Genomic DNA, 144,179 nt, shown 5'->3' on the forward strand with positions numbered 1-144,179 from the left:
ATGGGAGGTGCAGGCAGAATGTGAATAATAGGCAAGAGAAAGCAGCCACCAATAGCAGAGCACTGCAGAGAGCTCACCCTGGAAAAACTGCAGAGCTCCAGAAATTAGGTTCTAGGAACCCTTCTCTAGCAGAGCAGGGGAGAGAAGCTAAGTGAGCTGCTGTCTCAGTGTGACCACTGGGAATTGGGGTGAGGGAAACCAAGGACAGAATTCATTCAGGACAGGAAAAAAGATAACCACTGAAACTTTCTCAGAGTTGATCTGGTGATTAAACAGGTGTCATTTATGACCTATAGCTGTGTCCTGCAGGGGCCAGGATTGTAACTTCATGAGAGCCATACAAACCATAGCTAAGGTGTTAGGATTTCAGATAGAGAAAAGTAGATAAGTCAGTTTGATGGCAATTAAGTTCTTACTTTTTTTTAACTTTTGATGAAAATCCTTAGCACCTTTGACCTGAAACCGTCTCTTGAGATATTAGCCATTCAGTCAAGCTCATCAGCTCCCTGCATACTGAATGTTCTGTGCTTTTCAGGTTTGTTTTTTTTTTTTTTTTTTTTGAGAGAGAATTTTGATATTTATTTATTTTTTCTTAATTCTCGGCGGACACAACATCTTTGTTGGTATGTGGTGCTGAGGATCGAACCTGGGCCGCACGCACACTAGACGAGCGCGCTACCGCTTGAGCCACATCCCCAGCCCCCTTTTCAGGTTTTTTTTAACGGCACAGGAAAAAAGCAATTACCTTTGCAGAACCTGATTGAGTATTTTTAGGTTGAAATGACTTTAATGGGTTCCCTGTAATCAAAACTGATTTCTAAAGAGAGATTCATATTTCTGACTCTATTTTTATTCTAAAAAGAGAGAACTGATCATATTATGTTGCAGTATTTACTTGCTTCTCTTTAAGCTCTATCCAGGAGTAACAGCTACCATACTAAAATTAAGAGCCAGGGCTGGACTTATATGCTAGCTCAGGGTAGAGCATTACCTAGCATCCTCAACACCACCAAAAAATATATATTCAAAACCAGCCTAATGCAGAGTGCTTCACAAGAGAACAGGTGACCTGCCCTCTTGCCTTTGTGCCTGAAAATGAATGCTCTCAGACGCAATAGCTGCTCAACCAGTACTTGGTTCACGTTTTAGACCACACTGTTCCACACAGTGGCACATGTGTGGGTTTTCAAAAGTTCTGAGAAGCATCATTGTTTCAGTGTGTCACCAATGGGTTCTGCATTGATGATTCTCTTGCTACATTTTGGGTCTCGCATGGCCTGGGAGGTAGAAAACAGCTCATCCCAGAACATTTCTAAGAAGTTGCTATAGAGTGATTTGCATAGAATTTCACCTTAGTGGTGTAAACCTCATAGCCTGTGCTATTAGGAACTAATTCAAACCAGATGAAATCCAGTGATGACCTGGCCCCTGGTGTGTGCATAATATATATTCTGTATTAACGGTTCCCACTGACAGCCTGGAATTTGCATGATGTTGGCCTTCAGAAACCTGTAACTTCTCACTGCTGGGATTTGCATGTTAAGAATGGTTTTCTTGCCTAGTGCACACCTGTAATCCCAGCAGCTTGGAGGGCTGAGGCAGAAAGAGCACAAGTTCAAGTTCAGCATGGGCAACTTAGCAAGACTATATCAAAATTAAATTAATATAATGGTGATGTAGCTTAGTGGTAGAGCACTCCTAGGTTTAATCCCCAGTACCGCAGGAGGGGTGGGGTGGTCCTTGGCTCTCTGTCCCTCCCTGTTGAGTAGACAACAGCATCTTCTCATGCAGTGTCAGCCATGTCCTCAAAGACACAGGTGAAGGTTGGAGTGAATGGACTTAACCCTATTGGGCACTTGGTCACCAGGGCTGCTTTCAACTTTGGCAGAATGGATATTTTTGACCTCAATGACCCCTTCATTCACCTCAGCTGTATGGTCTACTTGTTCCATCATTGACCTACAGCAAGTTAATTGGCACATACTAAGAATGAGAAGTTTGTCATCGATATAAAGTCCATCTTCATCTCCCAGGAGTGAGATCCTACTAACATCAAATGGGGTGATGCTGGTGCTGGATATGTTATGGAGTCCATTGGTGTCTTCACTACCATGGAGAAGTCCAAGGCTTATTTGAAAGGTGGCACCAAAAAGGATCATCTCTACCTCATCTGCAGATGCCTCCATCTGTCATGAATGTGAACTATGGGAAGTACAACTCCCTCAAAATGTCAGCAATGCCTCCTCTACCACCATTACAACTTTGGCATTTGGGATGGCCCTTCTGGAAACTGGCATGATGACTGTGGGGCTGCTCAGAACATCCTTGCATCCACTGGTACTGCCAACACTGTGGCAAGGTCAGCACTGAGTTAAAGGGAAGCTCACTGGCATGGCCTTCTCTGTGCCATCCCCAAGGTGTGAGTCATAGGTCTGACCTGCCATCAAGAAAAAGCTGTCAAATATGATGAAATCAATGTGGTGAAGCAGACATCAGAGTGCCTCTGAAGGGCATCCTGAGCTACACTGAGGACCAAGTTGTCTCCTGCACTTCTCATTCCACTGTCAATGCTGGGGCTGGCATACTTGTTTTCTGGTATGACAGTGAATTTGGCTACAGCAACAGAGTGGTAGGCCTTATGGTCCATACGGCCTCCAAGGAGTAGGAGTCCCTGGACCATCCACCCCAGCAAGAACAGGAAAGAGCGAGTCATCAGCTGCTCTCAAGTCTTCCAACACAGAATCTCCTCTCTTTCCAGTTTCCACGCCAGACCCCGTGAGGAAGAGAGTCCTATTGTCACCATCAATAAAGTCCACTTCATCCATACTACTCTACTAAATAAAAAGAATGGTTTTCTTGGGCTGGGCATGTGACTCAGCAGTAGAAGACTTGCCCAGCGTGTGTGAGGCTCTGAGTTCCATCCCCAGCATGCCAAAAAAGAAAATATGGTTTTATGATGCTCTTAAAGTGTACCTGAGTGCTTTAGGGCTTTGCATTTTCCTAAATGGTGTTGTTTCCTTTCTCTTAAGTTGTGCATCTCAAAAATTCAGAATCACATTTTTGAGGTATGTTTTTCACCAATCAAGGCCTTTTATGCTGAGTCTCACTTGGAGCTACTGGGTTTTAATGAGGTCCAGTCTCATAAGCAGCTGTATCATTCCATCTCCACATGGAAGGTGAGAGCAGCTTCTCTTGACATTCATTAAATATGCCCATTTGTGTGGCTTATGACCACTGACCGTTTTCTCAGGTATTCTGGGTTATAAGGTACATTTCTGGGAGACTTAGGGAAGGCAAAGAAAATATAAAATGTCAACATTTTATTCTTTGGTGAATAAAATGTTAGTGAAAACGCAGCCTGCCACTGGTCCAGTGGAGACCAGGTGTTTGTCCTGTGCACATTGCCAGTGGACTTGGCATGCTCATCCACTGCCACGGCCTTCTACAGAGCTTTTCTTCTGGTTGATAAATTGATTTCACAGAGCAAATGCAGTTGTGGGCTCAGGCCTATGAATTCACCATTTTTACCATATATTCCTTTACCCAGATGGAATCAATTGAAAGGTGGAATGGCTTATAATGATGCCAGTTGTAGGACAACACCTTGAAAGGATGGGGTTTGGGGTCTTCTAGGACAGAGTAGATGCTTTAGATCAGAGGCCAATATGTGCTGCAGTCCCCCACAGCCACAATGCATAGGTCTGAGAGCCAAGGGCTAGTGGGAGTAGCTGCTCACTATTACTATGTCTCATACATTCCCCACCCAAAGATTTTTTTTACAAGGCCTTATAATCCAATAGGCTACCCAATAATGGTTCCACTGAATTGGAACCTGAAGCTGCCACCTGGATGTTAGGGGCTCCTTAAACTACTGAGCCATCATGCAGAGAGCCAGTTCCTCTACTGATCGGCAGGACTGATCTTAGTAACTAGAGGGAGACTGGGATCCTACACCCTGGAGGCCCAGAGGACTAAATCAGGAATCCAGGGGATTCTAGTATTCCCATGTCCCGTGGTAAAGGCCAGTGGGAATATGGCAACCAAAACACCACAACCCAAAAGAGGATAGGACTATTGAGGACTTGCCCTTCAGGAATACCAGAAGTATATATTTTAAAAAAAAGTATATACTAGAAATATATACTAAAAAAGTATATATAGAAAGGATAGTATAAGTTATACACACAGCCATGGCTTTGTGACCAACTGTGAAAGCAAAGACAAGCAACCAGACAAGCAATGGACCTGGGGACCATTGACAGTGGTAAGTTGTTTGGTTTGATTTTTTTTTTTAAAGAGAGAGAGAGAGAGAGAATTTTTAATATTTATTTTTTAGTTCTCAGCAGACACAACATCTTTGTTTGTATGTGGTGCTGAGGATCGAACCCGGGCCGCACGCATGCCAGGCGAGCGCACTACCGCTTGAGCCACATCCCCAGCCCCAAGTTGTTTGGTTTGAGTTGACTGTTTTTTCCCATCTGGGGGGTCCATCCCAGGGCTTTGTGCACTGTACCACTGAGCTACAACCCCAGTGCAACCATGTGATTTTTAAGCCAGAGAACAACTCTGACCTGAGTCTAGGATTTCTGATGATGGTTTATATTAACTATAAGTACATAATTAATGGGATTCTTGGTTATGAACTATAAATGCCTATCTGGGTTACATTTATACCCCCAAATTCTTTATCCCTTAGTTAATGCTGTGGGTTTTTTTTTTTTCCCCCTGATACTGGGGATTGAACCCAGGAGCAGTCAACCACTAAGCCACATCCCCAGCCCTTTTTTTTTTTTTTAACATTTTTTTAGTTGTAGATGAACACACAGTATCTTTTTTCTTTTTTATGTGGTGCTGAGGATCGAACCCAGTGCCTCACACATTCGAGGCAAGCACTTTACCACTGAGCTACAGCCCCAGCCCTTTTCTGTATTTTACTTAGAGACAGCCTAAATTGCTGAGTTTGCCTTTGTACTCATCAATCCTCCAGCCTCAGGCTTCCAAACCACTGGGATTATAGGCCACCACGCCCGGCTCATTGCATTCTTATTTTTTTTAATCTCAAAAAGTTGTTTAATTTATTATTTCACAGAAACACTATGTAAGTCAAAGAGAAAAAACAAGTTGTTTCAGAGACTGGAAGGTGACTTATTAAATTCCTTTAATTTCCAAACTCATTAAGTGTCCCTACATTTATAAGGTAAGTCAGCCAAATGCTTGAAATCTAGATGAATTTTAAGATCTTCAATCTGTCCTGATGAATGTTTGCAATATTGACATAAATCCCTATGGATAAATGTGAATTTAAATGCTTGCAATATTCTAGCATTCTTGAAAAGCCTGAGGCGTGCTTTCCCTTTCTAGAGATGGGGAACTTAGGGATCAGTGTCCACAGAAGAGAACCCTTGTATTCGTCTGGGTGTCTGAGCTACTGCTCTTATCTGTCTGGCACTTTCAACTAGGCCTCTTTGTCATTGACTCTACACAAAGGAGACATTTTTTTTTTTTAAAGAGAGAGAGAGAGAATTTTTTAATCTTTATTTTTTAGTTTTCAGCGGGCACAACATCTTTGTTTGTATGTGGTGCTGAGGATCGAACCCGGGCCGCATGCATGCCAGGCGAGCGCGCTACCACTTGAGCCACATCCCCAGCCCACAAAGGAGACATTTAAGGTGTCCTAAATCCCTGGAATCTGGAACCCTAGCAGAGTGGTCTTGAGAATGTGTATGCTTATCCCTGTTAAGTATTTATCATGGTTCCTGACCTCAGTAAATCATTATTGCTGGGATCCCAGGGCGTGATCCTGCTGGAGTCTGAATAGAGTAAGCAGGAAGCTCTGGGTAAGAAAGGAGAAACGAAAGAACAGGACCCAGGAACAGTCCTTTTCAGTTTCCTGTGAAATGTCACCATGATACTGGCCTTCCCTCAGTGTGGCTTCATTCTCCACAGCCCTCCTTGTCACCTCCTTGACCATAAAGTGGCCAGCCTCTCTGACACTGTTATCCCTAGGTCCAGCCCCACTTCCAGGCAGGCTTGCTGGGGCTCAGAATAGCCCAGTTGCTGTCTCAGCAGATGGCCAGGCTAATTTTAACTACGTGGTACTCACCCAGGGACCAGGCTGGGCTTTTTAGATTTGAATAAGCGAGTGCACAACTTTGGGTTACAGCCAATAACAAAGTATTGAGTTGTGATCTGTGTGTCTGCCTAGCACTTTTAGAGGAATCCCAGAAATATAATTTTAAAGGATTGTGTTTTTCTGAGGCAACAAGAGCCCAAGCTATGGCATCAGCAGGTGGTCAAGCTAGGGGAGTGCTGTTGGAAGATGGCAAGTAGCAGACGGTATAAGGTGATTCCAGCACTGCCTTCTTCCCCTGGTGCTAAGCATGGCAGCTCCTTAGATCCTGGGCACACTTAACTGCTCATTGCTCTTGAACCCAGGGGCACTTTACCACTGAGCCACACACCTCCCCCCAGCCCTTTTTTTTTTTTTTTTTTTTTTTTAGACAGGGTCTCACCGAGCTGTTTAGGGTCTCAGTTGGCCAGCTTGGCCTCAAACTTGAAATCCTCCTGCCTCAGCCTCCGGAGTCACTGGGATGACAGGCATGCAACACTGCACCTGGTGATGTGAACAGGAAGAAACTAACCAAATGCCAACAAGAGCCTGCTTTGGCACTTTCATAGGTGGTCCCTCATGACAGCTGAATAGCAAGCTGGTGAATGTGGAAACTGAGGCTCAGGAAGAGATCCTAACACTGATTGGAATTGAGAAGTCAGGTTGAGAAGCTGAATTTTGCAGTGTGATGTTACTTACTCATCACCCCTCCTCCATATATGAAGACTGCCTTTCATACCAATTACCTCAGAAAAGTGAGAGCCTAATGTGGCTTGGAAACCTGTATCCCATCTGCCTTTACCTTTCTCAAGAATGATGATTAGTTACTGAAGGAAGCCAAGGACCAGAGAAGACATCACTCGAATGAGGAAACTAGAGTAGTCCCACTTTCATTTTTTTTTTAATTTTTTAGTTTTAGGCGAACACAATATCTTTATATTGTTTCTATGTGGTGCTGAGAATCGAACCCAGTGCCTCACGCATGCTAGGCGAGCGTGCTACCACTTGAGCCACATCCCCAGCCCCTTTTTTTTTAATATATTTTTTAAAGTAGTCAGATACAGTACCTTTATTTTATTTATTTGTTTTTATGTGGTGCTGAGGATCGAACCCAGTGCCTCACACGTGCTAGACGAGCACTGTACCCCTGAGCCACAGCCAGCCCAGATTAGTCCCACTTTCTAAACAGGAACCAAGAACTTTTGGAAAATGCTTGGACCGTCTTCAGAAAACCCACTTGTGTCAACTGAGCTGTTTTCAGCTACCAGAAGAGGAAAGTCAAGCCAACAACTGCTTAAACAATACACACATAACCATCTCCCTGTTAAGAAATGGACAGTTATAGAACTGGTTAATTCTGCTTCCGTGTTTCTCTTGCTTTTCCCATCATGGCTGCAAGATGGCAAGTGGACTCCTAAGCAGTAATATCCAAAGGCGCCCTCATCCTTTTCTTTTGCCAGAGACAAAACCCATTCTCCTTTGCTCCCAATAGACCTCTCTTATAATCTCATTGGCCAGAGTTGGGACGCACACCTGCCCCAGCTGCAAGGAACTAGACAGGGAGTATCTGGCATTTTCAGCCAGTTTAGGGGGAGTTGGGCTGTTTGCCAGGAATGAAGAATGACAGCTGAGTATGCTCCACACCCTGGAAAATATGTGACAGAAGCTGAGGCACGTGCACCCTTCTGGGCAGTGGATCCATAGAGCCCATCAGATTCTTAGTGTCCATGACCTCAAGTACTTTAGAACCACAGCTGCAGAACATCACTAAGTTTCTTTCAGCTGCTCTAACGTTCTGTGACTTTGTGAAGAAAGATGTAAACCAGTACAGAAATAGAAACAGTTGCCCAGAATAGTTTAAATGGCAGTACTTAGTGCTAATCTCATGGGCTCAGTCAGGCTTTAGTGACACTGCAGAGGTCATTGTAAGGCGGCCCTAGAACAATCAAGCTCTCCTCTTCCTCCTTCACTTTTCTTTTTTGCTGTGAATTCCAGTGTCCTTGCCCAGAGGATGGCCCTGCCCTGTTTGGGGTCAGAGTCCTTCACCTGAACAGTTACTGAATTCCTGTTGTACTTGTAGTGATTTCACTGCTGCTTAGTGTAGATAATCAGTGTCCAGTGATCTATGATCTGAGAGGATTTTCCACAGCAGGCATAGCAACTCCCTAAAGACAAGAGCCCCATGAGCTGCAGCTCTGAGCCCTGGCATTAAACCAGAGTCTGGCCTCCTCGGGCATCTTCTGCATTATTCCCAGTGCAGGGACCATCTCAGGTAGGCCCTGGCTTGTAAAAACGCTGAGGAAATACACATAATACTCCTGCCAAATGAACGGACACTTGATAAAGGATGTCTTCCTCTACATTGTTTTGAAAATGCACAACTTATGATCAAAACCATTTATTTTTCTCGCGGTGGCCCTTGAAAATAGTTGAGAAAACCTTTTCTCCTGTGACTGGAAGAAAATTCTGTAGGACCTGTGACACTTCCCTTCTTAGTTCCCCATGGTGACTCTAAGATTCAAACAGTTTCAACTCACATTGGAAATGTTCAGACCTAGATAGCAATTAAATCTCTGAACTTGATTTATCATTAATATTTCTCCCTCCCTGGGCTGGACGCCTGTGGTGGAAAAGGACCAAAGTTGCCGTGTTCTCTTTTCCTCAGCCTCTCTTCACAACTATATTAGTTAATTTCCTGTCACCATGACAAATATTCAAGGCAATTAATTTAGAAAAGTTAAGTTTGGGCTCTGGAGGTTCCAGTTCGAGATCAAGTGACCCCATGGCTTTGGGCTTCTGGTAGGGGCAGTTATGGTGGGAGTACATGGCAGAGCCAACAATTCCCCTCTGGAGCCAGAAAGCGAATAATAGACGGCTGAAAGCAGAAGATACCAAGTCCCACAATCCCCTTTGATCCCCTTTGATACAGGCCCCCAGTGATCTAAAACCTCCTACTAGCCCTACCTCTTAAAGTTTCCCCTATTGCCCAACAGTCCCATTCTGGGGACCAAGTCTTTAACACATGGGCCTTTGCAAAGGGGACATTATATCCATATTCAAACCACTGCACCATCCTACTTTCTAGCTGGTTTCAGAGGAGGTGAAGGAGACAGGTGTTAAAGATAGGAAAGGACTTCTCTGTACGGGCACCTGATAAAGTGAGTCTTGCAGGCACATGACACTGGCTCTTTCTTGGGGTGCTTTTATTGGCTTTTCAGGGCATTCCCGCTGGGCTCCTAAGATGGAGATTCTCATACCTGGCAGGTGCCTATCTACTCTGGTTGTTGTCCATGCAGTTCTTAGTAATCAGGCATTCACCTGCTATTGGCTGCCCACTAGACAGCACTCAAGAGGACCTCGTGTTGCTCTCACCTGGTCTACAAGAGTGGTATGGTTTGGATAAATGTGTCCCAAAGGCCTGTGTGCTACAGGTTTGGTCACCAAACCTTTAAGAGATGGGCCCTAATTGAGGGAAGTTAGATCAATGGGGACAAGCTCTGGAAGGTGATACTGGGATCCCAGCCCCTTCCTACCTCTCACTCCTTGCTTCTCAGTCACCATAAGATGAGAAATTTCCTCTGCCACATCCTCCTGCCATGATGTACTGCCACACCACAGGCCTAAAAGCAAGGGGGCCAAGTAACCATGGACTGAAACCATGAGCCAAAATAAACCTTTCTTTCTTAAGTTGTTTATCTCAGGTATTTTGGTACAGTGAAGGAAAGCTGATTAACACATTTTTGGGGCCTGATCATCTCTAGGAGCTTAGCCAACTCTGACACAGCAATGCTTTCCAATCTCCCTGCAAGGCAGTTACTCCTGAGTTTCCCAGATGAGAGGCTCCCCCTGGTCCACCATACCCCATGCTGAGGGGTTACAGATCAACTCTCCAAGGAGAGGAAGAGGCTGAACCAAGTTGGTTCAGCTTTTCTCTGATAACCTTGCAAAATGCTCCTTCCCCTCCACTCTGACTCCTTTTTACATTCCTCACTTGGCTGAAGGCTTCAATAATCATGGAACTCTTTGCAGACTGCTTCCTTTACACAACTATTTTTGTTTTGTTTGGGTTTTTGCAATGCTGGGGATTTTCATATTTTTCCACAATAAGCCTATATAAACAGGTTTAAAAAAATCCTCTTAATGTGATTGGGAGGTCTGTTTTCCTACCACTTTCTCACTGTCCCTGTTCTATACTGCAAATAGACACTGCCCTTGGGTCCCCTAAGTCTCTTCTCAGTTTACCCCTTGTTAAGCCCTAGAGGCCTTCAACCAAGGGCCAAAGACAAGAAACAGGGCACCTGTGGGTGGCTTTCTGCTGGTGCCTCCTCTCCAGAGGTGGCATCTTTAGGCTCTTTGGGCTTCTTTGCACAGGACAGGCAGGGGTTGGGTTGGCTAGCCAGGGCCAGTGCTGGGCCTCTCCAGAAAACTCCTGGCCTTTTCCCCAGAACTTACTCCTGCAAGCCTGCTGCTGGCCTTGGTTTCTAAGGACACTTCCTCCCACCCCCACCCCCCAGGCCTCATCTCTGCAGAGTATAATTACCACTGGCGAGAGACAAAGGGCACTCATTTTTCTGCCTGAATCATTTCCACAGTACTGACTGCCATTTCTGACGGGGAAGTTGGGTTTTATAAAGGCAAAATCTACTCCGAGGTGGGGAATGGGTGAGCCCCCACAGCTGATTAAAGAGAAGTGGGAGGATAGCTCTATATCAGGGATCCCTGCTAGAAGAACTCTGTGAAGTTCTGGAACCTCGTGTCCATATTTGCTCTGATTTTCAACAGCTGCCTGCTCCCTGCAATGATGAACAGGAAAACTCCTGAGTTGAAAAAAGATCTGTTTGTTTGCCTTTCCCGCAGCAGCAAGAAATAGAAAAGCAGGGGACTCAGAGCCCCATTCCTTAGCCCTTGAGAAACAGTATGAGTGGAGGCTGGGCTCAGGGACTCCCACAGGGCAGAGAAGGACCTGGGCCTGAGCAGAGGCAAGCCCAGAACAGAGTTCCCAGGACAACCCCACTGACGTTGCATTAAAATCCTACATTCTAACTGAACTCCACTTAGATCATTTAAAACCTAGGACCTCCCCCTTTCGATGCTGTGAGTGCAGTTTGTCTGCCTGGCCCTTCTGTCCCCTGTCCCTGTTTTCCCCCTTGGATGATACATGGCACTCACATTTCCAGAGCAGTGGGGGTGGGGAGTCACAGAGGCTTAATGTGCAGTGTGTGAGGGATCCTTAGGGGGTATCTGCTTTCCAAGGAGTGTGCTAACTATTCATTCTCCTGGGTGCCTGTGGCCACACTCACAGTCCTCCTTCATCCTGAATCTAGGAAGGGAGATCCATTGACTGACAGATACCATTAGGCCAGCATTGCTCAATAAAACTTGGACCCCTAAGGAAAACAGAAGTGACTAAGCCTGACTGTTCCCTTCACAGCCCCTGAATGTTCCAAAGGTGATCAAAGGGTGGCAAGTAGTAAATTGGCAGCATTTCCAGGCCATGAGAAACACCTGGATGCTGTCTCTAAAAGTCCTTTGCTACTTTGGTATTTCACCCCAAGGGGCATTTCAAGGTAAGGTAACCAAATAGAGTCATTGTTCTACTCCTTTGATCCATTAAATTACTGGATGATAAACAATTCCTTCTCTCTGTTGACAATAAAATCCTTTCCCAGAAATGATTTTGTAGAAAATCATGAAAAATAACTAAGTTTAAGAAGAAAAAAAAAAAGATGTATTCTGTGGTTACTTATTTCAAGGAACCCTCATATGACCGAGACCCTGGGGGAAATTGCTCATGTTTAATGGAAAGCAAATACATTAATGGAGTGAAATTAAAACAACTGGGATCAGCCAATGACCGATCTGAAGCTGTGCACGATGTTTACCCTAGCTTGCTTCCTTGTCCCTGACTAGACGACAATGAGAGCTAACTATATTTGCAAGATTATTAACAGCCCTATCTATTACGTCCAAAGGTGAGGCAGGTCTTGAAACCTCAGCCCGTCCTTCTCTTGAAATAACTTCTCAGCTGTGCCGTATGTTGGTTGTCAGTGGCTCAGTACCTTGGTTCTGTTTTGGAATGAAATACAGTGACACGGTAAGGTACAAGGACCTTGGATGGGAAATCCAAAAGGAGGACTGGAAGGTATAATGAGAAAGCAGGGGATGGAAGTGTAATCCTGAGATTTTTTTTTACTATTTTGTTCTGTTCTGCCAGTTTTTAATATGTCCCTGAAGATTTCTTGATCTGAAGTTGTTACTAGATTGTATCTATAGAACTGAGAAAATATTTCATTTAGGGATTCCATGGATGAGCTGTGAAATCTGGGACATCTCAAATTTGGTGTTGCATATGGAGTTGGTGATTTTAAAATATGTCTACAAATTCTTTTTTTTTTAAATATTTTATTTTTATGTAGTGCTGAGGATCAAACCCTGTGCCTCACACGTGCTAGGCGAGCACTCTACCTCTGAGCTACAACCCCAGCCCCTGTCTACAGATTCTTTAATAATTTTCTCCTCAAGAGTGGAAGCTAATTTCTCCTACCCTTCAGTGCAGGCTGAATTCAACAACTTGCTTCTAGAAGACATATCATAGAAATCTTCCTCCTTGCCCTCTTTCTTGAAAGGTTACTCTGGGTGACACCACCTACTCTGACCTCAGTGTGAGTGAGCCATCTTGGAATTGGCCTCCAGTCCCAGTGCTACAGTCTAAATATGCCCCCAAGAACCACATGTTGAAGGCTTTGTTGTTAGTTTGTTGCACAATTGGGAGGTGGTGAAACTTTTAGGGGGTGAAGCCTAGTGGGAGGAAGTTAGGTCATTGGGGTATGCCCTTGAAGGGGATTATGGGACCCTGGCCCCTTTCTCTCTCCCTTCTCTGCCTTCTGCCTGTCTCTCTGTCTTTCTCTCTCTCTCTGTTTCTTGGTCTCCATGAAGTGAACAGACCTCCACCACACACTTCTACCATGATGTACTCTGCCACCACCGACCCCAAGCAATAGGGCTAAGCTACTGTGGACTGAAACCTCTGAAACTATGATTCCAAATAAACTCTTTCTCCTTTTAAATTGATATTTTCTTAGGTATTTTATCACAGAAATGGAAAGCTGGCTAACACACCCACTCTGGGGATAGATAATTTTTTTTGGGGGGGTGTACCACAGATTGAACTCAGGGGCACTCAACTACTGAGCCACATCCCAAGCCCTATTTTGTATTTTATTTAGAGACAGGGTCTCACTGAATTGCTTAGTGCCTTGATGTTGCTGAGGCTGGCTTTGAACTTGTGATCCTCCTGTCAACATCGGAGTTGCTGGGATTACAGGCATGTGCCACCACGCTGAGCCAATGGATAACTTTTTGCTGTGAGGAGTTGTCCTGTTCGTCAGGAGGTTGAACACCCTGATCTCTGCTCATTGGATGTCAATAATATACCCCTCTACTTTGTGATAATCAAATCTGTCTCTGGATACAGCTGAACATCTCCTGAAGGAGCAAAATCACCCCCATCTGAGGGCCACTGCATTAGTTGTCTACAGCTGTGGGCAACATCTTAACTTCAACCTTGTGAGCCAGAATCATCCACCTAAATGGTTTTGGAAATCCTGACTCACAGGAAATATAAGATAATAAGCCACTAAATTGTCAGGGTGATTTATTATGCAGCAATAAATTACCAATTCAATGAGTGTGTGAATTTTTAAGAGGAAGAATCCTACTACCTTCCTCCAGATTTTCAGGGGCATCTGGTCCTAAAAAGTTTAAGAATCTCAGATCTAGGGATTCCAGCTAAGCTAAAAAATCTTTTGCACAGCATCTTTGAGTGTTGGTAAAACCAACACTGTTGGAATATTTCCAGTAATCCTACTTCATGTGGTCGCTCAATTTGTTGTGAAATAGAAAAATTTGATTTGTACTGAGCCAAAATCTGCTACTTAAACACCTATCTGTGTGGCAAATAACCTGGTAATTGTACAAATTCCCTACCCAGCTCCCCAATCCCTATCAAAACCTAGCTTTTTACAGGCTGGAGATGTAACTTATAGGTACAGGTAGATTGCTTGCCTGGCATGCATGAAACCCTGCACTGTAAGAAAAAAAAAAAAAAAAAGTCTAGCTTTTCTTTGCCCTGCTTTTTTATTTTAAACAGCCCTGTTAATTCCCTGTTAATTGAGTGAAATAATTCTCGCCACTCTGAAAGTATCAGCTAGCAAAATGTAGTTCATGTTCTGCCCAGCACTTCTGGAATTAGAAGCATTAAATAAATCTGTTCTATGAGTGGTCTTCCCAGCACTTTTGGAACTAGGAGCATTAAACAAATATGGTCTATGAGTGGTCCTGGTTATGTTCAAGGCTTTAGTCACAAGCAGTGCTTTGGTCATTGGGGGAACGTCCTCAGAAGAGATTGTGGAATGTGGTTTGAGCTTTAATAGTGTGCTCTGAGGTAAGTTCCTGCCATGATGTACCACCTCACCAGAGGTCCAAAGTAATGGTGCTGCCCAATCTTGGACTCACACCTCCAGAAATGTGAGCCAGATAATCTTCATTTTACTTCATAAATGTCTTGTGTCATATATTTTGCTATAGTGACAGAAAGCTGACTAATCACGTGGGCTGAAGAAATATTTAGGATTTCCTTTAATTTATTTAGAACTCCCACCAATTGTTACTCACCTGGACTTTTTCCCTAGAGGCACTTTCCATCTCTGTTAACATCCAGAATATTTTTCCTTTGCTTCTTTGAAACAGATTCTTCCCTATTCCTTCTAAAGATAGCTACTGATGGTCAGTACTACTTTACAGAAACAAAATACACACACAAAAAAAAAACACAAGATCATAAAGATATGGAGTTCACCTTTGCAAAATTCAACCAAGGAGGGTACATAGGATACTGTCTGACTGAGAGCTTATGCAGTAGGAAGAGCTTATGTATGTTCTCTGGTTCAGGGTTATCAGCACAACCTGCTCTCATTAGCTAACCATACTCTCAGAACAGGGGAAGGAAAGTCATTGAAGTACTGTGAAAGGCTGGGGATGTAGTTCAGTGGGAGAGCACTCCCTAGCATGCACAGGCCCTGGGTTCCATCCCCCACAAAACAGATAAAGTACTGCAAATAACTGTATTTTTTTTTCAAGAAAAACATTTTGAGACAACCTCATATATTACTGCAATTCAGGTTGCCGTTATATAAGGGTATGCATTCATTCATTCATTCTTCTTATTAGATAACAGAATAACAAAAGTATTTATTTCCTGAAAAACCATAAAAAGTAATATAATGATAAAATTTTGAGATGATTTCTACTGTCTGTGATTATCCACAGGATGGATCTTTATATATATATGCATATATATGTCTAATTAGTTATACATGACAGTAGAATGTATTTTGACACATCATACATAAATGGAATATAACTTCTCTTTCTTCTGATTGCAGGATGGGTCTTAAACTAACAAAAGCAGTTGGTATGTTTATCTCTGTGTCCCTCTTTAAGACTGAGGTCCTAATAGTCAGGGCCTATGTCTTTGTAGTCTTCCATCCTCTGTGTACAGTTTGTATACTACACAAGGATGCTAGTCACAGGGGTAAATATGGGCTGAAGTCTAGTCTGCTCTCTCTCACCAAGGCTTAGCCCTTGGGGTTGTGCCTGCCCTGAGGAGATATACTTTATCTATGTTATCTGATCTATAACTTTTCCTCTTTCCTTAACAGCAATAGTGCCCTTTGCTTTCTCATCTTAGCATTGTGGGACCCCCCACCCCAAATGCTTCTATCAAAAGAGAAATGAAAAAAAAAATGAATGGACACATTGTGTGTTTGTTTTTTTTGGTTGTTTTTTTTTTTTTGGGGGGGGGTACTGGGCACTTGACCACTGAGCCACATCCCCAGCCCTATTTTGTATTTTATTTAGAAACAGAGTCTCACTGAGTTGCTTAGCATCTCACTTTGGTAATGCTGGCTTTGAACTCATGATCCTCCTGCCTCAGCCTCCCGAGCCGCTGGGATTATAGTGTGCACCACTGCGCCTGGCCAATGCAGTGCTTTTGATGAAGCTGAATAGGAAAGGCAGATTCTACTGTTTTCCAGGCCAACAATCATTCCTCTCCTTCTTGGTCCTCCCCATCTTTTTTTTTTCTTCCTGATTTCTATTCCCACCCATCACAACTTAAAATCCTAAGGAGTTTAAGCTAATGGTTCTCAATCTTGGTTATACATTAGAATCACCTGGGGAGATTTTTTAAATTCCTTTGCATAATGTGTTGGTCAGTTTTCTGTTACTGTGGCAAAATGCCTGAGATAGTTTACTTATAAAAAGGAAAGGTTTACTTTGGCTCATGGTTTCAGAGGTTTTAGTCCATTATTTCTTGACATTTTTGCTTACGGGCAAGGCAGAACATTATGGCAGGAATGCATGGTGAAATGGAGCTGCCTACCTTGTGGCAGCAGAGAAGTGAAGAGAGAGAGAGAGAAGGAGCCAGGGTCCCAGTATCCCCTTCAAGGGCATCCCCCAAATGACCTTACTTCCTCCTATGGGCCCCACCTCTTCAAGCTTCCACCACCTCCCAATAGCACCACAGGCTGGTGACCAATCCTTCAACACATGAACCCTTGGGAAACACTTATCCAAACCTTAGCACCCAGGGCACCCAGAGCACCATGCACCCAATTAAAGTGGAGGGTGAGGGGTAAACATTCAGGCATCAATGGTTTTCAGTGATTCCTCATACACCTGGCATCTGGTTGATAACCTGACATCACTATCAGGTTAGTCATGGTGGCCCCATTCCCCTTGCTAGTGCTTCCTGAGGACGAGGAAAGCACACAGCCCAGTGAAACCTGAGCAGAAGATTGCTGAAGGCTTTTGGAAAAGAGGTCCTCACTGATGGTCAGATAAGGGCATTCTGATGTTTGGATACCTAGACATACTGTAACCATCAGTCCGTGTGAGAGGTATTCTCCAAGGACAAGATGATGTGTGGGAAGGCAGGGTGAAAAGAGAGAAGGGGTTGACGATAACCTCCCCAAACTGCACATCACCAGCCTAAAGCTGTCCTGCCTGGGATTATCATCACCTGATACAATATCATTCTTTATTGTTTCAAGTCATTCAACTGAGGGTTCTGTTATTTACAACAAAAGAAAGATACAACCGAGCCAGATTCAGTGGTGCACACCTGTAATCCCAGCAACTCAGGAGGCTGAGGAAGGAGGATTACAAGTTTGAGGTCAGCCTCAGTGACTTAAAGAAGCCCTAAGCAAGTTAGCAAGACCCTGTCTCAAAATAAAAAATTAAAAGGGCTGGGTATGGGCTGGGTTGGTGGCTCAGTGGCAGAGCGCTTGCCTAGCATGTCTAAGACACTGGGTTTGATTTTCAGCACCGCATATCAATAAATAAAATAAAGGTCCATTGACAACTAAAAAAATATTTTTAAAAAAGGGGTTGGGGATGTGATTCAGTGGTTAAGTGCCCCTCAATTCAATCCCCAGTACTAAAAACAAAACAAAACAAAAAATCCCAAAATATAACTGATAAGTAAGTGAGTGTATTGGGAGAGGGAAGAGACAGAGAGAGAGATGGAGAGGTAGATCCCCCCCCCACAAAGAACAGCAACACGTAAGGAGCAAATGAAACAGACCATGAAGGGAAGAAAGGAGAAGAATAAAAAGCTGAGCACTAAACACAGAGAAAATTCCATATACACAGTTTGAGTGAAAATTATGCTTTCGAAGAGGAATTAGAATGATACAGAAAGAAATTAGCCAAGTAACTTTGAGAACTTAAACATATTGACAATCAATAGTGATGTATTATGGTTTGCTTGCTCAACACAGAGGTCTAGGGGAAGGATTAAAATAAAGAACCAAGGCTGGGCATGGTGGCACATGCCTGTAATCCCAGCAGCTAGGGAGGCTGAGACAGGAGGATAGTGAGTTCAAAGCCATCCTCAGCAAAAGCAAGGTGCTAAGCAACTCAGTGAGACCCTGTCTCTAAATAAAATACAAAATAGGGCTGGTGATGTGGCTTAGTGGTTGAGTGCCCCTGGGTTCAATTTGTGGTACCCCCTACCCAAAATTAAAGAACCATGTACCAGGAGAAATGAATTCTAGGACCAAGGGTGGGAGTCAATGAATGCACTAGTAGTTATTAAGTCCCTACTCTGTGTTTGCTCATTCAGGTGACACAATAAATCCAAGAATACTTAGAGCCAAAGTATAAGACTTGCTTTCCAAAGGAAAAATAAGTAAATAAACAACTGGAGAGTGCTTTATGCTGCATGTAAGATGCATATCTTACATGGGCACAGTCATGCACACCTGTGATCCCAGCGGCTCCAGAGGCTGAGGCAGGAGGATCACAATTTCAAAGCCAGCTTCAGCAATGTAGGGAAGCCCTAAGCAACTTAGCGAGACCCTGTCTCAAAATAAAAAATAAAAAGGGCTGGGGATGTGACTCAGTGGTTAAGTGTCCCTGGGCTCAATTCTTGGTTTAAAAAAATGCATACAACAAGTGTTTGTTTGAATCAACTAGGGACAGAGGATTTATTTGCACATAGAAGGTATAGATTTAATGACATTATCATAGGTAAATTCTCAAATGTTGTTCCCTGGAAGTTGCTACAGGTCAAATAATTCTTATTGTTGTGATTAAAAGGCAAGTCCAGGGCTGGGGTTGTGGCTCAGCAGTAGAGCGCTCACCTAGCATGTGCAAGGCCCTGGGTTCAATCCTCAGCACCACATAAAAATAAATAAATAAAATAAATATATTGTGTCCAACTAAAAAATAAATATTAAAAAAGGCAAGTCTATTATGGATGCAGTTAGAATTTGACATGTGACTAATTGTTTTTAATGTTGAAAAATGCAAAGTGTTTCATTCAAACAGAAAAATATATGGAAATCTTGAGAGTGACTAATAGAATCCTTGTGTGACTCATTTCAACATCAGTAATTTTTACATTTTTCAATTAATACATGGCATCACACAGAAGCTTAATGGAAAGAAAGACTTTGTAAAAACGTGGTGCCTGTGGTGTAGAGAATTTGGAGTTCTCAAAATTCCTCTGAGCATAGGAGTATACACTGCCATTGCTGCTCACCAGTTGTGTGACTCCAGAAAGTTCCTTAAACTGTTGGTATATTAGTAAGATAGGAATAATAACAGAACTTGTTTCAAAAGTTGTGAGGATTGATGGAGAAAAGTGCAAGTAAAGTGTTAACTACTGACTAATACTAGTTTTAGGAATCTATAAATGTTAACTACTATTATTATCTTAGTGACTAGCTATAAAAAAATACCATAGGTTGGGTGGCTTACAATGGGCATTTATTTCTCCCACTTTTGAAAGCTGGGAAGCCCAAGATCAAGCCTCCAGCAGATTCAGGATCTAGTGAAGGCCCATTTCCTGGTTCATAGATGGTACCTTCTCACCATTTTCACATGGTAGAAGGGGCAAAGCAGCTTTCTGGGGCCTCTTCTATAAGCGCACTAACTTCTCTCAAGAGAGCTCTATCCCCACGACTTAATCACCTCCCTAAATACCATCATATTAGGGCTTTTGATTTTAACATATGCATTTTGAGGAGATGTAAACATTTAGACCATAGCTATTATTATTATTATTGTTGTTGTTGTTGTTGTTGTTGTTATTATAAAAATGCAAAATAGCAATTACCACAGGAATGCAAAATCATCTAAGGCATAAATCAAGTAGACTAGGAAGAAGGGGAAAATATAACTACCAATTGCCAATAAATAACAACCAAATAACCAAAGATAACTACAATTAATATTTATGTATATTTCTTTTCAGTCTTCTTTCTATATCAGATGTTTTGGCTATAAATTGACAGTGTACACATTTTTGCATTCCACTTTTCTGGAAGCAATTTCTTAAAATCTGCCAGTTTCAAACCAATCTACAGTTTGAGCTCTATGTACAGTCTTCTTAGCTTTCTTTTTTCCAACACTTTTACTTTTGCAGAAATGCTCATGTTGTTTGTGACTCTGAAGTATTGGTCTGCTGCAGACATCCACACACTCTCTCCCCTGATCCAATTCTAGAGGAAAACAGAGACTAACCTGATTTTGCACTCACAGCTCCAAGCAGGTGCTTAGCTTTGTTCTGAATTAGATAATTTCTCAGTCACTATATATCTGTGTCTGTATGTTCCTGTGTAAAATACTCAAGATAAACAACTTACAAGAGGAAGGGTTTATTTCAACTCATAGTTTCAGAGGTTTGCTTTAGGCTTGGGGCAACAGTAGTACATCATGGTGGGAGTACATATGGGGGAAATGTCACCTCATGGCAGCCAGGAAGCAAAGAAGAAGAGAATGAGACCAGCATCCTAATATCCCTTCCAGGGACCTGACTTCCTCCTACTAGGCTCCACCTCTTAAAGGTTCTATCACCTCCCAGCAATGCTAAGTAGGGGACCAAACCTTTAACATATGGCCTTTGGGTGACATTTCCAAACCATAGCACTCTCTCCCCATTGTTGCTTATGCATACATGGCAAAGCAATCATGCTTAGATTAAGACACTGACTTTCTGGGCTGGGGATGTGGCTCAAGCGGTAGCGCGCTCGCCTGGCATGCATATGGCCCTGGTTCGATCCTCAACACCACATACAAACAAAGACGTTGTGTAAATAAATATTTAAAAAATTCTCTCTCTCTCTTAAAAAAAAAAAAAGACACTGACTTTAATACAATGTTGGCTCTTTTCCCCAAAGTTGGATGCTAAAAGGATATCCACTAGGAAGTACAAAGTTTGATTCAGCATCATAGGCCAGCGCTTACCAGTGATGTCATTTCATACCTCTTCCTGCCTCCTGCATGGACTCAATAAATCTTCATTCCCTCTGGAATAATTTCTTGGCTCCAGATACATTCCCACTCTACCCTGTACCCTTTGTATCTTGTGTTTATCATATTCACTTATTTGTCTCTTTCACTAGATGGAAAACTTCTAGTAGAAAAGGACTTTTGTATTCTCAGTGCTTTGTACACAGGAGATGCTTAATAAATGTTCCTTGAATGAAAGTGGAGGTAGTCTTGGGAAAATTATTCAACTTAAAGGAGACCCTCATCATTATACAAAATACATGTATGAAGATGTGAATTTCATGACAACATACCTTATATAGGATCAGAGATATGATAAATTATGGTATTAAGAATTGTAATGCAAGGGCTGGGGATGTGGCTCAAGCGGTAGTGCGCTCGCCTGGCATGCGTGCGGCCCGGGTTCGATCCTCAGCACCACATACAAACAAAGATGTTGTGTCTGCTGAAAACTAAAAAATAAATATTAAAAAAAAATTCTCTCTCTCTCTCTCTCTCTCTTTAAAAAAAAGAATTGTAATGCAAAAATAAATACATAAATAAATTTTAAAAAATTATTAAACTTTTCTGAGTTTCAGTTCCTTCATCTATAAAATGCTGAAAATACTGAGATAACAGATGTGAGTGAACTTAACATAAAATACACATTAACTTGTGAAATATAAGAACTTCTGTTATAGAATACCAGCATCACCTAAATTTAAAATTGCTATATTTTCCTTAGTCATATTTATTGATGGAGCAAAAGTATCAGGCAGTTATCTGAAAAACCTGAGGCCATAAGAGGGGATGTATACACTGAATTGCATTTATAGTAGGTGTAAGTTAGACACTGTGTGAGATGCCTTAAATGTTTTACTTTTCTATTTTTGTTACAATTTAATAAAGTGGATTGAATTATAACTATCATTGAGCAAGTGGAAGCTAGGACATAGAGGTAAAGTGACTAGTCCACAGTAACTGTGGTAATCTGTTATGTTGATGGCTCCAATTTCCAGGACAGAGACTTAAGAGGTCTGGTAATTTCTGCTTTTGCATTTTTGGAAGTCTGATCCACCACCTAAGAATCTGACTATCTTGTTGGAAAGGCTGAGGAGAAAAGGTTCTCAGCCTGACAAGAAGGCATATTCAGCTGTTGTTGGATGAAATATTCTATAGATATCTATTAAGTTCATTTGATTAATAACATTTTTTAGGTCCCAAGAGTCTCTACTGAGTTTATTCTGGATGATCTATCTATTGGTGAAAGAATTGTCTTGAAATTACCCAGGATTGTTGCAGTGGAGTGTGTCTGAGGCTTTTATGTAATTAGGTGCTCCAGAGTATAGGACATAAATATTTACTATAGTTATATATTTTTGTTGAATTTTCTTTTTTTTTAAAGAGAGAGTGAGAGAGGAGAGAGAGAATCTTTAATATTTATTTTTTAGTTCTCGGCGGACACAACATCTTTGTTGGTATGTGGTGCTGAGGATCGAACCCGGGCCGCACGCATGCGAGGCGAGCGCGCTACCGCTTGAGCCACATCCCCAGCCCCTGAATTTTCCATTTACCCATATGAAAGGATCTTCTTTGTCTCTTCTGATAATTTTGGCTTGAATTCTGCTTTGTTGGGTATGAGAGTAGCTCTTTCTTCTTGTTTGGGGGCTCCATAAGCATAGTACATAAATTTTCATACTTTCATTTTTAGCCTATGGCTGTCTTTGCCTAATAGGCAAAAATCTCTTGCAAAGAGCATATAGTTGGGTCTTGTTTTTTAATCCATTCTGCCAGCCTATGTCTTTTATGTGAGGAGTTGAGTTCATTTATATTCAATGTTATCATAGAGACATGTTTATTAATTCCTACCATTTTGATTTATTTCTAATGTTTAATTTGGTCCTGTTTCTAATTTATTTAGCTACTTTTCAAATGATAATTGTTCATTTGTGAGCTCTAGGGTTTTTTATTTTTTCTGTGGGAAGTATTTCTTTGAGTAAGTTCTGTAGAGTTGGTTTAGTAGTCTGATTATCTTTGAAGACTTTAATTTCTTATTTAATTTTGAAGGATAGCTTTGCTGGATAAAGCAATCTTGGTTGAGTTTCTTTCAGGACTTGGAACACATAATTCCAAGCCTACCTGGTTGTAGAGTTTGTGCTTAGAAATTAGAAATGATTTGATTATCTCTAAGTGTGACCTGACATTTTTCTCTTGAGGCTTTTAAAATTCTATCCTTATTCTGTATGTTAGGTATTTTAATTATGATGTGTTGTGAAGAGGTTCTTTTTTGATCTTGTCTATTTGGTGTTCTGAATGGGTCCTGTATTTGGATGTCCATCTCATTCTCAAAGTTTGGAGATTTTCTGTTATTATTTTTCTGAAGAGGTTATCTGTGCTATTAGCCTGCATCTCAGAACCCTCTTCAATTCCAGTGAGTCTTAAATTTGGTCTCTTACTGTTGTTCCAGAGTTCTTGTATATTCTGGTAATAGTTACTTATTTTCTTTTCTTTAATATTGTCTTAATTTTCAAGGCTGGCCACTTTTTCTTCCAGCTCTGAGATTTTATCTTCAGCATGGTCTACTTTATTACGGAGACTCTCAACTGAACATTTTATTTGATGTATTGTGTCTTTAATTTCCAAATTTCTGTTTGGTTCTTTTTCAATATCTCTATCTCTTTATTTAAATACTTATTCATCTCTTGTACTGACTTCATTAATTCATTCAGTTGTTCTTCTGTGTTCTTTTGGAATTCATTGATCATTTTCACAGCCAAACTTTAAAATTCCTTGTCTTTTTTTTTTTTTTTTTTTTTTTGGTACTAGGGATTGAAGTCAGAGGCACTTGGCCACTGAGCCACATCCCCAGGCCTATTTTGTATTTTATTTAGATACAGAGTCTCACTGAGTTGTTTAGCACCTCACTTTTGCTGAGGCTGGCATTTGAACTCACGATCCTCTTATCTCAGCCTCCAGAGCCACTGGGATTACAGGCATGTGCCACCATGCCCTGCTAAAATTCCTTATATTATATTTCATCCACTTCAGGATCTTTGGGGTCAGTTGCTGATGAATTATGGACTTTAGGAGGCATTGTTTTACTTTGTGTTTTTTTTTTTTTTTAACATTTCTTGTATTTGTGTGTTGGGTTTTATGGTTTTTTTCTTCCACTCTTATGTGTGGGCCTTTTTAAGGTACAGTGTTCTCTTGCCAAAATGTCCTAGAGTTATCTAGATTGATACACCCTCCTAGGAGTGGTATTCACGGGCTTTGTGTTAAGTCTCTCTGTTTTTACTGTAGGAGTTCACTTCTGTGAGTGGGATTTGAGGATCCACCCCTCGCCACTCCTACTTGGGGCCTGGTCACTAGTTTGGGTTTTTGTTTCTTTCATTCTTTGTATTAAAGCATAGCTGATGTTTGAATGTTGTTTGTATGTGGAGCAAGATGTACTGTCTTTTGATTAAGTTTAGTTCAGCAGCAGAATCTATACCCTGTGAATTTGTAGTGTCCCAGTAGGTTCTCAGCACCTCATAGAAAATGAAGAAACAAACAATAGCAACAACTCGTGCAAACAATATACAGCATTAAAATAAATACCTGGTGCCCACTATGTTCTACAACACCAATTACCATAAAATAGGAATGTGAGGTCAGAAACTGTCAACAGCAAAAACAACAAATAATCATGAACTAGATCTGGCATTAAAGCAAACAGCTTTAATTCAACTGTGTCATCCACAGCAGTAATAATTGAAACATGAATGGTGGTGGCAGGAATTATATAAACTAAATTGTTCTAAAATATGGTTAAAATATAGTTCATTAAGAGAAAAGAATATATGAGAGGAAGGTAATGAGAGTTTAGAATGTTCAGAATGTGAACAGAGAATGAAAAAGAGATGTAGCAAGTGATGGTTATAAAGAAGGAGGAGGTTGGGTTGGAGCTGTAGCTCAGTGGTAGAGGACTTGCCTGGCACGTGGGAGGTGCTGGGTTCAATCCTCAGGGCCATATAAAAATAAATAAGTAAAATAAAGATATTGTGTCCATCTACAACTAAAAATATTTTTTTAAAAATCAGGCTGGGGTTATGGCTTAGCAGTAGAGCACTTGCCTAGCATGTGTGAGGCCCTGAGTTTGATTCCTCAGCACCACATAAAAATAGATAAATAAAATAAAGGTATTGTGTCCAACTGTAACTAAAAAATAAAATATTTTTTAAAAAAAGGAGGAGGAGGGAAAAAATAGGAAAAACTAAGAGAGAAAGAGAACAACAGAATTTGGTTGTTAGCAGGAGAAGAAAGAGAAATAGACAAACAAAACAAAAAAATAAACCCAAAACCTTAACCCTCCAAAGACAAGGCAAGAAAAAATAACTATGTTTAAAAATGCTAAAAATGAGGAAAAAATAACAAGTATGTATATGTCTATATATCCACAAACCAATCAGCACAGTAGGAACATTAAAGAGAGAGAGAGGGCTGGGGTTGTGGCTCAGAGGTAGAGCACTCACCTAGCATGTGCAAGGCCCTGGGTTCGATCCTCAGCACCACATAAAAACAAATAAAATAAAGATATTGTGTCCAACTACAAAAAAAAAAATGGGGGGGGGGAGAAATTCTTAGTGAATGACAGAAGAACTCTCTCCACTAAAGTGGTCAAAACAGTTGACAAGAATGAAGTCACTGGGGCTGGGGTTGTGGCTCAGTGGCAGAGTGCTTGCCTCACACATGTGAGGCATTGGGTTTGATCCTCAGCACCACATAAAAATAAATAAACAAAATAAAGATATTGTGTCCATCTGTAACTAAAAATTATTTTTAAAAAAATGAAGTCGGGCTGGGGATGTGGCTCAAGCGGTAGTGCACTTGCCTGGCATGGGCATGGCCAGGGTTGGATCCTCAGCACCACATACAAACAAAGATGTTGTGTCCGCCATAAACTAAAAAAAAAATTAAAAAAAAAAAATGAAGTCACTGCCTATGCCCAGGTATCCTTCTTTCCATTTTTTCTTGGGCTATGGTCGGAGATGGAGGGAGAGAGAATATGTGTGCAAGGGCTAGGGATTGTTAACCCCTTCCTCCTTTTGTGTTGCTCACTGAGCTGCCAGTTGAAATGAAACTGGCTGAAGTAGTTCTCAGCTTCCCTTCTCACCAATAAGATAGAATGGGAAGTACTGTTCATTGGAGTTTTGTTTGCATAGACCCAATTAATGCAACCCAGAGTAGGTTTGCTGCAGAGTCCTCTGAGGGAAGTAGATCTAATCAGGCCTTAAGGGCTTTGTTGGATCGTATCAACACTGGAGAGATTAGATCAACATACCTTTAGAGCCCTGCAGTTGCCTTCCTCTTCCGGTAGTCTGGATTTCAAGAGCCTCCCAAAAATTCTACTCAAGAGGCAGGGGAGCCAATGCCACAGTCTTGGCTGGGCACAGAATCACAAGCCACCACACACCTTGTAGATTCAAACAGCAATTCTTTATTCCCGAACTCACACCGGCCTCTACACACGTTCTTGGGAAATCCAAGTTCTGGGCCCAAATTCACGTCCCAAATACTTTTCAATTCCACGAGAACTCCACGGGAACTCAAGGATCGGGCGTGCCTGAGGCAGCAGGATACACCCTATTCCCCCCCCCCCCCAGGGTACACCTTAAAACTGGAACTTCCCTAAACCCAAGGACGGGATACTCCCTAAAACCTGATCAGCTCTAAACCCGGATCCGCCCTGGTCCTTGAGCAAGGTCACCTTACTAAAGCATACATGCAATGTCACAGCGAATGTCCTCTGAGCAACATGGGGTACGCTGGCAAGGAAATTTTGATGCGTCATTCCTACTTGGCAATGGCCCTCAGCAAGCCAACCCTTCACACACTATTCTACCACAAACACAGCCTTCCCAGGATTAGTCCCTGAGTGTATTCATACCCTCCTCTTCAGATTTCTGACCCTCTTCATCCGGTCATATGAGCTGTGTCACTCAAAGGGGAAGCAAGTTGCACTCCCCTTTGTTTTTCTGACTTGAATCACCTTGGGTATAATCTTCTTTATACCTGTTTCACTCATATTCTGCAAGGCACACCCAAAGCCACATGTTAGGTGCTTTCCAGAGCAATGTGGTGACTTTTACAATGATCCCATTGGCTTCTGAAGCAGCAAGCTACAGTGTGGTCTTCTCAAGATGGCTCCTGCCTCAGCTCTCTACTTTCCAGCTGAGAAATACAGAGTACTTCTCAAAAGTCAGTTCACTGTGCATCCTCTGGATTAGCTAAATTCAGGCTGTATATCTGATTTACAGGTTGTTTCATACTGAATATGTCCACTGTGTTTCTCTCTCTCTGTTAATCCTTCCTCTCTGTGGTGAACCAGCACTGCTACTATTAACATTGGAGTGTGCAGTTGGGATCCAGGTCCTTGGTGTCCCAAACAAAGAACTGAGCAAGACACACAGACATAACAGCCAAAGTATAGACTTTATTTAAGGGGAAGGTAAAAGTTGTACTCTGTAAGATATAGCAGAGTGGGTGAGAGAGAAGTTCAAGGTCCTAGGTTCAAGGTCCTAATGTCTGGAAATTCTTTTCTTATATGCTGAGCCATTAGGTATTCTCTTTCTATATGGACCTGGTTGGAGATCTTATCTCATTTACTCCCATTGGTTACTTTATGATACCTGATTAGAATACTGTCCAATTTTTGTCCATTGATTACTTTAGAATACCTAATTAGAATACTGTCCACATTACCCCCTTGATTATTTTAGAATACCACACCTGTGCCAGGAGTTGTCATGGGTGATAAGTCCTCAGTGATGGGAGTTGTCATGGTAATGGGACTTATGATAAACAGGAACATAATGACTTGTCTTCCTGTCTTGTCCAATAGCATTTTTCTTGTCCCCTGCCTCCACCGTCTTGACATCCCTGAATACTGCCAATGCCACAACTGATTTGTCTCCCAATGTACTCTTTCTTATTCTTTGTTCAATGTACCTGAATTTCTGAGTCTCCAAGACACTCTAACTGTCCAATTTTTAATTTTAGTGAACTCTCTCACTCAACTCATTAAAAGGCAGTACTCTTGCTGCTTGAATCCTGAGCCACGGAGCAACTGGAAATGCAGCCTTCTTCTAATCCACCATCTTGAATCCCCCTCTCTTCATATTCTTGTTTACTTTGCTATGATGAAGCCTTATAACTTGATGCCATCCCTTGATTAATTCTTGGTCTTATTTCCTGAACTTTAGGAGTCCTATTGAAGAAATCCTTGCTTTTGAAGTGCTGACCCTATGTTTTCTATTAGGAGTTGCAAAGTCTCTTGTCTAAATCCTAGGTCTTTTATCTATTTCTTTCTTTCTTTTTTCTTTCTTTTTCTTTTTTTGGGGTACTGGGGATTGAACTCAGGGGCACTGAGCCACATCCCCATCCCTATTTTGTATTTTACTTAGAGACATGGTCTCACTGAGTTGCTTAGCATCTCACTTTTACTGAGGCTGGCTTTGAACTCAGATCCTCTGCCTTAGCCTCCTGAGCCACTGGGATTATAGGCATGTGCCGAGCTTCTTTGATCTACTTCGAGTTGACTTTTATGCAGGGTAGGGAGAGGAACCTAGTTTCATTCTTCTACAAATGGATAACCAGTTTTCCCAGCACCCTTTGTTAAAAAGGCTCTTTTCTCTGATGTATGTTTTTTGGCACCTTTGTCAGAACCTGAATCTATAGCATTTAAGCTTGTGCCCCTTTCCTGTACTAAACACTCTCTAGCAGGAATTTTGTTGGTTTGTACTGTGTCTAGTTAAGCTAGAACTTCATTCCCTAGAATTCCTTTCCCTTATATGGGAAATATTTGTCCACAGAGAAATTTGAATGAAATATGGAAGGTGAGAGGGAAAACGAATAGCTATTAGGTTCAAATGAACACTAAAGGGTGCCAGGAACCCCTGAAGTTCACTCTCTCTGTCACCCATGTACTGGCTCATATCCCTGGTGCAAGAGAGCCAATGGAGCATCAGCTCCCCGGCTCCTACCAAATCCCTTTCCTAGGTCTGACTCTCTCTCTCTCTCTCTCTCTCTCTCTCTCTCTGGTACCTGGAATTGAACTCAGTGGTACTCAACCACTGAGCCACATCCCAAGCCCTATTTTGTATTTTACTTAGAAACAGGGTCTCACTGAGTTGCTTAGAGTCTGGCCATTGCTGAGGCTGGCTTTGAACTCACAATCCTCCTGTCTCAGCCTCTCAAACTGCTGGGATTACAGGCCTATACCACCAAGCCCAGCCTTCCTTGTTCTCTTAATCCTAGGCCAGGAACAAACTCCATGACAAAGGAGCTTTCTCTGCAGGTCAGAATTGAGTCTGAAGGCACTGTGAGACAGACTGACATTGCAATTTGTCCAGACTCTACTCCACTCCACTTCTATCTCTTCTCATTTGCCAGCCATGCTGACCTTCATCAACTTCAGGCTCACTGCTGGACCCAGAGGTAGCCAATTTATGTAGACTCCTTCACCAGTTCCCCAATCACATTTTAATCCTAATAAAAAGCCTTATTCCACATCATCCATGGTTCTTCTCTAGTTAAACTCTGACTGATACATAATTATAATCGCACGGAATATATGTGCCTATTGCCAGGTGCTGTGGCACATGCCAGTAATCCAAGACAGGAGGCCAGCCCTAGCAATTTAATGAAACCCAGTCTCAAAATAAAATTTAAAAAAGTTTGGGGTTATAGCCCGTGGCAGAGTACCCCTGGGCTCAATCCCCTGTACAGGAAAAAAAAATTATGTGCCTGTGGCAATGCTAACAATGTATGCAGCTAAAAAATTTTAAAAATGCTAATTCTCTTATGTATTTGTGTATGTAATAAGGTAGTTTTTTTTTTGTTTTATAGCAATGTTTTTATTTTAACAATGACAAGTTGAAAAGTGTTTATCATTTGATGATCAAATGTATTGTAACGTAATTTTACTTATTTTTACTAGAAACATTGCCTAAAAGCCTCAGCTTCAAATGACAAAGGGACTCAGGTGGAAGATCATCATTGTTGCTAGATTGATGAACTGAGTGTTGACTGCTTACTTGCTAATTTGAAATGCAGGTGTGTCTACCTTTGGTACAATGAAAAAGTGTTTATTCATTGATGAATATAATCATCCAAAAGCAAATAGAAAAATATGGCAAATTTGGGGTAAGATAATCCCCCAAAATAAAATAATGTTTACTTGAAATGTCTTTTTTTTTAACCTACTCACTAATCAAGTGTTTTGTTGTTTTTTGTTTTTTTTTTCCAATATAAGTACTAAAGAGCCAAAGGAAGGAAGACCAACATCAATGGGGCATGTTAGTAGATGAAATGTTTAAAATTTAATTGTTAACTTCTGTTTCCAGCGATGACAGAATAATTAGTATCATACATGCTCTCCTGCTGTTAGAAAACAGGACAAAACATATGAAACAATTTTAATTGACATTGTACAACAAGCAATACAACAAGACTGTGATCCTTGAGAAGAGAAAGAAATGAAGTGAGCCCAAGAATCATCTAGGTTTTCTGCCTAGAGAAACTTCCTAGTCTGCTCTAATGCAAGAGAGAATACATGCAGATTATGGTGGTTTCTCTAAGTTAAAGGACAAAGATTGGTTTAAGGAGGCTAAGGTAACTTTAATTTTCTTTCTTTCTTTCTTTCTTTTTTCTTTCTTTTTTTTTTTTTTTTTTTTTTTTTGTACCAGGGATTGAACCAAGGGGTGCCTTACCCCTGAGCTACATACCCAGTCCTTTTCATTTTTTTTTTTTAATTTTGAGACAAGATCCCACTAAATTGCAGGCAGTCTTGATAAATTGCTGAGGCTGGCTTTGAACTTGCAATCCTCCTGCCTGAGCCTCCCAAGTTACTGGGATTACAGGCATGCACCACGGGGCCCAGCCAGGTGATTAGAATTTGTAAAACAGAGTAACAGAGAGAAAGGAGCCCAGAGAAATAAGCCAAGAAAGAAAGATTCAAGGTCCTCTTGAGTCTTGTACTATAGAAATTAACTGTGTATATATAAAACATGAAACTCTACAAAGCCAGACTATAATATAACCAGGTAGTCAAGTTTTGAACAATGCCCAGAGCCCACACAGTGTTGGAAGATGTTTGAGTTCTAAATAATCCTCAGGTTCAGTAGAGATCCCATGAAGTCCACATCTGCAACCTCGGAAGGAATAGAGCTAAAATATCCCTAGAACAGTGGTTCTCAGCCAGGGATAATTTTAATCCCCAGGGAATACTTCACAATGTCCGGAGACACTTTTTATTAGCACAGCTGGGAAGGGACTACTGATATCCAAAAGGTAGAGGCCAGAGGTGTTGCTAACCATCCTATAATGCACAGACAGCATGTGCTTGGTCTGACTGTCCAACTCAACCACAGGCCCTTCTGCTGTAGCTGGAACAGGACAAAACGGCTGTAGTTCAACAATGCTTTGGAAAAGCTATCAACAATTTCAATGAGCAACTGGTTATATTTCTGGCAGCAATGTGTATTCATATTAATAAAAATGAAAATAAAATTGGACTTAGGCCCCAAATGATAATAAAATTGGAACTGAATGAAAACATTGAGAAAGGGCTTTGAATCAAACCTAAAGTATTACTTTATTGAAAACAAAAAATAAGCTATTGGGCTAGGATTGTAGCTAGCATGTGTGAGGCACTGGGTTTGATCCTCAGTTCTACATAAAAATAAATAAATAAAATACAGGTTTTTGTCCATCTACAGCTAAAAATATTTTTAATAAGCTATTATTTATAGCAGACAGCATACATTAAAATTATCTTCAGTTTGCTTACCAGTATTTGTTGTAGTTATCCACTAGGTCATCCAGGGGAACTTGAAGAAAATGACTCAACTGGAGTAAGAAGACAACAAAGAGGAATTTAAAAGTTGATTTAGGAATTCCCATGTGTTATAAAGGCTTGGCCACCAGCCTGTGGCACCATTTAAAGGTGGTGGAACCTTTAGGATTGGGGTCAAATATGAGGAAGTTAGGTCACAGGGGATATGCCTTAAAAGAAATATTGAAATACTAGTCTTTTCCTTTTTCCCTTTTTGCCCCTTTACCACCATAAGGTGAACCATTTTCTCTGTCACATGTTCCCACCATGATGTACTGTGCTGCCATAGACCCAAAAGCTTCAGGGTCAAGCCATCATAGACTGAAACCATGAGCCAAAAGAAACCTGTTCTCTTTATAAGTTCTTTATCTCAAGTATTTATCACAGCAGTGGAAACACTGAATAGTACATCATGAAATAGGGTCCCATAGAACACATCAACTGTTTAACATGAATTCATTACCATTCTCAATCTTGTAGTGACTCTTCATGGTATTTTGGGTGAACATGAAATTGATTATACTTGGTTTGTGAGGAAGAATATAATTTTATTTTATTTTTAATATTTATTTTTTAGTTCTCGGCGGACACAACATCTTTGTTGGTATGTGGTGCTGAGGATCGAACCCGGGCCGCACGCATGCCAGGCGAGCGCGCTACCGCTTGAGCCACATCCCCAGCCCCAAGAATATAATTTTAGATTCAGATCCCAGTGAGATGAAGAGCTGCTAGGAGCCACAAGCAAATATATGATGTATGGCACCTTTGGTTGTAAAGTGACGTCAGCTAGCCACTGAGATATGATTATGTTAAGATTTACATTCATATGGAAATTGGACTCCTGCTGTTCACCTTGGCCTGCTACCGGACTCATGTTACGGGACTCATGGAGAGTTCCCATTGGTTGGGGAAGGATAGTAGGAGGGAATTCCGGGGGAGGTCCGGGGGACCCCCGGTTCCGGGGAACGCGCAGTTCCGGCAGACGCCTGCATGGGAGGACCGGGTTTGGCTTGCCGGTGTGGCGCCTACGGAGTATTGGCGGCTTTTTCAAAATAAAGTTTTGTTCCTGCTTGAGTGGCTCGTGATTCTGTGCCCAGCCAAGACTGCGGCAAAGAGCTATTGTTGTTAAGTGTTATAACAATAAAGGAAGAACTAGAAGAACCTCTGAGAGTTGTTTGTACAGATTGTACAGACATTTTCTGTCTTTTTCTATTGCTGGGGATTGAACCCAGGGTCTCACATATGCTAGGCAAGCACTCTACCACTGAGCTATATCTACAGTGTTACTCTTCTTTTTAGATGATGGAATAACTTATTTGGATGAGTTTGTTAAACATGAGAAAATATTTAGTATGTGCAAGTGTGACTGAATGATTTTTATAAGTGCTGAAAATTTTTCTTGTTATGGTTTAGATATGAAGTGTCCCCCAAAACTCATGTGTGAAACAATACAAGAATGTTCAGAGGGAAATGATTCAATTATGAGAGTTGTATGGATCAAGCGGGTGGTAAATGAAGTAGAGAGGGTGTGGCTGGAGGAGCTAGCCCACTGGGGCATGCTTTTGGGGTTTATATTTTGTCCCTGGTAAGTGGAGCTCTCTCTCCTTCCTGTTGCTATGTTCTGAGCTATTTTCCTCCACCACAATGTTCTACCTCACCTTGGACCCAGAGTTATGGAGTCAACCAACCATGGACTCACCCTTTGAAACCATGAGCCAAAAATAAACTTTTCCTCCTCTAAATTGTTCTTATCAGTTCTTTTGGTCACAATGTCAAAAAGCTAACTAAAATGTGTCTGTAATAAACAGAATGATTTTTTAAAAAATCAAATCCCAGACTAGATATACTTTAGATCTAGGATTTGATTTTTTAAAAATTTGATATCTTCTGAAAGATTCAGGACTTTCATTTAACCTTTAACCTTTCCTACTATAGTAGCTCCTACCCCATGGACCACACGTGAGAGGTTATTCCAGGAAATGACCACCAGGTACATCCACAGACCCAGCAGATCTACTATAAGCTTGACTTTGGTAAGGACTCCATTTATTATCTTCTACTGTAAAGGGGATTTATGATGTCTTCTGGTCTGTAACTCTCAGTGTCAACTTAGACCTTGTGTTTTCATCAGCTTTTTCACTGCTGTGACTAAAAGAACCTGACCAGAACAATTGCAGAGGAGGAAAAGTTTATTTGAGGTCTCAGAGTTTCAGAGGTCTTAGTCCATAGAAGGCTGGTTCCATTCCTCAGGGCTGGAGGTGAAGCAAAACATCAAGGCAGAAGAGTATGGTAGAGGGAAGTGGCTCACATGATGATTATGAAGTAGAGAGAGAGGTGTCCACTTGCCAAATACAAATATATACCTCAAAAGCATACCCCCAATGAACCTCTTCCTCTAGCCACACCCCACCTGCCTCCAGTTAATCCCATCACAGAGTAATTCCCTGATTAGATTAAGGTTATAACCCAATCATTTTTCCTCCAAACCTTGTATTCTCTCACATGTGAGCTTTTGGGGGACACTACTCAAACCATAACACTTTGCATTCAATAATTCTTGAAATATCTGGGTTTGTCACTTTCCTCATAAGTGCCTTTGGGGATTGACTAGGAATCATTATAATTATCATTTGTTGCAGTGTTAGAGTCCTTCTTCCTAGTCTGGCTATCTCTTTATTTATTTTTTTTTTTAAAGAGAGAGTGAAAGAGGGAGAGAGAGATTTTTTTTTTTAAAGAGAGAGTGAGAGAGGAGAGAGAGAGAGAGAGACTTTTTAATATTTATTTTTTTTTTAGTTCTCGGCGGACACAACATCTTTGTTTGTATGTGGTGCTGAGGATCGAACCCGGGCCGCACGCATGCCAGACGAGCGTGCTACCGCCTGAGCCACATTCCCAGCCCCGAGAGAATTTTTTTTTTAATATTTATTTTTAGTTATCAGCCGACACAACATCTTTGTTTGTTTGTGGTGCTGAGGATCGAACCCAGGCCGCACACATGCCAGGCGAGCGCGCTACCGCTTGAGCCACATCCCCAGCCCCCTGGCTATCTCTTTAATCAATGGGTTCCAGATCTGAAAGTTGGCATAGGTCTTGGAATTAAGCAAGGGATCATGACTTTTTTCTGGGGGATTGTCCTCAATCTCCCACTCCTCTAATCTTGCCTTCTTTTGATTATAGAAAAACAACAGACTTATTAGCTGCTTCTATATCTTGCCTCTAGAGATACCATGTTCTAGTAACCATTTCCATTTCCACATGTCCCACAGGTCAATTTCCATTGGCTATCCCTCAATCTTGTTGACTTCTATGGTAAAGACATAGCATACCCTCTACCTTCTCTTGTTGAGCATTGTCATCTTGCCTCTATTATATTCATCAGGGCACCTATCACACTTAGTGAGTCCAGCCTGTGACTGCCTCTCCTACCATCACCCTTGATCTGCAGAAAAGAGTCATCACTGAATTTCCCCTTAATGCTGCTATTCTTTTCACCAGCACAGGCCTGCTGGCTTTATGTCTTCTGGGCCTCCTCAAGAAACACACTCTTGAAGGGGAATCCTATTGTTTGTCAGAGAGCAGATTCTGCAGTTCTTCCAACACAGAGGAAAGATTAGCTCTTAACAGGAAGGGTTAAACACTTCTTTCACTTCTGAGTCTGCAGAGCCAAATCTTTGAGATCTCTCCACAGATGCTTCCTTCTCACGGGTCAGGATCCTATATCTTCTCCACCAGGATTCTGACATTAGCATAGGAAACCTACCTTGACTGCTTATTTAAATGTCTTTAGAGCTCAATGACAATAAGTATTAAGTCCTAAGTTTGCTCCTAAGCTGTGTCCACACTTCGTGGAAGCACTACCAGTCTGCTTTTAAACTACCAAAGAGGCCATAGGCTCTCTGCTTAGTGTTTAGGTTGTTAATTCCTTTTTCCATTATTTCTATACAAGACATTAGTACAACTTATAATAACCAGCCAACTCCACTGTCCTTTTAAGTAGTTCCTTTTCTGTCTTGAATGCCTGAATCATCTCACCAGCAAAGATCTTCCTCTCCCCTAGAATTTTTCCCAGAACACCACCGTGACATCTTCAGCCACCTCATGGTAAGTATCCTCCAGGTCCCATATTTCACTGGGGATGGGATACACCTTGCCAGCCAGGTAAGGAGTTTTCAGTCCCAAATTATCTACTTTTCCAGACCACTCCTAATACCATGTGTTCCAGATCAGGTTCTTTGAGATGCAGGTACTAGGACAGAATCAAGTGTACAAAATATCTATTGATTTTGGGAAACAATTTTGAAGAATAAAGAATGGAGAGAGCATGAGTATGTGGGCAGGGGTGGGGAGGAGTCTCAAATCAGAATGTTGGTCTGCAACCAGCAAGAGGAGAGAGAGAGGAAGGGAAGAAAGGACCATTGGCTGGGAGGAGCTTCAGACTACAGTGCAGCTCTGAGGAAATCCTGGCTAGGCTGATAGAAGGCTGTGTTAATTACACTTGAGTTACCTTCTGTGTTTACTTGCTGAAAGGACTTGTGACAGTTTTTACTCACAGACCAAGATTTTACCCACAAAGGATACAATATGGTAGTAGCAGATACAATGAAGAGGCTGGAGATTTCAGACACAGGCTTTTTTGGGCTCCCACTGCTAGGTCTTACAGGATGTGCTGTATTTCCACATCTTGACTCATCATGGGCATTCATACCAGGACTCCAGAGCTGACCATGGTTGAAGCTCTCAGAGTGAGTTGGTTATATAGACATCTTTCAACTCCATGACCAGCTTTAGTCATGGAAATTCTTTAAGTTTCAACAAAGAAACAACTTCTAAATGGTGCCGAAAGGATGCTACATGCAGCCTCTCAAACAATGCACAGACCAATATAGAATATAATTTGACATATTCCATTGTGGTTAGCCAAGGTTCACCATCATGCTCCAGGCAGCTCTGTGGATAAGCATGTAGCCAGTTCAGATCATGCCGTGCAGGAGCTCAGAGCAAAGACCCTAGTTGGGTGAAAATGGCCTGGCTCCAGCAGCAATGCCAGGCTCAGTTATTGGCTAGGAGCAGCCTGAGAGAGCATGTCATTAGTGTGAATGCTGTGGTAGATCTTGGTGGGCAGCAGTTAAAGGCTGTCAGTTAACAGCACCCCTCACAGCTTGTTTTAATCAGTTTTTTTTTTGTTTGTTTGTTTGTTTGTTTTTTGCCACTGCAACTTAAAGACCCGACCAGAACAACTGTAGAGGAGGAAAGTTTATTTGAGGGCTCATGGTTTCAGAGGTCTTAGTCCGTAGAAGGCTGACTTCATTCCTCAGGCTTGAGGTAAGGCAGAACACAATGGCAGGAGAGTATGGTGGAGGGAAGCAGCTCACATCATGATCAGAAAGCAGAGAGAGAGAGGGAGATTCACTCTCCACCCCCATAGCTACACCCCCCCATTAACCACTTCCTCCAGCCATACCCCACCTGCCTCTATTTACCACTCAGTTAACCCCCCATCAGGGGGTTAATCCACTAATTAGGTTGAGACTCTCACAACCCAATCATTTCTCCTCTGAACCTTCCTGCATTGTCTCACACGTGAGCTTTTGAGAGACACCTCATATCTAAACCTTAACACAGCTGGAGATAGGAGTGATGTACCTCCATGGCTACCAAAACCCACTTTACAACCAGGTTTTCAAAGTCCCCCCCCCCACCTCTGTGTGTTCCCTGTTTCTCTCTATAGTCTTACTGTAACAGGGAATTAGAGGCTGCTTTTGCTAAAAGCCCTGATGTTCTCTTGGGCCTACAGATGCCCCATGGGTATTAAAACAGGATAAAAATTTAAAACAGGATAAAAATCTTAGCATCTCTGCCTTCATTTTTATCTGTCTTCTTTCTTACTTTAAACTTTGGGTCAGATTCCTACTCATCTCTGCATGTAATCATATTAATCACTTGAGGAGTGTAATGCAAGGTTTGTTAGCCTTAAATATACCCAACCCATCTCTTCCCTCTTCAAAACCAAGGACACTGAAATGAGTAACTAAGATATTTTCAGGACTTGCAGAGAGTGACATTCATCTACCAGTTTTAACAACATCCTATTCCAGACCCCCTGGAGCAGCAACTAGAAGTCTTTAGTCATTGCCCTAAACCTGTAGTCACCTTGAATTCCAGAAACAGAGTGGTGCAGACAGATCACTGTTAGATTGTGTCACTGTGATCAAAGAACAACTTAAAGGTGGGTAAATTTATTTGGGGCTCACGGTTTCAGAGATCTTAGTCTGACTGAGACCATTGCTAACTCCGTAGTTCTGGGCCCAGGGTGAGGCAGTACATCATGGAGAAAAAGCTAGTGGAGGGAAGCTGCTTAGTTCATGGCAACAAGGAAGTGGGGGAGGGAAGGAGCCAGAGGGAAGATGCATCCCCCAGTGACCTATCTCCTCTAACCATACCCCACCTGCCCTACAGTTACTATCCAGTCAGTTCATTCAATCTAGGATGGACTAATTAGGTCTAGCTCTCACGATCCAATCATTTCACCTCTGAATATTCCTGCAGAAACACAGGAGTTTGGGGGAGACACCTCACATGAAAACCATAACAATCACCACATCATGAGATCATGCCCCTAAGCAGGAACAATTGTCCCATGACAGGAACTGAGGCTTGCCTCCCTAAGCAAGACTATTTCATGGGAACCAAATTGTCCCCTACTGTGATAAAGACTTCTCTGAAGCCCCACCTGGCAGAACCAGAACAGACACAAAGATCAATCAGACCAGGGAGGCTCATTGGCACACACCTGTAATCCCAGTGGCTCAGGAGGCTGAGGCAGAAGGATCATGACTTCAAAGACAGCCTGAGCAACTTAGCGAGGCCCTAAACAACTCAGCAAGACCCCATCTCTAAATAAAATATTAAAAAGGTGAGGATGTGGCTCAGTGATTTGGCACCTCTGGGTTCAATTCCTGGTACTCATCTCCCCACCCCCAATCAATCAGACCACAGTTTGACCAAGATTACTTAATTATGCATATCTTTAGCTCTCTGCCCCTATTCATTCTCTATGTAAACTTGAAGTGCATATTAGTGCCCTGAAGACAGGGTCAAGATGCTTGATTTCACCTCATCTTCCCAGTATGTCTGTAACAATTCTTGTTCCTTTCTTGCTTTTTCCCCTTTACTTTTTCCATTTGGTTTTTGGGTGAGTGGCTGGACCTGATTTGTTAGGACCCTCTGGCCTAGGACTCTGGTAACATTACCTCTTGCCATACTTCATCTTAAATACCAAATTCCTGGAATAAAAACTATGCCTTTGTGCATGCCTCTCTGCCATTAATATTTCTTCTTCCATTTCCTCTCCCTAACTTCAACTTATCCCCCAATTTATTTAAGAAATTCTGGACAGTGATTGAGAGTGTTTGTGTGTGGTGAGTATCTCTCTCTACTTTCCTTCCCATAGAATAATCTCTCATAACTTAAAAAAAAAACAGTTTTTTTAACACAATGCCTTTATTTTTATGTGGTGCTGCGGATTGAACCCGGGTCCCGCCCATGCTCAGGGCGCGCTCTACCGCTGAGCCACAATCCCAGCCCTTTCTTATAACTTTTTATAGTTTGTTACAAAAGATATCTGGCAAAAGAGGTTACTGCTATTCCTTCAAGGAAGTGTTGTTCTTCCTCATCCTGGCTTCATTATGCAAATTGGAAACAAAGAGACTTCCATAAATAACCTGGGATATACCAGTAAATTTTGCCAAGAACAATGTCTTTAGAAGCAGTATCTTGGAAAAGAGCTAACAATATTTAGTCCCTTCTGGGTATAACTTAGGAAAGCAGGACATAAGATAGAGTGGTAGAGGGCTAGTGTTTATGTGCTGGGATGTGAGCCAAGTATTTTACATAAGTGATCTCATTTAATTCTCACTATAGCCCTAAGAGACAGGTTTAATAATCCCCTCCTCCACTTTAACCAAATGGTCCATTCACCTGGAACTCAGGAGATACAGGTATTTTGATGACCCTCCTAGGACTCATTCTAAAAAAGCAGGATCTGTTAGGAATTCAGTTTGTATCTTCCTGTAGCCACTTGGGTCCAACAGGAAAAGCAGTTTCTCTTTCTAGCATATTTGCAGACTAGTAAGATGTTTGGAAGAAAAGTCAGAGTGGAACGGATAGCAGTTTAATGTCAGTCTTTGTTTGCAGCAATCATTTTACATCTCCCAGTAGAGTGCCTCTTGGGCTTATTTTCATTAAGTGACTTAGAAAGGGATCTGGTACAAAGTAACTACCAAAGATTTTAGATGGAGACAAATCCTAAAGTCTGTACTATGGTTTGGATCTTGAATGTTCCTCAATGTCCCATGTGTTAAATGCATGGTTCCCAGGGTGTTGCTATTGGGCAATGCTGAAACCTTTAAGAGGTGGGACCTAGTGGGAGGTTGTTAGGTCACTGGGGATGGATATGGCCTTGAAGGGGGTTGAAAGACCCCAGTTCCCTTTTCATTCTCTTGTTCCTGGCCATGAGATGAAGAGTAGTGTTCTGTCACCTGCTGCCTTACCACAGGCCCATACCAATGGGGACAATGGACCATAGACTGGAACCTCCAAAATGTGAACCAAAGTAAACCTTTTTCTCTTTATAATTTGATTATGTATTTTTTATAGTAACAGAAAGCTGATTAACAATCTGAAAGGGGCTGGGGATGTGGCTCAAGCGGTAGCGCGCTCGCCTGGCATGCGTGCGGCCCGGGTTCGATCCTCAGCACCACATACCAACAAAGATGTTGTGTCCGCCGAGAACTAAAAAAAAATAAATATTAAAAAAAATTCTCTCACTCTCTCTCCTCTCTCACTCTCTCTTTAAAAAAAAAATCTGAAAATAATATTTTTGGCAACAGTTTTATTGAGATATAATTCACATACCATACAATTCACCAAATTAAAATTTAAAATTCAATGGTTTTAGTATATGTAAAGAGTTGTACAGGGGCTAGAGTTGTGATTCAGTGATAGAGTACTCACCTAGCATGTGCGAAGCCCTGGGTTTGATCCTCAGCACCACATATAAATAAAGGTATTGGGTGCAACTACAACTAAAAAATAAACATTAAAAAAATAGTTGTTCAACCATTACCTCAGTTAGTTTTAGAATATTTTTATCACCCTGTGCCTTTTAGTAATCACTCCCCATACCCCACTTCAACCTTACCAGCCCTTGGCAACTGCTAATCCGATTTCTGTTTTTATGGAATTGTCTATTCTGGACATTTCATATAAATGGAATCATACATTATGTGGTCTTTTGTGACAGGCTTCTTTTATTTAGCATGATGTTTACAAATTTCATTCACACTGTAACATTTATCAGTACATTCTTGTTATGGCTGAATAATGTTCTATTGTACAAATATACAACCTTTTTTCAATGGTTGTTTTTATTATAAAAGTCATAAAAAAATTTACTGTAGAAAAGTTATATATACACATATAAAGAAAATAAAAATCACCCAAATCCCACCTTCCTAGTTAGCCACCATTAATATTGGGTATCTTATATTGTTTAGTCTATGCATATATATTTAGTAAATTTATATTTACTGTGTGATATTTGTATAATATGAATTTTTAAAATTGTGGTTGCTCTTGTTAGAATGTTGTTAGACTGTTGTTAGAATGTTGTTAGACAGTCATTTCTGAGATCTTCTAGTACCATCCCCAGTGTCCACAGGCACTGGGCATGGTGACAAACACCTATAATCCCAGTGATTTAGGAAACTAAGGCAGAAGGATCACAAGTTTGAGACAAGCCTGGACAATTTAGTGAGACCCTGTCTCACAATAAAAAATTATAAAAGAGCTGGAGTTGTAGCTCAATAGCAGAGCACCCTTGGGTTCAATATCCAGTCCCCCCTACCCCCCAAAACAAACATACATATATATATAATCTCCTAAAAAATTAATGTCATTATTGTGGGAGTGGATTAGTCAACAAGAAAGTGGGTTCCTGATAGAAGTGTGAATTCAGCCACTTCTCTCTCTCACATGCAAGCTCTTTCCTTTCTTTATTCTTTTGTGTGTATGTATGTATGTATATATATATATATATATATATATATATATATATATATATATATATTAGTTGTAGGTGGACACAATGCCTTTATTTTTATTCATTTATTTTTATGTGGTGCTGAGGATGGAACCCAGTGCCTCACCCATGCTAGGGGAGCACTCTGCCACTGAGCCACAACCCCAGCCCCTCTCTTTCCTTTCTGACTTCTACCATAGGATGATACAGCACCAAAGCCCTTTCTAGATGTGAAACCTTCTATCTTGCAGTTTCTAGCTTCCAGAAACATAAAAAATAAAGCTGTTGTTTATAAATTACCCAGTCTCAGGCATTCTGATTTAGTAGTACAAAACAGACTAAAAAAGTGGTTAAAATAACATAAAATTCAACATTTAATTAATTAATTTAGGTACCGGGGATTGAACCCAGGGGTGCTTTACCACTGAGCTACATCCCAGTCCTTTTCATTTTTTATTTTGAGACAGGGTTGTGATGCATTGCTGAAGCTGGCCTTGAATTTGTGATCCTCTTGGCTCAGCCTTCCAAATCACAGGGACTACAAGCATAAGCCACTGTGTTCATCTTATTATCTATTTTTTTTTCACTCTATCTTCACATTATAGCCTAGGTAGTACAGTGGGTTAATCAGCTTTCTATTACTATAACAATACCTGAGCCAGTTTTAAAAAGCAAATTATTGGGGGAAGGGCCTAAAAATATTGTTTTAATCAGCAACCCTGCTGTTAATGTGTATGTAAAAATTACCTCAAAATAAAACCTAGTTTACCTTGGTCTAACAATACTCCAACCATCATGATATTCACAGAATTTCTGCTTCTCTCACACCCCTAGGCTCTTTCATGTTTGTTTCTATTTTATCATTCTTAGAGGGTTGATTTTTCATAACTCCAAATTGATGATGAAATGCAAGCTGCTAAGGGCCCTGAGGTGCTAGGACCAGTGTTTTCATCTTCTTAGCAGATCAGAATGTGTTAGAAGACACAGGAGGGGTTAAATTCATTGTGAAGGGTTACTTTGTCAAATTGAGCTTCCACCCTCCTCGTTCCCCCTCCTATTGTTGCTGAAAGCTCCCTCTATGTCCAGGATGCCAATCCAAAAGGGAAAAGAAGGTTTATTGCTTTGCTAGCAAAGGAGAAACACAAGGAACTCCTGTCCCAGAGGCTGTGATCCTGCCCATCAGCAGGAAGAGGGGGCTTTAAAAAGGTGACTCAAAGGCTGCATTTCATAAATTCTCTTGAAGCCAGATTTAAAATTAGGCAGTCAGTGTAGTTGGGTAAATCGGGTCTAATATCCAGTGAAATCTAAAATGGAGGCCATGTTGAGAATGAATTTCTGAAAAAGTTGAGCAACTCTTAAAATGTTAATGAAGTCCCAAGAAAAGCCCTAGGCCCAAAGTCCATCCCAAAGAAATGTTAATGAACAGCCCCAGCAGATTTGAAGATAGCCCATCCCAAGGAAGTGTTTTGTTTTGTTTTTTTAGAGAAATTTTTTTAATATTTTTATTTTTCGGCAGACACAACATCTTTGTTTGTATGTGGTGCTGAGGATCGAACCAAGGCCGAACGCATGCCAGGCGAGCGGGTTACTATTTGAGCCACAACCCCAGCCCCCAAAGAAGTGTTAATGAAGTCCCTCCTGCCCAGATTACTTCTTTGGCCCACCTGTGTCCCACCCCTTGGGCCTTCCAGCCTACATTCCATCACTGAAAGAACTATAAAAAGGGGAAACAACCACACTTCCACGGATTCCACCTCTTAGGTCCCCTTCTTCCTCGGTAGAAGTCTTTTCTCTCTCTCTTTTTTTTATAGTTGTAGTCGGACACAATACCTTTATTTTATTTATTTATATGTGGTGCTGAGGATTGAACTCAGGGCCTTGCCTGTACAAGGCGAGTGCTCTACCACTGAGCCATAACCCCAGCCCGGGAGAAGTCTTTTCTGCTGTCCTTTTATTTTTTATTTTTTAAAGAGAGAGTGAGAGAGAGAGAGAGAGAGAGAGAGAGAATTTTTAATATTTATTTTTTAGTTCTCGGAGGACACAACATCTTTGTTGGTATGTGGTGCTGAGGATCGAACTGGGGCCGCACGCATGCAAGGCGAGCGCGCTACCGCTTGAGCCACATCCCCAGCCCCTTCTGCTGTCCTTTAATAAACTTCTAATTTCTACTCTGACCTTGCCTCTTTGTGCTTCTCTGGTGTTATTCTTCAACATTGGGGAAGCAAGGACTCATCACCGGTCAACAGCGGTAACACTCTGTTGGGAGTTGTAATTCACTTGTTAATTTGGGAGATAGTCATTTCTGAGACCTTCTAGTACCATCCCTAAAGTCTGGATGACTTCATTCCTATGGTAGGTATGTGCTCCAGCACAGATAAATCTGTCTAAAACTGGGAAGAAAGGTAATTCTGTTTCCTCTGGGGTTATGGACCAGAGTGAGATTAGGAAGGAGCAGGGACAGAGGAAGAGGAAAAAAAAAGACCCTTTAAAAAATAAATTGTAGTGGCAAAGCACTAAGGAATATATCCAAAGCATAAAGTGGACTATTGTTACACTATCCCAGTACTCAGTTATCCATGGCTTCACTAATCAGACTCTCTTCCTCACACCAGAGTGACTCAGCAAGCTCTTTTTTCCCATACTTCCTTGTTTCTTTGAGAGGTGGATTGCATCCCCCACCAATGTGTCACATTCTACCCAGTGCCAGAGGTAGTAGTGGCTAACTGCTGCCTGCTAGTAGCTATTATAAGGTCTTTACATCTATCAACTCATTTAACCCTCTTAGTACCTGCATTTTACAGATGAAAAGTTGAGGGACTCAGAATTAAGTCAAGAAGCAAACTTGTCTGAGATTATACAACTACAACTATCAGCCAGAATCCCAAACAGGCCTCCACACAACTTCTGAATTTCTTCAGCCAGTTGAAGAGACATCTCTCTGCTGTTCTTGGCTTGCCCCAAAAGACTTCCTCCTGCCTGGTTTCCAAACTCTCATCTTGTTCCCCTTCAATCCATTTCTCAAAAGTTTTATTCTAAAACAAATGGAAACACGCCAACCCCGTTATTTAAAATGTGACTTCGTCATTGCTACAATGGTCACAGCAAGTTCAATTTTTTAGCCTCGGCTGGCCTGTTTGCTCTGTTCTCATCTCAATGTATCATCTTTTTTACTTCTTTGATTTTCTGGAATTCATTATGTGGTTTTTTTCAAATCTTAACTGTCCTACCTCTTATTCCCCATAAATTCCTGGAGAAAAGGCTTGTTACTCAAAAACATTTGTTGAAGAAATTGTAAAAAAACAAAAACAAAAAACAAAACAAAACAAAAAAACACAAACAGTGGTTTATTACTGGAAAGTGTTACAAACAGGAATTTGTGAAATCTTTTGCTAGACTTCTTTCAATAAAGGATCAATTCTCATCCAGTTTCCTCATTACATTTAAATCAAGGTACTTAATCACCATGTAGTGCCACTGTTAGTTTTAGTATGTATCCCCAGGAAGCCATCAGTTAGTCATTTTGTAGTTCTCTCCCAGTTCACTACACGGACCATTGTCAAAAGGATGCACAGGCTGAGCAGAACAGTTCTTAGCTGCCTGCCTAAATGACTAACTTCACGACCTCTCAAGGTCTCTCTTTCCGGGCTGCACGGGGAGCTCATTTTCCAATCTTCAGGAGCTGGAGTCCCCGGCTCACCAGAGGCCTCCGAGATCCCGAGTCTTGGACCCACACGCTAGGTGGCTGCAGCAGCTAAGCTCGGGGCTGGGGGTGACCGAGGAGCCTGAGAAACGTGGGTCTGGGGAACCGAGAATACTTGACTTCATGGAAAGCTCCGCTGGCGTAACGTGATCAACAACCAAGGGCTCTTCTCCTGTGTCCAGGCCACAGGTGCCCCCTCCCTGCCTCACGCCTCGGCCCGCCGGGGCCTTACTCCCGTTCCCTTCTCGGAACAAACAGCCTGCAGTTCCCACAGCTGCAGCGCGAGCCGCGAAACGCTCGCCGGGAGCGAGCCCCGGAGAGGACAGGCGGGCGGGCGGCGCGGCCCGGGCGGGACTCTGGAGCTGGCGCTGCGCCCCCCGCGCTCGGGCGCCGGGCCTCTCCGCGCGGCCTCCCTCCTCTCACCCTCCGGCCCTGGGCGGGGGTGAGGGCGGAGGGCGAGGCGCGGCCACCCGGCGCACCCGCTTCCCGGGCAGGCGCAGGCGGAGCCGGGCCCGCCTCAGCCAGCCGCGGCGGGAGCAGCGCGGCGCGGCGCCGCGGGCAGCGAGCTCCGCATTCGAACCTCCCTCGCAAAGACAGTCTCCGCCCCACAATGCACCGCGGCGGGCAGCCTTTGAAAAAGCGGCGCGGCTCGTTCAAGATGGCGGAGCTCGACCAGTTGCCTGACGAGAGTGAGTAGCACCTCAAAGAACCCCCTTCTTCCCGCTGGCCGCCTGCCCCGCGGCTGCACCGGCTGGAATAGGCGGCCGTGCCCTCCGGCGGGTAGGTGGGCTGACTGCTAGCTCCACCGTGGTCCCCTAGTCCTCCTACTCCAGTGTTGCCGCCGCGTCGCCGCCTTTGTTATGGTGTCTGTGTGTTGGTTTCTGGGGTTGTGCGAGCGCCAGGGCCGGAAACCGAAAGCCCGGGAGTCCAGCCTGTGCGGGGCGGAGGCGGTGGCTGCTCCCCTGGCCGGACTCCGGCCCCCGGCGGAGGTGGGGAAAGAGCAGCCCCCGGACGCGGGGGCTGTCTTCGCCTCCTGCACCACTCGCCCGGTGCCGAGAGACGCCCGCCGGGGTTATGTAACTCGCCTGTCCGGGGGCCGGGAGAGGGCTTGGGCTGGGCATTGGGTGGTCACAGCCCCCTCTTCTTGTCCCAGCCTCTGAACTTGACAGCTCCTGCTTCTACAGGCACTTGTGATCTTCACTCCCCCCCCCCATCGCGTCCACCCCTGGAAGTGTTTCCGTGTCAGAGGGTTGGCCCCTTCCCCTGGGACCACAGGTGGCTGTGGACCTTTCTGGACACACAGTGTTCAAGGTAGCCCCCATCCCACAGACTTTCTTCTGTTAGGATGTGTCTTAAGAATCATGGGGGTGTCTTTACACATGGAGATGACCAGCACAGACAGCATACATATCCAGTTCTCTGCCTGACACCCACTCCTGGGCATTCCCTCATTTATCCGTGCTTACTTACCCCCGCCTCTTAAGACAGGGATACTCATATTTGTGTGGACTGGGCATCAAAGCTAGAATTGCTTTACCTGGTTATCATATATACATATATAGTTTAAGGATAATGAAACTAAAGTTTGTAATTTTCAGTATTGCATAAATTATACGGAAAGGCAGGTATTGCATTTGAGTTAGTTACAAAAATGGTCCAGAATCCCCACTCACTGAAGTTCGTGTATATGTATCACTTGGAGAGAGTTTTAGTATAACAAAAAGCTTACTCACTATTAAATCTATCTGCACACAAGGCAGACTTTAAAAATGAGAGCTCAAGATATTACCAATGCTCATTATTTTGTGAGGACATATGTTCTTCATATGTTCTGAAGTTCAAAGTTTAGGTTGCCAATCTGTGAAAAGTTTATATTCAAAGTGTTTGGGTTTTAAATGTGATCTAGAGTAGCACTAAATCCCAAAAGAACTTTGTCAGTAATGGAAATGTTTTCTTTTGCAATGCCTAGTAGGGTAGCCATTAGCCATATGTGGAACACTTTAAATGTGGCTACAGAGGAATGAAATTTTAAATTTTAATTAATCAATTTTAAATAGCTGGTGGCTACTGTATTGGACAGGACACAACTGTAGACCATCCATGAATTTTATTGTTTCTTTTTTGGAGAATACAGTTGATTGTGATTTAGGTGGGCCTAATAATCATAGTGTGCTTACCATATGAAAAACTTTTTCTTACTGTGGTTCTTTGTAAAGACTTGGAATTTATACAAGGTTCAAGTTCCAGCTACATTCTTAAACTGAATAACTTAATCATTTATATTACTGTGTGACATCCCTTGGTACATTGGTGTGTTGGGCAGGGACATGCATGTTTGTGTGGTATATGCCTTATTTAGTCAGACTATAGCTTTGTTGAAAGCTAGAATTGCTTTACCTGGTTATCATATATACATAAATACTTGACTTACATGGAACCAAATGTAGAGTAGTAGGCATTATTAATTAAAATGGACAGGATCTTGAAAAGGAAAAGTGATTTCAATTTAATACTGGAAATAGCAATTTTTTTTTTTTTTTTGCCAAGTTTAGTCTAGGGAGCTAGCTAATATATTAATAGCCATTGTAACATTATCAATAATAAAAGCTATAATTAATAGAGTACTTACCTAGGAACCAGATGCTGTGCAAAATTTATTAATTTAATCTTCATTTGAATTGATGCAAGTATTCGAGGAAACTGAAGCTATCTTTAGCCCAGGTCTTTCCTTTGAGCTCCTCCTGTTCTTGATAATCTCTTGTTGTTTCATATCTCTTGGATACTTCATAGGCCCCTTCAAACTTCACAGGTTCATAATCCCACCCCAGGATATAGATAACTTTCTTTGGTTCTTGTCTTAATGAATGGTTCCACTTTGCATTTAGCTGGCAGAGCAGAAACCTAGAGTTTATCTTTGGCACTTCCCTCTCTTTAATTTCACATGTTTAAACCTATGCTAAGACTTGGAACTTTTTTAAAAACATATTTATTTTTTATTTGTAGTTGGACACAATACCTTTATTTTAATGTGGTGCTAAGGACTGAACCCAGTGCCTAGGCGAGTGCTCTACCACTGAGCCACCGCCCCAAGTCTTGGAACTTTTACGATCTAAATATCTCTCAATTGTGCCTGCTTCTTACCATCACCTAGCCCAAGTTGTCATCATCTCTTTTGTACACTAATTACTTCAGCTTTCCATTAATCTACTCCCTCCCCTCATATACAGGTCAGGGGGGATCCTTTCAAAATGTATGCATGCCATCCTCCTGTTTAAAACCCATTTGTAGCTAGCTATGAGGCCGTTTTTGATATGGCTACTCCCTATCTCTCCAGCTTCACTATGTATCACCCTATCATTCTATCCCTTTGAGTTACATTGGACCTTTCTCATTCTCACCAGACTGTCTTTTCTGCAGGGCCTTTGCACATGCTATTCTCAACTGGAATACTTTTTCTCCCCTCACTTCCTGTTAACTTCTATTTATCATTTAGATCCCATTTTGAACTTCAGTGAGTTATTTTTCTATCCTCCTGGATGAGGTTATGTTTTTATGTTTTACCACTGTGTAACTTCTTAGTGGCAGCTGTCACAGTTGCAGTTTCATGCTTGTTTATGTGATACTTCAGTTAGTAGCCTAACCAGATTAGAGCAGGTACTGTTTCTATTTTTCTTTATACTGCATTCCCAGTTCTATGCATAACACCTGGCTTCCCCTCTGACCTTTTCTCTTATACTCTTTCCTTGTACAATAATTCTTTCCCCCAGCACCCCTCTCCTCTCTTTATATTCTAAGCTGTTTTTTCAGGGCTTTTCCCCTGTTTCTTCTGCCCATACATGCTTTGACTTCCTGTGCTCTAATAGCTAGCTCTTTTCAGATGTTACTACCTCAGAGAAGCCTTCCCTAACTACTCTATATAAAGTAACTTCCCCCACATAAACATCACCCTGTTTATTTCCTTAATAACAATTGCCAAAAACTATAATTATTATTTATATACTTGTTTATTGTATGTCTCTTTCCTCTAAAATATAAACTCCCTGAGCAGAAGCTTTGTCTGTCTTGTTCATTGGGGTAACCTCAGTCACTAAAACAGTTGCTGTTGCTCAGTGGCGGAGCACTTGCTTAGCATGCATGAGGCCCTGGGTTTGATCCCCAGCACCCCAAACAATACAAAACAGTGCTATGGCAAACATTCAGTAAATATTGGTTGAATGAATATCCAGTTATTGTAGGATTCTAAATCAGATTTACCTGCCTTTAAAATTCATGCTTTTTTTTTTTAGAGAGAGAATTTTTTTAATATTTATTTTTTAATTTTCGGCGGACACAACATCTTTTTTTGTATGTGGTGCTAAGAATCGAATCCGGGCGCACGCATGCCAGGCAAGCCGCTACCGCTTGAGTCACATCCCCAGCCCTAAAATTCATGCTCTTAACTTAAAAAGATTTTATAAATTGATCAAAATAATATTAATAGTAACCACTATGAAAATTAGCCATGTGCTGAGTACACTTTTACGTATATATGTTAACTCACTTACTCATTTGCACATGAAGAAACAGCACAGAGAGGTTAAGTAATTTGGGGGAGGTAACATTGCTAAAGTGTCAGAGCCAAGATTCAAACACAACTAGTGTCAACCTGGAACCTGTTATTTTGACCACTAGGCCATACTGCCTCTAAGAAAAGGTTAAAAGAGATGGTAGGTCAGAATCTGTAAGATATGGTTCCTGTGTTCATGGAACAGAAATAGATATCCTTGTGGCTTATACTTCTTCCTTCAGATCCCTGTTCCAACATTACCTTTCAGAACAGCTAATCATGAGCATTTCATATAAAAATAGTCTACCCTTCCCCTACTCCCGCACTCACTGGCCCTTTTATCCTGCTATACTTTTTTCCAGAGTGTTCACCATCACCTGTTGTGTATTTGTTTATCTCCCCTCAGTAGATATGTAAGTTTCAGAAGAACAGGACTGTTTTGCTTTCTGTGGTATCCCTGTTGTCCGGAGCAGAGACTGATGGGCAGTTAGCTCTCAATACATACTCACTGCATGAGTGAATGGTTACTACTTTTTTCTCAAATGAACTGTATTTCTCTTACTAGCTGCAATGATATGGGCACTGTCTACTTTGCTGCTTTTCAGTTGTGTTGTTTTGTTTGAAGTTTTTAACAAGATTTTATGGCATTCTTCCCCAACTCTTCCTGTCCGTGACTTTACTACCTTTGGTCATTACACTTTAACACATTTTCCCTATTGATTCTCCTGCACCTTTCATCCATAGATATTGTCCTTTATTCACACCAAAACCAAAAGCTCAGTTTCTCAAAGTGGGTTACCTCCTCTGAAAAGCTTTATTAATAGTATGGATTCTGCATTATGAGGAGCTTCCTGGTTATTCTAATATACCCTAAAGTTTGTTTTATCTAGTGAATCCCTTCAAGTTTATGCTAGCCCCTTTTGTTTGTTCTGCACTTCTTTTTTAAGTATCACGCATACCTACATTCTAGACTTTCTAGGGACTTATGGCCTGCTATGACAGTCTCTGAAATCATTTCCATTTTGCTTTTCTACTCCATTACCTCTTCTGATTTTTCCTGAATAAATGTCATTTCAGTTTCTCTTTTCTTTAGCATCAAAATACACCGTCCTGCCCCTCAGCAGTGCTAGGGATTGAACCCGGGACCTTGTGCATTCTAGGCAAGCACTCTACCAACTGAGCGGTATCTCCAGCCCATCAAAGCATTTTGAGTTAAGATCCAAAATTACTTCTGTCCCTATTCTTCTTTTTCCCTCTCTTTCTATATTTTCCTGTCTGGGAATGGTTTCCAACTCTCACAGCTTTTAACAAGACTCCCAGATGTCTCTCCAATTTTTTCTTACCCTATTTGAGTTCTGGTTTATAGTTGAATTGTATACTAGTTATTTCTTGGATAGATAGAACCCAGGGGCACTTTACCCTTAAACTTTATCCTCAGCCTCCCTCCTTGTTTTTTGTTTGTTTGTTTGGGTTTTGTTTTTTTGTTTGATTTGGTTTGGTTTTTTTGGAGACAGCGTCTCTCTAAGTTGCCAGGACTGGCCTTGAACTTGTGATCCTCCCAAGTAGCTTGGATTATTGGTGTGTGCACTATGTCTAGCCATCTACTTATTTCTAATTGCACATACCAGCATCATTTCAAACTCAACATTGCTCAAATGAAATGGATTACTTTTACCCTCAAATCATGTTCTTTTTCTCACTTTAATTTTTGAAATGATTATTAATTTGTTTTGTTTTTTATTGCAGGCTCTTCAGCAAAAGCCCTTGTCAGTTTAAAAGGTAAGAATTATATTGTTTTGGGGGATGTTTATAACCTAGAAATTTAATTAATAAAATTAATTTTGATATTATTTCTCTTTCCTTCTAAGTTATTATTTTAGCTATTGATTTTTACTGATAACTTGAAATTCATAAGCTTTTAGAACATATAAATTGTCCTGAATTATTAGAAATTAAGAAAAGTTTTTTTCTTAAAATTATTTTAAAAACTCCAAACTACACATTCTAGAAAGATCTTATATAAATTTAAAGCATTTATTAAACCTGTGCTGAGCTATATGTTTGCATAATGGTTTATCTTTTCTTCTAAGTAATAAAGCAAGTTCCCTGCAATAAAAGAAGAATAGTACTTTTCTCTTAATGAGAAAAAGCTAGATGACATTCCTTGATCTCATTATTTCTTTTGAATAGGTACAGTAAACTAGCCCTCTTAATATGGTTCATTTTAAATTTTATCTCTTGGTTAAGATTCTACTAGGTAAATAAATTGGGAACCAAGCTAAATATTCTCAAAATTCATTAGTCCTTTGTGTCTTTAAAGCTACTGTGTTGTGCTTTGTAGTGATTTATCAAATGAAGACCTGTTTGAGACAACTTATCTTCTAGAATACCTTGGTTGGTTTGCCTAAACAGATCAATTCCATCACTCTTTTTTTGGTGCTGGGGATTGAACCCAGGACCTCATCACATACTCTGTCACTGAGCTATATCCCACACCCTCCACCTCTTTTCTTTTGTCCTTCTTAAAATATACATACATGTGGGATTGAGTGCCCATGCCTGTAATCCCAGTGACTCAGGATACTGAGGCAAGAGGATCGCAAATTTCAAGGCCAGCCTCATGCAATTTAGTAAAACTGTGTCTCAAAATAAAAATAAAAAAGGGGGACTGGGGATGTGGCTCAAGCGGTAGCACGCTCACCTGGCATGCGTGCGGCCCGGGTTTGATCCTCAGCACCACATACAAACAAAGATGTTGTGTCCGCTGAAAACAAAAAATAAATATTAAAAAATTCTCTCTCTCCTCTCTCACTCTCTCTTTAAAAAAATAAAATAAAAATAAAAAAGGGATGGGGGTATAGCTCAGGGTAGAGTGCCCTAGCTTTAGTACCCAGTATCACTCACTCATACACACACACACACACACACACACACACACACACACACACACAAAAATATCTATCTATAGATAGATCAGTCAATCTAGGGGGTTAGGATTATAGAGCAATGGTAGAAAACTTTCCTAGTGTGTATGAGGCCCTGGATTCAATCCCTAGTATTGGCCTCCACCCTGCAAAATAGATAGATAGATAGATAGATAGATAGATAGATAGATAGATATCTGAAAAAATATTCTAATCTTTTTCTCCCAATATTAAATCCATTTTTCTTTCTTTTCTTTTTTGGAGACAGGTCTCCCTATCTTGCTCAGACTAACTTTGAACCCCTGGACTCAAAGTATCCTCCCAAGTAGCTGCAGCAATAGGTGTATACTACCATGCCTGGCTATGTTTTATTTATTTTGTATGTGTGTATGTTTTTTTATTTATTTGTTCACAGTGCTGGGGATCAAACCTAGGGCCTCATACACACTAGGCAAGCACTGTACCACTGAGTCACACCCCTAGCCCTATTTTGTTTTTAAAAAAGAATCATACAGGGATTGGGGTTGTGGCTCAGTGGTGGAGTGCTAGCCTAGCACGCATGAGGCCCTGGGTTTGATCCTCAGTACCACATAAAAGTAAACAAGTGAAATGGAGATATTGTGTCCAACTACAACTGAAATAAATAGGTAAATATTTTTCTTAAAAAAAAAGAAGAAGAATTATACAGGGGCTGGTGTTGTGGCCACCTGGGTTCGATCCTCAACACCACATAACAATAAATTTTTAAAAAGGCATTGTTTTCAACTACAACTAAAATAAATTTCTTTTAGAAATTACTGATGAGCAACTAGAAGAGACTAAAAATAATTATCCTATCTATACTCATCCCAGTTTTCTATGAATCTCTACATATTTAAATATACCTTTCTACAAAAATTAAACTCACTCCCTTTTATTTTTATAATATATTTAATCAATCACTTGTTTGAATTCTTCCTGGTTGTATACAACTCCATAGACCTTTTTTTTAAATTAAGAAAAACAGAAACATCACATTAATTTTATTTTCATATATCAAGGATTCCACATTTATTTATATGTGGTACTGAGGATCGAAACCAGTACTTCACACATGCTAGGCAAGCGCTCTACCACTGAGCCACAAACCCAGCCCCAAGGGTTCCACATACTGAAGCAAAAAAACGTGTGTCCTAAATTAGGAGTTAGATTTGAAGGAAGAGATAGTTTTGGCAATTGAAGTGGAGGAATTATTAAAAAACAAAAAGAAAGGGGAAAAGATGGTATATGTTTCAGTATAGAAATTCAATACTTTCAAGATGTATCACTTTATCAAATTATTAAGGGAATTGAACAGAAAAATATAGATAAGATTTTTTATTCAAAATAAACTAAAATTATTACTACTGTATTTTTTCCACATGGGTGTATATTTCATATATATTGCTACCATTAAATAGATAGTGCTCATGGTATGAAATCCTTTGAACTAAACTTAAATTTTATTAGTATTAATTATTCATTACAGAGGGAAGCTTATCTAACACATGGAATGAAAAGTACAGTTCTTTACAGAAAACCCCTGTTTGGAAAGGCAGAAATACAGGCCCTGCTGTGGAAATGGTAAGGAATGCGTTTTTCTTAGACTTTAATGATCATAGCTAACTTTTATTGTTGTCCTGTATAAATTCTTATAAGACAGGAAAAAATGTCCAAGGTTTTGTTATAACCACAAGAATTTGAGTCTTTAAGTAAAGGGTGATTGAACAGTATTTGACCTTAGATAAATTATCTGTAGTCAGTGATATCTGGTCATAATTAAGTATTTTTTAAAAAATTGTAGTGTATTTAAATAGGAAAAAAACAAACAAAACCCCAGCAATAGCCAAAAGTCTTATTTTTTTAAAATTTGTTCTACTTAGTTATACGTGACAGCAGAATGCATTTCAATTCATCATACATAAATGGAGCGCAACATTTCAATTGTCCGGTTGTACACAGTGTAGACATACCATTTGTGCAATCATACGTGTACCTAGGGTAATCATGTCCATCTCATACCACCATCTTTCCCACCCTCATAATCCCTCCTTCCCCTCCCCTTCGTCCCATCCAAAGTTCCTCCATTCTTCCCATGCACCATTCTAATCATAGATCAGCATCCACTAATCAGAAAATATTTGGCCTTTAGTTTTTGGGGATGTGGGGGAAAAGGTACACTCATTCATTGCTGGTGGGACTGCAAATGGGTATAACCACTTTGGAAAGCAGTATGGAGATTCCTCAGAAAACTTGGAATGGAAACTTAACCCAGGTATCCCACCCCTTGTCTATACTTAAAGGACTTAAAATCAGCATACTATAGTGACATAGCCACACCAATGTTTATAGGAGCTGAATGCACAATAGTTAAACTGTGGAACCAACATAGATGCCCATCAATAGCTGAATGGATAAAGAAACTGTGCCATAAATTGATGTGAACATACTTTATATACAGAGATACAAAAAATTGTGCTCTATATGTGTAATAAGAATTGTAGTGCATTCCACTGCTGTCATGTATTTTAAAAAATTTAAAAATCAATTAAAAAAAAGAAACTGCTATATATACACAGTGGAATATTACTCGGCATTAAAAGAGAATAAAATTTTGGCATTTGCTCGTAAATGAATGGAGTTGGAGAATATTATGCTAAGCAAAAGTCTTACTTTTTAATAGATACACAAAAAGTTTCTTGTGACTCTTGTTCTTGCAGCAAGATATATAAATAAGTGTTAGGTATTAAAATCTTGTCAAGGATTAGTGCATTTGGAGGTGAAAAGTAGAAATGAGCATTCAATTTCATGACTAACAATTTTCAGATCTCTGTCTCTCGCCTGCCCAGTCAGGTAGCTAACAGGTTTTAGGGGTCAATCATCAAACAAGTCTAGAACTTGGATGGACAGCAGCAGTAGCCTGGGTAGTGGCCACAGTGAATGTAGGGAATTTTTTAGTTCCATCGCATCGGTTTCGTCATTCTCTTCCTCCTCTCTGCTCATGGTCAGAGAAGGGGGATAGGGTAGAAGGAATTTAAATATGGGCTTTGAAGTGTAAAGACACAGTGGGTTTAATTTTAATTTGGTCTGTTGGTTATTGACTAAATTTTGTTAGCTCTGTGTACCCATTTCCCTTACAAATAGGCCTGAAAATCTTTCCTGAGTGGAGGGAAATCTTTTAGAAAAGGATGTGGGTCTTATTTCTGTTGTGTTTATTCATGAAACCTCTAAACCTAAGGTGAACTATAAATTTCGAAAAAAATATTACCCATTAGTGTATTATGTACTTTTGCTACTTAATTTTTTTTTTTAGTTTTAAAGAATGTTTTCAAGTATCTTGTTTTTTTCTTACAAATGGAAATTCAATTAATAATTTTGACAGCTGATCTAGTATAATATTATATACATTTAGGCATATTATTCTAGAGTCATTTAATGTGTTTGTTCCAGCCCAACTTTATGCAGCAGACATGTAATTCACCCAACTGGTATTAACCAATATAATTTGAACTAGAATTTCCAGAATTTATTTTCCTATCTTCATCATCTAAGGCTTCCAGACTATTAAGGAGCTTAGGTTTTAGTTTTAGTTTAATCAGAGAAGTATTGCATTTGTGAATACATTGCATAAATATATATTTTTGTTTTCTAAATCTAAGATTATGTGGCTTTATGTACTTTGTAATACTCATACTTAGTCCTTTCATTACTGTTGATAATCCAGAGTTAGCTGTGTTTTCCAAATATAGGATTATATTTTGGAACAAAAATGAGGAGTATTCTGCTTTTTCATTAAATAAAAAATTTATATCATAGCCTTTTAGAAATTCAAAACGAAGTCGGCTCTTTTCTGATGAAGATGACAGACAAATAAATACAAAGTCACCTAAAAGAAACCAGAGGGTTGCAATGGTTCCACAGGTATGTGTATGCTAAAATTTTTTCATGTGAAAGGAAATAAACAGTTGCTCAATGCAATAAAGTTGATATGTATTCTTTTATATTTGTGTAACAGTTTAATTTCTTTTTTTTTTTTAAAGAGAGAGTGAGAGAGGAGAGAGAGAGAGAGAGAGAGAGAGAGAGAGAGAGAGAGAGAATTTTTAATATTTATTTTTTAGTTCTCGGCGGACACAACATCTTTGTTGGTATGTGGTGCTGAGGATCGAACCCGGGCCGCATGCACACCAGGCAAGCGCGCTACCGCTTGAGCCACATCCCCAGCCCAGTTTCATTTCTTTAATTCAGTACTGCTGCTCAGATCCTATTTTAGTGACCTAGAAAATTTTATGGGTTTTTTGGGTAACTTTAAACCAGTAGAAAGCCAGTCATCATTCTGTAACCATGAAGATAGTTGACATTTAACAAATTTGATTTGGCAGTATCAAATCAGTTTGGAATTTTGCATGGAAATAAGTGGGGGGAAAATGTTTAACTTTATCACCAAGGGAAGTATTTTCTTTATCCAAAAGAAGAAAACATATAACATGAAATTATATTTCCTTTCCTTTTTTATTTTTATTTTTATTTTTTGGAGGTGCTGAGGATCAAACCCAAAGCCTTAGACATTGTCAAGCACTGCACCACTGAACTACACCCAACCTCTCCTTTTATATTTTTTACATTTTTAAAAAACTCATTGGGCAGGTAAGAATCAAAGGAATGAAAATTTGACAAGAAAATATTAACTTTAAGAACAATGTAATTTTTCTCCTATCAAATTTATAACTTGATATAATTATTCCTATTTTTGTTCTTTTTAAAATATTTTTAGTTGTCAGTGGACCTTTATTTTTATTTATTGATATGTGGTGCTGAGAATCAAATTCAGTGCCTCACATATGCTAGGCAAGCGCTCTGCCACTAAGCCACAAACCCAGCCTTCATAAAGTATTATAAAGCAAAAATTTTCAATACAATAATAGAAGTGGGTTTCTCATCAAATAAAGACATGCCCGGTAATATGCCCTACCCCCAAACTCTCAACTTTATGATAATTTTAATTTTTTTTTTAAGAGAGAGAGAGAGAGAATTTTTAATATTTATTTTCTAGTTCTCGGCGGACACAACATCTTTGTTGGTATGTGGTGCTGAGGATCGAACCCGGGCCGCATGCATGCCAGGCAAGCGCGCTACTGCTTGAGCCACATCCCCAGCGTATGATAATTTTAAAAAGTAAAATATGTTCATGTTTTGTAGAGTGAAAAAAATGCATCTTAAACTTTTTTTTTTAAGCATCAAGAAAATGTACAGAAACACCTGAAATGCAATTTAAATTTTTTATCTCATTGAAAGTAAAATGTTGTGTTTCTTGGCTTGGTAGATGTTGAATACAAGGTCAAATGAATATAAGAAATAGCTAAATAACAATTCTGTTAGATTTTGGAAGAACTGTTATGGAAAGTCTGCATGATTCACACGTACAGAAAACTTTGGTCTTTGTGACTCTGAAACAGCCCTGTCCAAACTCTATCCACTGCCCTCTCTCCCAGGCACATCACTCCTTCTTGGACTGTTTCTAAAGTTTTTTCTAATTCTGCGCAATACAGAACAGTTATAAGACAAACATGATGTGAGATTTCTTTATATGGGAAAGTTTTATATACTCCTGAGTTTTTCTTTACTAGTCTTTACACCTCTTAATTTTTTCTGTTTTCATTTATGTGATGTGGCTTATTCTTTTACCCTTCTAGTCCTATTCTCTAAATCTGATGCATTTTGACCATATGTTTGCTTGTTTTGGGGTGCTGGGGATTAAACCCAGGACCTTGCACTGCCAGGCAAGTGCTTTTCCTGTGAGCTACATCTGAGCTTCTCTGTGTACTTATTTGAAGAACACCATCCAAAATTCAAGAATTATGAAAACCAACTTGTATTGAGTACTTACTAAGCATTTCATATGTATTACTTTAATCTTCAACAACCCCGTGAGATAGATTACTATTCCATTACTCCTCATTTTGCATATGAAAAAGCAGACATACAGAATTTAAATATCTTGCTCAAGATCAGAAATCTGGAAAGTGAAGGCTGATACTAACATGGTAGGCAGCCTATCTGCAGAGTCCTGCTTTTTTAAATGAACAGGTTTATTGAGATAACCACATATTAGATAATTCATCTACTTAAAAAATATGCTTTCATGGTTCTTAACATGCACAGTCATCACCACAATTTTAGAATATTTTCATTACCTGCAGAAGAAACCTTGTACCAAGTAGTAGTCACTCCTCATTTTTCATTTATTGAATAAACCCTCAGAAGTATAGTTGCTACAAGGATATTTACATTTAAAATTTGGAAGATACTATCAAATAATTATCCATAAAGCTTTAATAATTTATATTCCCACTAACAGTTTGAATTTATTTCCTCACACCCAACAGGAATGTCTTTAACATAATTTTATTATGTGTTACTGGACGTATGTAAATACATCCAACCAATATCCAACTTAAAAATGTGGGCCACTGATTCGATAGAAAGAAGTAGCACTTTTTGTGATAAGAATATTTGATGGTAATTTGGTTGTTATGCTAAGCATCTCCTGACTTTCAAAATTTTTATTTTTACATTAAAATTTTAATTTTCCTTGGGCTGGGCATGTGGCTCAAGTGGTAGCGCGCTCGCCTGGTATGCATGCGGCCCGGGTTCGATCCTCAGCACCACATACCAACAAAGATGTTGTGTCCGCCGAGAACTAAAAAATAAATATTAAAAAATTCTCTCTCTCTCTCTCACTCTCCTCTCTCACTCTCTCTTTAAAAAAAAAAAATTTTTTTTAATTTTCCAAGTATGAGATCCTGAATTGGATTCTAAAACAGATTACTATTAGTTTAAAAAAAAAAGGTGGAATTCAAATAAAATTCTTAATTTAAGACAGTTGTCATAGGAAATATGTAGTAGTATTTAACACATATAGTTTTTTAAAATGTAAATATTTTTCCAATTACACTTTAGCATCATTTTCCTGATATTGTTCCATACATCATTTGTATCTTTTTTTCCCCCTACTCAAAAGTTTTTGGGTTTTTTTGAGTCAGACACAATGGTGCACACCTGTAATCCCAGCTATTCAGAGGCTGCCAGGAGTATCACAAGTTTAAGGCCAACCTGGGCAATTTAGGGAGACCTTGCTTCAAAATAAAAATAAAAAAGGCTGGGGATATTTCTCAGTAGACTGCCCTGGGTTCACAATCTAGTACCACAAAAAAAAAAAAATTTTTTTTTTTTCTCCGATCTGGCTACATTGATACATAGGCAAACAGAATTCAATATTTTGTTTCTTTTTACCAATGTATAATATTCATTCTTATGCAATACCATAATTTATTTACAAGTTCTCCCATTTGGGAGCATTTAAATGGTTTCTAAGTTTTCACTCTTAAAAACAATGCTGCAGTGAACATCCCAAGCATGTTTGTATAAATTTGCAAGTGTTTTTCTAGGACAGATGCCTAAAATGTGGAATTGCTGGATCATAGGGTATGCACATTTAAAGTTTTTAAAGTAATGCCAAATTATGCTTTCTCCCAACAATATAGCAGAGTCCTTGTTTTCCCAGAGCTGGCCAACTCAGTATATAACCAAACATCCAGATTTTTTGTAATCTGATATGTAGAAATAAACTCTTTTCCCGCTAGCCCTGGGGAATCAACCCAGGGGCACTCTACCATTGAGCCTCATGGTTGGCTCTTTATACTTTTTATTTTGAGATAGGGTCTCAGGAAATTGCCAATTCTGGCCTCAAACTTGCTATTCTCTTGCCTTAGTCTGGTGAGTAGCTGGGATTACGTGTGTGTGCCTCTGTGCCTTGTTTTTGTTGGCATTTCATCTATAAGTGAGGTTGAGATACTTTTCACTGTTCAAAACTATTACTTTAAATTGTTTCTTTCCTGTTTTTCTATTGGATTTTAGTTGTTTTCTTGCTAATTGATAAGACTTTTATATGTATTAAGAATATTAACCCTTCCCTGTTTATATTGGTTATAATCTTTTTTCTTTTGTAGTTTGGGTTTTGCTTTTGCTTCTATATTGTTCAACAAGCAGGATTTCAAAAAAAATTAAGGGTCATATATAACTGTGCTTTTTATAACTTCTTGAGTTTGTCATGCTTGGAAAGGCCTAGGTCCCTAACCTAAAATTTATAGTCTGAGAATTCTTACATATTTCTTCTTACTTTATTTTTTTTAGATGTTTAAATCTTCAATATATTTGGAACTTTATTTTTTTTAGATGTTTAAATCTTTCAATATATTTGGAACTTATTTTGGATTAAGTAAGGAAGTTAAACTGCAGCCTATTTTTTCTCCCCAGGTTCTATTAGTTGGTCTGGTGATATTTAATATAATCCATCTTTTATATATTTATTTAAAATGCTTTCTTCATCACAGACTAAATTCCTATATATATATATATATATGTGTGTGGGGTTACTTCTAAACTTTCTATTTCTGTGTCTACTGAGTGTTTATATGTGCTAATGTCAAATTGTTTTAGCATGACTTTATGTTATCTTTTAATGTCTGGCAAGATATTATGTATGTTTATTTTTTTAGATTTTTTGCTGAGTATTCTTGGACATTTATTTTATGTATTTTTTTTTTTTTTAGATTTTTTGCTCAGTATTCTTGGACTTTTATTTTTTCACATGAACTTTAGAATCAACTTAAGTAGGAAAAAATTTATTGGGATTGCATAATATTATAAACTTATTTATAGGAAATGACATATATATAAAATGTAGACTACTTATTCAAGAACTGGTTGTGATTCCATTTATTTAAGTCCTTAATTGCTCTCAATAGTTAATTTTTTTCCATTTCTTTGCACATTTCTTAGGTATATTCCTAGGTACTTAATATTTTGTTCTTATCATTTTTACTATCAAAAACAGGATTTTTCTTATTTTTGTTTCATCCCCCTATTGGGGATTGAACCCAAGGGTGCTGTACCACCAAGCTACATCCCTAGCCCTTTTTTATTTTTTATTTTGAGACAGCATCTCTCTAAGCGGCTGAGGCTGGCCTCGAACTTGCAATCTTCCTGTCACATCCTCCTGAATTGCTAGGATTAACAGGTGTGTGTACTCAGCTTTTCTTTTATTATCTAACCATTTCTCATTTATTTTTAGAAAAGACAGTGTTTTTTTTATAGTGACTCTTTTTAAGATACTGATCTTTACATATCAACTTTGTATTCATCTACTTTATTTAATTTTCTTTTAATGATTACAGTTTTTTTTTTTAATTAACTTTTCTGGGACAGTCATGTCATTTGAAAATAGTGGTAGTTATGTCTTCTTTCTGTTTTTTATTTCTCTTACCTACTTGGCCAATTCCTTCAAAATCGTGTTTAAAAATAGTAGTAATAGTTGATCTCTTGGTTATATTCCTCATTTAAATTAAAGTGATTTTAGTATTTTATTTTTTAGTACCAGGGATTGAACCCAGCGGTGTTTAACTACTAAGCCATATCCTTAGCCTTTTGTATTTTTTATTTTCATATTTATTTATTTATTTTGGTGTAACGGGGATTGAACCAGGGTCACTTGGCCACTGAGCTATATCCCCAGCCTTATTTTGTATTTTAAAGACAAAGTCTCACTGAGTTGCTTAGCACCTTGCCATTTCAAGGCTGGCTTTCAACTTGTGATCCTCCTGTCTCAGCCTTCTGAGCCACTGGGCTCATAGGCGTGTGCCACCGCGCCTTGCTGTATTTTTTATTTTGAGACAGGATTTCACTAAGTTGCTTATGGACTCACTAAATTGATGAGGCTAGCTTTGAACTTGAAATCCTCCTGCATCAGCCTCCCTAATCCTAGTGTGTGTGCCACACATGCCAGCTGTTTTTAGTATTTTAACATTAAGAATGATACTGATTTCTTTTTTCCCCACTACCAAGGATCAAACCTAGGGCCTTAGCTTGCTAGGTAGGGGTTTTACTACTGCACTACATCTCCAACCCAGTACAGATTTTTGGATTGGAGTTTGGAAAAATGGATTTTATCAAGTGTTTTAGTCTGTTTTCTCTTGCTATGACTGACTACTAACAAGTAATTATTTATAAAGAAAACTAGTTTATTTTGGCTCAAGGTTCTGGAGGTCTAAGAGTGTAAAGAGTGTAGTATTGGCATCTGCTCAGCATCTGATGAGGACCTTCTTGGCTCTGCTGGATCATGGTATGGTATATCATATCACATGCCAAGACAGAGCAAGTGTGCCAGAGAGATCTTGCTTTTATAAAACAAAACTACTCCTAACAAGCTATTAATCTGTGAGTGGATTAATCCATTCATATGTCTGGAGCCTTAAAGGTCCTCTCAAATACCATTAACATGTTACTTTGGAGATGAAGTTTCAACTCATGAAATTGAATGGACACATTGAACCTATTGCATCAAGTTATGAAAGGATCCATTTATTTTTATTTTGTTGGTCTGTCTAGTTCAAGGCTTGTTGATCTTTTCAAAGAATTTGTGGTTTCACTGATTTTTTAAAAAATTTCTGTTTATTTCTGCTTTAATCTTATTTCCTTCCTTCAGGTTGCTTTGCATTTATTTTGCCTTCCTTTTTCTTGTTTCTTACAGTGGAAAGGTAGTGCTATGATTTGTTTTCCCACAGTTTCAAGTGTTGAAATATAATCCCTACTATGAGGTATGAAGATAATGGAAACTTAAATCTGACTATGGTGTTTAAATGCGGGGCCTTTGGGATGTGATTAGATAAGGTCATGGGGTGGAACCTCAATGATTGAATCCTGTTGGCTTTTTTTGGGGGGGGTCCTGGGGATTAGACTCGGGGGTACTCAACCACTGAGCCACATCCCCAACCCTATTTTGTATTTTATTTAGAAACAGGGTCTCACTGAGTTGCTTAGTGCCTTGCTTTTGCTGAGGCTGGCTTTGAACTCGTGATCCTCCTGTCTTAGCTTCCTGAGCTGCTGGGATTTATAGGCATGTGCCACCACACCTGGCTCCTGTTGGCTCTTATAAGAAGATGGAGAAAGATCAGACCAATACTTAGACACACAATCCATAAGCTCCTTGACTTTTACCATGTAATGTCTTGCATTGCCTTGGGACTCTGTCCCCAGAAGGCCATCACTGAAATGTGGCCCCTTGACCTGGGACCTCCAGAACTGTAAGCTGAAATAAATTTCTTTATAACTTAACTACTCTATGGTACTATGTTATTGGCAACAGAAAAGAGGTTAATATTGGTAGTTTGAGATCTTTCTTTTTTTCTAATATAGATTAGACTTAAAACTAAAATTTATAGATTAAATTTTCCTTTAAGCACTACATTAGTTCTATCATAAGATTTTTGATGTGTTGTGTATTTGTCTTTCATTCATTTCACCTATTTCCATTCTAGTGAGTCTGTTTTTTGTTTTTGTTATTTTTTTGATACTGGGGATTGAACCCAGGGGTGCTTAACCATTGAGCTACATCCCCAGTCCTTTTCATATTTTGTTTTGAGACAGGGTCTCACTAAGTTGCTTAGGGCCTCGCTAAGTTGCTGAGGCTGGTTTTGAACTCATGATCCTCCTGCCTCAGCCTCCCGAGCTCTGGAATTACAGGCATGCAGCATTGTGCCCAGTCTATTAAGTTTGTTTTTAATGGGTATTATTCATGTCTTTAGCATCAGTGGAGGTGATTATGACTTTTCTTGTTTTGATTTATTAATAATGAAAATGCATTAATAATTTCCTAATATTATATCATCCTTATATACTTGATATGAATTCCACTAGGTTGTGTTGTATTCTTTTTATGTTCCAGTGGTAAAGTTTTATTTTTTTAAGTTTTCTTTTAGTTGTAGCTGGACACAATACCTTTATCCTATTTATTTTTATGTGGTGCTGAGGTTTGAACCCAATGTCTCACACATGCTAGGCAAGCGCTGTACCGCTGAGCCACAGCCTCAGCCCCAAGTTTCTTTTTTTATATATATATTTATTTTTTAGTTACAGGTGGACACAATATCTTTTTTTTATTTTTATGTGGTGCTGAAGATTGAACCCAGTGCTTCATGCATAGTAGGCAAGCACTCTACCGCTGAGCCACAACCCCAGCCCAAGTTTCTTTTTTTTTTTAATAGTTTTTTTTAAAGAGAGAGAGAGAGAGAGAGAGAGAGAGAGAGAGAGAGAGAGAGAATTTTTTAATATTTATTTTTTAGTTATCGGCGGACACAGCATCTTTGTATGTGGTGCTGAGGATCGAACCCGGGCTGCACGCATGCCAGGCGAGTGCCCTACCGCTTGAGCCACATCCCTAGCCCCCAAGTTTCTTTTTAATTAAGCTGTTATTAAGAATTTTAAAAATCCATACTCGTGAGTGATATTTTCTGAAGTTTTCTTTTATTATACTTTGCAGTTTTTGTTATCATGCTGACTTAACACTAGTGAAGCTTTTTTCCCTTCTTCAGTAATCTAAAATATTCGGATGGCGTTAGAGTTCTCTGACTTGGTATAGAATTCACTTCTGGGCCCACTGCTTATTTGCATGCATCTGTGTATTCCCTCTTTCTGCCTTCTCAGCAGAGTACCTTTATTATTTTTATTTTTTTGGTTGCTGGGAATTGAATCCAGGATCTCAAGTGTTCAGCCACTGAGCTACATACCCAGCCCAGCAGAGTTCCTCTTACTGAACTCTTCTGACCCATGAAGGGTAGGAATATTTCATATGAATCTCTTCTTCCTGTGTACTTAAATTGATTATGTGTTGCAGTGTGAACATGATGGGGGCAAATATTTCACTTTCCTTATGAGACTGTGTTGTGAGACTTGAGGCTTTAACTTTGTCAGAAATAATCATGTTTGTTTATTAAACAATAAATTCCATGTTAAGTGCTATAAAAATTTTTGAGTACTTAAATATAACTTACCTTTTTAAATCACTGTTTTAAATGTTTATTTTTACTTAATAGAGCTACAATTTATCTTTTTTTTTTTTTAATCATATAGAAATTTACAGCAACAATGTCAACACCAGATAAGAAAGCTTCACAGAAGATTGGTTTTCGGTTACGGAACCTACTCAAGCTTCCCAAAGCACATAAATGGTGCATATATGAGTGGTTCTATTCAAATATAGATAAGTATGTATCATGACTTATATCATGAATATTACTTGAACTAGAAATTTTAAGTTTTTCAAATGTTATGAACTGCAACTTTTTTATAGTCTTATTTTGATTTTAGATCTTATTTTTCTTGAGTTCACTTTTCTTTTTCTCTCTTTTTTTTCTTTTCTTTTTATACATGGTCTTGTTATATTATCCAGACTGGTCTCAATTCCTTGGCTCAAATGATTCTGCCTCAGGCTCCCAAGTAGCTGGGATTACCAGTGTATGCCACCATACCCAGCAGTTGAATTCAGTTTTCTATTCCTCATTGCAGTTGGATTTATTTCTGTTTCCCATAGTTTTCTACCCTAGCCTTTTGGGGGAATTTTTTGTTAAAAATTAAATGAAAGTATAATTTCTGCATTATAGTTAACAAAGACTATAGAGATACCCTAAACAAAGCTCCATTATTTGTAATGAATGAGATTTATTTTATAAATCTAGTGCTAGTGTAATAGTATAGAAACCATTATTAATGGTAAAAATGCCTCAATAAGATGTTTTAGGAGGGTAATCTTTATATTTTAGGGATGATACTTAAGCATTTTAGTTATACATAAATGTTTAAGTAGAAGAGATTTGGCTGAAATCCAGTTATTTGACAATAGAAGTTAATGAGGAAAAGTTCTGATTTCTAATCTATCCTTGTATGGCTGTTATTGGTGCATATTGTGCTGGCTATTTATTTTCCTTTTAGTTTCCAAACCATTACCTACTCTGAAGTTTGTGAATCTAATGATTGTACATATTTGAGCACAAGGCACTATTGTATGAGACTGGATTCGTGGTTTCTCACACTGTGAATAGTATTTTATTTTTTTCACAGGTTTTCAGTAGGTTTAAGAAAGCTTTCAGGATGTCCTATTGTGACCTGAGTTCTTCTGGGATTCCCTAAAACTAATCTGATCCTCTGGCATCCTCTAGGCTTAGTCACAAAGAGTGATACTCTTGGGACAAAGATGCTTTATAGCTGGCATTATTGTTTGTCTTTATCAGATATAATGCCAGGGCCAGGACAGCATCCCAAAATATATAGTCATATAGATGATTGAACAAAATCAGTTTCTTCTGGAATCTCACAGGCAATATTTCTTGAGTAATTTATATACAAACAGTTGTTTCATAGTACCAAGGATTTAGTTTCAGTATTTTGAATTTGTATCTGTTTTCTATAGATAGGGTCAATATGAAAGTTTGACATTTTTTGATTAGTATGGTGTGGAAAATTGGAATGCATATTTTGAATTTTGTGTCTTTTAAGAAAACAACATGCATTAACCAATAAAATACCATTTCTGTTTTACAGACCACTTTTTGAAGGTGATAATGACTTCTGTGTATGTCTAAAGGAATCTTTTCCTAATTTGAAAACAAGAAAATTAACAAGAGTAGAATGGGGAAAAATCAGGCGGCTTATGGGAAAACCACGGAGGTAAAAAAATATTTTTTTAAATAAAAATAATATATAGGTGGTAGTATCATTATGACATTAATTATATGTGTGTATGTGTGTATTATTGGGGATTGACCCAGGAGTGCTCTACCATTGAGCTACATCCTTAGTCTTTTTATTTTTTTATTTTGAGGCAGGGTCTAAGTTGGTGAGGCTGACCTTGAACTTGCAGTTCTCCTTAGCCTTCCTAGTCACTGGAATAACGTGTGTGCACTACTGCACCTAGCCATTAATTTTTTTGTTTTTAATCTATAGATGACTAGTACCAAAATATAACTTTTCAAAATAATGGATTATATGTCATTATATTCTGTTAAACAACTTTAATGAAGGTCTTTTATATCATCTTATGATTAAATGTACATCTTATGATTAAATGTACAATTTCATTTTTGTTCTAAACATGGGTTTAACATAATTTTACTGTTTTATATTACCTGTGTCCTCCTGTGTTCCAAAATATTTAAGAATGTCCTAAAAGTATTTAAGTAAGCTCTAAAATTATGTGTACATTGTTATTATCTTGTTTGAAACCCTTTGTCACTTCAAGAGGTTTCCTTCAATTTCCTATTTTACTTTATGTAAAAACAGAAAAGAAATTAATCTATCCAGTGTTATACTTTTTCAAAATTTCTCTTTGTGTGAAATGATGTTCCCTTTTCTAGTGTTATCCTACCTAGTAACACAGTAGAAACCTTATATTACTTTGTAGTGAAATTTTGAAATATGTTAGAAGCAGAATTAGATTATCAGTTCTATATCTGTCAGCTTAGTAAAAGCATGTGTAAGACTTTTTCATTTTTAAATGGTGGGAAAGTTTAAGGAAGGTCTAGAAAGTGACTTAGACAAATAGGAATGGAATTTAGTTTTAAAGATCTCCATAGATGGTGATGAAATACAAGGAGAAATTTTAACTGAGGGGTTGGGGATTTAGCTTAATGATAAAACACTTTCTTAGCATGCACGAGTCCCTGGATTCAATCCCCAGCACCACAAAAAAAAAAAAAAAAAAAAAAAGAAAAAGAAAAGAAAAGAAAGAAATTTTAATTGAACTTCTAATATTTATTTTATCCCTCTTTTATAAGGTAGTCTTGCTGATAATATTTTTAATATTTTCAACATTTATAAGAACAAAATTAAAATTTAATTTGTTACTTGGTGTGTTTTATACTGAAAAATGTATGATCTTTGATAATCACATTAGACTATTTGAGACTATTTGTTGTGATTTTGCATGTTTTAGCATGTTAAACTATACTATTTCTAATTATTGTCTACCAGATAGGATATCAGTTACTATTTATTTTCCTCTCTTAATTCTGTAGGTCTTTTTGAGTATATAATAGTTCTCTTATAGTCGTTCAATTCATGAAAGTTAATTGAAAGTTGAAGTCTTTTCTTAACAAAAGTTTATACTTTTTCTTTCCCTCCAGAAGTCAAAGTATAATACATATTATTCATATAATATACTTTAAAAAAATTTTTTTTGTAGTTGTAGGTAGATAGCATGCCTTTATTTTATTTGTTTATTTTTATGTGGTGCTGAGGATCAAACCCAGTGCCTCACACATACTAGGCAAGCACTCTGCCACTGAGCTACAGTGCCAGCCCAGAGTATACTTTTTGAAATATTCTAATCTTAAAAATTAGTTTATAGGGAGAGAAGGGGAAAGGGTATGGGGATAGAAAAGATGGTGGAATGAGACAAACATCATTATCCTAGGTACATGTATGACTGCACACGTGGTGCAACTCTACACCATGTATAACCAGAGAAATGAAGTTGTGTTCCATTTGTGTTCAATGAATCAAAAAACTTTCATCTATAACTGATTAGAACTAATAAAAATAAATTTTAAAAAATCATTTGGTAAAACTACACCCGTTAGAAGATAGAAAGGAGCTGATACAGTGGCACATTGCCTATAATCCCAGGGACACTGGCAGGCTAAGGCAGGACCACCTTAGGGGAACTTACTGAGAACCTGTCTCAAAATAAAAAATAAAAAGAGCTGGGAATGTAGCTCAGTGGTAGAATGCTCCTGGGTTTAATCCCCAGTACCCACCCACCACCACCACCCGCCACAAAAAAAAATGAAAGGAAGAAAAAAACAAGGTGTATCTGAACAAGTGGGAAGACACATGATCTTAGAAAAGAGGACACAACATCCTAAATTCATCTGTAAATTATTCATTCCCAATGAAAGTATCATTAGCCTCTTTTTTTCTTTTAAGCTGATAACTCTAAAATTCACATTTCAAAAGGGAAAATCAAATAGGGAAATTCTGAAAAAACAAACTAATGAAGAGAGAATTTATCAGATATTATTTGAAGTATTGGAATAATCACTAGGATTGAGATTGAAAATATAAGGGCTAGAATACAACATAGATTATTAAGTGACCATAATTAAAACAATGTGAGAGTGTACATAAATAGAATATGAATGAAGAATAAACAGTCCACACACAATCATGGAAGTCTAAAGGAATTTAATAAAACAGTTTCAGTGGTTACCTTTCAAGTACATGGAGAAGGAGAATGGATTATTATTTTGTTTGGTTTGATTTGGTTTGGTAACTATGGATTGAATCCAGGTTTGTTTTACCACTGATTTATATCCCTAGCTCTATTTTATTTTTATTTTTTATTTTGAGACAGAGTCTCACTAAATTGAGGAGGCTGGCCTGAATTTGTAATCCTCCTGCCTTAGCTTCCCAACTAACTGGGATTACAGGCGTGTACCACCATGCCCAGCAGATTATTTGTTTAATGGAGATCAAAACTACTGTGTAGAAATCTAGAGAAAAGACAAGGTGGGTCTCATGCCTTGTACCAGGAAAAATTTTTAAAAAGATCAAAGATTTAAATATTTTTAAAATTTTTTAGATGTTAATGGATTTTTATTTTATTCATTTATTTATATGTGGTGCTAAGAATTGAACCCAGTGCCTCACCCATGCTTGGCAAGCACTCTACTACTGAGCCATAGCCCCAGCCCTAAATATTTTTTTAAATGAAACAACAAAACGATTGGAGAAAACCAGCATATTGTGAGTCTTGAATTGGAAAAGGTTTTTCTAATAGGCCCAGCAGCTGAGAGCCATAGAAAATATCAATAAATCGACTTCCTAAAAATAACATTTTTCATGACCAAGAAACAACAAAAAGTCAAAAGATAGCAACAGAACTATCTATAATTGTTATTATAGACAGAGGGTTAACTCCCTAATTTGTAAAGAACTCCTATAAGTCTATAAAAAAAATCAAATAACTCATAGTAATAAATGATTATAAACAGATAATTCATAGGAAAGGAAAAAATGGCTCTTCTAAATACGAAAAAATTGGGTCTGGGGATGCGGCTCAAGCGGTAGCGTGCCCGCCTGGAATGCGTGCGGCCCGGGTTCGATCCTCCAGCACCACATACAAACAAAGATGTTGTGTCCGCCAATAACTAATAAATAAATAAATATTTTTTAAAAAAATAAATAAATACGAAAAAATTTCAATTTTTCTCAGGGAAAACTCAAAATCAGGGCTGAGATTGTGGCTCAGTGCCTAGCATGTGTGAGGCACTGGGTTTAATTCTCAGCACTGCAAATAAGTAAATAAATAAAATAAAGGTCCATCAACAACAAAAAAGAAAAAGAAAAGTCAAAATCAAAGTGTGCTGGAGTACTGTTTTTTAATTCTCAGATTGACAAAGTTCATAAAGCTTTAACATGTTGGATTGGTGATACTATGTTGAAATAGTCATTTTTTAACATATTGCTGGTGAGAGATTAATTGTATGTAATCTCTGGGGAGAAATTTGATAAAAATTGATCAAATTTATGAATTTTCATTCTCTTGAGCCTAACTCTTCTAAGAGTTCATATCACAGAAGTACTTGCACACAGGTGAAATGACATGTGCAAAGGTATTTATTGCAATATTGTTTGTAGTAGCGAAGATTGGCAACAATCTAAGTGTCATAAATTTGGGAAAGATTAAAGTATACTACCTAAAATAGAAACCACATAACAAAACAAAAAAGATGGGCTGAAAGTGTAGTTCAGTGGTAGAGTGCAGGCTTTGCATGCACAAAACCTTGAGTCTATACCTGGCAACAAAAACAAAAATGGAGGATCTCTTTGTGTATTGGTAATAGAGTAATTTGCTAAGATATATTAAGAAAGAAATACAGAATACATAACAGAGCATATTGTAGCCATTGAGAGAAGTAAGGAAAGAACATAAGTGGGTTTTTTTTTTTGCTCGTGTATGCCTAAAATATCAATGAAAGGCATATAAGAAATTTATAATGGTCCTCTGGGAAGTAGACTGGGTAATTGAGAAACATGGGTATTAAAGTTTTCAATACCTTTTGAAATCTTTTAAATTTGAAACCATGTAAATATGTTAAATATTCTGTTTACATAAAATTTGACTGGTGAACACATTTATTTAATATCCAGAATGTGTGAAGAACTCTTCAAAATTCATTAAAACTCAAATAGCCCAATTAGCAAATTGGCAAAGGGTTTGGATAGATTTTTTACTATAGGTATAAGGATATTGAATAAGCACACAGAATGATGTTCAACATCATTAATCCTTAATAAGATGCAAATTAAACTACAATGTTCAAAATTACAAGACTGAACATACCAAATATTTGTGAGGGAAACCACAAAGGGAAACTTAAAGTCTCTTACACTGATGGTGGTAGTGTAAAATAGTATCGCCATTTTGGAAAACAGTTTGGCTCTCCTAGATGGAGTAGAATGAAAGAATATGTTTATACAAAACTCACACAGGGCTGGGGTGGTGGCTTAGTGATAGAGTGCTTGCCTAGCATGTATGAAGCACTGGGTTCAATTCTCAGCATTACATATAAATAAATGAATAAAATAAAAGTCCATCAACATCTAAAAAATTAAAAAATATTTAAAAACCTCATATACCAATGTTCACATCAACTTTAATAGCAAACTGGAAGCAGCCCAAATGTCCAACAAGTGAATAGATAAACAAATTATGAAATATACAGTATAATATTATCAATAAAAATAATGTACTGTTGATATATACAACAACATGGAACTTGTGATCCTCGTGCCTCATTCTCCCAAATAGCTGGGATTACAGGTTTGTACATGCTAAATGATTTGATTCATCCTAGAATTTGAAAATGGAAATAAGATAGACCCTAGAGTTAAAAGTGAATTCAGTATTCAGACTTAAAGGCATGAAGTATGATTAGTTATGAGTTCATATACTGGCAGATCTCATCTTTAAACCTATATTGATATGCTCACTGGATCAGAGAGAAAATGTCATATTCTTCTGAATAGAATATTGAAATTGAACTTTATTCTTCAAAGGAGACCTAGGTTCCAGACATTTTTGTCAAAGGAGGGTGAACAAATCCTACTTTGTAGGAGGAATAATCTAGACGTACATGTAATCTTTGTCTTGCAACACCCTATTTCCTTTTTTTAATTAAAAGTAATTTACAGAGTAATAATTTCTACAATCCCATTTTTAAATCTAACACTCAAAAGAAATGAGAAGAAAAAAGGGAAAAGTGAAATGGATGGTCAGACTTTTAAGTTTCTGTATAGGATAGTTATCAGTTTATATGATTTTTATAATTCTAGATGTTCTTCTGCATTTTTTGAGGAAGAAAGATCAGCATTAAAACAAAAACGGCAGAAAATAAGGCTCTTACAACAAAGGAAAGTTGCAGATGTTTCACAATTCAAAGATCTCCCAGATGAAATTCCTTTGCCCCTGGTTATTGGAACCAAAGTTACAGGTAAGTGAAGAAGACAAGCTTGTTACTATTGTGATTTGTCATTTTTAGCCAATATAGTTTCTATTAGAGATTTAGAAAGATTTAGATTCTGTAGTAATTTACTGTATGTTACTTTCTCTTCATGTATGAAATATATTTTTAAAGGGTTCAAATTAACATGTACTACAGCATAAACTAAAAGCTATGAAGATAAAATTTTAAATTCATTAAAATAAGTACAGCTGTGAATTGTTAAAATTTTTGAAAAATTGCTCAGGACGTTGAAGTAGGAGAATTGCAAGTTTAAAGTCAGACTCAACAACTTAGTAAGACCCTGTCTCAAAATAAAAATAAAGGGCTGGTGGGTGAAGCCCATGGGTAGAGCACCACTGGCTTCAATTCCCAGTACCCTCACCCGCACACACTTACACACTCATTAATTAACTAATTTTTTAAAAAATATTTATTTTTGAGTTGTAGTTGGACGTTGGACACAATACCTTTATTTTATTTATTTATTTTTATGTGGTGCTGAGGATTGAACCCAGCACTCAATTTTGTTCTGAACCTAAACCTACTCTAAAAATATATATATTTTAGGGCTGGGGATATGGCTCAAGTGGTAGCGCGCTCGACTGGCATGCGTGCGGCCCGGGTTCGATCCTCAGCACCACATACAAACAAAGATGTTGTGTCTGCCGAAAACTAAATAAATAAATATTTTAAAAATATATATATATATATATATTTTAAAAAGTTAGTCAATAAATTAAAAACATCAGATCACCATCTTTAACAAGATAAAGGGAAAAAAATAACAGTCCTATCAATAAACACCAGTCATTGACAATATTAATACTCATTGATGTATACTAGAAATGAACTTCCTTACCTGATAAAGTTCATATACAAAACTCTACTGACTGCTATATACTTAATAGTGAAGTTTTTTAATGCTTTGCCATTAAGATTAGGAATGATGTAAGGATGTTCACCGTTTCTGCTCAACATTCTGTTGGAGTGCTGCAAGGCAAGATAGAGAGTTCAGAAATAGAGCCACACTCAACATGGGCAGTTGGTTTCATAATGGCACCAAAGCACTTCAGTGGAAGAACTAGATATCCATATGGAAATAAACTTAATCTAACATGGATCAATGGGCTAAACGTAAAAGCTGAAGCTATGAAACTTCTAATAGCTATGTGATCTGGATGTAAGCAAAGATTTCTAGGTGTGGACAGAGAGTTACCAAAAAAGCAAAAGATGATTCAACTTGAAATTTTCTATGCATTAAATGGCACCATTAGGAAAATAAATAGGGGGGAAAATGATTCCAGGACATCTCTGAGAAAGGATTTATACTAAAAATTATAAAGAACTTTATAAATTAGTAATAAAAAGACAATCTGATTTTAAAAAGTAGATCAAACATTTGAATAGACATACATTCAACATTTCCCAAAGGAAGATCAGTGAATACATGAAAATGCAAATTGGCAAAGATATGGAGCTTTCATAATTCCTGAACATTTTTTGTGGGATTATAAAATGGTATACCACTTTGGAAAAAGTGTGACAGTTTTTTATAAAATTAAAATACCTGCCCTATGATCCAGCAGTTCTCTTAGGCATTTACTTAACAGAAGTGAAAAACAACTGTCCACATAATAATCTGTAACAGAAAGTTCATACCATCTTTTAAGCACTCTTATCATTCTAATCTTATAGCCAAAACTTGGAATCATCCTATCATCAGGATACTGGATAAGCAAAATGTAATTTCTTAGAGTAGAGTACAACTCAGAGTAAAAAGAAATGAATTACTGACATTATATTGAGCAAAAAGCTAAACACTAAACAATGCTTATATTGTATGTTTCCAAAATGGACAAAACTAATTTATGGTGAAAAAAATCAGAAATGTGATTATTTCTGAAAAGAGACTTAACAGGGAAGAAGGAACCTTCTGAGGTGATTATCATTCTTTAATAACATGATAAAGGTGTTTTTTTTTTTCCCATGGATATATTCAAAATAAAAAGAGCTGGGGAATATAGCTCATTGGTAGAGTGGTTCAGTCCCCCAGTACCACAAACAGTGACTGACTTGAAAAAACAAAAACAAAAAAAAAAACACAAGAGTTTTAAGGTACTCAAAGTGATGAAAAATTCAAATGATGGAGAAGTTTCAGAGAAGTGTCCAAATATGAAACTTTAGCCACATAATACAGGAAATTGTTTGGCCAAGTATCAATTACTCTGAATAGTTCTAGAACTCTCTGAAGCAGGAGAAGTCAAGTTGAAAAGACATTAGTCCCAAGTTTTCAGTTCTTTGAATATTTCAACAAAATTGATGCAGGTACATTAAAATAGGTCGGAAATTGTAATCTAGAGCTTATATATCCATATATATATTCATAAATATATTCATACATATTCATATATATGGAATTTTTTTTCAAGCGCTCTAATCATTCACTCATTACTTTCTAAAAAAATTTTTTTAGTTGTTGATGGACTATTATTATTTATTTAAACACACGGTGCTGAGAACCAAACCTAGTGCCTCACATATGCTAGGAAAGCACTTTACTGCTGAGCTACAACCTCAATCCTCACCTAATATTTTTCTCAAAAGTATAGAACTCAGGCTGCTGATGGAGCTCAATGGAGAGCATTTGCCTGACATACACAAGACTGAATTTGATTCCCAGTACCACACACACACACAAGAAGAATAGAGCTCTAAAAACATTATTTATCTAGTATATTTATGAAGAATGAAAAAGGAAATTTTTAGAAAATGCTTCCAAAGCTCAAAGTGACCATAAATGGTATATTTATTTTTATTTTTAAAATTTTTTTCTCTTTTCTTTCCTATCTTTTACTTTTTATTCTTTTTAGATATACATGGCAATAGAGTATATTTTGACATATTTTACATACATGGGGTATAACATTCTTTTTTCTTTTTTTTAACTTAGGCTGTGCAATATATTTAGTCAAACCAAAAAACTTACACAACAACTTAAGTAGAATTGATAAGATTTCATTCAGCCTGCAATTTATATTCTATATAGAATGGGAAACTGCCTTTAGCTTAAAACACAATTGAAAAGCAAAATGGTTCCTGTTACAACTTGTGGGAGAGTGGAGACCTGTGGAGAGCTGAGGCACTATAGTAGATTTAATGTTGCCAAGGCAGGTGCCAGCACATAGCCCAGAACAGAACTTAGCCCTAGTGCTGGCTTCTTTACTATGAAGGCAGTTGGGTCCTTGTTATAAAAGTTCAAACAAAATCCCAAAGTCCTAAAATCTTCCTGGAAGTGGCAGTGTACTGTAAGTTTGCAGCGAATACCAGTCTGGAAACTGCAATCACTTTGCTATAGTCTTTTGAGTTTGGGCAGCATTTTTAAAAATTTTCCTTTTCCATTCTTCATAATCCTGTGTCAGATCTTCATCTTTCTGAGATGTATGTGGGATCTCTCTACTTTCTCTATTTCCTTCACTGGTGGTTTAACCACTGGTTTTTTTTTTTTTTTCTTTTCTTTTTCTTTTTCTTCTGGGATGGACTAGATAAATATCCAGGTTCTCTGTTTGCATGCTGTAAGTAGTGCAGCAGTGGTGAAAAGTGGCCTGGATAAGTCAAGATCTACTTGTGTCTGGGGAAGACTGGACTCATAGCTCAGCACTTGAGGTTCAGTAAGGCTTAAGCGCGTGCAAAGTGCCCAATCAACCCCGACTCCATGGCACTATCCTTGGGGTATAACATTCTAATTAGGATCCCATTCTTTTGGTTGTACATGATATGGCCATTTTGACAATATGCTGCCTATCCAAGAACATGGGAGATTTTTACATTCTCTAAAGCCTTCTTCAATTTCTTTCTTTAGTGTTCTGTACTTTTCATTGTAGAGATCTTTCACCTCTTTTGTTAGATTGATTCCCAGATATCTTTTTTTATTATTATTAGTAGTAGTAGTACTGGGGATTGAACTGAGGGGCGCTTAACCACTGAATCACATCTCCAGCCCTTTTTAATGTTTTATTTAGAGACAGAGACTTACTGAGTTGCTTAGGGCTTCACTAAGTTGTTGGGGCCTTCCTTAAACTCACAATATTCCTGCCTCAGCCTCCCAATCCTCTGGTATTATAGATGTGTACCACCATGCCCAGCTCTGTTTATTTCAGCTAAGTTGATCACCAATGGCCAATGATTTAATCAATCATGCCCATGTGATGAAGCCTCCAATAAAATTCCAAAAGGACAGAGTTGACCAATTGGAGGTTCCTGGAGAGAAGTGTACCTGGAGAGGGTTTAGAAGCTGCAGCGTACGCTTTCCCCCATACCTCACTGTTGCATCTCTTCATCTGTATACTTTATAGTAGCCTTTATAATAAACCAGTAAACTAAGTTATTAGTTCCTTGAATTCTGTGAGCCACTTTAGCAAATAAATGGAACCTAAGCCGAGGTTGTAGGAACCTCAATTTATAGCTATGTGTGAGAAGTACAGGTGAAAGGATACTCAACTAGTTTCCACTGATGCAGCATTGCTTGCTTAGTGTGTTTGGGGAAAATCCCATACACATCTGGTGTCAGAAGTGTTGGGAGAATATAGTAGGAGAAACAGTTTGATTTTCCTCTATATTATTGGAGTCAGAAACAGAAATATACATACTATATGATCTCACTCGTATGTTGTTCTTATAGAATAAAGAGTAGAATGGTGGTTACTAGGGGCTGAGGTAGTTTAGTGGGTGAAGGAGATTGGAAAGATGTTGTCAAAATTGCAGTAAGATGGAAGGAATAAATTCAGGAGATGTATTGTACAATATGGTATCTATCGTTAACAATATATTTTTGAAAAATGCTAAGAGAATGGATAAAAGCATTTTCTCACAAAAATGATGATTATATAAGATAATGCTAAATTTTGTCATTCCACAGTGTGTATATACTTAAAAATGTCATGTTGTATCTAGTAAATATATACAATCTTATTTGTCCATTTAAAAATTACAAATAAGGGGCTGGGGATGTGTCTCTAGCGGTAGTGCACTCACCTGGCATTCGTGGGGCCCGGGTTTGATCCTCAGCACCACATACAAACAAAGATGTTGTGTACGCAGAAAACCTAACATAAATATTTTTTTAAAAAATTCTCTCTCTCTCGCACGCGCGCTCTGTGTCTCTCTTAAAAAAAAAAAAAATACAAATAAGAAGCTAGTCCATAGTGGCACATGCCTGTAATCCTAGCCACTTGAAAGGCTGAGACAAGAGGATTGCAAGTTTAAAGCCAGCCTCAGCAACTTATTGAGACCCAGTCTCAAAATAAAATATAAAAAGGACTGGGGATGTGGCTTAATGGTTAAGTGCTCCTGAGTTCAATTCCTGGTACCAAAAAATAAAAATAAAATTAAAATTAAAAATAAGAAAGGAGGGGCTGGGGATATAGCTCACTTGGTAGAGTGCCTGTCTTACATGCACAAGGCCCTGGGTTCAATCCCCAGCACCACAAAAAAGAGGGGGAGGGGGGACATAGACTTACTACAATATATTATCTAAAATTTTAACTGATTCTTTATCTGCTATCTCAAACCTACTGATGAACCCCTGTAGTAAAGTTTTCACTTTTTGTTAACTCTATAGTTTCCATTTAATCTTTTCATAATCTCTTGAGATTTCTTTTTTATTTTTTTAAGAGAGAGAGAGAGAGAATTTTTTTTTAATGTTTATTTTTTAGTTTTCGGCGGACACAATATCTTTGTTTGTACATGGTGCTGAGGATCGAACCCTGGCTGCACGCATGCCAGGCAAGTGCGCTACCGCTTGAGCCACATCCCCAGCCCCATCTCTTGAGATTTCCTATCAAGTCATTATCATCATTTTTCCTTTTAATTCTTTGAACATATTTGTAACAGCTGCTTTTTTAAGTCTTTGCTAAATCTATCATATCTGTAAACTTCTATTTACTTGTTTCCTGGGTAAGAGTCATGTTTTCCTATTTTTTTTACACATTTAGTAATTTTTGGTTAAAAACTTACTGTAGCATTTCTGTATTCTAATTATTTTGTAGTGTAGTTGGGTTTGCTTTAGTAGCTTATCTACGCAACTGCTGATGTCTCATTTCATTTATGCTTGACTTCATAGTAGTTACCCCTACATCTGCATAACTTAGTGGTCAGCCAATGATTTGGGCAGAGATTATGCTCAAATATCTTAGGCCTAAAAGGCCTCTGCTTGATCTGTGAGTAAGTCTGGGAATATACACAGTTGCTGTCAGTTTTCAAGTTGTCCTTAGCTTTTACTTTTTGTGAGACTTGTCTTGGGTCTTGCCAGTCCATTTGAATAGCTTCCCTATTAATCAGGATAAATAAAGAGCTTATTTTAGCCCTTTTATGGTTCTCTAGTTTCCAGGTTCTCCCTGTTAAATTTCTGGGTTGTCTACCACTCATTTCAACCAAGACCATATCTTGGGCTTCCAAAGCAGTAAGTTTTTCCAATCTTTCTTGAACAAGTTCACTTCTTTGTTTTTGGTACCAGGGATTGAACCCAGGGCTACTTAACCACTGAGCAACATCCCGGCCCCCCCTTTTTTTTAATATTTATTTTTTTAGTTGTAGTTGGACATAATACCTTTATTTTATTTATTTATTTTTATGTGATACTGAGGATTGAACCCAGGGTCTCACACACATGTGAGGCGAGCTCTCTGCCACTGAGCCACAACTCCAGCCCATCCCCAGCCCTTTTTATTTTTTACTTTGACATAAGGTCTCACTAAGTCTTTAGGGCCTCGCTAAGTTGCTACGGCTGACTGAACTTATGGTCCTCCTGCCTCAGCCTCCTGAGCCACTGTGCATGTGCCACTGTGCCCAGCATCAAGTTCACCACTTTAATTTATTTATTTGTTTGTTTGTTTGTTTTTAGTTTTAGGTGGACACAATGTCTTTATTTTATTTTTATGTGGTGCTGAGAATCGAACCCAGTGCTTCACACATGCTAGGCAAGCGTGCTACCACTTGAGCCACATCCCCAGCCCAAGTTCACCACTTTTAATTGGCAGTCACAGGTTTTTACCCATTCATCCATGTCAGGTCTGGTGCTTCTGACAACACTACTGTTTTTTGGCACCAGGGATTTGAACCCAGGGGCGCTTAACAACCAAGCTGCATCCCCAGCCAACCCCCTACCTTTTTAAAAATTTTCTTATTCTAAGTTGTTATATATAATGAATGACAGCAGAATGCATTATAATTCATATTGCACATGTAGAGCACAATTTTTCATATCTCTGGTTGTATATAAAGTATATTCACACCATTCGTGTCTTCATACCTGTACTTAAGGTAATGATGTCTATCTCATTCCACCATCTTTTTTACCCCCATACCCCCTCCTTTTCCCTCCCGCCCCTTTTCCCTATCTATGGTTCATCTGTTCCTCCCATTCACCGCCCCAAACCCCACTATGAATCAGCCTCCTTATATCAGAAAAAGACATTCGGCATTTGGTTTTTGGGGATTGGCTAACTTCGCTTAGCATTATGTTCTCCATCTCCGTCCATTCACCTGCAAATGCCATGATTTTATTCTCTTTAATTGCTGAGTAATATTCCATTGTATATATATGCCACATTTTCTTTATCCATTCATCATTGAAGGGCATCTAGTTTGATTCCACAATTTAGCTATTGGGAATTGTGCTGCTATAAACATTGATGTGGCTGTGTCCCTGTATTATGCTATTTTTAAGACGTTTGGGTATAGACCGAGGAGTGGGATAGCTAGGTCAAATGGTGGTTCCATTCCCAGCTTTCCGAGGACTCTCCATACTGCTTTCCATATTGGCTACATCAATTTGCAGTCCCACTGCAAATATTTTTTTATAGTTGACAACAAACCTTTATTTTATTTATTTATATGCAGTGCTGAGAATTGAACCCAATGCCTCACACATGCTAGGCAGGCACTCTACCACTGAGCCACCACCCCAGCCCTCCTAGCCCTTTTTTGTATTTTATTTAGAGACAGGGTCTCCTGAGTTGCTTAGGGCCTCACTAATTTCTGAGGCTGAACTCATGATTGTCCTGCATCAGTCTCCCAAGTTGCTGGGATTACAGGCATGGGCCACCAACTAACACAGTGCTTTTTTGTGTGACCAGCCCTGCCCTAGTAAAACCATTTTCGCCAACCATGTTGATGATAATGGTGGGGATATGAATAACCTCATGCAAAAAGCCCACTGACTCTTCCAGTCCTAACCTGAAACTCTAGCAGTTTTTCAACAAGAAGCATTTCTTAGTTGTTTTATGCATTTGGTCTATTTCCAGTACCCTGGAATGGTTGTTTTTGATAATCTAGTCCAGATTGTACTTGTCTTTTGCAGAGAATAATCACTCATGTTGTATTAACTATAAGTCCCTTTATATGTTTGTTTATTCAGCTTTATTACTCATATCTTCTATATCCCTAATTCTCTGTTCCTTTAATTGATCTGTCAGAAACTGAGAGTGATATTTTAGTCTCTTGTGATTATGTTTTTATCAGTTGATCCTTTTAACTTGAATACTTTGTTTTGAATATTTCTGTACTTTTTGGTCAGTATAAAATGCAAATTTTGCCCCATTGAAAAACTTAAATGCTCTCTCTTTTTTTTTCTTTTTTTCTTTTTTATTTTTTTAGTTGAGTTGGGGTCTCACTGTATTGCCCAAACTTGCCTCAAACTCACAGTCCTCCTGCCTTAGATTTCCAACTACCTGTAGTTACGGGCATGCCCCACTATACCCAAACTGTACTATAATTCTTAAAATTTTCACTCATGCTGGATATTTGTTTGGATTTTCCTGATGTTATTTCAGACTGGATTTTTTTGTTGTTGTTACCAGGCATTGAGCCCAGGAGCACTTAACTACTGAACCACATCCTCAACCCTTTTTATATTTTATTTAGAGACAGGGTCTCACTAAGTTGCTTAGGACCTTGCTAAATTGCTGAGGCTGGCTTTGAACTTGTGATTCTCCTGACTCTGTCTTCTGAGCTGCTGGGATTACAGGCATGTGCCACTGGGCCCAGCTCAAACTAGACTTTAATAGTGACAAGAGTTCATCCTTGTCAGCAGTCCCCAAAACCCCTAGGTTTGATGATTCACTAGAAACACTGGGGAGTGCCCAGCACATACTTGTATTCCTGGCTAAGATATTACAACAAAGGATGCAAAGCAAAATTACCAAAGGTAAAAGGTGCATGGGGCAAAATCCAGAGGAAACCAGGTGCATGTTTCCAAGAGTCCTCTTCTAATATAGTCACATAGGACTTGCTTAATTCCTCCAGAAATAAATTGTCACAACACTTCTGAAGTGTGTGGACCAAGGAAGCTCATTAGAGTCAGTGTCCAGAGTTCTTACTGGGGGCTGGTCACATAAGCATCTTCTGCTTACTGCACTCTGAAATTCTACATTCTCCGAAGGAAAGCAGACATTCAGCATAAATCACATTATTTGAACAAGTAATCTAGTCATAGTAAACCACCCTTGTTAATTAAGGAGCAGTGGGAATACTCCAAAAATCTGGGTCTCCAGTTGCTAGCCAAGGGCCAGCCTTGCAGGCAGGTCTTTCTAAAAATAGCAGTCTCTGTCTGGCCTGTTGTATTGATTGTTTTTTGTGCAGCATTCCTTATTGTCAGTTGTCATTGTCTTCTTCCTCTTTCTTTTCTCCTCCTTCTCCCCCACCCTTTACTTGTTTATTTTTATTTTGTAGCACTCGGGATTGAATCCAGGGCCTTGTGCAGGCTAGGCAACTGTTACATACCCAGCCCTTTATATTATCTTGATACAGGGTCTTGCTAAGTTGCCCAGGCCTGCCTCAAACTTGCCAGCCTCCTGCCTCAGCCACCTAAATTACAGGCACATGCCATCACACCCAACCATTCTTTTTTTTTGTAGTTGTTGTTGAACTACTCCCTGTGTTTTGCTCATGAGTGTAATGGCTAAAATTTTTTTGTTGGCTCTTTAGGGATTTAAACTCCAAATGATTTTTAAATATTTTCCCCTTAGTTTGGTAGCTATATGATTTCGTTGATTTATCATATTAAGGTGCATCATAATTTTGTTTCAAAAAAGTTACTTGTTGTTTCTCTAAACTTAAAAGTTCATATTTATGTTGAAACCAGTAGACAATGACACTGTACTTTATGGCTTAAATTACATGCTTGGAAGTTTTATATTTGAAAATTCTTTGTATCTCTCAAACATGATAATGCCTTTGTTTCTTTTCTCAGCACGATTACGTGGTGTTCATGATGGTCTGTTCACTGGACAAATAGATGCTGTGGATACTCTTAATGCTACTTATAGAGTAACTTTTGATAGGACAGGGCTTGGGACTCATACCATCCCTGACTATGAAGTCCTTGTGAGTAGTATTTTATAAAATATTTATGTTTTATGTTTATTAAGTCTGTTGGATATCATTTCTTTTTTAAAAAATATTTATTTTTTAGTTGTAGTTAGACACAATATCTTTATTTATTTATTTTTATGTGGTATTGGGAATCGAACCTAGAGGAGTGTTCTACCACTGAGCTATAACCCCAGCCCCTTGGATAGTATTTCTTAGAAACTATTTTATGATGGAATAAAAATTTAATTTGTAGAGGTTTCAGTTTGTAGAGGAAGAGATCCTTAGGGCTTCCGAACCCTGTCTGCTAGACCCATGAAGCAGAACTATATTGAAAGTCTTTTTTTTTTTTTTTCCAAGAAGCTAGGATCCCTTTGTACTTTAACCACACAATATTTTAAGTTAATAGAATTAATCACACCTAAGTTATCTTTGGGAAGAAGCTATGCATAGTAATTCCTGCTGTTAGAGTAAGTTACAGTTTTCTTGCAGAATGCTTTTGAAAGTATGAAATGACATGTTGCACTCAGATTTGTTCTCCTATTCTATCCTCATAGTTATTCGGGATGAGTCATAATTACCATCACTTTTTGAATAATGAAACTGAGACATTATTCATTAAGTAATTTAATCAAGACTCTAGATTGATTTCCTATTAGGTTGGGACTAGAATACAGGTGTTTTAAATTTCTGGTATATTCCATAAAACTACTGGACCATTATTTCACACTTACTCATTCCCACCACCCCCTTACCTGCTCCCAGTGTTGGGGATTGAACCCAGGGCACTTTACCACTAAGATACATCCTCATCCCTTTTTATTCTTTATTTTAAAATATTTACTTGTTTATTTTGTACTGAGGATTAAACCTAAGGGTGCTTTACCACTGAGCTACATCCCCAGTCCTTTTTATTTTATTTATTTATCTAGTTAATATTTATTTTTTAGTTGCAGATGGACACAATATCTTTATTTATTTTTATGTGGTGCTGACGATTGAACCTAGGCCCTCGAACGTGCTAGGTGAGTGCTCTACTGCTGAGCCACAACCTCAGTCCCCCTTTTTATATTTTGAGACAGGTCTCACTAAGTTTCTGAGGCTTACATCAAACTTGCAGTCCACTGGTCTCAGCCTCCCAAGTACAGGATTACAGTCATGTGCCATGGAACCTGGTTGTTTTATTCTTTATTTTGAGACAGGGTCTTGCTAAATTGCAGAGGTGGTCCTCACACTTGTAATTTTTCTGCCTTAGCCTCCCAAATCGCTGGGGTTATAGGCATGTGCCATCACACTTGGCTCATGATCATTCCTGATTTAGCAGTGTCGTGGAAATTACCCACCATCTTTGTGTGTGGTGCTAATCATCAAACCCAAGATTTTATCTATATTAAGTATGCAATCTACCAGCCCTACACAGCTTTCAAATAAATTAAGATAATTTTAAGATCTAAGATAACCGCAGTTTGGGACAAGGTTTTGAAAATAAACAATGTGCTGAGTGTGATGACACATCCCAGTGGCTCAGAAGGATTGCAAGTTCAAAGCCAGTTTTTAGACTTTTTCAAAACAAAAAATAAAAAGGGCTGAGGATACAGCTCAAGTGGTAGAGCACCCCTATGTTCAATTCCTAGTACTGGAAAAAAAATGAACTTCTTTTAATGAAATGGTTTTCCTCTAAGCATAATGAAAATTAAGCTGTTTGCTTTTAGCCTCCCTTTTTTCATTTCTTTACTATAAACTTGATTTTTATGGATTATGAGCTTGTAATTATTTAAAAAAAAAAAACTATTTCCTTAATGCAAAAATAGAAAAATCTTTGTTTTCTAATAGATACTTTTTAAAAACTGTGACCCCTTTTTACAGTGAGCATTTCCTTATCAAATATCCCTTTTAGAGAGAAACTACAGAGGAGAAAGAAAATTTGGACTAAATAGAACAAAATACATCACCCTTAAGTTTTTGCATTAAAGGATGAAATCTTGGGCTGGGGATGTGGCTCAAGCGGTAGCGCGCTCGCCTGGCATGCGTGCGGCCCGGGTTCGGTCCTCAGCACCACATACCAACAAAGATGTTGTGTCCACCGAGAACTAAAAAATAAATATTAAAAAAAAAATTCTCTCTCTCTCTCTCTCTCTCTCTCCTCTCTCACTCTCTCTTTAAAAAAAAAAAAAAAAGGATGAAATCTTCAGAACTCCCTTTTGAAAAAGGAGAATTGTTTTCCTGTTTAACTGAGATCATCCAAAACTTGCTCCCTAGCTAAATAAAAATTGACTTTACCCAGGCATGGTGGCACACATCTATAATCCTAATGGCTCAGGAGGCTGAGACAGGAGAATCAAAAGTTCAAAGCCAGCCTCAGCAACTCAACAAGGCTCTAAGCAACTTAGTGAGATCGTGTCTCAAAATTAAAAAATTAAAAATAGGTGGGAGCTGGACACGGTGACACAGGCCTGTAATGCCAGTGGCTTGGGAGACTGAGACAGAAGGATCAAAAGTTCAAAGCCAGCCTCAGTAAAAAAGCGAAGCACTAAGCAACTCAGTGAGACCCTGTCTCTAAATAAAACACAAAATAGGGTTGGGGATGTGGCTCAGTGGTTGAGTGTCTCTAGGTTAAATCCCTGGTACCCCCCCCAAAAAAAAAAAGACTTTAATAATAGTAGAATATGTTTAGATCATCTAAATGTAGATAACCAAAGGTGGCCATAGAACACTTGAATGTTAATCATTAATTCTCTAAACTGTTTTGATCCTTTGACTGTTTTCTTCTAATTGTCTTTTGTGGGTTCAACTTTTTGGCAGTGGTAGTACTTTCATTCTCCAACTTAAGTTCTAGCCTTTGATATTTGTAGAATAATATATTCTATGATAGTCATTGAATATGCCTTGTACACTGTCATAAATCCTGGACTCCAAGTAAATATCTCAAGCTGAAATGTAGTGTTTATAAATCTTAAATGATTGGTAAATTTCACTAAATATTGTGGATTATTCTCTTTCTCAAAGAGTAATGAGCCTCATGAGACAATGCCAATTGCTGCCTTTGGACAAAAACAGCGGCCTTCTCGATTTTTTATGACTCCACCACGGTTACATTATACTCCTCCTCTCCAGTCACCAATTACGGTCAGTAATATTTTAGAAATGCCATCAGCAATTTAATTATTAGAATGAGTATATACTATGTTATTATGAAGTACACATTTATTACAATAACTTTAGGTGTTACCCATATTATTTTGAGTCATCAAATATTAAACAAAATAAGTAGTGCCAACTCTGAATATTTTCCTTCTTAATGGATTTTAATATAATATTAGTTATAATAGTGATTAATTTCACTTTATCTATAAAATATTTTCTTTTGAACAATGATTAAATGATTCCTTTCTATCCTGATAGGATAATGATCCTTTATTAGGACAGTCACCTTGGAGAAGCAAAATTTCTGGCTCTGACACTGAAACATTAGGTGGTTTTCCAGTAGAATTCCTTATACAAGTGGTAAGAATTTCTCTGAATATCTTAATCTTTGTTTAAAAACTCAATTGTCTTTTGTATTATTCATGGTTGAAGTTTTCTTAGGTAACATTTTTTATCACTGTGTAGATTTGAAGGACCCTGTAATTTCCAACAAAACTTGGAAATAAAAGCTATAACAGCCAAAAAGACTTGATCTTCCTTGTTGACTTTTTTCTCTTCTGTGACTAGAAACAACTAATCACTTGTTGCACATTTAGGAATTAGACACTAAATAATCTAAACCTAAACCAAGGATGGTAGTGCCACCTGAAATCTCAGTGGCTCAGGAGGATCAAAAGTTGGAGGCCAGCTGCAACAATTTAGGAAGACCCTATCTCAAAATAAAAAATAAAATGAGATAGAATTGTAGCTTACTGGGAGAGTGCCCCTGAGTTCAATCCCCAATCCCCAGTATAGGAAAAAAAAAAAGAAGTAGAGCCAAATGAAGTGGTGCACACCTATAATCCCAGCTGCTCAGGAGGCTGAGACAGGAGGATGGAGGATTCAAAGCCAGCCTAGCAAAAGTGAGGCACTAAGCAACTCCGTGAGACCCTGTATCTAAATAGCATTGGAGATGTGGCTCAGTGGTTGAGTGTCCCTGAGTTCAATCCCCAGTACCAAAAAAAAAAAGTAGTAGTAAAGTATTATATGGAACAATCTGCCTGAATAGCCTAACTCTTTAAAATGTAATGAGCTACTAAGTTTGAAAATATGATTAGATTATGTAAAACATAGTCCACTGCTGTTTTAGTTTTGAAAATGAAAACAACTGGCCTGAGATCGATGCAGTCTTTATTAATAAAGATATTTATAACATAATCCATTAAAATATTCACAATGTTTACCTTTTGCAGTTGATATTATTTTGAAGAAAAAGTCTTGTCATTTGAGTACATGTAATATTCAGTATTAATATATATTGTTCATTGTCCTTGTAATATAAAATTGCTTATGCCTTTTGGCTTCCAAAGGTAGATAAAATATATAAGAATAGTCAAGATTTATCCCTTACACAGGTGGAACACATTACTGTTTTTTTGAGAGATTTCTAGAGAGAACCTTAAACAAAGGGAGCCACAAGCTAAATACCATTATGGTATATCTAAAGTATACTATATTTTTATTTATGTTTATATATAAAGTTTGAATTATTTTAGTTTAATAGGTCTTATTTTTCTAAAGCCCTTTTAGGTTTACAGCAAAATTGAGGGAAAGATACAGATATTTCCGATAGTCTGTGCCCTACACATGCATAGTCTCTCCCCATTATCAGCACAGTCCACCAGGGAGGCACATTTGTTAGAGTTGATGAACCTAGGTTGAGATATCATTTACACACAAAGATCACAATTTACATTAGGGTTCAGTCTTGGTATTGAACATTTTAAGGGTTTGGGACAATGTATCAGCCATTAAGTTTCTGCCATATCTTTTTGTAGCTTGATAGCTCATTTCCTTTTAGCACTGATTAATATTCAACCATATGAATATGTCACCATGTTTGTATTCATTCACCTAAGTGAAAAACTACTTGATTGCTTCCAAGTTTTGGCAGTTATGAATTGGGGTTCTGCCATAAATATCTGTGTGTAGGGTTTGGTGTAGATATAAGTTTTTATCTCTTTTTGTACCTCATAAACTGGATTTAGAGTCTTGGTTAGATTTTTTCCCTTTGATTGTTTTATTTGTTTTTATGTGACAACTGTACTTTTATAGGTGTTTTTTTGTGTTCTTCTGATAGAGGCCCATAATGTAAACTTTTTTTTTTTTTAAGTTGTACACAACACCTTTATTTTGTTTATTTATTTTTATGTGATGCTGAGGATCGAACCCAGGGTCTCGCACATGCTAGGCGAGCGCTCTGCCGCTGAGCCACAACCCCAGCCCCTTATAAACTCTCTTATTTTAAAAAAAATATTTTTAGTTATAGATAGACATAATATATTTATTTATTTATTTATTTGTTTGTTTTTAATGTGGCGCTGAGGATTGAACCCAGTGCCTCACACGTACTGGGCAAGCTCTCTACCACTGAGCCACAACTCCAGCCCTAAACACTCTTATTTTTAAGTTAGATGCAATTGGTTATCAATGCCTAGATTTATTTGTTCATTGGGATTGCAAAATGGTGTTCTTTTCATTCTATCATTGTTTCTTTGCTTATTAGCCATACTCCTATAAAGAAAAATTTTCCCCCAGCACCACAAAAAAAGTAAAGGAAAGAAAATTTTTCCAGTTTCTTTGTGGTATAGTTTATATAGGAAAGGCAAGATAAATGGTCAATGCTTTATCTTTGCTTCCCAGTTTACAAAATAATGAGTTTGATTACTAGCTTTCTCTAACAATTGTTAATTTTTTAAAATTATCATTGTGAACTAATGGATTTTAACATTTGCACTTCAGTTCTTTCCAGTTATTTTTCTTATTGTTCCACAAATCGTCCTACTTTGAGTTGCTTCTTCAGGTTGATTCTTTAGTAAACGTCCTAGTTATAGTGGATTTTAAAATAATATTTTGTCACCTAATCAAATATATAAAATAAAATGCTTTGCTACATTTATATTGAAATACTAAAATTTCCTGCTAAAATATCTTAGTGAAAAATTTAAAAAATTTGATGTCTAAGTGTGTCTATTTATTCCAAAACATTTTTTCTTTATAGACGAAATTATCAAAAATTCTCATGATTAAAAAGGAACATATCAAGAAATTAAGAGAAATGAATACAGAAGCAGAAAAACTGGTAAGGATTTACCTTTTTTTTTTTTTTTTTTTTTTGTCCTTTTGCTTTTCTGCTTTTAAAATGGCAAGGCCTTCTATATTTAATGATTTTAAAATATGGAAGAGGGCTGGGGATGTGGCTCAAGCGGTATCACGCTCGCCTGGCATGCGTGTGGCCCGGGTTCGATCCTCAGCACCACATACAAACAAAGATGTTGTGTCCGCCGAAAAACTAAAAAATAAATATTAAAAAATTCTCTCTCTCTCTCTCTCTCTCTCTCTCTCTCTCTCTCTCTTAAAAAAAAATATGGAAGAAAACTTTGCAATATATTTTATTTTAAAATCATTTACTATTACTATCTCTTGTATATTAAATACATGCTAATAAATTAGCAGTGCAATGCAATGTATTATCATAGGCTCCATTATACCATTGACTCTACAGTTGAATAGGATTAATAGGTATACTAGGTTCTTTGACAGTTTGCATGAGTATAGAATCCCTAGGACTAAAGAAGTTTTAATATCAGAGGTTATAAAGTGTTGCAGAATAAGTGAAATCAGGAAGTATATGTATCATCCTAATAGAGTTTATTTCTTGATAGAGTTTATTTCCTATTTTAATCTAACAAGCCAAATATTGAGTCAGTTTTATTCATAAGAAAGAATTGGAGGGTTTTTGTTGTTGTCATTTTGGTTTTTAGTAGTTTTTGTTTTGTTTTGTTTAATATAGAAAATATTCATTAAGGTAGTCTTTATGGCCAGGCATGGTGGTACACATTTGTAATCCCAGCTACTCAGGAGACTGAAGTAGAAGAATTGCAAATTCTCCCTATGAGCAACATAGGGAAACCCTGTCTCCAAATAAGATTTTAAAAAGGTTGGGCATGCAGCTTAGTGCTTGCCTAGCTTGTGCAAGGTCCTGGGTTCAAGCCTCAGTACTGCCAAAAAAAAAAAAAAAAAAATCTTTAAATAGTAATGAAATTCACATCTCAAACACACTACTATCTCTGATTGATTGAAAATGGCTAAATAGAAATGTGAAATTAAGGGAGTGTTCAGGGAGCAAAGTGCTATAACTGATTATCTGTCATGAGTATAGGAGTGAGGAATAGAAGCACTACTCTCTCTAAAGGAATGTTATAAAGGGTTAGGTGTACAGGTAGATCTCCAACTGAAAAACAATCTTCTAGAATTATAGAATTTTTAATCTGAAAATGATTAAATATCTAATATCTTTACATTTTATGGCATTAGAAACTAAAGACCAAAGATATCAGGTGAATTTTCAGTCCAGAATCATACTGTTGTATGTGCTTTCCTACTGGATTCTAATTCTTATTTTGATTTCTATCCGTTCTGTCTGTACCCTTTATGCTTTTTCCGATACTTGGGATTGAACCCATGGCTGCTCTACCATTGGACTACATTCCCAAGCCCTTTTTGATTTTTTGATTTTTATTTTGAGATAGGGTCTCACTCACTTGCCAAAGCCGACCTTGAATTTGCTCTCTTCCTGCCTCAGCCTTCCAAATAGATGGGATTACAGGTGTGCACCACCACACTCAGCGTCCCTTTATGCTTTTTCAGGGTTCTCCCCACTTCTATGTTTCTTCTGTTCTCTTAAATCATCTCTCCTGTCCTTATGTATAACAAATTATTTCCATTTACTATTACTAGCTAAGACTTTTTCCTGTGTCTGAGCCAAGGCAATTCTCTTGCCTCAGCCTCTGAATTGCTAGAATAACAGGCATGCACCACCGTGCCTGGCTTGTTGTGTAGTTTTTAAAATTATTTTCTAACAAGAATGGAATTATGTCATTATATATTGTATCATCTTTTAAAATGATTGTATTGTACCATAATTTAAGCAATTTCCTATTAGTAGATATTTGGATTATTTCCATTGTGTTACTAAAATAGTGCTATAGTAAATATCCTTATTCATATAGCTTTGTACATTTATTTGTTTCTAACTGTAGGATTAAATTTTTTAATTAACACATAAAAATTGTACATATTTATGGAGTACCATGTAACCTTTTAATATATGTATCCAATGTGTAATATTCAGATCAGGGTAAGCATATTTGTCTCCTCAAACATTTATCACTTCTTTGTAGTGAAAATATTCAAAGTTCAAGGGTAAATTCTTATAATGGCTAGGTTACAGTGTATGAAGCTGTTAAAGATTTAATGAAACTTCTAGTTTAAGATGGTAGGCTGAACATATTTGGTTTTTCCCTGTCCTTTACAATTCCACACAAAATATAAAATTTTAAAAAGAAATAGAAAAAGTAGATTCATCTGCTTAACAATGTGAGATTTTATAATGTTAGATAAAACAGAAATCATGACTACAAGGAGGACGCATATTGGAACCCTAAAGAGAATGTAGGCCCAGAGTTGGCAAATAAGAAATACAGGAGTGAGATGCAGTATTTTAAAAGGAAATTAATTCAAGGTCTATTTTCTCATACTTTTTATTCATCTCAGTGACAGAATTCATTTATGACATTTACTCCAGTTCAAAGGAGAAAAAGGGACAGATAGTTCCTTAAGAATTTGAACATAACTATTTGGGAAAAGTCAAGGTTTCTTTTTCTGTTTTTGTTAATGGTAGACTTGGTAATCTGAATTAACCTTCCTACTGAGAACAACTATTTCCTCTCTAAAAAAACTACTTAAATAACTTAGTGCCTTGATGACGCTAGGGCATTAACGAGGCATTAAGGAATTATAGCTTTTAGATCTAGGAGAAGAAGGAAATTCAAAAGGGAGATCCCAGTGTTTAGGATTGCTTTTTTATTGGGGGCTTCTGCAAGTTCTGGAAAAGATAATTGAGAAGCTTAGTAGCATTCTTAATAAGTTTGTAGAAGTAAGTGGGGAGAACAAAATTTGAGTCCAGAAACTAAGGTTGAAGGAAATTGGCAACTCACCCATGCTCTGGATTGGGATTCCAAAACTTAACAATGATATTACAAAACAAAAGAATTAAGCCACTTTTAATCATGAATGTAGGTGCAAGAATCCTAAACAAAATATTAGCAAATGGAATTGTTAGTGTATTCAAAAAGCACATCATCAGAGCAGAATAGGGTTTATTCCAGTGATTTTCACATTCAGAAATAAATTAAGTAGAGTTAGGACCATAGAAGATGATGATAGTCTCCACAAACAAATTATTAAAAAAAAAAAAAAAAAGGCCTAGGGGTATTGCTCAGTGGTAAAGCGATTGCCTAGCATATAAGACTGTGGATTTAATCCCTAGCAGCAAGCACACACAAAAAAAGCTCAGAAGCTCTTCCACTAAATTTGTAACAAAATTTAATATAAATACAGTAAGTATTTCCAATGGGATAGTAGACACAAAGAATATACAACTAATAGCAAAATGGCAAGCCATGTAATGTTAAAATTGTGCTGCAGTTAATTAAGATGTCTAATGGCTTCCAAAGAAAATGTGAAACTTTTATTACCAACAAAAGAACAGACAACAATTTTTTATTGGTTCTTTTTAGATAAACATGATAATATAGACAACAGTTTTTAGAGGATCTCCACTTTTCTTAAATCACAAATCTTCTACTCGTTTATGTCAATGTCTGTATCACAGTACAAAACACCCAAGCACTTAATAAAAATTCCAACTGGTCATTGGTAATAAAATATTATGTATACAATTAGGTTGGTAATAAAATATTATGTATACAATTAGGTTTTCAGATAACAAGTGGAAAAATGTACCAGAATTTTTTTTTTTTTTTTATCAAGACATGATGATTTAGGGCTGGGGATATGGCTCAAGTGGTAGGGCGCTCCCCTGGCATGCATGCGGCCTGGGTTCGATCCTCAGCACCACATACAAACAAGATGTTGTGTCTGCCGAAAACTAAAAAATAAATATTAAAAAAAACAGACATGATTATTTTTTTTTAAGAGAGAGGGAGAGAGAGAGAGAGAATTTTTAAATATTTATTTATTTTTCTTTTAGTTTTCGGCGGACAGGACATCTTTGTTTGTATGTGGTGCTGAGGATCGAACCCGGGCCGCACCCATGCCAGGCGAGCGCTCTACCGCTTGAGCCATATCCCCAGCCCAAGACATGATGATTTAAACATAAACTCAAGGGCTAGAAGTAACTCAGTGGGTCCTGGGTTTGATCCCAGCACCAAAAATAAATGAATGAATGAATGTATGTATGTATTGTATGTATGTTTCTGTTTATTGATGAAACCTTACAGAGTTTCTATAAAGAAAAATAATTATATATTTTATATAAACCCATATTATTTATCCTATTTTGATTATTACTTGCAAATTGGAATTTTATGAGGAAAAAATTGGAATTTTACCTTTTACACATTATACAAATTATCCAGTTAGTGTAATTCCTTCTTTGTAGAAGGAAGATTCCTAGGTGTTGTAGTAGAATATTTTATTTTCAATATCTCCAGGACTATTATTTAAATGGACCTTCAGAAATCTTCCAGAATTATGGATTACAAATTATCTTGGTTTAAATATTGTTTATTCCTTTTTGGGGAGGGTTGCCGGGATTGAACTTGGGGGCAGTCGACCACTGAGCCACATCCCCAGCCCTATTTTGTATTTTATTTAGAGACAGGGCCTACTGAGTTGCTTAGCACCTCACTTTTGCTGAGGCTAGTTTTGAACTTGCAATCCTCCTGCTTCAGCCTCCAAAGCTGCTGGGATTACAGGCATGCACCACTGTGCATGGCTGTTTATTCCTTTCTTTATCCTTATCTGTTTATACCTTATAATATCTTTTTCCTTTACTTTCAATGAAGCCTCAAGTAAAAAGCACTGAACTAACAAAACACCAGCATTTTAAAACTCAAGTGTTTTTGCACTAAGAAATAATTTTATCTGTCCTATCTCTACCTCACCTCCATCCTAACAAATAGTTAATTTTAAGTTTTCAAATTTAATTTTTAAATCGACAGCCACTCTATGTCCAGTTTTTACCAAAATGACCTAAATGTTCACTGTTTTTCACCTCAAAGTATTAGACATATTACTTAGTTTTTTTTTTTTTTTTTTTTTTTTTGGAGCTGAGGATTGAACCCAGGGTTTTGTGCATGCGCGGCAAGCATTCTACCAACTTAGCTATATTCCTACCCGTTCCTTTAGCTTTTATGAAAAAAGAAAATTGATCTGGTAAAGTCTTAATTTTTTTCATGCATCCAAAGCAAACGAAAGCCGAAGTAGTCAAAACATAATGTTCAGACTTTTTATTTGTAAAGTGATTGTGGGGGGAATGACTTTAGATTATATTAAAATTCACTTTGTGTGTGTGTGTGTGTGTGTGTGTCTGTGTGTGTGTATAGATAGATAGATAAACAAATTTCTGTATACCTGACAAATTTATCAAGTCAGAGTTAAAGTTGGTCTAATTATATAAGAAAGTTAAGTCAGTGGAAGTTAGACTAAGCTTATTAATTTCAGCATCACTTTTCTGTTGTAGATTTTTCAGATATGCTTTAAATATGTTAGAATGATATAGAGCATCACATGTGAACTATCAGTGCATAACAGTTTTATTAGTTTCTGATTGCTTTACCATTATATAAAAATGGATATTGAGGGTTGGAATTGTAGCTCAGTGCCTAGCATGTGTGAGGCACTGGGTTTGATTCTCAAGTTCAGGGCCAGCTTAGCAACAAAGCCAGACCCTCCACAACTTAGCAAGATCCTTTCTCAAAATAAAAAGCAGGGCTGAAGATTTGGCTCGAAGTAGAGCACTTGCCTGGTACCTCAAAGGAAGAAAGGAAGATGATAATAATAATTTAAAAAGAAAAAAAAGACTGGGGAGATAGCTCAGTGGTAAAGCACTGTTATGTTCTATCCCAGTACAAATAAATAAATATCAGAAATAAACCATCTTTGTTGTTGTTGAGACAGGGTTTCCCTACATTTCCCAGGCTGACCTGAGCTTGTGCCACTGCAACCAATATAAACTGTCATTTTTGTTTGTTTTGATACTGAACCCAGGGGCTGGGGTTGTGGCTCAGAGGGGGAGCAGTCACCTGACATGTGTGAGGCACTGGGTTCGATCCTCAGCACCACATAAAAATAAAATAAAGATACCGTGTCCACCTATAACTAAAAAATAAATATTAAAAAAAAAAAAAAAAGATGTGCTGGGCGTGATGGCACACACCTATAATCCCAGAGGTTTGGGAGGCTGAGGCAGGAGGATCTCGGAGTTTAAAGCCAGCCTCAGCAATTTAGCGACGCGCTAAGCAACTTAGTGAGACCCTGTCTCTAATAAAATACAAAAAAACGGGCTAGGAATGTGGCTCAGTGGTCAAGTACCCCTGAGTTCAATCCCTGGTACCAAAAAAAAAAAAAAAAAAAGTGAGGATTATCTCATTGTGGTATTTCTCTGGTAAATAAGTTATCTTTTAACTTACCTGATTAATTTATAGTTCTTTATATAGTCTGGATGCAAGTTCTTTGTTAGCTATATATGTTGTAAATATTTCCTTCCATTCTCTGCCTTGTCTTCTATTATGCTATAATTTTCTTTTGAGGAACAAAGGTTCTTCATTGTGTGTGTATGTGTGGTGCTGAGGTCTGAACCCAGTGCCTTGCACATGCTAGGCAAGTGCTCTATATCTTCAGTCCAAAAGTTCTTAATTTTAATGGTTATTCTTTTAATATTCTATTTACTTTAAAAAGATGTTATTCTAAAGTCATAGCTATAATCTTCTATAGTCTCATTCAGAAAATTTCTCTGATTGCTAGAGATGTTGGACATTTTTTCATACACTTGTTGACCCTTTGTATTTCTTCTGTGTCTGTTCAGTTCCTTTGCCCATTTATTGAGTAGGTTGTGTTTTGGTGTCAAGTTTTTTTGAGTTTTTATATATCCTGGAGATTAATTCTCTAAGGTGTAGGTGGCAATGATTTTCTCCCATTGTGTAGTCTCTGTATTCACATTCTTGATTATTTCCTTTGCTGCAAAACAGCTTTTTAGTTTGATTCCATCCCATTTATTGATTCTTGAATTTACTTATTGCACTTTAGGAATCTTGTTGAGAAATGGGTTCCTAAGCTGACATGATGACAGAGTTGGGTCTGCTCTTTCACAGATTTATATTAACTGATGGAAGCCAGGAACAAAAGAATTTATACTTGTATGATTGTACTTTGTGGAAGGTTAAAAAGTAAAATTAATAAATGTTTGATGTAAGGGTAATGATGACTTTAGAGAAAAATTATTGTAAGGTAATATTTTAGGGCTTCTAGGGTGCTTGCAATGTTCATTTGTTATTTTCCTCAACTTGAAGTATAGATGATGTGCTTGTTTGAAATATAAGTTTAGATCATATATGTGTGCTTACACACACTTGTGAAACCAGTACTACAAACTCAATTACAAACATTCTGTCTCCTTCCACCCTCAAGATTTCTCCATGCCCTTTATAATCCATCTCTTCCTCCAGGCAATCACTGATCTGCTTCCTGTCATTATGGATTAATTTGTATGTTTTAGAATTTTATATAACTGGATCTATACAGTAAGAACTTTTTATGCTTGATTTCTTTTACTTGGTATAACAATTTTGAGATTCAGCCACTTGGTTACATGTTTCATAATTCACACAACATAGTTCTTTTTTTTTTTTTTTTTTTTTTTTTTTTGCAGTGTTGGGGATAAAACCGAGGGCCTTTCACATGCTACGCAAATACTCCACAACTGAGCTACATTCCTAGCCCCTGAGCTCCTTTCTTTTTATTGTTAAACAGTATCACATTGTACAGATGTAGTATAACTTGCTTATCTCTTCACTTGTTTGTAGACATTTGCATTGTTTACAGTTTTTAGCTGTTATAATTAAGTTGCTATGAACAGTCATGTATGGACATGTGTTTTCACAAAAGTTGTGTATTTAGGGGCCCGGGTTGTGGCTCAATGGTAGAGTGCTTGCCTAGCATGCATGAGGCACTGGGTTTGATCCCCAGAACCACATAAAAATAAATAAAATAAAGTTTTTGTGTCTATCTACAACTAAAAAAAAAAGTTTTTAAAGTTGTATATTTAACTTTTAAGAACTGTCATTTTTTTTTACAAAGATGTTTAGTGTGTGGTAGATAATTCATTGAATTTTACATTTATAGTTTTTGCATTTTTGTCCATGTGTTAGGCTTTTCAATTAAAATAATACTCTAACACTAAACTTTCCATAGTGAAGATATATCTGAGAGATCTCATCCTAGCATTTAGGGAGCCCACAGATTGACAGGTACCCCTTCCTCACTTTAAAGCACAACCTGACAGTTGACATATCCTGTTAAAGTAGTCCCCCCACTTTTATCCATGGGGAATATGTTCTAAAATTCCCAGTGAATGCTTGAAACCTGATGGAATTAAACTATGTATATACTATTTTTCATATACACAAATGCATATAACATTTTTAAAATTTTTTTAGTTGTACGTAACAATACCTTTATTTTATTTATTTATGTATTTATGTGGAGCTGAGTATCGAACCCAGTGCCTCATACATACAAGCACTCTACCACTGACCCCAGCCCTGCATATAACATTTTATTTACAACTTAACACAGTAAGAGATTAACAACAGTCACTAACAATAAAATAGAACAATTGTAATGGTATCCTGTAATAAAAGTTATGTGAATGTGGGGTGTGTGTGTGTGTGTGTGTGTGTGTGTCTGAAAATATCTTATTGTACCATATTCACCCTTCTTGTGATGAAGTGACATGATACAATGCCTGTATAATGAGATGAAGTGAGGTAAATGATATAGGTGTAATGTCTTGCTATGTAAGGGTCTTGAACCCAAGCACTACGATATTGCAACAATCTAATTACCAACATGGTTACCACGTGACTAATGAATCCAGCAGTATGGAGTGGAATAGCATAAGATTTTATCATGCTACTGAGAAAAAGTATACAATTTAAAATTCAAATTGTTTATTTCTGTTATTTTTCCATCTGATATTTTCAAAAGGTGATTAACTTCAGGCAACTGAAGTCTCAGAAAGTGAGCCCACAGATAAAGGGAAACTACTGTATATACATAGTAACATTTGCCTCTCACAGGGCCTAGAGAAGGTAAAACACCAGGGAAACACAGAGAAGCTACTACCCATTTCTTTATTAAATATGAACAAATAACCAAAGAGTACTGGCCAGACATGAAAATAAGTAGCATGAAAGGAAAAGCAGGATAACCAACTTTTAAACTTTAATTCAGGCAGCAGAAGATAAAATTTTGAAAACAAATATTCTTGAACTAGAGCTACAGTGGTAAAAAGACACAAAGTTTCAGTTACAATGAATAAATTCTGGAGATCTGTTGTACAACATGATAAATATAGTTAGTAATAATATATATTTAAAAACTGGGGGCTAGGGCTGGGCCTCAGTGGTAGAGCGCTTACCTAGCACGTGTGAGGCGCTGGGTTCCATCCTCAGTACAACATAAAAAAATAAAATAAACAAAGATATTGTGTCCAACTACAACTAAATATATATATATAGTTTAAAAATAAATAAGTAAAATAAGTAAAAGCTGCTGGGCTGGGGTTGTAGCTCAGTGGTAGAGTACTTGCTTAGTATATGTGAGACACTGGGTTCCATCCTCAGCGCCACATTAAAATAAATAACTAAAGGGGAAAGAACTACTGAAAGTATAAATCTTAAATGTTCTCATCACAAAAATATGTCAGTGATAGATATGTTAATCAGTTTGATTTAATCATCTCAAAGTGTATACATAGATCAAAGCATAAAACATCATACACCATAGATACAATTTTTATTTGTTATATTCCTTAATAAAACTGGGGAGAAATTATATACTTGAAGATTCAAGAAAATATTGTGATGGTGGTACCGGTGGCACATGTCTGTAACCCCAGCAGTTCCAGAGACTGAGGCAGGAGGATTGAGAGTTCAAATCCAGCCTCAGCAATTTAGTGAGGCCCTAAGCAACCTAGTGAAACCCCATCTCTAAATAAGAACATAAAAACAGCTGGGGATGTGGCTTAGTAGTTAAGTGCCCCTGAGTTTTCTGGTACCAAAAAAAAAAAAAATATATATATATATATATATATATTGTGTTCATAAGTAGGAGGCTATTAAAAGAAACAAAGAGCCAAAGAGTTCATGGATTTAAAGAAACTAAACATTATATAAAATTCAGAAGTCATAGAAAATTAATAAATTTGCCTACATTAAGAAGGAAAAATTTCCTCAGGATGAGAATCACAGTGTAAGTAAAGTCAAAAGGGAACAACTTGAAGAAAATTTGCAGTTTTTATTACAAGGGACTAATTTCCCCAGTATACAAAATGCTCCCTTGGTGCAGTAAAATGAAAACAATGAGCAAAAGGTGTAAATAGACAGTCTATAGAAAACAAACAAATAAAAAGCAATGACTCTTGAATATATGGCTGGCAAAAATAAAAAACTTTAGCCAGGTGTGGTAGTACAGCTGCCTGGGAGAATTGTGAGTATAAAGCCAGCCTCAGCAAGGCTCTAAGCAACTTTGAGACCCTATCTCAAAAATACAGAGTCCTGCTTATGTGGCTCAGTGGTTAAGAACCCCTGGGTTCAATCCCTGGTACCAAAAAATTTAAAAATAAATAAATAACTTTAATAAAACACTATGTTGGTGAGGATGTAGGGAAATAGGAATTCTTACATGTAAATTAGTACATCTTTATGAATAGTGCTTTGGCAGTATCTATCAAAATTAAAAATCAACAAGACCTTTGATTTAGCAGTTGTAATATGTTTATATAGTGTGACACCATGTAACTTGAAACAATCAGGGAAGCTTCTTATAAAATACCTGTTATAAGAATAACCCTTAAAGAATATTGTCAAATGAGAAAAACAAAATGCTAAGCATGTTTATGGTGTGTTCTTACATATTTGGAGAAAAGAATGGCAAAAGCCAGTGATAGGTAGTACAGGCTAAGACAGAAAGATCAAAAGTTTGAGGCCAGCCTCAGCAACTTAGCTAGACCCTGTCTCAAAATAAAAAGGGCTATCGGGGGCCGGGGTTGTGGTTCAGTGGTGGAGTACTTGCCTGGCATGTATGAGGCACTGGGTTCAATTCTCAGCACCACATATAAATAAGTAAATAAAATAAAATAAAGGTCCATTAACAACTAATGAAAATATTTTTTTTTAAGTGGGGGTGGTGCTGTGGGTTGTGGTGATGGTGTATCTTAGTGATAAAGTTCCCCTGGGTTAAATCCCTAGTACCACCAAAAAATAAAAGGCAGAGTCAAGGGAGGGAAAAAAAATACATATCTTTTTCCTTTTGTATAAATACACTATCTCTGGAAAAATGCTAAAGAAACTGGTAATATTGACTGCTTCTTCCATTTTCTTTCTTTTTTTTTTCTTTTTTTTTTTTTTTTTTTTTTTTTTTGATACAAGGGATTGAACTCAGGGGCACTTAACCACTGAGCCACATCCACAGCCCCTTTTTTGTATTTTATCTAGAGACAGGGTCTCACTGAGTTGCTTAGGGCCTTGCTAAATTGCTGAGGCTGACCTTTTTTTTTTAAATATTTTTTTGTTAGTTGTTGATGAACCTTTATTTTATTTATATGTGGTGCTGAGAATCGAACCCAGTGCCTCACACATGCTAGGCAAGTGGTATACCACTGAGCCACAACCCCAGCCCAGAGGCTGGTTTTGAACTCACGATCCTCCTGTCTCAGCTTCCCAAGCTGCTGGGATTACAGGTGTGTGCCACCACTCCCAGCAATCGGCTACTTCTAAAGAGAAGAAAATGAATTATGAGAGGGCTGGGTTTGGAGGAAACTTAACTTTTGAATTTTATTTTATTTTTTAAAAATATTTTATTAGTTCTTGGTGGACCTTTATTTAGGTTTTTTTTTTTTCAGTTGTAGTTGAACACATACCTTTATTTTTATTTACTTTTTTGTGGTGCTGAGGATCGAACCCAGGTCCTCACACCGCGCTAAGCGAGCACGCTACCGCTGAGCCACAACCCCAGTCCCCCTTTATTTAGTTTTATGTGGTGCTGAGAATCAAACCCAGTGCCTCACACATCTTAGGCAATCGTTGTACACTGAGCCACAACCTCAGCCCACCTTTTGAATTTTAAACCATGCAAATGTATTTTCTATTCTGAAATAATTTGGGGTGGGTGGTAACCAGGGATTGAATCCAGGGATGCTTAATCACTGAGCCACATCATCAGCCCTTTTTAGACAGGATCTCGCTGAGTTGCTTAGGGCCTTGCTAAGTTGCTGAGGCTGGCTTTGAACTCAAGATCCTTCTGCCTCAGCCTCCTGAGCTACTGGGATTACAGGTGTATGCCACCACACCAGACTTAAAATAATTATTTTAATTATTTTAAGAAAAGAAAAAGAATGAGAAAAAAAGAAAAAGTTGAACTGTCCCAGAACATAAAGTTGAAAACCAGAAATATAAAATATGAGAGAAAAATTGAGAAACACAGAGAGCCAATCTAAAAGGTCCATTCAACCAATAGGATATGCAGAAATGGAGCAGAGAAAATGGAAGTGAGTTACTAAAATAATGATAGAAGAAAATTTCCCAAAGCTGAAGAAGAAAAAATTACCTAACACTGTTTATTCTTTTTTTTAATACATTTATTTTTTATTTGTAGTTGGACATGTTATATTTATTTATTTATTTATTTATTTATTTATTTATTTATTTATTTATTTATTTATTTTTATGTGGTGCTGAGGATCAAACCCAGGGCCTCCCCTGTGCTAGGCGACTGCTCTTACCACTGAGCCACAACCCCGCCCATTATTCTTTTTTTTTTTTTTTTTTTGGCAGGGGCAGGGGGATCGTTACCAGGGGTTGAACTCAGGGGCATTCCACCACTGAGCCACATTTCTAGCCCTATTTTAGAGACAGGGTCTCATTGAGTTGCTTAGCACCTCACTTTTGCTGAGGCTGACTTTGAACTTGTGAGCCTCCTGCCTCAGCTTCCCAAGCTGCTAATTCTTAATATTGATTAGTATCTTTCCTACCTTAATCCTAGTCTTACCCTGTAAAACAGGATGTAGCAGACTAACTAGGTTTTAGAGAGTAAGACTTCTTTCTGTATGGTAACTATTAAAATGTGTGAAGACAGCTTACACCTCTCCATCTTCTATTCCTTTTCAAACAAAATATTCTGTTCCTTCCATCAGTTTTCTAAATGTTTTAAGTGAAGCATTGGTGAGTGTGCATGGAAGTGAGCAGACTCATACACTGTATGTAGGAATGTAAGTTAATGAAGAAGGCAGCATGGCCATATTAAGTCAAATTGTACTTCTGGAGTATCATTCTCAAAAAGTAATCACATATAGAGCTGGGTTTATGGCTCTGTGGTAGAGCACTTGCCTAGCACATGTTTGGCACTGGGTTCGATTCTCAATACCAGAAATAAATAAATTAATTAAATAAAGGTTCATTGACAATATATTTTTAAAAAGTAATCACATATAGGTATAAAAATGTGCATACCAAAGATGTTCACTGAAGCATTGTTTGTAATAGCAAACAATTGCAAATGGTTTAAATGGCCATCCATAGAGAACTAACCTATTAAATCCACATTCTTACACAATGAACTGATAAATCTATTATATCCTCTCTTGTACCCTCAAAACATTTCTTTATAAAATGTCTACCTTATAAACCATTCAAGAAAATCATTCATTACTTTGTGGTCATACCTTGTTTTGTGGTTCATATGTTTCACCTGATTCATGTAGTCTTAATTCAATATCATATTTTTACCTTTTTAAAAATTAACTTTGGCCAGGTACAGTGGCACATGCCTGTAATCCCAACAGTTTGGGAGATTGAGACAGGAGGATTGCTAGTTCAAAGCCAGCCTCAGCAAAAAGGGAGGCGCTAAGCAACTCAATGAGACCCTGTCTCTAAATAAAATACAAAATAGGGTTGGTTGGGGAAGTGGCTCAGTGGTCAAGTGCCCCTGAGTTCAATCCCTGGTACCAAAAATAAACAAATAAATAAACTTTGATTGTATGTATAAAATCTGAATGTATTCTAAAAATTACCATCTTATTGAGTTTGATGTGTTTTCTTTTTTTCTTTTCTTTTTTTAATGTATTAAGTACAGAACATATACGATTGGAGATTTGGGGGGGTAAACTTTTTTAAAATAAATGTCATACTAGACAACATTCTGCTTTTCATTCTACTATATCAGTAAATATAAATCTTTTTAATCTTAGTATTAAAAGATCCTTATGTTAGCAATCTGATAGGTGAAAATAAATACTAGGTCATTTTATTTTGCAATTCTAAGGTACTAGTGGAATTAAGCATCTATTGAAAAGTGGTTAATATGTTAATTGGCCATTTATATCAAATTTTTAACTTTGTTTCTGATGTTGTAGGATAGAAAGTTTTAACTTTGATGTTGTCAGATATCAGTCTTCCCACTTTTCTGTTCTTTGGTTTTTGTACCTTGTTTAAAAAAGCTTCTGGAAGCTGTGTTGTAGCTCAGTGGTTAGAGAATTTGCCTAGCATGTATGAGGCACTGGGTTTGATCCTCAGCACCACATAAAACTAAATTAATTAAGTAAAGGCATGCTGTCCATCTATAACTACAATAAAACGTTTTTAAAGGTATAAAAGAGGATGAGAAATTAATTTAAAAAATGGCTTCTCCAGCTCTTGTTTGTGAAAATCCTCCTAAATCTTGTAATACGTTCATGATTTTTTATATTTAGACTTTCAGTTTATCCTAAAACTAGTTTTGTGAATGACATGAGGTAGATATCTTTTTTCCTAGATCACTAGTTTTCCCAATTTATTAATAGTTCATCGTCTTCAATTAATTTGAAAGGCCAACTTTGTACTAAATTTCCATACATATATATACACGTAAGCATAAGCAAGCGCAAGCCAAACCAAGCATAAGTAAGCCAAGCATACAACACACATATGTGAATTCAGGATATATTAAAGACTAGCCACAATTCTTTAACATTTATATATTTGTTGCCCATGACAATATTATGTTGATTTGATACAAGAACAAGTAAATGGTGGCATTTACCCTTCTCTTTCAAAATTGGTTTGATCATACTTGTACATTTTTTGTATATTAATGTTTCATAATTTGGGTGTTTAAAAAGCTAAAAAGTTGAGAAATTTTTCATCATTGAGGATATTTAAGAAGATAGGCTGAAGACTTTGAGAACAGTATCATAAAAGGGAACTCCAAAAGTATTTTGAGATGTTGGAGATATAGCCAGATGATGGGCTAATATGTGTTTTTAGTTTTAGAATTTGTGATTCATTAGTCACGTCACTCTGTTTTCTAACATCTTAGCCCTCTCCTAACTTTGTATATTTTGATGTCTATATGAAAAACTTCTTTATTTATTTTGGTACTTAGAATTGAACCCAGGGGTGCTTAAACACCGAGCCACATCCCCAGCCCTTTTTTGAGACAAAGTCTTGCTAAATTGCTTAGGTCCTTGCCAAGTTGCTGAGGCTAGCTTTGAACTTGCAGTCCTCCTGCCTCAGCCTCCTGAGTCGCTGGTATTACAGGCACATGGCACCACATGCACCCCAGCTGTGTCTTTATTTAAGTTATTCTTTAAAATGTTGAACACAAAAGCTAAGGATAAAAGCTTTTGACACTCTATGCAGGTTGATACTGGGCCATTAATGATTTTTATTTTTTATTAACTAGCTTGAGTCTGCCAAAGTATATACTTATCCTCAAGATGAGACTTGATCACCAGGCATGGTGGCACACACACCTGTAATCCCAGTGACTCAGAAGGCAGGAGGATCACAAGTTCAAAGCCAATCTCAGAAACTTAGCAAGACCCTGTCTCAAAATAAAAAAGGTTGGGAATGTATAGTTCAATGGTTGAGTGCTCCTGGTTTCAGTTCCCAGTACTGCAAAAAATAATGATATTCATGTTTATGGAATACTAATGTGATCTTTTGACACTTTTATATTGTATAATGATCATATCAGAGTAATTAACATAAGAAGGCGATGGAAAAAGGAGTATTGTTGCTTCCTCAGAACATGATGAGTTGCTTTCTCAAAAATCCTGAAGAGGTTCCTGAAGGTTAGCTTTGATTAGAGAGGTCTCATTGCCATCATGTATCGCTAGAATGGAATGGAGAGTGATTTATTAGAAGTATTGTGAAGAGGGTAAAGGAATTGGCATTAAAGTACATTAAGTACATGTTCTTAGGAAGCAAACATAAAATGATGGTAATAATTTTTTTAAAAAAATATGTATTGGGGGCTAAGATTGTGGCTAAGTGGTAGAGCGCTTGCCTGGCGTGTGTCAAGCACTGGGTTTGATTCTCAGTGCCACATATAAATTAATAAATAAATAAAAATAAAGGTCCATCAACAACTAAAAAATACTTTTTAAAAAAAGTATGTATTGGGCTGGGGTTGTAGCTCAGCAGTGGAGCGCTCGCCTAGCGCGTGTGAGGCACTAGGTTCAATCCTCAGCACCACATATAAATAAATAAAAGTATTGTGTCCAACACAACTAAAATGTGTGTGTGTGTGTGTGTTAAGTATTTTCTATATATAGGAGACATGGTGTTGGCACATATTATCTCATTTAATCTTTGCAATAACCCCTTTAGATAGGAATTTTTATTATTTTCATTTTGCAGATGAGGAAACTGAGGCAAAGGAAGATTAGGAACTTGCTTAAAGACCCAGCTAGTAGCTGATAAAGAGTTGGAATGTGAAAATATATCTGATTCTAGCACCCATGCCCTTAACCATTATGCTGTATTGAACTGATTTTAGGTAGAATTAATTGAATTTAAACAACTAGAACACTTCATAGGAATTCATGCAATTTTTTAATGACTTCATATTTTGAAAAAGTTGAAAATTAAAGATTATACATGCAAATTCATTAACATTTTGCTCCATTTAATTTCTCTGTATAAATATGAAATCTCTTCTTTCATAAAGTAAATGTCAGACATCATGACACACCTAAAGAACAAGGACCAACTCCTTAATAACCATACCATTATCAAACTTAAGAATTATAACTGGTCTGGGATTGTGGCCCAGCGGTAGAACACTCACCTAGCATGTGCAAGGCCCTGGGTTCGATTCTTAGCACCACATAAATAGATAAAATAAAGGTATTGTATCCAACTACAACTAAAAAAAAATTTTTAAAAAGAACTATAACTTTGAGTACAGACAAGTTTGTTAAGCTTTAGTTTGTTTTGGATACATCAAATATTTTGGGTAATTTGAAACTGAATTACTAAATAAAAACCTTGCCAAGATCTAATTTTTTTTTTCTCCTCAGAAATCTTATTCCATGCCCATCGGCATTGAATTTCAGCGGAGATATGCAACAATTGTTCTAGAACTTGAACAGCTGAACAAGGACCTAAACAAAGTTTTGCATAAAGTTCAACAGTACTGCTATGAGGTAGGTGATTTGTGTGAATTTCCCTTCACTTTTTTGTTTAAAGCTTAATACTCTTACCTTCACAATTTAGAAAGTCCAAACTAAGTCAATATCTTTATAAGGCCCTTTAGCAGAACCATAATTGGTATAGATTTTTACTCTTGACTTCAGTGTTGAAGAGTGCTTTGTACACAGTAAGCTATCAATTTGTAGTTACCAATTACAAATGTTAACAGCTCTCAAAAAAAATTTTTGTTCCAGAAAGAAAATAATTATCCTTAATTCCAAAGATCATGTTATGTTTGGTTTATTTCTTCTTAGTTTTTTGTTTGTTGGTTGGTTTGAGTTTGTTTGATTTTTTTTTTTTTTTTTTTTTTTGGTATCACTACCTGCTTTTTTCCAGAAAGTTATGATCATGCTGTGTATACAATTTTATTTCCTCCTCCTTTAAACTTTACGTTAGTACTATGAGTTCTTAAACTTCAGATATGTAGATCAAATGGTTTTTTTGTATTTATCATTCATATATGATTTTATTTAGAAGGGTGTTTCAACAGTTTGATTGGGAGCTTTTACTAAAGGAAATTATTGAGATGTGCTTAGAATGCTCCTGCATTTGCATTCTTTGAAATTGTTTTTCCAGTAGAGTCACCACTGTGAGATTCTGAAATGGTTGGCTTTTTATTCTAATAAACTCATAGATAAGTCCCAAAATTTTTCCAGAAGGTAGTATTATCTATCCATTTGGATTGAACTGAGAGAATGAACTGTGGTCACCTATAACTAAACTCTTGGTAGAGTTCAATCATTTCTTTAGCCATTCATTTATTTTTATTTTCCTGATTGTTGTCCATCATGTGCATAATAATATGTATTGTTCTAGTAAATAGATTTTTTTTCCCCTGGACTAGTAACTATCCACAAGAAGTATAGACCAAACAGTTTAAGATAATATATAGCAAAGCTAATGACACATGCAGAAATAGATTGATCATCATATCTTTTTATAGTATCCAAGTTCATTGATGGTGATAGGCTCTTGTGAAAGTACAGTATCAATATTAAAGTAAGAACATATTACAGAAAATACTATGAGTAAGCCGTTCTAAACCTAAATATATGTGAACACATATGTACAAAAAGACATATAGTAGAGTGATCATAGCATCACTGTTCATTATCACTAAAAATATGGAACTACCCAAATACCCATCAATAAATGTGGTGTAATTATACAATGGAGTACTACCTAGCAATAAGAATGAATGAACACAACTGTAACATAGTTCCATGGATGAATCTCACAAATACAGTATTGAACAAATAAGGTTGGGCAAAAAAGAATAGATATTTGATGATATCACTTTTTTTTTTTTTAATTTTGCTGTACTAAGAATTGAACCCAGGGGGCTTTAAACCAGAGCTACATCCCCAATCCGGGTCTCACAAAGTTACTAAGGCTGGCTTCGAACTTATAATCTTCCTATCTCAGCCTCCTGAGTTGCTGGGATTACAGGCATGAGTCACCACCTGTCTCATAGCTTATTTTATTTATATAATATAGGTGTATATGTGTCTGTGTCTGCAGAGAGATCCTAGGAGCAATGATACCCTTAATAGTAAAGAACACACCTAACGCCCAGACCTTAGTCTAATACTATCCTCCAATAAAAGGTAGTAGGGATCTTTGAAAAAGACGCTGACTCTAGGCCTAGGGCAGAGAAAGTGGAAGATTAGCCTGGATCTTCTTATTAAACCTGGTAAGTAAAATGTACCCCCAGAATCATGGTGATATATTAAACAAAGCCAGCTTGACAGAGTTCCTGCTGGCCAAAGCTGAGACACTTTGATAGTCTGAGCTTTAAAATAAGCAAATACAATAAGAGTTTATAATCTATAAACGTTTTTTAAAAATCCATTAACCCATACAGAATTAACTAACTCATTAATTTTCAAGGGAAAGTTATTTATAATAAAATGCCAGCTAATGTAGGAGAAATAATAAGATTAAGAAAAATGCCATTTGGGGTAGGGCATGGTGGCATAGGCCTACAATCCCAGTGGGTCAAGAGGCTCAGGCAGGGGAATTAGGAGTTCAAAGCCAACCTCAGCAATTTAGCAGGGCCCTCAGCAACTTAGTAAGACCCTGTCTCAAAATAAAATAAAAAAGCCTGGGAATGTGGCTTAGTGGTTAAGCACCTGTGGGTTCAGTCCCTTGTAGCGAAAGAAATAAAGTGGGGGTGGGAGAGGAAGGGAGAAAGGGGTGAAGGGGAAAGAAGAAAAGAAAAAGGAAAATATTGTTTAAGCTGGGGGCATAGATCAGTGATAGAGCACTTACCTAGCATGTAAGACCTACTACCAAGAAAGAAAGAGGGGGCAGGGGAGTGGGAAGGAGAGAGGAGGAAGGAAGGGAGAGAGGGAGGAAAAGAAAAGACAAAGACCATTTGGCAGCCATCATAATAATAATTAAACAGACAAGAATGGTGAATGGGTGCTAAAACTGGTAGATGAGTTCAATGACAAATAGCTTTATATAGCCTCAAAGTATCTCTTCACAAACACTTATTAGTTAATTACAAAGGGGAAGTTCTTTTCTGTGGGGAAATCTGGCAGGCACTTAACTACCTAACAGTGGTCAAAGATGCCATCGCCAGTAAGGTGCTTTCTAATAATGATACAAAGAGAAGAATTCGGCATCATGCTTTGGTACTTCTGCTAAAAATGTATAACTTTAGTCTAATCACGAAGAAACAGACAAACCCACATTGGGGGATATTACAGAAAATAATTAATTGACTGGTGCACTTCAAAAAGATCAAGGTTGTGAACAACTGAGGAACTAGTCTAACAAAAAGAAACATGACATTCAAGTGTATTATGAGGAGAAAAGTAGCTGCACATAGAGCATTGTCTGGATAATTAATGAAACTTGAATATGGACTTTGGATCAGAAAATGGTATTATATCAATGTTAAATTTCCTGATAGTAATTATCGCATTCTGTATGTAAGAGAATATCTTTGTACTATATTTAGGGGTAAAGAAGTGTACAATGTTTATAGCATATTTTCAGATGGTGAGGAAGGAAAATAATATATACAAACAGAGTGAAAAAGCAAATGGCAAATAATTTGTTTTTGTTTTTGTTACTGGGAATTGTACCCAGAGGTCCTTTGCCACTGAAGTATTTACCCAGTCCTTTTCATTTTTTATTTTGAAAAGGAGTCTCAAAAGTTGCTTAGACTGGTCTCTAACTTGTAATCCTCCTGCCTTAGCCTCCCAAGTCACTAGGATTATAGGCTACAAAAGGCAAATCAATTGGAGTAAAACAATCAATAAATAGTTGTGGGCTAGGACTTATCAAGAGTTTTCTTTTTATTTAACTTAGAAGTTTAAAATTATATCAAAATTATAAGATATGAAAAATGCAAAACACATTAGGGGAAAAAAAACACTGTTGGAGGAAAAAATCTCCAAAGATTGAACATTGCTTTAATTATAAATGTTAGTTTTGTGAAAAATCCAAATATGAAACACAGAGAAATAATAATGGCCTCATTATTTATATTGCGTGTTTCAATTCTCTATATTTAGCTTGCTCCAGACCAGGGACTCCAGCCTGCAGATCAGCCAACAGATATGAGGAGAAGGTGTGAGGAAGAAGCACAGGAAATTGTTCGGCATGCAAATTCCTCAACAGGACAACCCTGTGTTGAAAATGAAAATCTGACAGACTTGATCTCCAGACTTACAGCTATTTTATTACAAATTAAGGTAAATTTCAGAGAAAATTATTTTTTAAATTTTGACACTAAGCAAACTTTGCTAATTTGTTGCTAAGAAATCATAATTTGTAAATTATATCAAATATTTTATGTCTATTTTGAGCTACAATTCAATTACATTTTCAAATTTTTTCCTTTTAGTGTCTAGCAGAGGGAGGAGACCTGAATTCTTTTGAATTCAAATCACTTACAGATTCGTTAAATGATATCAAGAGTACAATAGATGCTTCTAATATCAGGTAATTCATTAGGCATACTCTAATCATTTTTATGTTAAATTCATAGTTATTTTCAGAACAAATTTTAATAATTTTGCATATTGTGAAGTATGCATTTACATTTTTATCCTTTGGATGTATTTTAAAGAACTTTCCAGTTATACTGTTGACAGAATAGAAATTTCACATGGATTTTCTATGTAAGGAATTGGGAGACATATAATATTTAGTTTGGGTTTAGCTGAAGGTCAACATAGAAGTAGACCTTCCCCAGTCAGGAAGAGGTTTGTCCTGCTGCTCATTTGCTTCTTTACCCCATAGCTTTTCAATGTCACTGAAGTAGAATTATGGCTAAAGCATAAGAAGAGATATGAAGTTGTTATCTTAGCTATTTTCTAACTAATATTCAGCTCTTCCTTTTTTAAAAATTGTTTTTCATAATTTTGTGAAATGAAATCTTTAACCATGTTTCTTCTTTCTTTAGTTGCTTTCAGAATAATGTAGAAATCCATGTTGCACATATTCAGAGTGGCTTGAGCCAGATGGGAAACTTACATGCCTTTGCAGCAAACAACACCAACAGAGACTGAGTAGAAGATTTAAATATTTCAACTGCATAGGACATTGTTTTTGAGAAGTTCTTTTCCTTTATATAGGCTTCCAACACCAAATAACCTAACTGCTGGAAAACAAGGGAAATTTTAATCTCCAAATAAGTCATTTTAATATACTGTACTGCTTCTTAAACCAGCATTGCTGACCAGCATATATTTATTTTTCTTTTATTATTCAAATGCAGTAGCATTGCTTGTGTTACGTATGTTTATTAGCAAGTATTTTTAAACTGAAAATATCTGAACATAATATAGTTTCATGGAAGACTATGTTCACCATTTTTTAAAATATGCATGAATTCAACCCAGCACATGCAGACAACTACTGCAATGGAGAACATGAAGAAACATGGTCTTTTTGTATGTAATGGTGGCAATGTGGAAATTCCATCTGGAAAATTACCACTCTAGTGGATTTAGTTGATCACCGTCTTGGTCTTCAAAAGATAACATCGGAAGGTGTGGGAAGCCCTAGTTTTCAGGAAGCCACTGGAATATAGATGGAAAATATGGACTTTACAAGTATATGTGATACATACTTGCAATGTGACATGGTTCTATAAATCATTTTATAATAATAAATATTTAATTTATCATAATTTATAAAAGAATCTTTTGTTGTTTGTCTGTTGAAAGAAAATGAAGGAGCAGGAAAAAAACATTACTGCAAAATGCTAAATTTCAACAAGTGGATTTGGCATGTCTTTCCCGTCAATTCAGGGCAAAAAGTGCTGTTGTTATGAAATTTATTAAAAGAGAAAAAAAGACTGATAACACACTATTTTCATATTTTTGTTTATTTGCACAACTTTTAAACCAGATTACTGGTTAAAATCCAACAGTACACAATTTATAAAGTAAAAATATTTTATAAAGAAAACAAAATCATCAATGTTGTGAAGTACAGAAGAAAGGTTTGGTTTGGGTTGATTGTTTTGTTTGTTTTTTGTTTTTCTTTTTTAAGGAAAACCCTGCCTAAAATGTTAACTTTGTAAAAAATATGTATTTTAATTTTTCTTTGTTTTAATATAGAATATTATAAAGTCAAAATATAATAAGTTGTTTTCAAATTTGGAGTTTAAGACATAGCTATAGAGGTGGTTTTGATTCTTTTAGATGGTCTCATAAGATGAGACTTTTTATACGTTAATGTACAATAAAATTGAAGATTATTTTCCATTTGAAATTTTTGTATAGTTTAAAAATGCTTCTGTATTCTTTGTTGGTATTGTGCCATTGCAAAACTTTAGTGCAGAGTTTATATTTAGCTAAACTGTTATGTTAATTAAGAAATGCATAAATCTTTTATTCTTAATATTTGTAATTCTAAATAAATTGATCTATGAAAATTAATATTATCTACATTCTCATTCAATACAAATTGATAGGTATTCCCTCTATTTTAAAACCTTTAAGAATTAAGTTTGTAGGGGAAACAATACAGAATAATTATCAAGTCTTTTTTTTTTTTTTTTAAGTAAGACATGAGATAGAGAGGTGAAAAGCTTTTTTTTTTTTTTTTTTTTTTTAGTTTTCGGCGGACACAACATCTTTGTTTGTACGTGGTGCTGAGGATAGAACCCAGGCCTCACGCATGCCAGGCGAGCGGGCTACCGCTTGAGCCACATCCCCAGCCCAATTATCAAGTCTTTTTTTTTTTTTTTTTTTAGAGAGAGAGAGGAGAGAGAGAGAGAGAGAATTTTTAATATTTATTTTTTAGTTCTCGGTGGACACAACATCTTTGTTGGTATGTGGTGCTGAGGATCGAACCCGGGCGCACGCAGGCCAGGCGAGCGCGCCACCGCTTGAGCCACATCCCCAGCCCCCAATTATCAAGTCTTTACGTGTTTGTTTTATTCAGTCCTAGGGCTTGAACCCAAGGGTACTCTACCACTGAGCCACAACCCCAACTCTTTATTTTTTGAAAAAGGGTCTCGCTAAATTGCCCAAACATTGATTAGAACTTGGGATCATCTTATCTCAATCTCCCCAGTAGCTGGGATTACAGGCAAGCACCACTGTACCCTGCTCCATTCCCAGCTTTTTCTTCTTTTGAAAAAGGATCTTGCTAGTGCTGTCCATAGTGTCTCCTGGTCTCAAGCAATGTTCCTGTCTTAGCCTCCTGCGTAGCTGGGTCTTGAGACACTTGCCACTGTGCCTGGCTCTACCAAGCCACTTTGAAGTATGCTACATCTAGTATTATTTTAGGGAGGGATTTTTTCCATCTGTGAGTAAATCACTGTGGAAATATTAAGCAAATAAATTACTGGCCTAGTATAGGCCTAGTCAAAGTTGATTCAATGTTTTCTGCCTAGAATTGGGAAGTATTTTTTATATTTTTCTTTTATATTCTTTAAGGTTCACTTGTCACTTAAATAATAACTCATTTTACACATATTTAAGCACCATTTGTCTTTCAACATTGAAAACAGAGACTGTGTCTAATAATAATATAGTTGAATTGTATTTTTGTTTAGGAAAGAAGAAATAGATACAACTCAAAGCAGTCATTTTGAGTCAACTATACACTGATTTGAATAAAGCTGTCCCCACTTAACACCTTTATGGAGTCCATAGAAAGCTATCAAAAGTCAGATTGGGCAAACAAGCAAGCACATACAGGGTTTTTTACTTAAATAGATGTGGTTCTGAATTACATTAAGCTAGTTCCTAAAGTCATATTCCCTTGTTACCATTAGGAATCTACAAAGAGATTTACCTTTTAATAAGTTTTCTCTCTCAAAACTATTCTTTTCCACCTTTATCACCACCATTACTCACAGCCCACTGCCATCATCACTCTTTGGATATCTTAAGATGTAGAACAGGTCATGTTATTCCTTTCTATAAACATCTTTAGTCTGTGGCTCTTGGGACAAATTCAGAACTCATAAAACTGACAAAGCAGCAAGACACAATGGTGCATACCTGTAATCTTAGTGGCTTGGGAGGCCAAGGCAGGAGGATTGCAAGTTTAAAGGCAGCCTCAGCAAGGCCCTAAGCAACTTAGACCCTGTCTCAAAATAAAATATAAAACCAGCTGGGGATGTGGTTTATTGGTTAAGTGCTTCTGAGTTTAATCCCCAATATTAAAAAAAAAAAAAAAACACTGACTAAGCCACACATGATCTTGCCTCCCAGACCTATTTCCTCTGTCCTGTCCTTTGCATACGCACGGCTTCTGTTCTGTGTCCTCAGTTGCTCCTGATCATCCTGCAGAGCTTTCCTTAAGCATCACTTTCTCAAGGAAGCTTTCCTTGACCCCAATAAGCATCTGTCATAGAGTCTCCAGATTGCATACCTCTCCTTCCAGCATTTGTAATATTTGCAGTTTTATATTTCCTGGAGTGGTCTTTTGTCTCCATCCTGGCCTCTTTGCTCCATGACGGGAAGGGACTATTTCTCTGAGGGTTTTCTTTTTTCCCCACTATTTTATTTCCAGCTCCTGAAAAAGTGTCTGTTTTTTTTTTTTTTTAATATTTATTTCTTAGTTTTTGTTGGTTATTTTACACTTATGTGGTGCTGAGGATCAAACCCAGTGCCTCGTGCATGCTAGGCAAGCACTCTACCACTGAGCCACAACCCCAGCCCCCCAAAAAAGTGTCTGTTTGTAGGCACCAAATATTTGCATAATGAACAAACAAGTGTCCAAAGAGCTCTAAGCAACATTATTTTTATTAGAGTAAGAGAATGTTTTTTTTGATTACTTTGAAAGATGAGACAACATCAACTTGCATCTATCACCTATTAGTCCTAACTAATGGTTAGGAAGGTATTATATGGTAAAAGCTAAATGGTGGGTTGAATTAATCATAGGTTTGAGTCCTGGCCATTGATATTCACAAGCCCTTGTGATTTTTTTTTTTTTTTTTAATTGTTGGAGCCCTTGTGATTTCGAACCACTACTTAAATTGAGTTTCTTGTTCTTTAAAATGGGAAGAATAGTCCCTATATTAGACATTATGTATGAGTATTAAATATATAACGCTTGCAACACATTTAGCAGTTAGAGCCCCTGAGAGTTGTGCAGACTACTTATGTTCTTAGAGTATCCATGATTTTAAATATTTGTAGATTTTAAATATTTGTAGATTTTTTTCCTAATTGCTTATTTAAGTAAACAATATAATATTCACAAGGTAATACAATTAATAAGTTACAAGTTTTATTTTTTTAATATTTATTTTTTAAGTGTAGTTGGACACAACACAATGCCTTTATTTTTATGTGGTGCTGAGGATCAAACCTGGGTCCGCCTGTGCTAGGCGAGCGCCACAATCCCAGCCCACAAGTTTTATTTTTGAATGAGATTCTTAGTGGATCATAAGCTTAAAGTGTTTTATGAGATGTCTTTCAGTCTTGTGAATGTATTGGTACCATCTCTTTTGACCATGACACAGGTTTAAATATGAGCTCTGTGACTGTGAGACCTCCCAGCTCTGCCAGGGTAGGCCCTGAGCACGCTACATGGCACAAAGTAAGTACTTATACAATCTAATATTTATTACCTCACTTTTTGTTTCAGTTTTCAAAAGGTTCAGAAGTCCCTTTTGCTACTAAGCCTGAACTTTCTTGGTTTCTTCTCCTGACACATATACCCCAGTACTGGGGATTGAACCCAGGGGTGCTCTACCACTGAGTTATATCCCTGGTCCTGATTTTTTATTTTGAGACAGGGTCTTGCTGAGTTGGTGAAGCTGCTGGGTTTACAAGTGTGTGTCACTCCACATAGCTCTTTGGATTTTTGTTTTGTTTTGTTGTTTTGCAGTGCTAGTTCTCAAACCCAGGGCCTCACTCATGCTAGGGAAGCTCTTTACCAGTGAACCATATCCCCAGCCCCTCCTTGTTTTTTTTTTTTTTTGTTGTTGTTGTTGTTGTTGTTATTTGGGGGGTGGGTAACCAGGGATTGAACTCAGGGGCACTCAACCAATTTGCTACTCAGAAAATTGCAAACAACTTGAACATCCCTGAAAGGGCAATCTAAGACATTGAGAGTTCAAGTAAGTTCAGGCTCACAATAAAGACATGACGTTCTGACCCTTTGCCATAGTTTTCCAGGAGATGCCTTCTACAAAGCAAATTTACAGAGAAACCTCACCTGTCATCACATCATAGACACTTTGTCCGTAAGGAGTCTGAAACCTCAAAATCTCAATACAATGTTTTTATTGCTCTTGGGCTAACTTAGAAACTCATTTACATACACTAAAAATTATAATTGGAAAAGAAATCTCCCTAAGCCAAAATATTCCTAAATATTACTAAACTTGAAACAAAAATATACTTTTTTTTAAACCAGATTAAATTTCTCAACATAGTAGCCTATGATAACAATTAGTGGCTATATTTGCAGAAACTTATTCTTTAGAAATGTTTTTCATGGCAATTTTAATATGTATTGAGCAATTGTTCAGCAAGTCTAAGAGCTATCTATCTAAAGGAGAGAGTTCATTTAAATAGAAATTCCATTGGGACCTTTGTGAAAAGCATTTGATAATCCACTGAAGTTGCATAGGCAATACAATAACAAGTGCTAAGGGTAATGCTGGAGTGATCACAAAAATAGATACAAAAATCAGATTCAAGTGTCAGGTTTCTGAAAGGGTAGGTCTCAAATATTTTGAAATAGAAAGGTATTAATCCAAAATCAAAAGAAATGACTGACATAGAGGCACACATTACAGATAATCTGAAGAAGGTTTGCATAGCTGTCCTGTAGGCTAAATATGACATCAGTTATCAGAGAGAGTGAAAAGACTTAATAATTTTTTTTTCTTTTTAAAGAGAGAGGAGAGAGAGTGAGAGAGAGAGAGAATTTTTAATATTTATTTTCTAGTTCTCGGCAGACACAACATCTCTGTTGGTATGTGGTGCTGAGGATCGAACCCGGGCCGCACACATGCCAGGCGAGCGCGCTACCGCTTGAGCCACATCCCCAGCCCAAGACTTAATAATTTGATAGCAACTGGAGGTTCCTTCAGATTTCTAAAAAGAGTTATATATTTTACCTGAGAAGCTAGAGGTCCTTGAAATAATCTGGATATGGAGTCATTAATGATTGGATATGAAGACAACAGGCCAAATGAAAACAAAAGAGGTGATTAGGGAGATTTTGGTCAAAGGACACAAAATTTCATTTAGGAAGAACTAGTTCAATGGATCTATTATAGGGTTGGACATGTAGCTTAGTGGTAGCGCATTTGTTTAGCATGGGCAACACCCATGTTCAATCCCCAGTATCAAAAAAATCTATTGTATATCATGATTATAGTTAATATATTGTATACTTGAAAACTTCTAAGATTAGATTTTAAGTGTTTTCACTCCAAAATGTTAAGGATGTTCGGTAACACGTGTTAAATAGCTTATTTGGCCATTCCACAACATATACATATATCAAAGCATCATTGTATGCCATAAATACAATTTTTATATAGCAATTAAAAAAATAAAATACTCAATTTTTTTTAAGTAATAAATCTTGGTGATAGGATGAGGATAGAGGAGATGGGTTAGAGTGAGCTTAAGGTTATAAGCCTTGGAAGGACCATGAGAAGGTGGCAGCTGTCAGGGTCAAGAGGAAATTGAGGCAAGCTGAGGGGTTCTGGTAAATAAAATGATTTCTTAACAATCAGTCCAAAAAATAACAATAGCCCTGGCAAGAAGGCATAGGTTTGCAGACCAAATTGAATGTGCAGACTTGGAGATACACAGGTACACATGAGTGCCAGAATTCCTGGGTGGGGAGGTAAGTAGCTATAGAGAAAGAAGAGCAGGCCATGTGTGAAGATTCATTGAAGGTTCTGGTCAAAAATCATCAAGGTTAACAAGTCAAGTACATTTTCCTAACATGGAAGTCAGACAAAACGGTATTCTGGAGTGGATCTGTCAGTCATGAGTCTTATCTTGTCTGAGCTTATCCTGAATTTTTCCAGAATCCTCAAAAATTACCAAAGGCAGAAAAGATGTGTTCCTCCCATGAGTCCAGCTTTGAACCAATGTCTTCAGAGAGAGGAGAAAAGGTTTCAAAATTCTGACCTTGGGAGCTAGAGTCAGAGATGCCCCCTCCAGCCCTGTTGGCATCAGGCAGGCAGTTCACATCTACCTCAAGAGGCAGCTGGGGCTTCAAACATTTCGTTTCAGTCCCAGGAGCAGAATGGTGGAGGAAAAGCTCTGGCCTCCCTGAAGGTTGAAAGGATTTCCCACTCTGTCGCCGTGACTTGGCACGTCTGTTCTGAAACCATACCTGGAAGATGGAAGGAAAAAAAATGGCTTTGGGTTGGAGTTCTTGTGCATAGTTCATAGAAGTTCCAGTTTAACATCCTTGTCTCCCTGCTCCAGAGCTTTATGGTTTTCAGAAAGCACTTGATCTGGTGGTTAGAAGTTCAGAGCAACTGGTTTTGTCTGCCTTGTCATTCCCCAGTGCTAAATTGGAATTATGCCTGGTTCTATCTATGCTTTTTATAGGGACATTTGCAATGGAAAAGGGAGCCAAAGAAATAGAAGCACTTGGGCTGGGGATGTGGCTCAATCAGTAGCGCGCTCACCTGGCATGCGTGCCGCCCAGGTTCGATCCTCAGCACCACATACAAAGAAAGATGTTGTGTCCCCCGAAAACTAAAAAATAAATATTAAAAAATTCTCTCTCTCTCTCTCTCTCTCTCTCTCTCTCTCTCTCTCTCTAAAATAAATAAATAAATAGAAGCACTTAAAATTCTTAGGAAAAAATGTTACTACACTTAAAAAGATGATCAGCATTCAAATTACTTAGAATCAGCTTTTGAAAGTCTGACTCCTTTTTCAATAACATCAATATTTTGCTCAGTAGACTTCACCTCAATGCATACATTTTTTCTGCTATTTCCCAAGAATACCGAAGCCTCCCTGCCAACTGTTGAAACTGACAATTGTATAGCAGCCAGAGGTACAGATTAAAAAAAAAAAAAAAAAAAAAAAACAAGTCCACACTCTTTTTTAAGAAAGAGAAAGAGAATTTTTTAATATTTATTTTTCAGTTGCTGAGAATCGAACCCAGCGCCCCGCGCATGCCAGGCAAGCATGTTACCGCTTGAGCCACATCCCCAGCCCAAGTCCACACTCTTCAAGGGTTAAATAAGACTCCTACTTAAAGTTACACTTGGACACAGACCAACAAGTTACAGACTAATAAACAAACAGGCAGGCTTCTCCTACCAACTCCAGGATTCTGATCAAAATGTTTTAAGACAATAAACATTTTGCACTCGATTTTTGAAACTGACAAGAAGTTCCAAATGTTTCAGGCTTTGTCCCAAAATGCTACATCCTTTTGAACCCAAATCCCAGACCAATACCTGCCAACAAAGTGGGCAACTTGGTGAGCCATTCCTACACTCTCTCAACTACCATTTTGAGTTCTGACTCAAAGCCAGAGGGAGACTCCACTATACTTCCCTCATCTGTGCCTTCCTGGATAAGGAAAAAAATGTAAAATTATTTCCATATCACTTTCCTGCTGGGAATTTAATTTCTGACCTTTTCTAGGGACCTGCTAGCCTCCTGGCCCTAATTATACTTAACACGAGATATGTCATTGAGTGCATGTCTAAATTATTTCATTTAAGCCTTACAATCACCTTACGCAACACGCACTGATATTATCCCTATATTGCAGTCTAGAATGCTGAAGCTCAAAAGAAAGCAACTTGCTCAATGTCCCCCAAGTAAGTGGTCACCGGCGTGTGGCCCACGGAGCCCAAGAATCTTGGCTTTGACTCCTTGCTCTTTCACACAGAGAGCACCTGTGAATGCGGCGGGCAGCTCACCTGGATCCTCGACTCCGGTAGCTGGGTGTGCGCTGCCAGGCGCTCCCGCAGGTGGATGTCGGGGTACATAGTCTGGCGGAAGACGCGCTCCAGCAGCTGCAGCTGCTCCTGGCTGAACGACGTTCGCTTGCGGCGCTGCGACGCCGACTGGGCGGCCGCGCCTTTGGGGGGCGCAGGTGAGCCTAGGCCGGCGGGTGGCTGCCCGGCGGGTCCAGGGCCCCTGCCCAGAAAGCCCGCGAAGGGCGCCGGAGCGCGGCTCTCCGGGCCGGGACCGGGGCCAGCCGGGGGCGCGGGGAGCAGGGCAGCGGCGGGACTTGGCAGAGGCAGGAGCGCCCCCCCGGCGTGAGCGGACAGGTACGCGGGGAACGCGGCGCCCTCCGGGAACTGTAGCTGTTGGGAGTCTGCTGCGGCCATCGCTCCGGGACCCCAGTGCGCCTCCCGGGACCCCAGTGCGCCTCCAGTTATACCGGCCCACGGGCCGAGGGAGGGGGCCGGCGGTAGCGGCGCCATCAAAGAGTTGGGCGCGGGGAGGCCCGTGTCTCTTCGGGGTGCGGCCCGCCCCCAGCCCCGCCAGACGCCGGTGGGAATAATCGCTTCCGTAGAGCCTGGGACGGAGGGAGGGAGGCGTGAACTTGGGCCGGGAGCCCCCGCGGCCCCCTCCGCCGCCCATCCTCCAACTCCCCGCCACCGCAATCAACATCTTAAGACCCTGAGGCGAGCTTTGCTCCGGGAGGGGCTGTCCAGAGAGCAGAGGCCAAACGCAGTCAGAACCTCCTGCTCTGAATCAGATCGGCCCCTCAGAGCGACCGAGGGCCCAGCTCGGACTCACATGGCCAGGCTTTGAGCCTTGCCTGCTGTCTCGCCTGTCATCATCAAAGATATTTATTTACCTCCTCCCCCTGCTATGTGCTAGACCCTATACCAGGTTGGTCAAACAGCCCAGCCCCTGTCCTAACACATCCTGAATCCGTGGAGGGTAGGAGAGAAAAGATAAAGGGACCTCAAAGAGGGGCAGGACACTCATCCTGAAAAGGGGGGTCTTAGCCTCCTACCTGGAATATCCGCATGGCCTGCCAATAAGGAGTCTGAGCAGGGTTGAAAATACAACCCCATTTAGCGTGTCCCCTTCCCCCCACCCCCACCTCTCCACCCCCCCCCCCAGCCCCCAGCCCGCCTGCAGACAGGCCTAGCTGCAGGAGGAGATAAAAGGCACTCCATGAAGTTTTCGTTCTTCTGAAGTAACTATTCTTTCCTTTATCCTTTGGGACTCATTTAAGGCTCCCATTTTATCCTGATTAGTACTTTGGTTATGGTTTATGTTTCTTTTCCCCCTCTTTCATTCATTCAGATCTATTGAGTGTTACACCCTCAAATGAATGTCTCTTGAATTGGATGTCACTGAATTGCTTTATAGAAAGATAAATCCGTGGCCTGAATGTCATCGTGGTGCAAGCCCTCGTGAGAAGAGCACCGAGGCCCAGGTCCTCAGGCTTCCAGCACCTGAGTGCTGCTTCCACCAGGAGGGTTCACTCATTGTCGTTGACTCAAAGCGGGCTCTTTACTGTCTCTATTCTAAAAGGATAATAGAAATCTCAAAAGAGCTTGGCTGTTTTCATTCTGAGCCGACACTGCAGGGGTCAAAGCAGAATGTTTTCCGGGAGCTCCTGCAAAGAGGAGCTCTAAGCTTAAATCTTGTCCAGTTGGGATAGGGGTGGGGCGGTCAGAGATTGCGTCTAAAATTCCCCTTCCAGCCCTTAAGATCCTCTTAGGCAGCCTGACAATGCTCCTTCCCTGCTTGTCTACCCTCTCTTCCCTGCTAGGCTCCCACTCTCTCTCCTTTTTCTCCCAGTTCCCTTCCTCTATTATATCAGGCCCAGAATGTATAGGATGAGAGGTCAGACTTTTTAATTTTCTATGCTCATTCAGTCTTTAATCCATTAACTCAAAAAAAATGTATGAATGTCACTATGCTATGCTTTATGTGTGTTCTTGTGAAGTAGGCATTCTCATCCCAAATTTACAAATCAGGAAATACACCAGAATCCAGGTAGAGGCCCAAAGAACCCGGAACCCAGAGTACTACGCTGACCTCCAGACCTGACTCCTGTGGTCACACTGAGCTTCCCAGTCACCCTTAGGAGGAGGGTGAAGCTCTGGCCCCTTTTCAGTCTTGAAGGTTGTTGTCTTTCAGGAACATGGAGCTCATTCGTTTCCTGGTCCAGGCTGCAGTGTTGGATGCATTACTGTAATTACAGGGACAAGGAGGTCAACCCCAGTGGAAGCTTAACAGCTAGTGATAGTCTGGGTAACCCAGACTCTCTGCCCAGGGGTCATAGGAATTCTTCAGCCTATTTTGTGGAAATTCCCCTGGATCCTTCATTCAAGCATCATTCCTCTGCCACCATCTGCTCACTTGGCTCACTTGCTGAGGGAACCCCTAGCCTACCTATTTTGTAATAAACCAGGGAAATGAACCTGGGGAGATGAGTGGAGTGCTTGCTCATTCCTACAAGCTCCTGGGGTTTAATGAAGCTATCCAAACGTGCAATGTAGTCTTTCCCTGTCTTTTAAACTAAGTAAGAAATTTCATCTTTCAATTTGCAGTTTGATAATTCTCCAAACTGTCTAAGCAGGCATTAGTTTCTTATGACTGTTTTCGCGAGGGTTTGTGTGACAGTGGAAGCTTACTTAACAAGAATAAAATTTCAGTCTCCCATTTTTTTCTCTTTTTTCTCTAAATTAAGTTCTTATTGAGTATGTTTGCATATGCCTAAAAAATAACCTATACAGTGGAAACTCAGGGTTGGAATGGGGAGTGAATGGTTGGAGAGACTTGTATACTTCAATACTGATTTATTGCTATTTTTTTAATCATGTGCATTTATTATTGTTGTCAGTACTTTTGTATTGTTTTTGTTTAAATAGGTATTAGGGATTTAATCCAGGAGTGCTCTACCACTGAGCTACATCACCAGCCCTTTTATTTACTTATTTGTTTATTTATTTATTCATTCATTTATTTATTTTAGTTGTAGTTGGACACAATACATTTATTTTATATTTATTTTTATGTGGTGCTGAGGATCGAATCCAACACCTAGCACATGCTAGGTGAGCATCTACCATTGAGCCACATCCCCAGCCCCTCACCAGCCCCTTTTTATCTTTTTTTTGAGACAGAGACTTGCTAAATTTATGACCTTGAACTTGCAATCCTGCCTCAAACTCCAGAGTAACCAGGTTTGCAGGTGTGCACCACCATCACTGGCTTATAAATACATTTTAAAATCTTTGGGTTTTTTTGTTTTGTTTTGTTTTGGTTTGGTTTGGTTTGGTTTTTGGTTTTTTTAATGCCTAAATGCAATGTGGTATTCTGGAAAAATACCAGAAATGAAAAAGAACACTAATGAGAAAGGGGGAGAAATTTGACTTTAAAAAAAAATGTATTATACAAAATTGAAGCAGAAGAGGCAGTGTGATATACCTGGAAAAAGATAAGACATCACTATGGGAATGGATTTCCCAAGTTGCTTTGAATTTTCTTTGACTAGGGTTGGAGAGATGGAACCACTATAGAGTCTACAAAAGACCAATATGCATTTTACTTGTAATATAAATACCTTCTCCTCTTTTGTTTGAGTAGTTTTCATAAAATACATGTTCTAAATTCTTTACTCAGTTACCCTGCTGCAAACATAAAATGAATAACTTGATAATTCTTTTATACCCATTTCCCTGACCAGAAAAAAAATGGAAAGAGCCCACTCCTTGACAATAACTTTAAAAAGTTATTATTGCAGGTTACTTTCCAAAATTAGATAATCTGTGAAATTTAAGGCTTCATAAAGTATTTTGTTCTTCAGAAACATGTCAGTTTGCTAGTTTCAGATTACCAACTGAAGTTCAAAGTTAGCTGAAGACAGCAATCACTGAGATTAGGATCTGGAGTCCCCCTCTCTAACACTGGGGCTAGTTTACCACTTGATTTGCTGAGCAGTTTTGGCCATTATTCATATTTGGTCTGTCAATAACATCTGTTGAAATGGACACAGTGATATAGAAGATAATGGGGGAGGGCCAGTAAATACAAATAAGAAAGGCACCAATATGCAGATCCAGGTCCACTTTAGGGCAGCCCAGTCTAGAAAGGATGGGGCCACTCAGGGTGACTGTCCCCATTCTTCATCCTCAGCATTTCCCATCAAGTTCCTGTTATCAACACCCAAATATCACAGTGGCCTGCCTCTCCTCCCCATGTGCTAAGTACTCTCTTCCCCAGCTCTTTGTTGTTCAAGTCCATCCCTCTCATCTTGCCTAAGACCTGGCAGAGGAGCCCTGGGGGTTTATTAAAGGGAAAACCAGGAAAAAGCAGCCAAGGCTCTACTTCCACCCTGAGATCCACAGGGCTGTTTACCTCTTTGATCCTGGCCCCGCTTTGATTTCCTGTCCTCTTGCTGCCCAGGCCTCTTCAGTTTCTGAAGTTTATTTTGGAGCCAGTGGTTTGAAGAGACCAAAAGACAGCACCCTCCCAAAGGTATTAATGCGCCAGGAAAGTGATAAAAGGTTAAAAAGGCTTTTTGTATTGGTTAAGCAGCACCTTATAAATTCAAATAGCAAACACAAAATAGATTTTGAACTCATGTTGAGTTTTTAAAAAGAACAATTCTTTTTATTCTTCCAATTATTTGTACTCAAAGACTCACTCCTCTGTGTCTTTCATGACCCCACTCCCCATTGCTAACCCATAAGTTTGCAAAGAATGTTTCAACCTCAGAGAAAGGAAACAACTAATTCTCCAAGCTTATGGGAAATGAAGCTCTGAAATGACTGAATATATGATTCTCAACATTTGACTGACATTTCTTTCTGCAAAATGCCTTTTGAGCACTGAAAATGGGACTACTGGCTACTGTGACTACCTGAATTGTTTTTCTTTCCCTTTTTTTTTTTTTTCCTTCAGTACTGGGGCTTGAACCCAGGGACACTCTACTGCTGAGTTACATCCCCAGTCCTTTTTATTATTTTTTAAAAATTTTAAGACAGTGTCTTGCTAAGTTGCTGAGGGTCTTGGTAAGTTGCTGAGGATGTCCTTGAATCTTCCTGCCTCAGCCTTTGGAGTAGCTGGGATTGCAGGTGTGCACTACTGCACCTGGCACTATCAATGGAACTATCAATTTTATTTCATTTCAATTGATTTAAAGTCAAATCCCCATATGCAGCTAGTGATTCTCATATTTACCAGTAAAGATTTATGCCATCATCTAGGAAATCATTTTTCTTTGCTAACTTTTTATGTGTATGTATAGATGTGTCTAGTTGGTGCAACAATCATATACTACATTTGAATTCTAGATTTCCATTTTTATTGTTTAAACAGAATTCCAGGTCATGGAAATGGCCACCTTATTTTATCCCAGTCTCATATAGATTTGGCTGAATAATGTGTTATGTATTACCGTTGTGTTCATAAGTGGTCTTTCTTCAAAAGTGGCAGTTTGGAAGCAGCCTAAGGTGATCTGTAAAAATGACTCATTATTGTCTTGACACAGAAAACCCCATGAAATCATGCAAATCAAGAGGCTGAAGTCTTTCTTGGGTGTTCACTTTAAGAACACCCATGAAACTGCCAAGGCCATTACATGTATGGTATCCAAAAAGCCACCAACTATCTGAAAGATGTCACTTTACAATGTGGAGTTGGCCATTGTGCCCAGGCCAAGCATTGGAGCTGGACCCAGGATTTATGGCCTAAAAAGAGTGCTGAATTTTTGCTACACATGTTTATGCTTAAAAAATGCAGAGGGTAGCCAGGCACAGTGGTGCATACCCGTAATCCCAGAGGCTCCTGGAGGCTAAGGCAGGGGAATCTTGAGTTCACAGTCAGACTCAGCCAAAGTGAGGTGCTAAGCAACTCAGTGAGACCCTGTCTCTAAAGAAAATACAATAGGGCTGGGGATGTGGCTCGGTGGTCAAGTTCCCCGAGTTTTCAATCCTGTGTGTTTTCAATACACACACACAAAAAAAAAAGAAAAGAAAAAGAAGGAAGGAAGGAAGGAAAGAAAGAAGAAAGAAAGGAAGGAAGGAAGGAAGGAAGAAATGCTGAACTTCAGGTGTAGACATAGATTCTCTGGCCATTAAGCACATCCAGAACAAAACACCCAAATGCATCACCACAGAGAGTTCTTGATCCAATTAACCTGTACATGAGCTCCCCAGCCACATTGAGGCAATCCTTACTGAAAAAGAACAAATTGTTCCTAACCCAGAAGAGAAGGTTATACAGAAGAAAAAGATATCCCAGAAGAAACTGAAGAAACAGAAAGTTTTGCCACAGGAATAAATTCAGCATAAAATAAATGCCAATAAAACTGTTTTTAAAGGTGGCAATTTGAAATCACTTATTTGTTAAAGTTTTCTGTAGCTACAAGTTTAATGTTGTTGCTTGAAGTAAACCTCCTTTAGTTTGTGTGTTTTTTTGGTTTTTTGTTTGTTTGTTTGAAGTGCTGGGGAGGGAAGCTATGGCTTCCTGCATGATAAGCAAGTGCTCCACCTGAGCTATACACCCAGCCCTCTTATTTAGTTGCAATCATTCTGTTTTCTTCTAATAGTAGAGTAGATCTATGGAACTCTGACTCTCCATGGCATGTGACTTGGTGTTGAATTAGTATATATCATGTATCCTATGCAAAGTCATTCTGGACAGGGACAAGTAAAGAGAGAGAGGCTCAGGAGAACATGAAACTTGTGAATACCTGTCTTTTCTCCTCTCACATAGTTTATTAATGTGTTAGCAGATACCTAGAGTAACTTAAGATCAGTCTGAACTCGGCCTCAGCCTACATGTATTGGATGTGTATTTCCAAAGGACTGTTTTTCAGTGGGTTTCCTATATTATCAAGAGAACATCCACGCAGGTGAAATAGCACCCTAAGTTAATCTAATCACTTTGGTACATGAAGGATATAAGAAGATACTTTCAAATGGATCCTAAACATTGTTTGTTTTTGGTGCTGGGAGCAAATCTAGGGCCTTCTTCATGCTGAGCTAAACACCCAGCCCTAAAGATTTGCCATTAAATTTTTCTTTAATGCAGTGCTAGGGATTGAACCCAGGATCTAATGCATGCTAAATAAATGCTCTACCAAAGATCCATGCTCCCAGCCCCTAGACCATTTTAGTGTGTGCTAGAAAGGGGCATATGTATGTATGTATTTATTATTGCAGTACTGGGGATCAAACCCAGGGCCTTGAACATGCCAGGTAAGTGCTCTACCTCTGGGCTGCATCCCCAGCCAGGGAGAGGTGGTTTTGAATAAACAGTTCTATTCTCTCAGTCAGCTGGGCCATTTAGTTTTCACACTTGAACTCTCTCTTCTCATTTAGATGGAGGAGAAAATAACTTCTCTCCTTCTTTCTGATGGAAATTATCTACTCTGTTCAGCCAACTGCATGGCCCCAGGCGGCAGCAGCAGTGGGTCAGGAGAATTCTGTTCACAGCCTGGTTGCTTGGATGAGTGGCTGTCCTGCTTTGAAGCCTGTCTAGGTCAGCTGACTTACACCCCATGGGGATCTCAGACCCAGACTCAGCTCATTCCCATATAGTACTCAAATATGCTTTCACTTGAGGTTTATCACTTTACAAAGAGTGCCACAGAGAACCCTGTAACTTGGTTGCTTACTCTAAGATTATTTAAATTTATTAACACTGAGACTCTGGTATCTATGTACCATTTCCCACTAACAGGAGAAAAATGCTCCTTTGAAAAGTGGCTCATTCTAAGCTTAGGAGAGCAAATACATAAGCCGGGAATATTTAGGCCATTGCAAACTACTGAGGTAGCAAATACGCTCAAGAAATAATTTGAAGAGGCTCCCCCTGGCCAAACATAGCATTATGTAAGCATTAATAAGAATAATAAGGGGGTAACAACAAATCTCACCGCTATGCACAACTGTAAGGCACCAATTAAAAAAGGAGTGTGGAAAAAAGTTATTCCACTTTTTCTTAGAATCTAGTAATACCAATTAAAACTTTGAATCTATTTTTAAATAAATAAATAAGGCAGAAGTCAAAAGCCAAAAAGAAGTAGGAGGAGGAGGGGCTTGGGGTATACCTCAACAGTGTGAACCAAGGTACAAATGCAGAGCATGTGAGGACAGAGAACCAGAGTCAGTAGGTGAGGCCTTGCCTTGTTCAGGACGTGAACTTTACCCCTGACTTGAAGCAGGGGGCAGGGACCCTGATAGCCAAGGACCCTGGAGGATGATGTAGTCCACATAGAGAAGGAAAAGCCAGTTTCTTTTTCTACTTCGGACCATTTTCTCCTTTTGCACACAATCTTCTACACTGAGGGTCACAGGTCCTGTGCCACATTGTCCTGTGCCTGTTTCTGGGGACTCTGGTTTGAGTTCTGGGATGTCTCTAGGAATTTTATGTGTTGATTTCCATAAAATGGGAGGAGCTAGAATCATGCCAGCTCCCGTAGCAAGGAGACCCACAGCAGAGGATCAGCTTAGAACTGATCACTCACAAATCTGGTGTAGAGACTTGCCCAGTGACAGTCCAGACAGCCACCCAAAGTGAGGTGGAGGAAGCCTACCACACTGCCCTATTCCTGCTTCGAACACAGTGGAAACATCCCTCCAGCAGCCAGGGCAGGGAAGGCTACACAGGCTGGGTCCCACCTCGGGGTCCCTGCAGTGGAGTCTACCCTGGAGGGCCACTTCTGCCCCTTGCTCACTTGGTCCTGGGCTCCTAGGCTGGAGACATGGAGTGGGGCAAGAGAGTATCTCTGTAGAGTGCTGAGCTCAAGGGTCCACCCTAGGAGCTTTTGTAGGCCTAATAGTGGATTTACCAAGCACTTCCTTGCCTGGAGGTGCCTGGGTGGCCCTTGGAGGCAAGGGATTCTGACAAGCCTCTCTGCATGTGATTTCATGGATGTGACCAGTAGGGTGAAAAGTGAGGTAAGTGTGGCTCAGTGGCAGAGGGCTTACCTAGCATGCACAGAGCCCTGTGTTGGATCTCCAGCACTGCAAAAACAACAAGAAGTGGACTCAGGAGGCTTAAGGTAGTGGGGACCATGCCAGGGCCTGAGCCACCTGCTCCCCCTTTAGGTTATCCCTCTTCCCCCCTAAAACCCCACTAGTCTACTCCCTGCTACTCTTGTAGGCTAATGTGCTGCCTCCTCCTGATACTCGACACAAACTCACTCACCCTGCAAGACCAGGTTCAAGTCCTGCTTCCCCTAGAAACCTAGGTCTCTCTACCTGAAACTGCCCACCTCACAGTTCCTTAGCTAATTACATGCTGTTCTCTAGTCTTCTCATGTTAGTCCTTTTTCTGTAATGTCTTCTCTCATTATAGAATTACTGTATTGTGTACATTATAGAATAAAATCTAAACCACAGAATAAAGAAAAGATCCACATACATAGCTATCTAGAGGCAGCCACTATTATCAAGCCTTTCATGTAAGGCTTTTCTGTGACTTCATATATATTTTTTCATGTTTAGTTTTTGTATAATTTTGTTTCTCTAACAATATTACAATTTATTGATGGGCATAAGTGTTTAATATTACTGTATATTTGCCTATTTTCTGTGACTATAACAGAATATCTGAGTCTGAGATATTCTATTTATTAGAATTATTCTGTTTATTCTGTTCCAGAGGCCGGGAAGTCTAACAGCCTGGCACTGACAAGGACTTCATGCTACTTCAGCTCATAGTGGACAGCAGAAGGCAAATGGACACAAATAAGAGAATTGGTCTCATAACACCCCACTCCCTTGTGGTAAACTAATTCAATCTTGAAAGAACTACATTAATTTACAGGCACAGTGGCTCATACCAGTAATCCCCGCAGCTCAGAAGGGTGAGGCAGGAGGATTGCGAGTTCAAAGCCAGCCAGTGAAACCCTGTCTCTAAATAAAATGCAAAATAGGGCTGGGGATGTGGCTCAGTGGTCAAGTACCCCTGAGTTCAATCTCTGGTACAAGAACTGCATTAATTCTTTTTAATGGCTTAGTCACTTTCAAAGTAGCACCTCTCAACACTTATACTGGGGACCAAATTTCAACATGAGTTTCAGAGGGGACAAACCATATTCAAACCATAGCAAATTGTGCCCCTCATGTTCCTGGGATACTATAAATATCTGTAATAGCTTCTCAATATTTATTTGATCAAATAACTGAAAGAAATCTCTGAGCTCATAACCCAATATCAGTGTATACACACGTTGGTAAGGGGAAAGGAACTAAATTGGAACCAGGCTTTCATACTTTATTTACATGCTTTTAAAATATTTGTACTTTTTACAATGATCATGTCTTAAATGCTTATAATCTTCTGTGAGTTCTAAATTTGAAAGGACTCAGGATACAGCAGGGAAATTACCTGAATGCACTAGTTCTGAGAAGACCTTGGCATTACCAGGGCCAATCCTGCTTTGGAATCATCTGACTGACTTTGAGGGTGGGAGAACAACAAAGTTAAGTAAATGAACTCCAAGAGAGCCCCAAGGGAGTTCTCTTTGAGCTGGAGTCTTTGGGACAGCCTTTGTCTTGACCCAAAGGTATTCTTGAAGCCATTAGCTCAGGAAAGGCTTAGCAACCTGAACAGCATCTGCTACCTAGAGCATCTAGGAGGAGAATAAGGGTTTGTTGGGGAACTCTGGGTTGAAGACAGGGCACATTTGTTCCTTAGGACTTCATGAGGCACTATGAGTTGAGAGCTGAGGGGTCGAGTCAGCCAGGCCTAGGGGAGGGGGGACTGGCTGAGGTTGTTTGGGAGAATGTACTTCAGACTCTAAAGGGCCTCTCCCCTGTTATAGAGCCACAGCTTTCCCATACTCAACTGTGCCTGGGTGTCTTCTGCAGTCTGGAGCCAGCCTCATCATGGTGACTCTGCTTCCACCCATATAGTCATCATAGTTCCTGACTTGAGCTAGATGGATATCTTGGGGTTCTGTCCCACATAGAAGTATGGGTACATCACACAACTTCAACCCCAATAATTTGTAGGCTGAGGCAGGAGGATAACAAAGTTCAAGGCCAGCCTGGGCAACTTAGTGAGACCCTGTCTCAAAATAAAAAATAAAAAGGACTAGGCATGTAGTTCAGTGGTAAAAGGCATCCCTGGATTCAATCCCCAGTACCATAAAAAAAAAAAAAAAGTGGGTATGCAAATATTTGAAAGTTGCCCTGACTGATCTTAAGGTCTTCTGCAGGGCACTGTCAGCCATTCCTCATTCCCATCCTTACTGGTCTCACTGGACTTGTGTGACTGTCCAGTTTCTCAAGCAGACTGTTAGAAACAGAGCCTGATATAGTTGCCACACGCCCAACACCAGCCCAGAATCTGGTACATAAGAAAGACTCAGTGATGGGGATCTGGGGTTGTGGATCAGTGGTAGAGCACTTGCGTAGCATGTGGGAAGCACCACATATAAATAAATGAATAAAATAAAGGCCCATCAATATCTAAAAAAATTTTTTTAAATAAAACTCAGTGAATAAACATGGAGGGGTTCAGGGTGTCTCTGTTGCTAGTCCACAAAATGATCTGCAGCAGCTCCCCCTCTCTCTAGGTCAAATAACTGAAGATTCCAACCCCATGAATGATGGAGAGTCTTTAATTTGTTTTTATTTTAGTCCCTTATCAGTTGTCAGTCCTCAGACAAGTCCCTTAACCTCTCAGAGCTGTACAAAATGTACCTGAGAGGAGCCAAGACACTTTTTAAACTGGTTAGCTCCACCCAAGCCATTGCTAACGTGTACATGGTCCTGAACCTGTTAGAAAATGTTGTGTCTTTTGGATCCTTCTTTCATGAGTGTTGGTGCTGATGCACTTGAGACTACAGATTGAGTGGGGTGGAGGGACCTACACAATCACTTGGGATCTACCCATAGCTTTGTCTGCTGTCCCTGGCCTCCACCTGGCCAGCCCCCTGGCAGGCAACAGCATGGCTGGCCCCTGGCCCAGTCTGTCACATCTCACTGAGCTGCTTTGCAAAGTCAGTGTTTTTTCAGGTGTGCTCCTCTTGTCTCCCATCTGGTCTGTGAGCTCCTGGTGGGCAGTGAGCTCCTGGGGCCAGCTCCAAAGGTGGCCGCTGATGCCATGGTTGTATGAGGAGCTGGGACCTTGAACTCCTGAGGGTGCCAAGGTCAGGAAAGTGCCCACCTATGGTGCTGAAGTACAAGGGGATGTAGGAGGGTGTCCATCCAACAATTGTCTGATTCCTTATCTCTTTCTGGAAGACTCAGTGGGGTTCTTTTTCCGCCCCTGCAAGTTTCTGTCAACTGATTTATCTCAAAAGGAACTAAGTGCCCAGCTGAAGATTTGCAGCTCTTCAGCTGGGGCTACTGACAGCTTTTCCCAGAGCCTCAGTTTTGCCAACAGCGAAATGGGGAAAGGGGAACGTGATACCTGCCCTCTACCTTCTTCATGGGGCTTCTTGAGTAATTGAAACTTTTCACCACACGTTAAAAGGCTCAGATGAAAGGCAATAATGGGATGAAAGGCTCTTGGAGCCATATTAAGTTTCTCCCAGGTTTTTGAAGCCTTGGCAGAGTGGCTGGAGGAAGTGGTTCTCCAGCTAACAGGTAGTTGTGAAGCCACCTGGAGGGTGATGCAGAGGGGAATTAGCATGCCAATCAGCCACACCTAGGGCGTGAGGGCTGTGGGAAACTGAAAAGGGAACCCTTGTTAGGGATGAAATTTGTCATTTCCCTGAGGAGGAGAGACTGGGACAACAAGCTGAGGAAACAGAGCCCAAGGGATGGAGGCCAGAAAGGCATCCTTGTTAACCTTGGACAAGGCCCTCACCCTCTCTGAACTTTGGTTTCCAGATGTTTGAAAGAAGACTGAGTACAGCAGTTCCAGAACCTGGCTGCACATCATAATCTCCTGGGGATGACCTTCCTTCCTTTCTCTTTCTCCCCCCCCCTCTCTCTCAACCCCCGGCCCCCTTCTTTCCTTCTTTCTGGTGCTGGGAATGGAACATGTTCAGCAAGCACTGTACCACCAACTTACAGACCCAGCCCCAGAACTCAATTCTTAATTTATTTCCAACCAATTGTACATTGGGAGGTAAAGTATGACAGAACTGAAAATCTACATATACAATCTTTTTTAAAAATATTTTTTTAGGGGGCTGGGGATGTGGCTCAAGCGGTAGCACACTCGCCTGGCATGCATGCGGCCAGGGTTCGATCCTCAGCACCACATACCAACAAAGATGTTGTGTCCACCGAGAACTAAAAAATAAATATTAAAAATTCTCTCTCTCTCTCTCTCTCTTTTTTTTTTTTTTTTTTTTTTTTTGAGAGAGAGAGGGGGACAGAGGGGGGGGGACAGAGAGAGAGAGAGAATTTTAATATTTTATTTATTTTTTCTTAGTTCTCGGTGGACACTACATCTTTGTTTGTATGTGGTGCTGAGGATCGAACCCGGGCCGCACGCACGCCAGGCCAGCGCGCTACCGCTTGAGCCACATCCCCAGCCCTCTCACTCTCTCTTTAAAAAGAAAAAAAAAGAACATGGTTGATTTTAAAAATATATATATATTTTTTTTTTAGTTGTAGATGAACATAACATCTTTCTTTCTTTCTTTCTTTCTTTCTTTCTTTCTTTCTTTCTTTCTTTCTTTCTATGTGGTGCTGAGGATCAAACCCAGTGCCTCACACATGCTAGACAAGCATTCTAACATTGAGCCATAAACCCAGCCCCCATGTACAATCTTTATACTACTTTTCAGCTACGTTTTAATTCTCCCTTGACCAATTATTTTTTTAAAATTAGGGTTGCAAATAGATAATCTCATAAAACTATTTTGTGTTTCCAATCTCTTCTTTCCTCCAGGCTCTCTTTGGTGGAAACCTGAAAGCCAGCAGAGGGAAGACAGGAGGAGTGACAGGGATTGTCCACAAACTCTCAAATTATAAGAAGGGGTTTTTGAAGCCTAAAAGCTGGCCTCTGTCCCCCTCTCTGCCTCAGAAAGTCCAAGTTACTCTTCTCCCTGCCCAGAACAGACTTGGATGAACCCTGGACACAGGATGGGTTTTTAGACCTGCCCCCCACCCCCCACCCTCTCCCCAAGGAACTTGGGTACAGAGAAGAAACCCACAGTGCTAGGGCCAAGGACACACAGAGGCTACTACAGAAAGGATCCCACCCTGTCCTATGCATCATGCAGGAGCATCCTGTTCAGAGGGGGTACTTAGGCCGTCTGCCCTATATAGCTCAAGAAAGTGAAAAAAAGCCAGTGCTGTATTTAGAGTTGCAGAGGCTAAGGGGACAGACAGAGATGACCAAATGCCTGGTAGGTGTTTCATTTGTACTAAATTCTTCAGCACCTGGCCACTCCTGCTCCCCTTTCCCCAGTGTTCTAGGGTTCCCTTACAAATGTCTGGGGTTTTATAGAGGGCCCTGAGTCATGCCCCGGTTGTACATCACACAAAGCCTGGCAGTCAGAAAGTGGCCTTCAACAGCCCAGGCAGTCCCCTCATTTCCACTTCTCTGTTAGGAGATACAGCCATATTTTTTATCTGACAGCTAATAAAAACCCTAAATACATTGGGAATTTTTTCCTACTGATTTTTTTTGTTGTTGTTCTTTTTAGTTATATATGACAGTAGGGTGTGTTTTGACACATCATACATAAATAGAGTAGAACTTCCCATTTTTGTGGTTGTACATGATGCTGCCCAATTTTTTCATAGACTGTGACCAGCATCATACTTCACATAGACCTCAGTTACAAACCTGCTTATGAGACTTAGCTCACATAATGGCAACTCAGCATAATCCTATAGTAGCCCTATCCCACCTACTGATAAGAGGAAGCAGTGGCTCTACCAAGCCAGGCATTGTCCTGCCCACAGGACCTCTCCTAATTCCCCAACAATCCATGCTGCCTCTACCATTTCTCCCATTTGACAGGTTGGGAAACTGAGGCTCTCAGAATTTAATGACAAGCTCAAGATTCCATAGCTTATATGTGGTGGGGATGGATCTGCCCACACCTCCAAACCTCCACACCAGCACCCCAGTGGGAACCAGGGGCAAGCCAAAGCCACCTGCCTTAGAGTTCCCCTGCCTCCTGGCAGTTGTTTAGGATCATCGAGAAATCAAGCCATTCTCCCTACAGGAATCCCGAAGAGATTGAGTCTTGAGTCAACAAAAAAAATCTGGGAACAAAGCAAACAGATATTCCCTGACTCTACTGTACCCTGACATCTGGTTAATGTGCCCTCCTTCTTGCCATCTCTCAGCACCCCTAAAGGAGAACCCCATCACCATTTGAGAGTGGAAAATTGTGGCATTGAGCATATCCACAATAATGTGCAATCATCATCTCTATTGATTCCCAAATAACTCTACCATCACTAAAGGAGACCCCACAGCAGTTACTCCCCATTCCTCTCAGTTTGTGGCAACCACAGTTTGTGAGTTCTGTCTCTATAAATTTGCCTGTTCTGAATATTTCAAAGAATGCCATCATACAAGATGAGACCTTTCAGGCCTGACTTCTTTCACTTAGTATAATTGTGGTGAGCCATTTTGCTGCGCTGCCTTGTGTGGGTGTTGGCTTAGTTCTTGGACAATAACTCAGTGCTTTGTGGTCGGCCAGTTCCGGAGCGAGCCGATATGATAATGTGCTGAGTGTTCTAAGAACCAGTAAAAACTGGTAAGAACCAGTTGACTTCCTGGCTCTGGGCAACAGTGCTGAATTCCTTGCCTTATTGGCTGCTGCTGTGTTGCTATGCGCTTTTGTCCAATCACATGAGACTTAGGCCGCGGCTCTAGTATATTAGGGGTGGTCTTTTCGGGCTCAGGGTCCTTTCTCTCATCGAACCATAATGAAAGCTCCCAGTAAAGCGTGCTAAAGAAGAATCCTGTTTGTTGTCGTCATTCCTGCTGGCGGGTAGACGCGACATATAATGTTTTTAAGATTTATTCAATGTTGTGGTATGTATCAGTACAGCATTCATTTTTAATGCTGAATAATATTCCAAGGTATGAATATCACCAATTAACCTATTTTACAGATGAGTATACTGATGCTTTGGGGCTGGGACCAGATAACTTACCCAAAGCTTGGTTATCCCATCTACTTACCATCTACTTGGCTAAGGCTGGGCTTGAACCCAGCTCTGCCTCCTCACCACAACAGTCCTCTCATATGCCCTCATTTCCTTCTCTCAACTCTGGTACAGAGATAGAGTCTCTAGGCATTCCTGGTGTGGTGTATGCAAATCTTTGGCTTCCTAAAGACCAGAACCATGACCAATAATTCTTTCCTCCTTCCCTTGGCAACTGGACACTGAAGAGTTACACAGGAAATACATGTTAGTTGGTACCTTGACCTCTCTACATCTGATTCAATTATAAACCAGCACAAGCAGAAGACTGGTTAGGTGAATTAGGGTACATCAATAAGATAGAATGCTATGCAATCATTTTAAATAGTGCTGTAAGCGGGGTGTGGTGGTGCATGCCTGTAATCCCAACCACTCAGGAGGCTGAGGCAGAGAATTGAAAGTTTGAGGCCAGCCTGGGCAACTTAGTGAAAACCTGTCTCAAAATAAAAAATAAAAAGAGCCAGAGATATAATTGAGTAGTAGAGCACCCCTGGGTTTAATCCCCAATACCACAAAAAAGGAGGAAAAAGGGGCTGGGGATGTGGCTCAAGCGGTAGCGCGCTCGCCTGGCATGCGTGCGGCCCGGGTTCGATCCTCAGCACCACATACCAACAAAGATGTTGTGTCCGCCGAGAACTAAAAAAAATAAATATTAAAAATTCTCTCTCTCTCTCTCTCTCTCTCTCCCTCTCTCTCTCTCTCTCTCCCTCCCTCCTCTCTCACTCTCTCTTTAAAAAAAAAAAAAAAAAAAGGAGGAAAAAGACACTGTGAAGTAGCAGGCATTAATTACCATGGTATTATGGTGTGTCTGAAACATCCCCTGAAAGCTCCTGTGTTGAAGTCAATGCAACAATGTCCAGAGGTGGGGCTTATAGGGAGTGATTGGATTATGAGGGCTCTAACCTTGTAAGTAGATTAATCCATTTGATGGATTAATAATTTGAACAGACTACTAGGTGGTAACTGTAGGCAGGTGGGGCATGGTTAGAAAATGTAGGTCACTGGGGCATGACCCTGAGGCCTATATCTTGCCTTGGCCCCTTTCTGCTTCCCAGCTGCCATGAGCTGAGCAGTTTTCCTCTGCCATGCCCTTCCACCATGATGTTTTACCTGGAGCCAGTCAAACATAGACTGAATCCTCTGAAACTGTGAGCAAAAATAAACTTTTCCTCCTTTAAATATTTATGTCAAGTATTTAGGTCACAGCCATGAAGAACTGACACGCAGGAGAAAAAGATACCTTTTCTGAGAGAAACAAAATATCCATTAAAAAAATATGGGAAACAGCATTTTTCTTGAAGTAAAAAGATACACATATACATATTCACAGAAAAAACTCTGAAGGGGTATCTTCCAAAATTTTAATTGTGTTTATTTTTATTTATTTTATTTATTTAGGAGTACTGGAAATTGAACCCAGAGGCACTCTTTCACTGAGCTATACCCCAGCCTTTTTATTTTTTATTTTGAGATAGTCTCACCAAATTGCTCAGGTTGGACTTGAATTTGAGATTATCCTGACTCAGTCTCCTGAGTCAATGGAATTATAGGCATGCACTTTGAGTTTATTTTAGAAGATGAGATTATAGGTTGTACTCATTAATCAGATGTGGGTAAAAATATTCTTTTGTTTTACATTTGAATCAAATGGAATATAATTTCTCATTTTTCCAAGTGTACAGGTTGCAGAATCACATTGGTTATACAGCCACATTTATATATACAGCAATACTAGTGTCTATTTTATTCTGCTGCCCTTCCTATCCTCCCCCTCCTCCCCTCCCATCACCTCTCTCTCCCCAATCTAATGTGACACATTTCTTTTTTTTTTCCTCACATCATCATACATGTATATTGTATAATGATGAGGGTCTCCTTCCATCTTCCGTGCAATTCCCCTTCTCCCTCCCATTCCCTCCTACCTCTCTTCCCTATTTAGTGGTAGTCTTCTTCTCATGCTCTTCCTCCCTACCCTGGGTAAAAATATTCTAAATAAACATTATTTTTTAAATCAGTCAATCACTGTGGTTCAATCCCTGATACCAACATACAAAACAAACAAAAAAATTAGTCAATCAGATCAATTTGCCCTACAAAAATAAACTACTCAGAGTCCCTTGATGCTCTATCTCCACTCCTCAAGGAAGGCCTTTCAGTGGTTTTCAAAGCTCTTACTGGGACCTTGAGAATGTGTCTAGGACCAGGAGGATCTATCCTTCTCTGATGGCAGGCCAAGCTGATGTAGCTTCCAGGTGAGGAATGAGGTGGGAGGAGGAACTGATATCCTGAGCAGATCTGTGGGTGAGTTGGGCACATGGGACTTTGGGTCAAGGATGGGCCGTTCCATCATCTGGTGGTGACTCAGACCAATCCTCAGCTCCTCAGATTTCTTATCCATATAGGATGGGCACTGTCTTCTAGGCTCCTTCCAACTCTGACTCAAACCCTGACCTAACTAGCACTGGGAGAAGACGTAGCTACTGACAAAGATTCTTTGCTTGGCCAAACTTTACTTAGGCTTCTGAAACTTCCTACACCCATCTGTGTTCTTCCTTGTAAAATCCACTTTTAGCAAAGAACACTGCTAAATCATCCATCCTTGATGTCTGAACACCCTTGACATCTGATGCAGTTCCTCATCCCTCACCATCCCTCGGGTAATGTCTGATTGCCCTGGACTGTCTTTAGCTAGAAGCCTCTTATGTCAGTTTAGTCAGAATCCCCCTTTCCCCTGTTTCTTCTTGGTCATTTTCCATCCATTGATCCCTGCCCTGTACCTTAGTTATAAATTCCCATTTAAAAAAATAAAAAATAAAATAATAAAATAAATTCCCACTTGCCCCTGCTGTTTGGAGTTGAGCCCTCTCTCTCTCCCCAACAGCAAGGCTCTATACCTAACATGTTGTTCCTGAAAACAAATGTCCTTACAATCTTTCACAAGTGTCAATAAAAAATAGTTTTTTTATTACCCAGCACAACCACTTTCTGGGGTGTGGCTCCCTGCCTATCTCTGCCTGATAGTCTCCTGCATGGGTGAGTTCTACATGCCTGTTTGCTGTGTCCCGCCCCCCCAAGGTTCAGAGTGCCTCTTCCCTGGTTAAGCAAACTGGCCTACATTAACACAAAGGACATCCAGACCCAGCAAAAAGAACTTATAGCTTTAAATGTACCATTATGGAAAGAGGATCCTCAAGATACTGTGAAATGGAAAAAGCAAATTGCCAAACAGGATGTATAATAAAAGTCCATTTGTGTTGGGTATGGTCACTCATACCTGTAATCCCAGGGACTCTGGAAGATGAGGTAGGAGGATCACAAGTCCAAGGCCAGCCTCTGCAATTTAGCTGCATTCTGTCTCAAAAAGTAAAAAGGGCTCAGGATGTAGTACTGGGTTCAATCTACAGTAACAAAATAATAATAATTAAAAAAATTTTAAAGCCCATTTGTGGCTCAAGTTGTGGCTCAGTGGTAGAGCACTTGCCTCACATGTGTGAGACACTGGGTTTGATTCTAAGCACCACATATAAATAAATGAATAAAATAAAGGTCCATCAACATCTAAAAAATATATTTTTTAAAATCCCATTTGTATGTTTTTTAAAGGCTGTATGCTGTCTATACATGTTTATATTTGCATATGCATAGAAAAACTTTCAGGGAAAGATGCATAAAAACTCTTACTTCTGGGACAGGGGACTAGGGAACTACAGTGGAGGACTTGAATTTTACTTTCCAGTCTTATACATTTCCTTGGGTGGTATGTGAGTTTTTTAAACCCCAACTATGTGTTATTTTAGGGTTAATTAAGAAGTGAATACATTAGAAAGAAGTTAATTAAAAATAAAAGGTATTCCTTCATTCATTAATAACATTAATATTTATATGCTTATATTAATTATTCTATTATAGTAGTGTAATATACATTTTACATTTCTGAGAATATGATATATTGAGTATATAGTTAATATTAAGGATTAATAAATAAAATTCATAAGGGATCAAAATAAGAAAATGTTGCCTCAGGCCACAGTCTGACTCTTGCCTGCTGGTCCGTGCTCTGCGGCTGTCTACTCCATGCAACAGTGAGCAGAGCCCTGCTTTCCAGACAGTTTTAAAAACTTTGCTTTTACATCTTTAAAGAATACTTTTTAAAAGTTTTTTTTTGTAATTAATAAAGGCAATTTTGGGGAGTTGCACGGAAAATGGAAGGAGAACCTCATTATTATACAGAATACATATATGATTTTGTAATGAGAAAAAGAAAAAAAAGTGTGTCACATTAGATTGGATAGAGAGAAAGGATGGGAGAGGAGGGGAGGAGTAAGGAGGATAGGAAGGGCAGCAGAATAGAATTGACAATATAAGTGATGTATGTACATTCCATGTATGTATTATATGTCAAAATACATTCTGCTGTCATGTATGACTAAAAAATAAAGAAAGAATTTAAAAAATAAAATAAAATAAAGACAATTTTAACAAGAACATTAAATCTCCCAAAATCCCATTCCTCAGAGAATACTATGTATTGAATTGTCAGAGAATTTCCTACAAGTGTGTTTTTTTCCTGTGTATGTGCATAATAAACAGACATTTGTAAAGGGGTCTAATTAGGATTATATTGTATACAAAGTTCAGGCTTTGATTGTTTTACTGAATATTATATCATTAGCATTTTACTTGCCAATAAATATCCCTTGAAAACATTATTATTATTATTATTATTATTATTATTATTATTATTATTATTAGGATTGAAGTCAGGTCCTTGAAGATTTGAAGCAAGCAGTCTACCAACTGAGCTATATCCCCAGCCTTGAAAATATTATTTGTAAAGACACTGCAGCATTCTCTCTGTCACACAGACATATGAAAGCATTCTACTCTTGTTGAGTGTTTAGGTTGTTTTAGGATCATAACCTTTCCTTTTACTATTGCACATGATGCTGCAGTGAACACTAGGATGGCATTTGTGAATAATGGCAGGGTAGGCAGAGCCCTTGGAGGGGAGGGGGAGAAACAAACAGAAAAGGGGGGGGGATGTTGCAGCCGAAACTATTGGAGAGGCTGAGGCAGGAAAATCCCTTGAGCCAGAAGTTTGAGGCCAGCTTGGGCAACATAGAGAGACTCTATGTTATTAAAAAAGAAGAAAAAAAAATGTTGTCTTTAAAAAAAGTGAATAGATGTAGCCTGGCACACAGGCCTGTGCCTTGGGGGAGGGCATAGCAGGTCTGCACTTTTGGTGCTTAATATAAAGTCCTTTATAATTGAGGCTTTATTTGATTATCACCTTCATATCTTCCTCAGCTGGAATCCTGCAGTCTGACACCTGGGAAACCAACACCCTTGGCCCAGCTCTGGGGCTTGCACACCACATTTTCCTGGGTGTCAGAACTTCCTGCTGTTTGAAGATATGCAGTGAGAGAGGAAAGCTTCTGACTTTAGTCACTGCCTCACCTGGCTGCCCTGACCCCAGCATTCCCAAGGGGCAGAGGCATTCCTGTTTTGCTCAGCCCTGGAGACAGAAGAATTTGGTCGCTGATGGATGGGGCAGGAACCCTAGATGTCTGGCAATGCATGGGTCCATCATCCACTATCCCAGGTCTAGTTGGCAGTCGTGGAGACAAAAACATAGTCTGTAATGATCTGAGCAGAGAACGTGAATTTTACAAATAAGCACAATGCATTTGTACATGGTTTTAACTTACATTAAAACGTCCAGAAAAGCCAGGAGCAGTGGCATATGCCTGTAATCCCAGTGGCTCATGAATCTGAAACAGGAGGCTTATAAATTCAAGACCACCTCAGCAACTTAGTGAGGCCCTTGGCAATTTAATGAAACCTTATCTTAAAATAAAGAAAAAGGGGCTGGGGATGGAGCTCACATTAACGTTAACGCAGGACCTTTGTCCCTGCGTTAAATCCCCAATACAAATAATAATAATAATAATTATTATTATTCCAGGAAAGTGTCTACTATTATAAACTGATTTTTTTTTTTTGGTAAGGGTTGTTCAAAATTCACAAGATCATGTCACTAGACTGGGAATGTAGTTCAGTGGTAGAAGACTGGCCTAGCATGCATGAAGTCCAAGTTTGATTCTCAGCACCAAATTAAGTAAATAATAATAAATAAATAAATAAATAAATAAATAATCAAGAAGCAAAGATCACCTCACCTACAGAGACACCGCTCACCACTGTCTTCATCGTAGCAATGTTTTCAGGGTGGTCCCACAGAAAGAGGCTCGAGCATCTTCATTATTGTGGTAGGAGTCATGCTTATCACATTCTCTGTATTTACCCTTTATATTTCAATTAAGACATTTCCAAATTCACTATGTAGATATGTTGTTTGACCTATGAATTTCCTCCACATAGTAAAAATGAAACTAAAAATAATAGACAATGGGCTGGGGATGTGGCTCAAACGGTAGCGCGCTCGTCTGGCATGCGTGCAGCCGGGTTCAATCCTCAGCACCACATACCAACAAAGATGTTGTGTCCACCGAGAACTAAAAAATAAATATTAAAAATTCTCTCTCTCTCTCTCTCTCTCTCTCTCTCTTTAAAAAAAATAGACAAAGAGACTTTATGTCTAAAAGGGCTAAGATCCATGGCACCCAGATCTCAAGGTACACTGAGCAGAAACCACTCCACAGCCCCAGTACCTGGAATATGTGGAAGGCACCCAAATATTTGTGAAATGAATAACTTCATGAGGACAATCTTTTGGGGACGTTAACACCAGCCCCTTGCTCTGTCCTGTGCATATAGTAAGTGACCAATAAATATTTCTTAAAAGAATATTTGAGGTGGGGCTGGGGATGTGGCTCAAGCGGTAGCGCGCTCACCTGGCATGCGTGCGGCCCGGGTTGGATCCTCAGCACCACATACCAACAAAGATGTTGTGTCCGCCGAGAACTAAGAAAAAATAAATAAATATTAAAAAAAAAAAAAGAATATTTGAGGGCTGGGGTTGTAGCTCAGTGGCAGAGCACTTGCCTCGCAAGTGTAAGGCACTGGGTTCAATCCTTAGCACCACATAAAAATAAACA

At 38.7% G+C, this 144,179-nt stretch overlaps 2 protein-coding genes across 3 annotated transcripts; one reads left to right on the plus strand and one right to left on the minus strand.

Moving 5' to 3' along the window:
* Positions 1 to 45,280: 45,280 nt before the first annotated feature.
* LIN9 (lin-9 DREAM MuvB core complex component) lies at positions 45,281 to 113,514 on the plus strand. Its single transcript, XM_081299726.1, has 15 exons — positions 45,281 to 46,284; positions 51,888 to 51,920; positions 54,573 to 54,667; positions 56,900 to 57,004; positions 66,047 to 66,180; positions 67,514 to 67,639; positions 73,307 to 73,464; positions 83,723 to 83,856; positions 86,848 to 86,967; positions 87,244 to 87,345; positions 90,026 to 90,106; positions 107,450 to 107,575; positions 111,149 to 111,328; positions 111,481 to 111,578; positions 112,042 to 113,514. The coding sequence occupies exons 1-15, from the start codon at positions 46,206 to 46,208 to the stop codon at positions 112,145 to 112,147; spliced, it is 1,677 nt and encodes a 558-aa protein (XP_081155852.1). The 5' UTR covers positions 45,281 to 46,205; the 3' UTR covers positions 112,148 to 113,514.
* A 5,597-nt stretch (positions 113,515 to 119,111) lies between these two features.
* MIXL1 (Mix paired-like homeobox) lies at positions 119,112 to 121,838 on the minus strand (the record flags this gene model as incomplete). 2 transcript variants are annotated; one of them, XM_081299819.1, is made up of 2 exons in its annotated part: positions 120,976 to 121,838; positions 119,112 to 119,417 (listed from the first exon to the last, which is right to left on the minus strand). In XM_081299819.1, exons 1-2 carry the CDS (start codon positions 121,483 to 121,485, stop codon positions 119,112 to 119,114), a joined length of 816 nt encoding a protein of 271 aa, XP_081155945.1. In that variant the 5' UTR covers positions 121,486 to 121,838. The 2 variants fall into 2 exon arrangements, with proteins under 2 accessions (XP_081155945.1, XP_081155944.1); XM_081299818.1 differs by having other exon boundaries at positions 120,952 to 121,838.
* Positions 121,839 to 144,179: the final 22,341 nt, after the last annotated feature.

Source organism: Spermophilus citellus (genome assembly GCF_964194105.1).
Source record: "Spermophilus citellus genome assembly, chromosome: 6".
Lineage (NCBI taxonomy): Eukaryota > Metazoa > Chordata > Mammalia > Rodentia > Sciuridae > Spermophilus > Spermophilus citellus.

Bases quoted from the DNA above. Each gene is read 5' to 3' on its own strand.
- LIN9 (XM_081299726.1), top strand. From the start codon at position 46,206: ATGCACCGCGGCGGGCAGCCTTTGAAAAAGCGGCGCGGCTCGTTCAAG. The intron at 46,285-51,887 runs GTGAGTAGCACC...TTTTTATTGCAG, and splicing joins CGACCAGTTGCCTGACGAGA to GCTCTTCAGCAAAAGCCCTT. The intron at 73,465-83,722 runs GTAAGTGAAGAA...TTCTTTTCTCAG, and splicing joins TATTGGAACCAAAGTTACAG to CACGATTACGTGGTGTTCAT.